The sequence below is a fragment of the Trematomus bernacchii genome, unplaced genomic scaffold (assembly GCF_902827165.1).
Source record: "Trematomus bernacchii unplaced genomic scaffold, fTreBer1.1, whole genome shotgun sequence".
NCBI lineage: Eukaryota > Metazoa > Chordata > Actinopteri > Perciformes > Nototheniidae > Trematomus > Trematomus bernacchii.
Genome location: NW_022987409.1, coordinates 2,901,252 through 3,023,147, shown reverse-complemented (window position 1 = coordinate 3,023,147; position 121,896 = coordinate 2,901,252). Strand labels below are relative to the sequence as shown.

General features: G+C 41.4%; 3 protein-coding genes across 9 annotated transcripts; 1 reads left to right on the top strand and 2 right to left on the bottom strand.

The window, feature by feature from the left end:
- The first annotated feature begins 2,931 nt into the window (after nucleotides 1–2,931).
- Nucleotides 2,932–6,901, top strand: f9a (coagulation factor IXa). Its single transcript, XM_034138410.1, has 8 exons — nucleotides 2,932–3,381; nucleotides 3,610–3,797; nucleotides 3,885–3,909; nucleotides 4,002–4,115; nucleotides 4,717–4,851; nucleotides 4,945–5,186; nucleotides 5,308–5,428; nucleotides 6,007–6,901. The coding sequence occupies exons 1-8, from the start codon at nucleotides 3,276–3,278 to the stop codon at nucleotides 6,609–6,611; spliced, it is 1,536 nt and encodes a 511-aa protein (XP_033994301.1). The 5' UTR covers nucleotides 2,932–3,275; the 3' UTR covers nucleotides 6,612–6,901.
- Nucleotides 6,902–7,042: 141 nt separating this feature from the next.
- On the bottom strand, nucleotides 7,043–29,539 carry mcf2a (MCF.2 cell line derived transforming sequence a). 5 transcript variants are annotated; one of them, XM_034138381.1, is made up of 30 exons: nucleotides 29,355–29,539; nucleotides 24,300–24,368; nucleotides 24,078–24,192; nucleotides 23,638–23,728; nucleotides 22,064–22,183; nucleotides 21,445–21,561; nucleotides 21,153–21,302; nucleotides 20,901–21,016; nucleotides 20,659–20,773; nucleotides 20,305–20,424; nucleotides 20,004–20,195; nucleotides 19,728–19,919; nucleotides 18,939–19,110; nucleotides 17,459–17,535; nucleotides 17,223–17,308; nucleotides 17,023–17,089; nucleotides 16,516–16,631; nucleotides 16,067–16,136; nucleotides 15,869–15,961; nucleotides 15,537–15,629; nucleotides 15,035–15,160; nucleotides 14,722–14,943; nucleotides 13,147–13,239; nucleotides 12,707–12,785; nucleotides 12,290–12,353; nucleotides 10,991–11,091; nucleotides 10,465–10,577; nucleotides 9,356–9,468; nucleotides 9,045–9,148; nucleotides 7,043–8,964 (listed from the first exon to the last, which is right to left on the bottom strand). In XM_034138381.1, exons 1-30 carry the CDS (start codon nucleotides 29,467–29,469, stop codon nucleotides 8,924–8,926), a joined length of 3,342 nt encoding a protein of 1,113 aa, XP_033994272.1. In that variant the 5' UTR covers nucleotides 29,470–29,539; the 3' UTR covers nucleotides 7,043–8,923. The 5 variants fall into 5 exon arrangements, 4 of the variants coding, with proteins under 4 accessions (XP_033994272.1, XP_033994283.1, XP_033994295.1 ...); XR_004556583.1 differs by lacking the exon at nucleotides 7,043–8,964 and adding an exon at nucleotides 10,705–10,813 and having other exon boundaries at nucleotides 9,115–9,148; XM_034138392.1 differs by lacking the exons at nucleotides 23,638–23,728; nucleotides 24,078–24,192; nucleotides 24,300–24,368; nucleotides 29,355–29,539 and adding an exon at nucleotides 23,059–23,146.
- A 2,538-nt stretch (nucleotides 29,540–32,077) lies between these two features.
- atp11c (ATPase phospholipid transporting 11C) lies at nucleotides 32,078–76,091 on the bottom strand. 3 transcript variants are annotated; one of them, XM_034136656.1, is made up of 31 exons: nucleotides 75,471–76,091; nucleotides 59,177–59,296; nucleotides 57,644–57,733; nucleotides 52,019–52,099; nucleotides 50,876–50,983; nucleotides 50,010–50,138; nucleotides 49,600–49,688; nucleotides 48,970–49,020; nucleotides 48,477–48,541; nucleotides 48,310–48,391; nucleotides 48,077–48,227; nucleotides 47,326–47,523; nucleotides 46,301–46,471; nucleotides 45,394–45,623; nucleotides 44,506–44,577; nucleotides 44,346–44,419; nucleotides 44,136–44,239; nucleotides 43,319–43,500; nucleotides 42,258–42,524; nucleotides 41,939–42,116; nucleotides 41,346–41,448; nucleotides 41,085–41,230; nucleotides 40,802–40,861; nucleotides 39,948–40,075; nucleotides 39,287–39,422; nucleotides 39,130–39,195; nucleotides 38,913–39,016; nucleotides 38,634–38,790; nucleotides 35,652–35,760; nucleotides 34,016–34,047; nucleotides 32,078–33,708 (listed from the first exon to the last, which is right to left on the bottom strand). In XM_034136656.1, exons 1-29 carry the CDS (start codon nucleotides 75,495–75,497, stop codon nucleotides 35,656–35,658), a joined length of 3,474 nt encoding a protein of 1,157 aa, XP_033992547.1. In that variant the 5' UTR covers nucleotides 75,498–76,091; the 3' UTR covers nucleotides 32,078–33,708; nucleotides 34,016–34,047; nucleotides 35,652–35,655. The 3 variants fall into 3 exon arrangements, with proteins under 3 accessions (XP_033992547.1, XP_033992552.1, XP_033992560.1); XM_034136661.1 differs by lacking the exon at nucleotides 35,652–35,760 and having other exon boundaries at nucleotides 75,471–76,073; XM_034136669.1 differs by lacking the exons at nucleotides 34,016–34,047; nucleotides 35,652–35,760.
- Nucleotides 76,092–121,896: the final 45,805 nt, after the last annotated feature.

Genomic DNA, 121,896 nt, shown 5'->3' with positions numbered 1-121,896 from the left:
CACAGTCTGCGACAAATACAAAGTCCTACCGCTCACTCAGTCTTCAGTTCCTGTAGTGTTCCTGACAGCTGCTCATCTTCCTCAACCTGCCAGTGAGATGTTATCCAAAACCGTCTCAGAGGAAACACAGGCGTTCATAAACTAACCTAGATTGACAGAGTGCTAACATGTCACCGAACACAAGTTCAGGTTTTCTTTGTATCTATATATAAATAAGCCCTCAAAGAATATGAACACTTACATGTTAGGGTCTAAAGATGCTGTGAGCTCATGTTATCCCACGATAACACATGAATATCTTCTCTGTTGTCTTTCTGTATCAGTCAAATGTGACTTTTTACAAACTCACCAACACTTGGTGAGATAGACAATTTTCTATAGTGAGTAAGTATGTCAATTTAATTTCTACAGCACATTTAAACACATTTTAAGGTGTCCAAAGTGCAGTACAAGAAAATAAATAACATTGAAATCTAAAGTGAAAAGTAGAAATAGAGACAAACCAATGACAACAATACACAGCCAATTTCAGATTTAGAATTATAGACGTTAAACATTTTAAAGAACTATTGGGCCTAAAAGGTCATTTGATCAAATACATATTTAGCTTGGATTTAAAAACAGAGTTAGAGGGAGCACATCTGATATCTAAAGACTACTGGTTCCACAGTTGTAGGCTTTTTCTCCTTTAGTTTTAGTTGTGATCATTGGACATATGAGAGATTTGTCAGTGAATTAAGGCATGAGTTCTAGTTGTTTCTGGGCCTTATGAGTAAGAAAGGGCTGAGAGTGATAAGCAAGGTCTTAAATTAAAACCTAAAGTAACCGTGGAACCAATGAAGAGAGACTAGGTCTAGAGTAATGTACTCGCACTTATTAGTAGAATATATAATCCAATCAGGGATTATTCGGACAACAGACATCTATATTAGTGTGATTAGATCAAGACAACACAGTGCCTGTCTTTGTAGTGAGTGTCCGAGAGCTGCTGCCAAAACAAATCGAGTCTCTGTAATGAGTATAGATGCAAGGTCATTTTGGGAGAAAGAGTTTAATTCAGGCACAGTAAACCCTGATTGACACAGCCTTTACCTTGATGAAAAATCTTCCCTGTTGTGAGTTGTCATCTAATTATAATTCAAAATGCAGGCCTGACTGATTAGCCCTTCACAGCATCGAAAACATTAGACACTTCTTTTTTTATATTTGGATATTTTTAGTGTTAGATTATAACATTCAAAGCTCCATCAACTTGAAAGTGATAAGAGATTGATGTATTTTTGGTAGTGCATTTATCCTTTTGTGGTTATATTCAGATCATAGATTGTGCCTCTTTAATATCACAAGATTGACTAAAAAGATATTAAAATATGACTGCGTATCTGTCGTTGTACAGATTTTCCCAAATCCTGCTGCTCTTGTTTGAGCTGTGCAAACATTTTTGCTCCACAGCAACAGAAGAAAGGTTTTTACCAGCGCCGAACATAAGCCTTCTGTAAATGACACTGAGTCCCCGGTGAAAGACAGAGGTCTGCCTGCAGCCCAGGAGATACTGCGCGGTAACAATCAATAGCACTGAGCAAGCATCAGAGTTTTTATTATCTGGCAGGCCCTGACTCGATCCCCCACTGTAGTGACTAATCTAATTGGAGCTGACACACACTCCCCAGCTGTGCGGAGCTGCCAAAGAAAGAGTGAAGACAGAGATGTCAGGGAGATCTTCATCAATCAATAGTCAGTCGCAGACTATTTTACTTCCATCTATCCATCCATGCATCCACACCGTCCAGTCTTGTTAGTGTGCTGAGATCACAATTCATTACCTCAGCACTACAGAAATAGCAACAAATGTGTTGCTATTTTCTCCTGTACAAACTATAGTGAGCCCAGTCAATTGTCTACACCTACTCTAAGTTGGTTAGAGTTACTTTTAGAAATATGACTCAGCAAGGGCAAAGTGTAACTATAGAAATGTTTTGGACTGTAGTTGGAACACATATCAAAACCTTACTACTTTACTCCTCCTGGCTGGAAATGATTGAGAAGCTCTTGTATTGAGCAGACAGTGTTAATTACTCAAGCGAATTAATTATTCAGCCTCTGAACGATTCAATGAAATATAAATGCCTCCGGTCAATAGTTGCCAACACTCGAGAAGACTTTGGACTCCCTCTGGGGGGATTTCATAGCCAGAGATGGGTTGCATCTTCTACGCCAGAACACAGAACGACACCGGAGTTAAATCTTGGGCTGGCTGGAGCAACACAGGTTTCATATGACCACTGCAGCATTGTCTTGGTTATCGATTGGAGAAATTATATTCTAGATGTAAACATATTAAAGTATTGATCTGTACTGTTTACCTTTTTACACTGCCTTTATGTTTAATGTTCCTGTTTGTCTACATACTTTGTGGTTATTTGCTCTTAACCTGTTCAATAAATGTCAAATCTAGGCAAAATATAAATAATACTAAAACTTTACCCAGCCTAACTCAATATTTAATTTATAATATACACACATTTTGTGGCTTCCCTTCCTCTAATAGTAGAAGTTGCTTTTCAAATATAGTCATTCCTATAATATGTTCATGTTATTGTATTTTTTTTACTTAGACTGAGAGCTGTCTCTCTGTGCAGTGATGAAGAATGGCGTACGTGATCCCATAACCCTCCACTATTTGTGTGTAATTTGGATGACTGAGGTGTATGTTCGCCATCTTGTGGTCAAAAGTCAAAAGTGCATTTTATTATGGCACAAAAAACATGAAGAAAAGCTTTATTTATCAATAAAAGCATCAATTAACTTATATAGTTAATTTAGTTTAATGTCATTTCACAATAATGATCAATCATTTGATCAATATATCTTAATCACACATCACAATAATTGACATTGAAGATGTATGGCACAACAATAACAATAAAAAAACAAATCAATTAAAAAAAACGTTTACAAACCGTCAAATAGATCATTATTATTGATGGGGTGGGTTTAAAGAAATAAAATTTAAATATTGTTCCTGGACATTTTTGTATTTGTCTCAATATGTTTACATATTTTCTTATTTAAATTTGGTAAAAAACTAGAACATTTAATTAACAGGTCTGGTTTAATCCTCTACTCTGATGTCCCCACTGTTGGTTTATTTACAAAACTCAGTGCATGTGGATGTTGACACTGGAACTTCCAGACAGTCAGGACGTTTTTCTTTGAACAAACATTCAACTAATTGTGAGCGTACATGAGCAAACACAGCGCTGTACTTTGGAGTGATGGTGGTGTGTGTTTGTGTGAGGACACCAGAGCAGTTTGGAATGGCTCTCGTTCCTTTGTCTGTCTTGTGTTGCCTGCTTTTGGACTTTCAGCTGGGATATGGAGGTATCTTATGTTTCATCTTTGTGGTGCTCAAAAATAATTTCTCTCTGGAGGTTTATCTTAGACGTTTGTCTTACTTTTGGAGTGTTGTCAATACCTGTGCTGGGTAGAAAAATGAACCAAAATCAATATACAGTATCTATACTTTACCTATTTGTTGTTTCGGCGAATGATTTGAAGACAGTTTTTTAGACTCTGCTCATATTTATATTTTTGTTTTACTCACTTTAGCCCCAGCTCCCGCCTCAGGCCCTGTGTTCCTGTCCGGTCAGGCAGCTGACAACGTTCTGCGGAGACACAAACGCTATAACACTGGTGTGTTTGAGGAGTTCCAGGAAGGCAACCTGGAGAGAGAGTGTATAGAGGAAGTGTGTGACCTGGAAGAGGCCAGGGAGGTCTTTGAGAACGATGACAAGACAGTGGGTATTTATTTACATTTGTTTTTTATTATACATACTCTTGGCATTCCTTGCTTTACTCACCATAGACTTTACTCTGTATTTCAGATGGAGTTCTGGGTTGGATATATAGGTAAGACATCCGACATCAGCCTCCAAAGATGCTTCTCTTTCTAACCTTTAAACCTTGCTGTACAAAAGCAAAATGTCTGGGTTTTTCTTCAGATGGCAATCAGTGTAAATCAAGCCCGTGTCTGAACCAGGGGTCGTGCACAGACCAACTGGGCTACTACACCTGCACGTGTCCGTCTGGCTTCACTGGCAGGAGGTGTGAGATCGGTAAGTGAAAGATCAGACGCTCAATATCAAATCTAGTCAAAAGAAATTAGATTTTTATGTTACATGATCCAAAGCTTCTCAGAACATGAAATCAGATCAGATCTCAGTCTCACAGGATAAACAACCAGACGCCTATTTTACCCTCCTCCTTTTGTTTCTAAATTCAATCAAAAGCTTGCATCCAGCATCATTCAGGTTCCAAAATTAGATTGTTTGTCTTTATGGATATTTAAAAAAAACAGCTTTCAAAGTGCCCTCTGTGAAGTGAGTGCCATTTCCTAAGTCACACTTGTATTTGACAGTGTTGAAGGTGTCCTTAAAGGATAGGTTCACAATATAAAGTCTGTCTTACAATAGGTATGAGATGTGGACATTAAAACAAGTTGTGCTTGTGTTAATGATTTCTTCTGTCGATGATGGACGTCAAAAGATATCTTCTCTATCTTTTTCAATGTAAAAGATGTGGGACAAAATACGTAGCCCTCGTTCTGTGCAAAAAAGTATTCACACAAAACAACACGTACACAGTATGGCATCAACATGTCATTGTATAATATGTACTAAGAGGATGGGTTTGAATGAATAACCCCTTTCTCCTCAGCTATAGCAAAAAGGTGTGATGTGAACAACGGAGACTGTATGCAATTCTGTGAATCAATGAGAACCGTTGGAGCAAAATGCTTGTGTGCGAGAGGATACAGGCTGCTGCAGGACGGAGTTAACTGTGAAGCAGAAGGTATCGATGTGTCTCTGATTATGTCTCTTCTAAATATCATAATAATGGCTTTTAAATTCAACGATGCGACTCTAACCTTTCTCACTTCACTAGTGGAGTTTCCATGTGGCAGAACTGCCCTGACAGAGGTGAGTGCAGTACTCTCTCGCTCTCTGTTCGGCCATGGGAATGCCAGCCTGCAGAACACCACAGCTCCGACCATCATCTCCACTACTGCATCCCCTCCTTCAACTCCAGCCAGTACCCCGGCGGTTTTCCGTGATGCTGAGGCCCCCGTGCCTATTAAACGCATTGTAGGAGGCTCGGCGGTGATCCCAGGCGAGATCCCATGGCAGGTATTGTTTAGAAGTTCAAGTATATCTGGCATGTAAGGCTTTGGTACATAAGGGAGACAGAACAGCAGCTCTATTCACTTTCTTGAACTTATTCTCAGCGATTGTCTTACTTTTTGTTCAGGTAGCCTTGGTAGAGCGTTCTGGTCATTTCTTCTGTGGGGGCTCCATCCTCAGCGATCAATGGGTTATCACTGCTGCTCATTGCCTGATGGAGGCAGGACGCTCCTTCTTCATCAGAGTAGGTAAGAATCACAGCCACAGACAAGTCTCACCTCCGCTAAGGCCGGAGGCAGGAGCTCTGTGAAGAGTTCAAATGACGTCTCAATTCATTGATTTGTTGATTAACAAGTTGTCTATTTTGATAGTTGATTAATTGTTAATTTAAGCAAAAAGGACAAGAGATCTCTGCTTCTGAGTTGTAAGGAGTTGATGCTTGTCTTATGCAATATTTGACAAAATATCTGAGGATTTTGGACTGTTGGTAGTTTTTTTTGTACCAGGCCTATTTTTCTACTATGCAATTTACATGCATGTACCAAATTATTGATAGATAAATCAAGCAAACGATTGTTGGATTTATTTGATAATTGATAACAAAGACACTTAATAGGCCTACTATAATCATACCCTATAATCATGATGAAAGCCCAAGAGTAAAGCTTTGCAGCATGTGCGTAGTCCTTGAAATAATTTCATCGTAATGTTATTTATCACACTTCCAAGGGAAATGTATGATCCCTTCTGTATTGAGACATCCACTGCATGTTTTATTTGATAGAGTTAATCTATCCACTGATATCTGTAATGTCTCTACCTGCAGGAGAGCATAACATCAACATCAAAGAGGGCACGGAGCAGGATTATGACGTGTCGGAGCAGCACATGCATCCCAGATATAATGGCACTCTAAGCTTGTATAACCACGACATCGCCCTGCTGTACCTCAAAAACCCCATCAGCTTCTCCACCACAGTCCGACCCATCTGCATCGGGCCCAAGGCCTTCACTGAGGCCCTGGTGAAGGAGTCTACCCTGGCCACGGTCAGCGGCTGGGGCCGGATGCGCTTCCTCGGGCTCACGGCGGACACTTTGCGGAAGGTCCAGGTTCCCTTCACAGGCCGGACGGAGTGTAAGCGCAGCAGCAGCGCCAGGATCACTCCCTTCATGTTCTGCGCAGGATACTACGACGAGGCCAAAGACTCTTGTCAGGGGGACAGTGGAGGGCCCCACACGAACAGTATGCACGACACATGGTTCCTCACGGGCATTGTGAGCTGGGGGGAGGAATGTGCAAAGCAGGGGAAATATGGTGTGTACACCCGGGTGTCCCTTTACTACCGCTGGATCAACTATGTGATGGGGATAACTAAACACAGGCTGGCTATTGATGTGGAAGACCCTGACCCTGAAATTGATGAATTATAGATTTCAAGAATATGAATGGTAAACAAATGTTAAAATCTCTTTTTGCTTTCTAATGTTTTGCACACGATAGTAGTTTGATAACTAAAGGCATTAATACATAATTTACATTGACCGAAGAGCCATTAAAATCCACCATGCCGATTTCATACAAAACCATTATAAGGAATACCCAGGTAAAGAAAATAATGCTATATGTGTACTTTTACAAACATTTGAAAGATACTTACGTGATTTTCTATGTCATTCGATATTGGATAACAAATATTGTGAAATAAATCACATCAAATGTATGTCATGCCTGTAATGCATTGTTTACAGTAACAACACACATCACTCCCCTCTGCTGGTGAATACATGTGATTGCAAGTAGTGGTACTCAAGCAGGGAAACAAAAGGTCTCCAACGTTAAATGATGTGACCAAAACCTCACACAAGGTAAAAGTCTGCAGTTTTATCATACAAGTTGGCTTACATTAAAACAAGAATACAGACATAATATGAAAAAGAGCAGCCTTAGGTTTAAGCCAAACATATCACTTTGTTAAAACAAGTGTTGAATTATTTCAATCACCAAAACAATTATTGCATTACATAATTGATTTTTGATTATCTTTTACAGTACTGAAGCTGTTCAAAAAACAAGCCGTTTAGAACAGTGAGTCCAACAAAAGAAACCTGCTCATTGTTTGGTTGCCATGCATTTTCATCTTAAAGGAACATTCAGCAACAAGCTCAGGCTCATCAGGATACATAATGTCTCAAGCAGGTTTTTCTTTTGTTTTCCAACCTGGAATCTGTGCAAAATCTGCAGCATATTGGATTCAATTTCCAAAAAGAACAATAACTGAATATGTAAAAGCTAAACAACTGAAAATGGGGTTTTGATGTGTAGTCAAGCGTAACTCCTGTAAATATATGGAGATGTTATTTCATTCGGCAGCGCATATATACCTCACAATATGAAGGAACAACATGACAGCTAAATAAATAAATTAACAACATAGGAAATGTGTAGTGCGCGGCAGCCCCTGCTGCTTTCAGACTCATTTCCATATCAAACAAAACAAATCAAAGGCAGCCCTCTGACTGGGGCCTCGATTTGATGTGGTAAATTCATATAAGTCTGCAATCAATATTTAATTAAGCGTTCGACACACAGGCTATATTTCATGTTGGCTGTATGATCCCTTTTAATGGGGAACCCGAGATTAACTGAGCTGTAATGGGCAGGAGGAAACAATCTGCCTCTGTGATGGAGGGGCTCTCGCAGCACAATCTCTCTCTCTCTTTTTGGCCTACTCTGTGCTCACAGCACACACTGAGGAATACATTGCCGTCAATCATCATCATGTCTGCTTGTGTCTTACATTACAGTCACTGACATGTCAACTGCTGCCTGCATGCAGGGGGTATTTCTCCCCCGACTCCCTAACACATCATACAGTCAGGAATAAATAAAGGAAATAACAGCATGAGTAAGAGACGATACACAGTGAAAGAGGCAAAGAAAAGCACACATTCGTTAGACAGTTGGTGGATTTTCTGTCTCTCCTTTCCGTCCACCTTATTAAAGTGCCAGTTGAATATTTGTGAGGTCGGGTTAAAGCGATTGCAGTATTTGATTTTGCAAACCAGTACATGTAAGAGACTCTAAAAGAGCAGGAATACAAAAGGCATTATGGCATGGCACATTTTGGCAATCTAACTCCTAGACTGTACAGAAGAGTGGTGCCTTGACAGATGAAATGTAAGAAAACTACAATGAAGTCATTCAATGGACAACTCGCTACACAAAGATGAGACACTGAGGTACAATACATGTTAAAAATGATACTGTCTATGTACAAAAATATTTGCTGTAAGAAATGTTCAGGCAAATACTGAGATACAAGAATCTCCAATACTAGCTGGAAAAGGGTTGTGAAATGAAGTGCTACGGCAGCAACCTTCCATCCTGACTTTTATGTGTGTTGCAGATGAAAAAGAGGAAGACAAATCAGGATCCACAAATCGTCTGTTGATTGTCCAAAAGAGGAAAGCCGTTTCTGAGCCTTTGCACTGGTGCCACAGCACATCTTCACCATCAGAAAACAATGGTCCCAGTAGATTGTCAATCGTAACCTGGAAGAAAATCAGGTCTGTACATTCCCACTTTTTCCTCTTTAATGATTGAACTGTGCTGGAGAAAGCAGACGTCACCGGGGAGCGAGGAGTGGGTGGCGGATCAGTGGTCAGACAGCTATGGCTCAACTTGTTCCTTCTGTTCATCGTCCTCAGGTAAATATTAAAATACATTTACTGTGTTTTCTTCGCTACGGGGAGCTGAGCTTTCTGGCCTTCAGGTTCATGGGGTCTGCAAGGAATAAAGTGAATTGTAAGAAGAACAGTAAGTAATACTATGGCTCGACATTATACTGTTTGTCTTTTGTCTACCTCCGAGTCTGGAGGAGTGTCCTCGGCTGCTGTCTATTAGGATCAGCTGCAGGCTGGTAGCTGCTATGAAGCCGTCTCTACGCTGACTCAGGTTCTTCACCAGCCTGAAGGAGGAAGAAAAGTCAGAAAAGGGTGAGAAAGAAAAGGGGGCGGAAATTAGATAAATACAACTTTTCACCACGTTAGCGTTCTTTTCGGTGTCTAACAAAAACATCACATCTCATATAGCTGCTTTAGCCAGATACTGTACTCATTCAAATACGGGATGGTTTGGCGGGTCACTAAGCCACATTGACAAGCTGAGAACTCACCAGCGCCCCTTGTTGTCTTCACACTGCAGTTGAATGATGTCTCCACATTTGATGGTGATGCTGTCTGGCCCATTTTGTAGACAGTCACCCAGAGCCATGTATCTGCCTGGAGACTAACACAGAAGGAAAGACTGTCAGTCTAGTATCTCTAGTGAGTATTTAACTATATCTAATGTGACTTTGTTCAGTCTCCAGGGTGGAAAGACTCAGTTTTATTTAACTTAAGTATTTCCACTTTCTGCTACTTTATACTTCTACTTTACAACATCACGAGGTAAGTGTTGTACTTTTCAGTCTAGGACATTAATTGTTTTTGGATCATTGTATTACTAACTGGAAATCCAGGAATACAATTTAAACTAATTCTGAAATAGATTTTTCTTTTATTATTATCTCATTTATTATTTTTTATATTATTATTCTTTTAATTACGTTCTTTCTGACGTGTTTAATTGCATAGTCCATACACATGTTTAATTTTTTTGCAAGCTTATTTGTTTGTAGCCTTTATTTAACCAGGTAAAATCCCATTGAGATCAACGATTTATTTTTCAAGGGAGACCTTGAAACTATGACTTTGTATTTTTATGGAATAACATACCAATGGTTCTCAACTGCTTTAGCTGCGACACCCGGAATAATCAGGTCGGTGTTAAACAGTGAAGATAAGATACAGATAGAAACTTTATGGTTTCATGTCTTATGTGGAGCACCTTTTATTGATTACAGGTAGGTCGTGAATTTATTTTAAATAAATATTTGAATAGTGAATCATTATTTTTCAATAGCTTTCATGACATGTGTCATGTGACTCCAAATGCATTATGATATAATAACTACACTGAAAAAATACTTCTATTACATTACACTTTCATGAAAATTCTGCTGTATTCTCTGTTATTTTGCCGTTTAAGTCCTGATTTTTTTCAATAGCTTCCATGTCACGTGACCCAATAACTCCCACGACATCCTTCAAAAAACAAACGTGTCCTACTTGTCTAATGCAGTAATTGTATTTATCTGAGTTATGTTGCATTGATACAGTGGACAAAGGATTTCTTCTTTGTAAACTATGGTATTGCTACTTCTTCCACCACTGATTGGCTCACCAGTTGCACCAAAACCTCCTCCTCTGTGTCAGATGGGTGGAAGGCTTCCTGACCTCCAGACCACTCCTGCAGACCCTCGCAGATGTCTACCGAGTTGTGAGCTCCGGGCCAACCTGGGACACACAAACTCAGGCTTTGACAGCTATTGATGAATGCATTTATCCAAACACTACACCTTAAAGGCACCACGTAGATACTTAGTAACTATATCCACATTATAAAGACCCCTTTGTCACTTACTGGGAAATTAACAAGAACGTAGAATCAAAAGCTAATGTCAGTAGTTGGACCTTTTTCCCCCACAATCCTCGATGTATCTGGTTCTTCAGGTCAAAGTGCACCTGAACTGCTGAAGGGGGGAAAAAGTCAAATACCTACATCAGTTAGAGATTATGAAGAGAATCAGCAGTCAAATACTGTCCAAAGCGTGTATGATTTGCATCAATTCCCATAACCTCTTTTATGTGATTTAGTTACCAAGTATCTACTTGATTGTGGCATAAATGTGTGTGGACCCATCACTCACTCTTGCGGTTGTGCTGGTGTTTAGGGGAGTGAGGCTGGGGGTCTGGACTGCTCCTCCCTGACTCTGTTTCTTCTGAGCTCACTGACGCCCTCTGCTGCTTGCTGTGGGAACAACACGCGTCACCAAATGTTTATATACAGTCAGCACACACGCTCAGGATAGATGTTATCCTAAGCCACGCAATCTAGGGTCAGCTCTAACTTCCTGAATCTGATCCACACCTCCAACAGTTTAGCTGGCCCCAGATCAGTGTGAAGGAGCAACTCTGTCCTGTTGTTTCTCACACATGGCCATGACCAGACAGCTGCACAGAGCACAGATCAGCCAAGTGCAAGCTTCTCTTTAAAAATAGGACTCAAGTGTTCACACATCAGAAGATCAGGTCTCGATTTATCAAGATCAAAAATGAGAGATTTTGTCTCTGAGTAAGAAGGTTTCTAGAAAGCAAATTCTACAGTAGCTGCACACGAGCCCCATTTTTAAAACCAGCTGTCATGAGGAAATTAGGGAAATGTATGGAATGAAAACCAAAAGTCTTCTTTTTGTTGCCCTTTGCTTTACATGCAAAATAGCAAATCTGAGAGGCAGAAATAAGAGGGTTTTTTTTTTTTATACTATGTTAGAAATGCCATGATGAGCTGCTGAGACACAGGCCTTTAAACGTGTGGAGGGAGTGTGGGGGTAAGTTATGAACCAGAATGGAGGTTATACAAAGAGGGTGCAGGCGACGATCAGTATGCAAACACAGCAACCCTGGGTAATGTCCCCAAGCCAGGCCGAGTGGGTCATGCCAGGGCGAGGCGAGGTGAGCCAGGCTGAGTTTACCACTGAGCGTTAGGGCAGGTCAGTGGCGCTGGGAGTGGTGGCGCGGGCGGGGCCGTTGCCGGGGGCTTCGGGGACGGGGGCTCCGGGAACGCAGGCACAGAAACAAGTCAGCTGACAGAGACACAAAGTCCAGCCCCGGCAGACAGCCCCTGAGGACCCCTCTGGACGGCCGCATGCCCCTGCAGGTGGGGGTGGGAGGAGTGGGGATAGGCAACCAGACAGCAGTGGACAGAGTGGGGCCTGTGCCCGTTCTCGCACACACTAACACACACACAGCTTCTACCACGGCAACTTGACTCACTCCAGCTGTGATCAGACATGAAAACTCAGCAAATGCAGATAGTGCTGTGAATGCATGTGTGTGTTTTACATATGCCTGTGTGTTTGCACATGTATGTTTGTGCAACAATAGCCTATGTCATGCCCCTAAAACCCTACTGTAAACACTGTGGGGAAAAAAACGTAAACACTGACCTCTCAGAGAGGGAGGGAGAAAGCTGCATGTGTCCAACCATTTGGCTGTGTTGATATGCTTCATCTGTGACAGGAGAGAGAAGGTAGTTTAGGTTTTATGTGATTTAAGTGGAAATCAAAGCACAAACATCCACTTACAGAGCTTTCAACAACATTTCAGGCACTCTGGGTCTGTGTGATGAAGTTCAAAGCTAGGAAACTTTAATTGGACATCTTAGCTTAGATTGTTTGTCCAATTGTTTGTATTGAAACGAAAGCACCAGCACTTACAATGGCTTATTGGTAGCAAATATACCTGCATTTTTCTTGTTTGTTTCTTTATGGTTTATTGCACTTATTGTAAGTCACTTTGGATTAAAGCATCAGCTGAATGAAATGTAATGCAGTGTCCCACATTTACTTTAGTTGTTTACAGACCTCTAAGCAGCTTTTGCTGGCTGGTCAGGATTCTGCGAAGCTCATTGAGCCAGGCCATCTTCACCTCCAATGTAGGAGCCTGAGAGACAACAGAAACATTATTACAGACTGTGTTGTTTACATACTTTGTTTCTATCAAGCTACAGTGTTGCTAGTCGTTGTCAAACCTTTGTTTACACTTTATACAATTTATTAGACAATAGAACTTTTTCTATTAAATGTCAGCAAAATCATTGAAAATGAACCCGGAGCCTGCACAACAGCCCTAAAACGGAATTATTTTAGCATATTCAAATAAAAACAATGTATATTTGTGCAATCTTTGGCTTGAAAAACATTAAAAGTATCATTGATAATCAAGACTTATTTCCGGCTGCTCTGTATTAGCTACAATATTTAACGTCTGGAAATGCTGTCATGAAACTTTTTGTGCTCCTTACCTGAACCACATACACTTCCTCCCTGCCACTGTACCAGATCTCAAACTTCTTCACATCTCCCTTGACGTTCTCTGTGATCCCCACAGCAGTCATCTGCCAAGAGACAACACTGTTTACACCGACACACACACAGCATTAAGAAGAGCAGCTCGTCATACATCAGACTTACATCATGTAACACATCTGTCCTGTCAGAACACAACACTCTCACACACCTCCGCTGTGTGACTGCTTCCTCCCCACATCCTCAATAATAAATCAAGAGCAGCAGCTGTTGGTGGGACACCTGCTGCGATCACCTCCAAAACAACACGCTCAACAAAAGAAGTCTTACAGGAATACACCAGCTTCTGTGGCCAGCTGGATAACTTAGACGTGTTGAAATGTAACAACACAGACACGGACAACAACAAGGTGTCTCTGGTAGATCATTCACCTCATCATTTAGTGCTAAAAGCTGCAAGGTTAGATAATGTTGTGGATAATGATAGCGGTATTGAGTGATTATATGTGACTTACTTTTATCAATGTAACAAACGGTTCTATTAGGGTCATAATAAGTTGTGATAACATTTACAATGACAGTTTTTTGGATGTGACAAATAGGAAACCCCCGTTTGTATCATGTATCCACTTATTCTTTATGATCTCTACAAGCTGTGAGCTGTTATTTAATAGTATAATTATTCAGAAGTTTCTTTATAATAGATACACAATAGTGTACTTTATAGTGAGAATTTTAAAAAAAAGTGTTTTATTTTGTATTAAATCATCAATGTGACAGGTTTCATGTTGTATAACTGTAATTTACACATCAAGTCAGAACATTAAGCCATAGTACTGTATGCACTGTATGCTATGGACACTAGCATTCAGTCAGATCCATAGCAGGTAGAAAAAAGTCCTGCATTCAAAATCTTACTCAAGTAAAAGTACAAGTATATCAAAATATACTCAAAGTACCAAAAGTAAAATAACTCATTACAATATGTAGCATGTCAGCTTTCAGAAACATATTCATTATATCTCTGGATCATAATTAGTGATGCAATGTTGCAGCTAGTAAAGGAAGGATTACATTCTTAATAATATAACATCATGTTTTAGGTGATTTACATTCTGTATTAACAATCTAACTATGTAAAGTTCCTAGTAAGTAGTATCAGACTTAAAATGTGGTTTATAGTCATGTAGAAAAACACAAGGAATTTGTGAAAAAAGAGCATATTTTGAAATGAAAATGTGTAATATGAAAACTTTTACATCAAATGTTTACAGGAAACTTAAATATGCAACACTGAAAATACAATAGGATTGTGACAAACGACTGTGCAAAGATATGTACAGCATTTCTCTGAGTGAAATAAAAAGAGCTGTTTTAAGAGTGAGTATTGGGCAGAATTGTGAAAAATTGTCAGGAGTGGGAGAAAGTTTAAATTACCGACAGCTTTAATAACGGTAGTTGAGGAAAAAGTACAATATTATAGAGTAGCATAGTATTCAAGTCCCAAGACCAGTGTATTCCTTCTAGACGTACACAAACAAAGATGCACATAAACACAGACGCACACTAACCTTCAGACAGTGCTTGAAGCTGTATGAGGGCGTCTTGTCACAGCCGTCTCCGTGCTCCTCCCTCCGCTTGCAGAAGAGCAGAGCTCTCTCGTACAGGAAGAGGTGTCTCTGCATCGGCTTGAAGCGAGTCAGCTCCTTCATGCGAGTGGGTCCTTTCTTATGGCTGATCCACACGCTGAAGGAACCCTGCATCAACACCCGGCCCAGCTCGCAAATATCACCCTGTATACAACGGAAAGAGGCGTTTATTTATGAGCTTTTATTATCAATAAATTCACTGTGAAAATGTGCATTAGAGATTCAGAATGCTGACCTCATATCCTGTGATGGCTATCTGGTGCATGGAGTCATTGACTGATTTGAGCAGGTCCAGCATTGCTGTCAACGCCCCCTGCAGCTCTGAAGTCCCCTCACAATTTGGGCTGTACTTTAGAAGCTCCTGAATAAAACAAACAATCAGAATCAGAATACCTTTATTAGAACAATAGAACTAGCATGTAGGTAGATACACATACACATACATTTAGTCAAAACAGAGCATAAACAAAGCAGCTACAACAGCACACTCTGGTGGTCAGGACTTAAAATACAGAGGGGAATCTTAATTGCTATATTTACTGTATGCAGAAAGGCAGCTGTCCTATAATGTGAAAATGTATTTATTTTAGCGACTTCATTGATACAGAGAGGCTTAAGAGGTGAACTTACTGTAGTATGTGAAGTACACTATGCTGAACCACACATCTAAATACTAAATCAATGAACTACATCATTCAGATGATTTACTGTTTGTGTGTTATACCCCTCTGTCTCACCTTAAGCAGCAGCTGGTATTTGGTGAGGCGTTGGATTGGTTTCAACAGGTATGAATCCAGACCCAGCTTGTGCTCCAGCTTTTTCTGACAATCCTGGAAGGAAGACAAATACAAGCAAGATAAATGTAATGGTGGTCGATGACAAATCACAGCTCCATACATTTTCTACATTTTTTAAAAGGTGACGTAAATGTACTAACTTGTTTCATTCAGTTCAGAACTGCAGTGGTTCATATTAGTTTATGAAACAATTAATCCTATCTTGCATGTCTCTAAAACAAACATGAATCAGCCAACATGTTATTTTTGAAAGTGAAATCAGTGAAACTGACCTGAAAGAAGACACAGTCTGAGAATTGTCTCCACAGTGCCTCAGAGCGTGGCTTATTCTGACAGTAGCATTCATACATTTCAAAACTTTCTTTCTGAGGAGACAGGAAAGATACATCTTTTTAAAATGTAAGGACAATTTGGAACACATGGTTATTACTTAAAAAATGTACACAACATATCAACATTTATCATCTCACCCGCGCCAGAAAACATGCTCCTACACTTTCAGGAGCATCCAGGCATCCTTCCAGGTCCTGAAGGAAAACCCTGGATTCCCAGAAAGGTCAAAGGTCATCAGATCACAGTCATATTAACCCATATCTAGTAAGCTTTATCCTTAATACAAGTGGCTGCTAGGAACCATACCAGCGCCCGTTTCATGTGACTAGTCCTACTAAGTGTTTTGCATATATGAATTTCCACAAACATATTTCATTAACATTAATATCATTAAACTAATGTGGTTATTATTGAATCTCTCAGTACCACAGACTTATGTCAAGCAAGCATGGTGTATTTATTTTTTAATATCAAACTAATTTGTCTTAAGACAATGTGTATTGAATCTTTTGCATGCTTAACATACTTGTACATACTTACCTTATATTTGAATATAATCTATGTGTGAAGTGAGTTGTTAACTTGCCTGCTGTGAAAATTGTAGATCTCAGGCATGTTTCCAAAGAGGATGTCTCTCTTGCTGCGCAGGATGGGGGGCAGAAGCCCTGACAGAGCTGGGTTGTCCATCTCAGCTCTGTAACCCTGAAATGTTTAATCATAGCATATCATTAAATAGGACTGCAACTAATTATTATTTTCTTTATCGATTAATCTGCCTATCATTTTCAAAATTAAATGTTTGGTACAATTCTAGGGTTTCAGTCTGAAAACCAAAGATACAGTACTAATTGTAATATGATATAAAACACAAAAGCCAGTAATCTAACATATTGTTTTTTGCATGTAAAACTACTAACCAATAATCGATTATCAAAAATAAATGGCTATAATATTGCTTGCAGCACTACAATTAAGGTTGTTGTTTTTTGCATTAAATATATTCTGGAGTCACAGCAACAAACATACGGTCGACACAAGAATCAATCAGACACTTTTTTTCTACTTGTGTGACATTAAATGTAGTCGTTCTCACCAGCAGAATTGACAGCAGCTCTTCCACATAGATTCTTTCCGTCTCTATGAGTTCCCGCATCACATGACTGTGACGCAAACAAACAGACAGGCGAAGAAGTAGACCGAGAGAGAGCCAGAGGGCATCATTAGCACTGAACAAAGAGAATCACTAAGGTAACAGCATGAAGAGCAGTACTGAGGACAGATCCTCCTCCTCACCGCTTCAAGAGATCTGGGCTGTCCTCTCCATCCAGGAAGTACGACACGCAGCTCCGGCTCTCCTGGTAGTCGTGGATCACCTCAATCTGAACACACCACAGATCCATTACTCTTACGCATCCAATTGAAGTCACAGAACATTATATTATACTAAACAACTTTTGGACCAAACTATAGAATGATGCCATTATTAATTTGTTGCCTCCAAATGCATCTGGGACAGGAAATAATCGTACTTTTCTTGAGTTGGGGCTCTTCCGGGATGCTCTCTTCCCTGGCAGAGAGAGGTCGAATGTGAACTTCAAACCATCACCTGTAAAAGCCAGATCGGCAGCTCATCAAAGTGCATTAGTATAAGTCACATACAATATTTAACCATGATGTATATTGAGAAGATCAAGCACCCGCGCTATGTCAGAAACCATTCTTTTTTTATAATGTGTGAACACGGTGGCCTCAAAGGGATTTGCTTTGCCCTTCCCCTGACCGGTTTTGTTCCTCAGAAACTTTAAAAAGAACATTAATCAGTCCTGATCGACATTTGTGGAAATCAATGCTAATTGGTGGCCTCTGCTAAAAGTGCGGCCAGGATCCGGTATGTAAAGATCTAAAGGAGGGTTTGGCACGACCGTCAGTGTCCTTTTGATCGTAGCTGCTGAATCCTTACATGATAGTCCAAGTTCAACTGAGTGGTGTGCCTTTGCATATGCCATGTTACATTCATCAGTGATATGCATGCATATATGTGAGTGTATACATGCACCGGATCCAATCGGTCAAAGCTAACCACTTTTCCCTTCATCTCCTCTCCTTCAAATGGCTGCTGTCTCTGATATATCGGGGGTTTCATAATCACTATCATTCTCTTTCTTGTTACTTCTCTCATTAGTATGGCTTCATATCATGAAGAAAAACCTTAAAGACATGAATGGCAATGGCCTATTTGGATGTATACTCAATGGATGAAGACACATTCATTGGACACAATTGATACGTTCAAATGAAAATGAAAACAAACCAGAAAACACACATGGTATTAATTGGGTACCACTGTACTGTATATGGTTAGCTTTGTGCAACCTCCCTTGAGACCCAAAGGGAGATGAAAGGGTCTTTAATGTATATGAACCACATATGGTTCTATGGCAGATATCCTGACTAATAGAGCAGTCAGCTATTTCCCAGCGGACTGATTATACCTTCTCCCCTCGTAGCAGCCTTTTTGTAAAGGTGGCCTGCTAACCCCAAAGCCCGTTGAGGAACACCTTAGGCCTGCTCAGTGGGGCCCTATGATGTGTTAATTTAACCATGGAGCCTAAAGCAAAGATCCAAGGGGGGGAGGGACTGATGCCAAGCCATAAGCGCTGGCACAAGCCCCCATACCGGGCCTGGGAAACATGGGGGGTGGATAGGGAATTCGTTTTTTTTCCGTAGAAAGCCTACTGTATATGTTGAAAACTAGGACAGTGCCAGTTTTTTTTCTTTTTGATAGTGATAGGGGAGAGAGACTGTACATATGACGAAAGAGCTGTTAGGTCACCCAATGCTGTTTAATCAGCAAGTGTGTATGAACTAGTTGACAGACACCCATTTGTGTGTGTGTGTGTGTGTGTGTGTGTGTGTGTGTGTGTGTGTGTGTGTGTGTGTGTGTGTGTGTGTGTGTGTGTGTGTGTGTGTGTGTGTGTGTGTGTGTGTGTGTGTGTGTGTGTGCTGTACCATGTTTGGGGGAGAAGAGGGGGGACTTGGAGCGTGGTGGGTTTTCGGGGCGGGGGGCCACCAGTTGGATCGGTCGCACGTGTTTATCAGCGAGCTTCCTTAGACAGGCCTGTCGACTCTGAATCATCTGCTGCACGGCTGCATGCTTCTCAAACGTTTTCCCTATCTGGGCCTAACAGCGAGAGAGAAGGACACAGAGGTAGGATATACAATTATGATGTATAACACAGAAATAGCTCTCGTTATTTAGGAACAAATAAACACAGAAATATGGCAGCAATGTAATCGTGTCCCCATCGTGCAATTTCTATTTTTGGTATATTCTTAGTTTCAGATGACTTATCACTGTGCTCACTTAGAACAGTCATTGCCTTTTCCTCTTTATTAGCAAGATGCTCAATTCCATTTATGTGGAGGGGTGTACAGTAACTCCTCCAAAACACAACCAATGGATCAAAGATGGGAACATGCAGAACCTCAAGCGGCTTTTTCAGATCTGTCTGATTCGGATGATGGTGTTTTGCTTTTTTTGGTTTATTTCCTATATTCCCTATATGTCTGTACATATTTGTTACGTGAGATGATAGCTTATGTGTTTGTCTTGTCTGATAAATAAAAAAAAAACACCTATAAATAAAACATTAAAAAAGAAAAAATATATAAGATGTTAGTGTGTACTTGAGGCCTGAAAAATTCAAACGAAAAGTTTCAAACCGTTTCCTGTTCCAGTCAGAAGTCAAAACATCCAAAATGATGTTAAAATGTAAAAGGATTGCTGTGGTCACTGACCTGCAGCTGAGGCATGATGACAGCCTCGTACTCGATGGTCAGGACGTCCGGTCCTGAGCTCAGCATAGACGGCGCCCCCTCCAGGAACCTCTCAATGTCCCTCAGAGCAGCCTGGGCCCCCATCTTAGACTGGTACTTTTCCACCAGCTGATTGGCCAGCAGATATGCTCCATCATCGCACCAAGTTTGGGCCTGAAGGTTGAAAACACACATCACTGTAAATAAATCTGTGTTCTCGGATGTCTGTTTGTCTGTTTGATGCAAATTATTTAGTACCTGTCCAAGACAAAGCAGCAGCTGGTGTGTTTGCAGCAGATGAGTGTGTTTGGTTTTGAGAGCAGCATTTAGTGTATCACAGTAGTGGCGGAGCTCGTTGCAGCGCTGCATAATAAGAGCCATGGCATAGTGGTGACTGGCGGAGAGCTGGTGTCCATGAAGGATGATGATCTGAGCTCGAGACATCACCTCCTGATAGAGCCAACAGATAAACACAAGAGTTAAGGAGTCTATTATTGTATATGCATACATACAGGTGCTGTTAATGCATGTATTGCCAGTTTGACAAAGAAACACTGACCTGTGCATTTGATTCCAAACTGTCCAACCTTTTGAGAGCCTGTTCTGTTTGAGCCAGAGTGTCCACAGATATGGACAGCTCCTTCTCCTGCCCTGTTAGATGCTCCAGACACAACTCCATCTTGAGTCAAAACACACATTGAATAAACAAAGACTAAAATGAATAAAAACACCAATACAAAGCCAACCTGGTGGCTCCCAGAGGTATTACAAACCTCATTTAATCTTGAGGCTGAGGATTGCCTAGACCCTAATCTCATCAAGTGATCATATCTTCTTGGGTGTATGGAAATATTGGCAAAAACACCAAAAAGCATAGACACATGCACACATGATAAATATATAGATGCCTTGCCTCCTGAAAGCTTTGTTCATATCTGAGCAACTGCATGTACTGATGGAGTTTCAGATGATGCTTCTCAAAGAAACCATCAAAGGCTGACTCCATGTCTCTGAGCTGGGCAAGAAGCCTGAAAAAAAACAAGTCACTGTGTCATAGATCTAATTCATTGTGAATAACTAATAGTTAACAATTCGAAGTTTACAATTATATGATGATACATGAGAATTTTCTTAAACCAAAGAGGGCAGCCTTACCTCTGTACTGTCTCCCAGTCCATCTTCACATCCCACTGGGAGTCATCCTCTTTTCCGGAGGTCTCCAGGCTTGCAAGAAGATGACGCCCTTCCTTTGAAACTGACCTGATTGCATCCTGTTATACGGAGGGCAATTTAAATATTAAATGAGCAATATTCAAAATAGTGCGTCTAGATATATTCGGAGGATACATATATATAATTGTGGTAGTATTAATAAATTAATCCATACGAAAACATTTGAAACCTCACCTTGAGTTTCCTGTACTTTTCAGTATGAGACTCAAGGAGATACTCGATGGCCTTCCCATTATCACACAGCTCCGTCTCCGCCAGCTCAGTGCCAAAGCTCTGCAGCATCTGTGCAATGTCTTTAACTGTGACGGCAAAACTTTCAATGCCCTTTATAGAGTCAAAAAACAAAAAAATGAAATACTAAGACTTGTGAAACAATCTGTGGCTCAGTGTTGTTTAGACACAGAGCCATTGGTTGATATCAGACACCAAGACATATAGTTATCCAGTATTAATGTTTGCTGCTTACTGTTCGTAAAACAATCCAGTCACTATGACAATAGTCCAAAGTGCCTCCGAACTCTGAAGTCAGCTGGTTCTCATCGATGTAGTGCAGCAGGTCTGTGACAGAGCTCAGCATCACCACCTAAAGGTGCAGATACAATCTAAGACCGCACACAGAACACTCTATACTTTTAGAAAAAGTTATGAGTGCCATGTTTAGAATTTTTGTTTTACGTATATCCTTACTTGGTGTTTTTGAAATATATTATTGATTTTATTTTAATAGAAATATAATTTGGGTAAGTCTGTTCGCCATAATGGGTGAGATGTGATTGGTCAATAAAGGAGTGTTCAAACCACTGGCATGTACACAAGGTTGTACAAAATTGTTTTGGGGGGATTGCATGACAAACATCAGATATTTTACTTTTGATACTTTAAAATTAACTTAATGAAATCACTAGAATCCTTTCTAGGATATCTGCTTTATGTATCTTTATTTGTTTCAAAACTGAAATCAACATGTGTTCTTGGCTGTGTCCACCAGAAAACTTTGACTCATGGAGATCAGGGTTGTAACAAGAACGAGATGTACCTTGTTGTGGTGTGGGACATGTTTGGTAACTGAGGAGGAGCTGCCTTACTGGCATCTTGAGCATGAAGTCCTCTTGGCTGAAGCGAAAGCCAATATCTGTAACAGTGCGGTGGAAGAAGCTGGTGGGTCGGAGCACCAAGACCAGGTGGAGGTTCCCAGGAAACGAGGCCTTGAGAAGGAAAGAGAGGTTCGCTGTCATAGTGATGATGCTGGTATGGAGGAGGAGTCAGTAAAGAAAAAACGTTGTGTTTCGGGTCTAGGGGCAATATAGACTTACTCCTGTATGCATGCTGGCACAGGTTTGAACTGAGCAAAAGCATCAACAAGCTCTCCTCCTGCAGATCTGACAGGAGAGACTTCAGGTCTCTGACATCCTGTCAGTCCCACTGTTACTCCAGCATAACGGATTCAAGGTTCACTCACTTAACTATACTACTCATACAGCATGTCATTGTTAAATGCTGCATTTCATCTTTAGGTCGTTTGAGGTCGCCTGACTGTGCAGGAATGTCTGCATTAGCACAGACCATATACAGTATGGAGCTCTAGCCGAGATTACAGCATGTATTAACAGTACATGCATGACATATTTTTACCAAACAAATAAAAAGGTAAAATAATGACATTTCATATAGTTGAAATAATCTTGGAAACTTTCACATTTACATCAAAGGGATGCAAAAGCAATCTCTGCAGAGGATTTGTATGCAACATTGCCTCCTATTTTGTCTTGATAGGCTATATCACCATGGCATGCATTTGCATGTAGGCCTACGCAACTTCTGACATTCATATGTCCTCACTCGACCACGAAGGGTCGTTCACCTAAGCTCCTGATTTCAACATAAACACGCATTCAAATCCCGCATTTAAGTCTGTTTGGGTTTCACAGACAGCCAGTCGCATGACTAAGCAGAGACGCACCGCAGTGCTGCACTCAGCAGACAGACAGCCGGGGCCAGTGCCGCATTCACCCTGCCCGCCCAAAAACTTCGCCCTAAACTCTTCACACGGTGAATAAAACTAAGCAGGATTTTATTTTACCGCTGTCCGGCGGATCTTCGGCGTTCCCCGCCGGTAAAAACAATCAGCCATGGTGTGTGAAGCCATCTCGGTTCAATGTAAGTTCCCGCCCGTCCGTTGGAGATGGTGCCGCTGAGCAGCTGGTCGGCGGCCGGCTGAGCCGCAGCGCCGCTCCTCTCAGGCGGAGGGTGGCAGCCTGACTGCAATGTTTCCCTCCCGCCTTCCTGCTCATCCCCTGCTCAGCACCCCGCGTCATCACAACACGTTTTGCTTACTCATTCATTTGCAGCAATATGTAACAGGACATTCAGTACAAACAAATAGTTTACCCTTCACCTCAGACTAAACACCACATAGAGCTACCCACCAACCCGAAAGATGCAGAAATGGTAGTTTGATTTTTGACTGTGCTGTCCAGGTACAGTATGTCTCAGGTTTTAAGCACCATGGACAACGACTCGTAAATACAACAGTAGCAATTGAACACAGCCACATTGCAGCTGAAAAGCAATGGTTAGTCATATACATGATGTCAAAACAGTCTAGGAATGGTAGATAAATGGCATTGATTAAAAGAATAAAATATAATATGACACTCACGGCTATCCTGGCAAGTGCAGTTTTGATAGAGGCCCATGTATCCAGTCTCCGGTCTAAAATGATGATAAATTTGACTCCGGGTTGCCTCGTTCTGCAAGACAAATTGGGCAAATGTGTACAGCTTTAATGTCATTCTGTGATTTAAAGCTATAAAACGAGAAAATGAGATGATAACCATTCAAGAGCATGTGGATTAGTCAAGTTATAGGTGCTTTAAAGCTACATAATTTCTTTATTATTGCAAATGCACTGCAATGACATTATCTAATTTCCTAATGTCTAAGGGGAGTGAGGTTTGGACATAGAGGGCATGAGTAGGACATTTGACACCATGGAGCAGTAAGGACCAGCTGTGCTCAGAATACATGAGCTGGGCTTTTGGTGCACTGCAGAAAGAGAGAGGGAGAGAATCAGACAGCTATTTATGAAGGAGGACGCACCGAGGGATGAGAGTGAGGTACGTAAAGACTTTGACTAAAGCTTCCTCTGGAATGTCACTAAAAGCCGAGCTCTCTGGGAGGGTGATGATGACGCTGGAGTCTTCCCCACGGCCCCCTGGGAAGAAAGATATGATCAATCAATGTATTTGTAATCATGAAATCAGAGGTTAGACACTTAGTCACTTTCAACTCTTATTAAGATATATCTCAAAAAGGCCTCACCTGACAAGTATGCCACCTGTTTCTCTATGTAGCCTCCCACCTCCTTCAAGCTTAGAGGGACAGTCACCTCTGGAAGATGAAACAAAATGATACAGGCTTTAGGAAAGTGGTGTGCACTGGAAAACTAAGGGTCTCTCAATTATGAACATAACTTAGTTTAAAAGAATCAGTTGTAAATGGCAGTCAAGTAACTTTCAAATGAAAGAACAATGTAATAGTCTTTTAAATACACAAAATCCCAGTCCAAGAGTTTTTTTAATGGGTCTTTTTCCCCAAGTCTTTTTAGTTTTTTACATTGAAAACATTAAAGTAATCACATTTAAAAGACGGATAATCTTACCTATATACCTATTCATCTAAAAATATAGATGTTATTGTTCATTTTAAGTGATTTTCCATGACATTACTCAGAATAAATGTTGACTTTATATGCTTTCTCACTGAGGCTGATGTGTATCCTGCATCTGGTGCAAGTTAGACATTGACATCTTTAAAAGACATTAGCTAATTTACTGTACAGCGTCTGAAGGGATGTTGCTGTAATATTAAGTTAACTGGCAGATGGCCCAGTGTCTCGTGCTTGGTGCCATTAGACTTCTTCTCTGAGTGGCTAATAAATGCAGTCTCTTATAGAGTAGTCAGTGCAGTTCAAATCAGGCTTTCATCTGCTCTATGGTGCACCAGGAATTATTCGGGTGGATGTGTAGACAGCAGACATGTTGAGACTGAATTTTCTCACAATGTATACACAGTAGACGTTTTAGTAGACGTGTAGAGGGTGAATAAGGGAAACTCAACAAGTCGTTTATAGCTTTCTTTCCAAACAAAACGTATTAACAACAACACAGGAATACTAATAATACTACTAATAAATAAACACATTCTGAGGGACTTAGTTATTAAAACCTTACTAAACATGTTTAGCAGTTAATGCAACGTTACATTACATTGCATTGCATTTAGCTGACGCTTTTATCCAAAGCGACTTACAATAAGTGCATTCGACCAAGAAGATACAAACTTCAACAGATTGACAGGGCAGTCAATTTGCTCACAATTCACAGTTTCCTTATCCATAATGGATAAAGACATTACAAATGAATTGCAGAAGAGAATATGACAGAGGTCAGAAGAGAGAGAAAAGGAAGAAGAGGTGTTATTTTCCATGCGTCGACTGCAGTTACAGAGTCCGTCAGGCTGTCAGGGAGAAGGTAATGGGCTCTACTGGTACCTGCTGAATATTTGATGTACGTCTGTAACAGAGAGGGGTTGAGCCAAGCGGGACCAATGGCTGGACTGTGCACACACAGATGCAGGGTAAAGTTACCGTCACACTGCAATAGTTGTATAACCATTTATACCCTGTGCCACAAGACCTTCTGGAAGTTGAGACAGGTCTTAAACAAATAGATGTCATTTTCCATTTGGATAACTGCAGTGTACAGATATATCATGCTTTGATTTGTCTATAGAGAACAATATGTACGCTGGTGAGATCTAACTACATGGGTTTATTTAATGGATACGTTTTCTAATCTTGCAGTCGATGCAAGAAAAAAGGAACACACTGATACACAAACACACACACTGCGGACCTCTACTGTGTTTGATCAAAGCAAGGGCAGCCTGTGCAGCAAACTGCAACGCTGTTAATACATTTGCCAGTTTGTGGAAATATTGTACTCTTCCCTCACCCTGCCAGACACCATCCTATCACATGACTAAGTTATTTTTAAGACACTGCCACATGAAATGCCTTGTATTCCATCAATTAAACAATGACAGTTATAAAGTGAAGCACTGTTTTAGCTTTAATAACTCACATCTACACACACATTTTAAACCGTAAAATCAAATCAAAGTAGGAAAGTTGTGATTCTGCTTGCATCATGACCTTTCCAGGTGACATGCTGGATGGTTTGCACAGGCGGAAGTCAAATAACCTCTGTTTGCTCCTCTGCTCTGACACACACATAAAGAATAATGTTTGCCAGTGTGGATGGAAACAGAGCTTAGCTGCCAGTCAAACAGATCCACACACCAAGACCAATCTTCCAGTCTGCATGCAAAGCTGAAAGCTTATCTCTGTTGTCCAAACAGTGATAAGCATCCACTTCATTACATACAGTTCATATGAAAAGCCTTAAACCCCTTGTACCTTTCCACATTTTATTCTTTTACAACATTGATTCAAAGGGGATTTCATTATTGTTATTTTAAAATGTCTCATGAAGAAAATTAAGCGTGTCAAAGGAGTCAAAGAGACATGTATACATTTGATATGCACCATACAAATTAATTTGAATAGGTTGACAGAACATTTAACCCACACATATTGAGGCTGTTTTAAGATTACTTTGTTCTGAATATCTACTGAAGAATTCTGTAAATAAATATAATTTTATTTACTGAATGACCAATTCATGAACAGGCGCCAAACATTTTTCACATAGTGGAGTACGTCTTAGTGAATCATACCAAATGTCAGCAAAAGGAGAGGCTGGTTTGAATGTAAAACACATACCCAGCATGAATGTTATTTGTAGTCAGATTTTGTACAAGTGGAAACATGTAATCCCTTGCAGAGGAAGAAATCCCTTCTTACAAACATGTTCACAGTACCCACAGGCCTCATACTGCTTTTGGGTCATGGGATATTTTGCTAAACAAAGCTTTCAATGCTAAGGGGATTAAACTGGTGGGCGGCTGCATGCTGATAGAAGAACATGTAGGGATACATGAAAACTAAATTGGTTAAAGGCCAGAAATAGATAGACAGTAAACCCTAGATAATAGCTTTACATATTTGACTGGACAGCCCCTTTGGAAGTAATGTCGTGGGTTTGGTAACATTTGATTCATTCAAATAGATCAACATATTTTATGGTGTCGAAAGAAGAATGTTTTAGTTTTCCTTGATCTATCGGTTACTAGTTTCTGTAGTATTCGAGTTGTATAGTGGTTTATCAATGTGACTGTCTGTCATCAGATTGTTTAGCATCTACTACACTGCTGTAGAGAAAACTAGAAGTACTATTTTTTTTATAAAGAAGATTCTGTTCTTATTGATGATGAAAATCAAGAAGCAAGCTAACATGTATTTTAAATGGTATTTGTATGCACGCAAATGTGGAAATTGCAGTCTAAGTTGAGGCATTTTACGCATTTGAATGAGTTGAAGTGTCATTTCCTCGAAGGAGAGGACATTTCAGTTTCACATGAACTCACATAAGCCCTTTAAGCAGCTAAACGATAGGTTATATACGTGAAGAATTAGTGCTGAAAGCAGTTAAACTGAGCTGAAAAGTAGGAAATTAAAGCAAGGGAAATGTCAGCCGACGTAATAGCATTAAACCAAATGAAAAGCCATTCAACGAATAAACACTAAAAGCAGCTAAACTGTCTGTTGAAGTCTGAGAGACAACATTATGTGGACTGCTATCTTAAAAGAAAGGCAATGAACTACAGTTTAAACAAAACTGTTGGACTTAGTTGGGTTCCGTGCCCTGTGAATAATTGAAGTCTTTATCCTGTTGTGTAGTTAGGTAGTAAAGTGTCAGTCAAACAATTATGAGTTGAAGTCTAGCTGACATGCAGAGACTAAAGGAAGTCAGACTGTAGTTGAACTGGCAGTGCAAGAAGGAGAATGTTTTAAGAGTATGTTTTATGTACCAAACTGCAGCGCCAGCGTTGAAACATGTGTTATTGTTTACTGAAACAGATTGAATACTTGTTTACAGTTACATAGACTTTAAATGATAATTAAGAAAACACAAAAATAAAGATTTAGCTCATACTCAAGGGGAAGTAAAGTCTTCCTTAGGGTTTTGCCTAACAACAGTCAAAAGGCCCCGTTAGTATTGTGATTATTACAAGTTCACTTGGAATTGTTCACATTCTTTAAATGATCCAAAGAAGGCTCAGACAGAAAGGAAAGTGTAGAAATGTGTAGAGGGAAAAGGATAAAGGTGAGCTTTGTAGAGGATATTCTATCATTACCCATTACTGAAATGATGATCTATGGTTTTTGTTTCATACAGCAGTGTTTTTTATGCTTACCACTGCATCCCTTATAAGCAGATTACGACAAACCCAGAGAGCGAGGCTCACATTTCACAAAGAGAGATACAAAAAACGTTGGCTGGTATAAATAGAATCTCAGCGTGGCCTTGTCTCTGTTACCTACACACACAAGCCCAGGTGCAATGAACCCACAGGAGTCATACAAAGGCAAAGGCCTATCAATTAAACAAGGATGCTGCCAAGATCCCAAAGTAATCACATTAGCTTCTGGAGGACGCTCCTAGATAGTGCTGTCAATCACATCAGACAGTATTTCTGTCCATCACCTTGCCTTCATTATTTTATTTATTCTGACATTTGTAAAAACACACGGTTAGAGTGATGACTGACAAATGTTGAGGAGGGTAATGCTGTTTGTGATACAGACAATGTAACTGTTGTATGGTAAATGTATTTTGTAACTCCTGACATTATTTAAGAGGTAATAAAATAGTATTTTAACGGCCATGCACTTTTCCTTTCCTGACTAAATTCAGTTGCTGCTTCAGGAAAAAGTGTAGACAGTTTATTACCCGCCCCCCCTATTTAATACATGACACAACATCATGAAGACACATTATGTACTTTTAGAACATCAGCAGTATGGATTTTTCTTTGAGCACTGTCCCAATTTAACATACAACCCACCGTCTGCAGATATTCTCTAAATCATCACTACAGATAAATATCTCTCCATCTGGGATAATGACATAATCCCTGCAATGGCCCGGTGTTTGAGCAAAGCTGCATGCATCAATAATACTGACTAAGCTAAGACACAGGCTGCAGTTCTCCAGTTACTTCCTGTAATGGCTCTCAGAAGTTACTAATGTTCACTGTCAATCAAACTAAATGGACCTCTGCTACGGTGCTTTTAAGTGTCAGTCTGCTAAAATGTAGTAATGGGAAATAGTTTTAAACAGGATTATATTCAAAAGCCTGCATGAGGCCAGCAGAAGTGAAATGAGGACAGTCAGCATCATGTGTACTCACGCTGCAGAGTGCTCTCTAGCTGAGAGCCGGCCTGCAGAAGGCAGCGGTAGCTCTCCATCTCCCTCTTGGACTCTTTCTCCGACTCTCTCTCCTCCTGCAGTGAAGCTGGGCCCATTCCCTCCGTGTCCGACCCTGGATCAGGCTGAGAGAACTGAGGCTGTGGTGGGAGGTATTATCCAGGCCTCACATCCTCCACAGAGTCCTGCAGCCCTGCATAGTGTCCCAATGATCCAATCAGGGAGCTGCCACAAGGAAACTTATGCCCACCTGCCTCTGCGGGTCCCAGGATCCAGACGGGACAGTTCCCTGAGGATCTTCCTGACCTTGAGCCGCATAGAGTGACTCCACACTTCACAGTGACAGCAGAGGGTTTTTAGTCCTGTTGTTGCCTGGACTAGATATTTCCCTACACATACAAACTAGTGCCGGCTGACTGTCCTGCTTTAGCAGCAGCTACTTCAAAACAAACTAGGTTCCATCTGGCCACTGCTGTCTGTCGCCCCTCCCCTCCTCTCCCCCTCCCTCCCCTCTCCCTCTCTCTCTGGGCTTCAGTGCGTCAGCTCTGCAACAAGCAGTGCTCAAGAGTCTGCTCCTGCCAACTCCTTCCCAACTTTTCCTCTCACTTCGCACTCCCTGGTGCTGTGTTCTATGTCCCCAGTATTAGGCAGACTGTACTACAGTAGGCTGGATCGTAGGCGGTCTAGCTGCCATGTTCATGTCCCCACTTTCTTCAGCTTTACAATAATATAGATGCACACACAGTGGAGAATAGATCTATTGTAAACTGAAAATGAACCACACCCTCAGCCAACAAGTTTGGCCCATGCAAAGCACAGCCTTTAATACACAATCACATTCAAACAGAAGAACAAATATGAAAGGGTGTCATTGTGTACATACTGATACACAGAGCCTTTCTCAACTCCATTCCCCACTGCTTAGCCCACAACTACTGTGAATGGATGATTGCTTGTGAACAGTAGATATTTAAGTGGAGAAAACTGATAAATACTTGTAAATGTATGTATGTATGTAAACCTCCTCAGGGTTTGACGTGTTCTTGATGTGAGGCCACACATGGAGCAGGGGGAGAGCAGCAGTACGCCGACCTGATACGCAGCCACTCAGCTGATCCAGCTTAGCCTCTCAGCCATCTCATTACCACACAGCATCTGCTTAGTGTGGCCAAATGCACACGCACACAAACACACACACACACATCAGACAAACCTGCTGACATAAACATTGGCATAATGAAGCACTACAAGGCAGTTTATCTTCAAAACATTCTGCTTTATTTCAGAAAATCTTCAGGTTTTTGAACATACTAGTTTCAAAGAGGTACATTCAGCTTGGAGGTTTGGAGTGTTGAGGCTGGAGACCCAAAGGGCTGGAGGTGGGGGGGGGGGGGGGGGGGTCCCTGCTGCATGACGCAGGGCTGCTGAGGTGCCTGAAGAAGTCCACCTCCAGCCCTTTACAGACAGGGACAGCGTCCACAACCAGAGCCTCTCGTGCTTTTTTTCTTACATTTTGACATTTTCTTACAAAAGTGGCTGGAAAAAGGTTGCATTAAAAATACAATCCATCATGTTATACTTTTCATTTAGACAGGCAAAACATTAGATTTCAAGATATTTTTAAGCTCTGAAAATAGCATTTCTGATGTCACTTAAAGGTTTTATATATTTTTAACAAAGCAGGCAGCCCCTCTCAGCGTGTCCTCTTACATCCGGGGTCTCCGGCTCAGTGCAGTGTGGAGGTGACATGTGACAGAGTAAAGAATAGCATTCGTATTCCTGTCAGAAAACAAGCGGCCTTTGTAGAAAATGTCGCTGTCCATTTGTTAAGAACAAATCAGCATTAACTTAAAGGGGACCTATCATGCAAAATGCACTTTTGTACGTCTTTTATACATGAATATGTGTCCCCGGTGTTCCAGGGAACTCACCAAGTGTCAGAAAACACAACCCTCTCTATTTTCCTCCATACCCAAATCTCTAAAAAAGGGGCTGCAACGGATCTGATAAAAACTGATCCAGATTTGAACACTGTCCTGACGTCAGGACGGTGGCGCTAAGGCTATTGGGCCAACTCCACCAATCAGGAGGAGACAGCCACGGCCATTGCCGTTCGAAAGCACTGGAGACGCTGTAGTACATATGCCAGGCCTGTAGATGGTGCTGTTCTCACAGAATCAGCACTTGCAAAAACAGGGCTAAAAAAGTGCAAATTGAGCGAAATGAGGCATGGCTAAAATGCATGATCTGTTTGGCATTTTGAAGAAAAAAAAAAGTATAAATATGCCTTATATAGGTATGGTCCTACACTATATTATTCAAATATAGCATGATAGGTCCACTTTAAATGTAATCTGGCATTTATGACTGTATCTGATATGTCAGGCTACAGTCAGTGGAGTGGAATACAAGGCCAGTACTTCAAAGTACTGTACTGGAGATATGTGTGAACAGGAATCAGCATATTACTAAAGTATAAAATCCTCACACTGACAGATTTTGTAAAGCAAAACAAAAGATGAATGAAAGGTATCATCAGTAAAAGGAGTGGCATTGGTTCAGAGTTTGACTCTGGGATACTGGGAGTGTTGGGGGCGCTGCCTGTCTTTGCATGTAGGACAAAGACTATTAAAAGGGATTGGCACAGACTCACATCAGGGCTGCAGTAAAACAGACAAACTCAACTGGCACAAAGCGGACCCCTTGGACAATAAAAAAAGATTTATGTAATAAAAGTATAACATTTGTGAGTAAAAGTACAGGTAACAATAAATATGCCAAATAGACAATACATGTTTGTGAAAAAAACAGAAAACTATATTCAGAAAACCGTATCTAAAGGTGATTTATAAATGATGGCATGTTTGAATGGAATGTATGAAGCAGTACACACAAGAAGTTAGAGGAAGGAACAAAACTCTGTCTTCCTGTCAGTCAGAAAACGTGACCAAAAACAGAAGGAAGGAAATGGAGCGTGTAGCCGCACGGTGACACAAACTGTGTTGACGCGGCAGGTCGGGAGTTGATGTTCTTTACACTCCAACTTTAGCCTGCTTAGGACAATTTATGCAAACTAGATAATGAGTGATGAACATAAATACCTCATTTAGGCTTTAGTGCATGTGCGCAATGTGTGGTTATTGTGTGTGTGTGTGTGTCCTCGGGCATATTGTAATGTGCCTAAGTGACCATCTAAGCTATGAAGAAACCAGCTTCTTTAATAGTGCAGCAAATGTCTAAGCAAACTATATCTAGAGGTTCAAGTAATCCTGGTTTTCATGACACACGGAGGTGTCTGGCTTTTCTCATCCAACACGCACTTATGTAACACACACAGACACACACACTGACTTCTCACTTTCGGGTCACAATGGTGTGGACAGAATCAGATCGCATTACGTTCATCTTTTTGGCTTGGAGCTGATGTTTTTACACATCCCTATAGCTATATATACAGTACAGCACATATATTAATTTTCTCATCTTAAATTGAGTCTTAAATTATCTCTGAGGTTTGAAGATTAAGGTCTATCTCTCAATCTTGCACACACACAAACTTTTTGGATTGAGTGGTAATATGGCCGCTATTAACTCCACATATAAACAACAAACTAATAACAATATAATCTTTATATAATCATCTTTAACCTGAAAAACCATCAGTAACTTCTCTTCATGAATTATTTTGACCCGAGTGTAATTTCTGAAAATAACCATTTCAATAATAACCGTCGAAAAGTGTCATGACAATAAAGTGGAATAAACGTTCAAAGTGTAACCGTTGCAGAATATAGGACATTATGTCTTCTTTAAAATCTTTGCAGCATACAGTGACAGAACATCAATGGAGTGAAGCTTTCTTTTGAGCCGTCTTTCATGCAGGTGAACCATTCTTGGAGTGGATATTATTACAACTGCTTGTTAAAACACAGCAGTGGGATCGAGCTACTGACAAGGCAGCTGTGTATGCATTCGTTTGTAAGCTAGTATTTTTAAAAAGTAAAAGAAAGAAACTAAATCATGCCTGTCATCTGAGTAGATATAGTACAAATAATGCAGGGCACTGCTCTGCAGGCATGCGCTGGGGGGGTTGGGAGCTATAGGGAATGTGTGGAGAAGGACGGATCAGAGTCAAAAGACTGCAAAACACCTTTTCATCCCTTCCCCCATATTCATCTCTTCTTTTTCTTCTGCTCTTCTTTTTAGATGGAGCCTGATGGCAGCCAGCTCTGACCTGAATGGTACAGGACCCTGGAGGTGTTGATGCCACCGGTCCTCGCTGCCTTTCACTGGCGCTCCTTCAGGTACTTATAGGTAAGTGGTGTGACAGGTGTAATCTGGAAAAGCACAAGCAGACAGATTTTACTTCAATGTTTTCCATATGAGCTTATGCCAACTAGAAGGAGAGGACGAGACACCTTGAAACCAGAAAAATCATCAATCAAGAGAATCGGCAGTGATTGGCAACGTACCACGATACGTGAAAACCACTCAAATAAAGCATTCCCGCCACCAGAGACAAGCAGAATTTAGGAAAGGAAATGATCCCAATTTTTCTTCCAAGCAAACTGATCTTGTTGAAGCTCAGCAGTGACATTGAGCAGACACCAAACATTGAATTAGGTTTGTCTTGTGGTAGTTTACCTGGCTGTTTGTAGGAGGCCTTCCTGTGACAGCTATTGGGAGAATAGAAATGCATGTTAAACAGTGAAACCTGTAGCAGAGGGCCTGGTGCTGTTGTTAGGCAACAGTTACCGGTGATCCTGGTCAACAGTGTAACATTCAGACCTACCGACAGAGGGTGGACAAAAAAATGAAAACACTTGGACATTTAATATCAAGCTCACAAAAAGGTGTCAAGAGATGCCCCTTCACCTCTGAACACCTCCAGTGCTCTTGATATTGCTGCCAATTATTTTTCGACATCTACAGATAGTTAAAGCCCAAAGTCCAATTTGACTATATTCACTCAAGGCTTCTGTTTATTTGAGACTCACAAGTGTTTAACATTAGATTAATAAATAGGAAATTATGAAGTAAACAATCATACAAATAAATAGAGACTGAAAATTATTACATTGTGAAATTATCCGACACATTAAAAAAATTCAGCTCAATTCATCTTGCTTCTTTGCAAAAGACATTTTTCAGTTTCAGAGTTCATTAAAATGTGTAACGTTTTTTTTTTTTAAGTGATGTTTTTTCATATTCAGACGGGGCAAAGCCTGGTTTGTGATACTAAAGGAACAGTCATTCACATTTTGCCCTCTATATCTGTCATCTCTCTACTGACCGCTATCGAATATAAGCAACATAAAAAAGAAAATAAATACAAAATATTTAATAAAACAGACTGAAGAAAGTAGATTTAGAACTTAGAGGATATATATAATAAAGAGCTGAATTTTTTTAAACGTGTTTTTTCAACATCATTTCCCAATGTAATATACAATTCATTTGTGGACCATATTTTCATTATTCCACCAATGTTTTCTCTATTTATTATTTTATTATTAGATTAATCTCTACAAATACATCTTCAATATTATATCATGTCGTGTTTCTATTCATTTGTTTGCCCCCTTTATGTGATGCAGCACCAATGTCTGAGGTTAAAGCAACATCACACCATGCAGTGAATCAAGCTCAGCACTCACAAATGCATACATTGTTTTGCCAGGAAAGTAAACAGGCGACCAAAAAACACAGGTTTGTACAGTACGTGCACACAGGACGACACGACCATGAGCAAACCACAACGGTACATGAATGTCAGACTGCAGATACAATAATGACAGACCAGCCCTGCTGTTTCAAATTGTCAGATAATGAAATCCAAGCAAACTAACACCGACACCTCACGCTCACACATTCCTAGAACAAAAAATTATGAGATGGAAGGAAATGAACATTTAAAATTGGGTTTTTAAAAGCACATGCAGAAGCTAATATAAGCAGGGCTTCCAAAGGGAGGCTGAAAGGAGCATGTTTACAAAGTGTGCAGCATTAGAGCCTAGAGATGCATGTATGTGTTAAATATGTGCATAATTTGAAGTAGTAAAGTCTGACATAGAAAAGGTGCATCTCTTCAGGCGGCCAATATCAGCTCACAAAACACAGAAGAACACACTGGGTCCTGTTGTTGAATGTTTGCCAGTAAGCCTTTGATTCTGAAAACTCAAGAGTTAGGGACCAGAGAAGCTGGACAGTTTGGCTGGGAGGGGGAAGGGGGGGAGGCTGGCGAGTCTTTGATTGGCTTAAAATGGCCTGAAGCTGGTACCTGTTTAAATGACAGTATTGGACTCGTCTGAAAAGGTTCTCATGAGCAGGGGCCTGGCTGAAGACCGGGGAGACTGGTGGCCCCCGGCGCTCGAATGAACTGGCTTCATCTAGAAGGGTGAGGCAAGAGACACCAAGACATCACTACGCTGACAAACACACACTTTGCCTCTCGCTCCATCCTGTGCTCCTACTTGCACACAGACAAACATATATTGACAGGGAACACACATAGGCATACACATGTGGACAATGGAAACCAGTCCTGGGGCCTTCGTACACGCAGTTTCCTTGCAATAATATTTGTTAAGAAACCTTGGCTCTATATGAATTGGTTCATATTATTCAAAAAGCTGCTATGCTTGCACATTTCTCAAAAGCATTAGCGGTATAACACGCAGGCACAGACAGAATGCAGTGGCCCTCAGGGTTTGTGGTGAGGATCCAGGATGAGGTTGCTGACTTGAGCCTCATGCAGGTAAGTTTGGGTGCTTTGACGTGCTGCATTCACCTGACTCGACATGCGGAGGCAGCAGGCATCGAAGCAGCACGGTAGCTGGGAGGAAACACTGACTGACGCGACTGGACACACAAGAATGGAAGACTGACTGCACGTTTGGACACCCGGTCCTACTCCACACTGCTTGGGCACGCACACCTGCCCACTGACCTCACAATTTATTAAGAATATCTAAAGACAATAAATCCAGTTGAGGTTTAAAGATAAAGCCATCCCAGGATAGCATTTCTGATGTGACATCTCATCTGATTATTGTCTAACCTAATGCGTCTATCTAAGTGGGTACTGTTTAAAGCCACAGAATGCCACCTGAGTTACTTTAGAGCAGGGGTGTCAAACTCAAGGCCCGGGGGCCAAATCCGGCCCGTGACTTAACTTCATGCGGCCCCACAAGAGCTTGCAAAGAATATAATATGTTTAATATACGGTTACATGCCGATTTACAGAAGCACGTTGCCCATGAACTACATGTCCCACAATGCATCTCAAATATGCATTTTTCTCAGAATTTGACTTTTCTTTCTTAAAATGTTTACTTTTTTTTCAAAATGTTACTTTTTTCTTAGAATTTGGCTTTTCTTTTTAAATCATTTTGTGACATGCACACTGAAGAGAGTTGCAATTATTTGCCCCAGACTTCTGCTTTCAGACGTAGTTAATTATGAAGTTATTCCCCTATCCGATAATAATCCAATGCAGAGGCAATAATGTAATATAATACATTATTTTATATATATTAAATATTTATATATGTATTTTTATATATCTTAAAGTTACAACCGGCCCTTTGAGTGCAACCTTAATGCTGATGTGGCCCTCGATGAAGTTGAGTTTGACACCCCTGCTTTAGAGGGTAAGGAAGGAGTCAAACAGTGGGAGAGGAAGGACACAACAGGTAGGAAACAAGCAAGAACAAGAGTGGCAGAAACAAAAACTCAGCAGGAAGAGTCTTGAGCATAACAGCGGACAGATAGAAATAGAGACCTCAGTCGGTCCACGAGAAGCTGTGAGTGCTAGCGGTCTGCGACAACATGAAGATAGTAGATGTCCCCGAGGAAGGAAGGCGATGCTTCATCTTTAGGGAGGCAGGTCAGGCGAGGAGGAAAGGAAATAAGAGGGTGAGAGAGTAAAGGAACACGAGAGCAAGAGCACTAGTTAGCAAGAACATGTTGGAATGGTAGAAAATTAGTACAAAATAAGGTTAAAGGGGGTGTTGTTAATTAAAAAGCTTTAAAGTACTAGAATGAACACACAACCTAGAGCAGTCATTTTGATCTACGGACTGCAACATCTGCAGTATGCCAGCTCCTGCAGCTACATAAACAATTATTTATTTTGTACATTTTTAAAGGATTCTGCAACTTTGACACTTAAGCAGAACTATTGTGAAACAAACACTGTAGTTTTACACAACTGCTGTAAGGTTCCCCCTCAAATATGTGCAATACATTTGGTTTGGTTTATTACTTTTCCAAAATAAAATAAGTCTAGACACAATTTAAAAAAACAAGAGTGGATCGAATGCCCAGAAGCACAGCGCATAGCAGCAAACATCTCCAGCTGCTTGGGAAACACATTAGCCTCAAGTCGAGTTAATTGAAACGACAGAATATGTCTAGGAATTATAAATGTGTACTGCTTTTTGTTCTATGGTGATCCATACATTTTACAAACTTGCATATTGCATTGTAAAGCGTCCTTGGGTCTCTTGAAAGGCGCTATACAAATTGAAATTATTATTATTATTATTATATTGAAGGACTCAAATGTCTCTTAATTAAGACTACTTTAAGTCTAATGAGGACTAGTTATGCTCGACACGTCACCTAGGTGCAATGCGTAAATAAACATTGTAGCCCTGCAGTGTGCAAACTGTTTATTCACCTCACTTACAGCGTAACATTTGCCCTATTTGGTTTGGATCTGTGTGAATGCTCCTTTTTAGATGACTCGTCCCAAACACATAAATAAATACAATGTTGTGGTTTTGGGCAACTAGCTAACCCCAAATATCAAAAAACACAAATTGACCGTTAGCGAGAAGTTAGCATTGGGTGTGTTTTAGCTTTTAAATGAAAGCTTTGTTTACATTTCAAAACAATGTGTTTAATGTCCATTTTCTTCATGTCACCCTCATGCTCCACCTCCTGGTATAACAACACAGATAAGAGAGTTGTTGGTTGAGGCCAATAGGATTCTGCACTGAAGCATTTCTCCGTATACACAAAGTCCTGCACACCTGAGCATTTTTACCATATGAGAAGGATTTGATTTATATCCCCCTTGTAACCATACCCCACCCCAAGTCAAGGATGGGCTTTATTAACAATGACCATACCTTTGGGAAAATAAAAGGTTAAATATCACAAAAACTATACGTCAAGATTGAGAAGAGATTTTAACAGACAGACAGAGAGAGAGAAAACGTGAAGTAGAGAGTAAATGTGTGTGTTTCAGCTTTACCTGTCCAGCGTGGGGCCCGCGGGGCTTGCGGAAAACCACCAGCAGGATCTCTGGCAGTAGGCTGAGCAGGATGAGCAAGATGATGACCAGCCAGGCTGACACCGAGCTCAGCATGTTGGCAAACACAAAGTACAAACGCTGCTGCTTCAGGAAAGGCCTGCAGGAAGGAACAGTTTGGTTTAGACTAACTGAAAATGCTACAAGGGGGTTGAATAAAATACAAAATAACAGGTCACCTACAATGAATATGAGTTATCCTATCGTGAGTTGTTTTCTTACCATATTATTCCTCCCCAGAAGAAGCTGAAAAACACGTAGAAAGCCAGGGAGCCCCAGATAACAAAGTGGTTGATCCATGTCCAGTGCCGTGTGTCCAGAGCGAGCTAGAAAGGCAAAGGAAATGCACTAAATATCATGCCAAATATCCAACAACATTTGCCAAAGACAGATGTTCGGCAAGGCACTACTGTATAAATATAAGACAATAAAACCTTACCTTAAGTGTGACGGTGAAGACGAGGACAGTGAAGACAATCGTTCCATACGACCAGTTGCCAAAGACCTGGATTTGAATATCACCAATTAGCAAATGTACTTAGCAGACGATGCCTGATGAAGTAATTGAATTATCACACTCATTAAGAAAATCCAACCTGGCCATTATCCTGCAGTGCTGGGTTACCAAACAAATATCGAACACCAAAGAAGAAGAGCAGGCCGTGGAAGACTCCGAGTAAAGTCCAGTAGAAGAAGGGACCCCACCGTAACATGCCGTTCTTAGCAATCCCTCTGAAGAAATTCGAGAAGTAGAAAGATGAACAAAGTTATAATCAGTATTAAACATAGCATATAATCTCTATTATCAAAAAGGGGAACAATGACATTTCAGTGAAGAATGGGAACAGCTCTCCTTTGTGCAAATTGCCCACTCAATGTCTAATGTAGAAGTCTAAGGGGGACTTGAAAAATATGATTGATATTGATAGATCTCTACACACAAGGGCATATATCAGGTCAAAATGTATTATACAAATAAATTGAACATATGAGGTGAATGCCTAAACAGCATAATCATCAAATAGCCAGAGTGGGACGGGGCGAGAATTGTATGTGAAATGTTAAAGAAGCAGAAAGAGCTTACAAAAATGTGGCTTTGACAAATAGACCGGGTAACTTGTTTATAAAATAAATAATAATGTATACATTTATTTGAACATTGTTGCTTTTCACTTAAAGGAGGTAAGTTAGTAAGGAAGTAACATTTACATAGTACCTCAGAATGTACTGCAGATAAGCACATGTTCCCAGGTTTACCTGTAGAGGGTAGCATTGTCCAGCAGAACCTCCATGCAGATGTGCTGCTCCAAAAGGCTGTAAGCCAGGATGGGCATAGAGGTGAAGCAGATGTTGTACATCGTCAGATAGGCCGCGTCATACAGGGGCTGGGGAGGATGGGAGGATGGGAGGAGGAGGGAGGGAAAATGGGGAGGGATAGGCAAGGAGGAGGTGGACGGGGGATGGGATGGGGCAACTGGGGGTTAATATCATGGAGAGGAAAAATCTCAAACACACCACCATACGTCTCATTGTCTCATATAAGCAAGCTTATATACATCTTTCATGCAATCATGGAAGATCTGTCAGGGGCCCTGTAGCAGGAGATAATGAAATATTCCTGCTTAAAAAGATTAAAAACTAAACTTTATCAAAAATCAATGCGAGGAAAACGTTTTTATATAAACACTGTACCATTAAAAATGTATCACTTATTTCTAATTTATAAACAAGCAACTTCATCAATGTGCTCCAAACTGTAATCAGGTCATCTTATTCCTAGCTGGATTTGAATAATGTATTATATAGTATGACACACACACGGGCAGATACGCACACATGACACTATAATTATATAATATCCACATAGGATGTACCTTGGTGGCAGAACATGACACATGTCTGTTTTTATTTAATAAAGTGCTATGTGCTCTTAGTCTATAAACATATCAATCAGAGCTCAAACATCCCAGGGGGCAGTGAGGGAGGGGCAAGCTGAGGGAAAAAGACTAGCATTCAGGAGGACGAGCGGAGGAGGTGTTGATTCAAGGGATACTGCGTCCTTTCATGTTCAGAACATCTTTGAACCTCAAAGGGCCTCAGGACATACTCACTTGCTGGGAATAGCCACAGAAGAACTGGTACAAAAACTGAGGTAAGATGAAGCAAAGGTTCTGCAGGCAAACAAAAAAGAGAAAAGGCTCACACTGATGAATAAAAACATCAAAAGGACATCAAATGCATCCAAGTCCCCGTGTGTTTATTATGTAGGTACAATAGTGCAATACATTTTTACAAAACGGTTTAGTTTGTTTGCTGTCAAATGTGTTTCAACAAGTAATCCTCTAATCACGTCAGTGTGTGCGCAGTGTGAAATGAAATCAATGCTGCTCCTACCTTGTAGAAGAAATATTGCACCAAGTGTGCAATGCGAACATAGTAGAGATGCCCATGAGCCAACAAAAGTTTCTTGAGGTGCTTGAGTTTGGGGATGGCATAATCACTGTTCCTCACTGCCTGTCGACCCTCTTTACCCTTAATACCTGGAACACCAAAAGCAGATATCACACACTACCTTCACCAAAGAAAACAACCATTTCCTCTATCTGATACAGTTATTAAAGAGCCCTTAGTCAGCTTCAGTGTGAGATTTCTTACCAATCCCGACATGAGCCTCCAAAATCATGCTGACATCATTTGCACCATCTCCAATGGAAAGGGTGATGGGACTTCCTTTAGAGTTTTTCACCATTTTAACTATCTGTAGATGCAGCAAGACAAAGGGGCAAACATTTAACTGTGAAAATCATATTTTTTAATCACTTAAAGGTGGGGTAGGTAAGTTTGAGAAACCGGCTCGAGATACACTTTTTGTTATATTCCATGGAATGCTCTTAACATCCCGATAGCAATGAATATCTCAAGTGCTTTGACAAAAAATCCATAAAAAAAATGTCATCTGTGGAAGCTGTAGTACTGTAAAAAGTACGACCAATCATTTTAGCTGGCCCGGCTAAAATAACTGGATGGCCTACCTGCCTGTCAGCCTTCCATCTGTGCACAAACTTATCTCGTGCCCTCATTGGTCATGTGCGCGTTCGTGTGTGTTGGAGGAGGGGCTCTATAAGGAAGTGGCAGATTTTTTCCGGCTGTGTATTTTCAAATTCTAGCGCACTCGAGCTGGTTTCTCAAACTTACCTACCCTACCTTTAATGAGGAAATATTTCCAATTTGTTCCAGATTCTTCTCACCTGTGCCTTCTGTAGAGGGGCCATGCGGCAGCAGAGCACAGATGTGCAGTTTTGACAGATCTGCAGGAACAGGTTCTTGTAGCGACTTGAGTTGGATTCAGAGGAGGAGTTGAGCACCATGGACAGAGTGGCTCCATCTATGATAAAGCCGTAGTCATGGTTTGCTGAAGACCAGGTCCTACAAAACAAAAACAAATAAGGAAATAGGTTCAAGTTTAGTCATTTATATTATTCAGTTTAGTTGAATTACCACCCTAACACAAAAGCAAAGTATCACACAATAACTTTAATACAGATCATTTAAGGTCAAATGACTAACCTGGTGACGCCTGCCTTAACTGCTGGTGCATCCTGTACGGCTTTCTTGTGATATTCAACCAAGAGCTCATGCAGTCGCTCCTCACGCCTCCTGCCTCCATCTCCTAAAGTACGCACAGTCAGCTCCAACAGTTCTGTGTTTCTCTGGAACAATCTACAAGCATAACAGGTGGACTTTGCTGTCTCCATCTTGTCCCCCGTTAGCACCCAAACCTTCATGCCTGCACCCTGGAGAGCCTCCATGGTCTCTGCTGCCTCCTCTTGTAGCCTTGGGGATAGAAACAAAGATGATTGCACTAACTCTTAGACATAAATGCTATCATGAGAAGGAAAGGAAAAATGTCACCAGTTAAACAAAACCACTGGCATCTGGGTTATATTTCACAAGAGACATTATGCATGCAAAGAAACGCTTAATGACAATCTGATGATAAAATCTGAAGCTGCTGTGTAACAATTACTCTATTATAATAGTCTATTATATTGATATATTAAAAATGTGTTTTAGATGTGATGCATTGATGCAAACTGATACAATTAGGTGTTCCCTACCTTTTAGGTTAGTCAATGCATTATCTATCTTAAATATTCATTATAAAACAATAATCTTGGATTGTGAAAGACCCCTTACCCAATGTCAACCACAAGAGGGCGCAGTGAGCTTACATTGAAACCCTCACCATTACTCAAGCAGATTAGATAAGCCACTGCATACAGGAAACAATACCAGAAGTGTAATGAGGAACAAACTTAGTGTGAAAAGTTGACATTAAAGAAAAGCAGAAATGAATCGCAAAACAACAAAAGGGGCAATCGGAAATCAAGACGAGTGAAGACAGGACATTAATGACACATTTTCTATAACTGGCATCAACCAAAAGTTGGCCTCTCCTATCAATTTTAGATTTAAAGCCTCCTAAAATGATTGGCACTGTTTTTTTAATGAGAAGGAGAGGAGAGCAAGGACAACAGCAGCATGCAAGTCATTATTCAACTTTATATGTGAGCAGGTTCATCAGTGTGAGCCGAGTTGTTTGTTTGTTATGTTGTGTTGGCACTCACCGGTCTTCTACAGCAGTTGCTCCTATCAGACTCATGCCGGTCTCCACTTGGTTGTAAACAGCCATGAGCTTCTCCTCTCTGTCCTGCAGAGCCAGCCTAGCTTCCCTCAGGCCTGCGTCTGCCTGGGCGTACTCCTCTGCATTGAGATGTTTGTAGGCCACACACAGTGTCCGGTAGCCCTCCTGAACAACACAACATACGGCACCCAATGTTAGAAATACAAAACAAAGACAATATCTGAAAACATTATTATTATCTTTAATTAAAACCTGTCTGACCATAGTACAGTGTAAAGTGGCGCAGGAATGAGTCTTAAAACCCGGAAATTAGTTAACATTTTACCAAATCTTTTTTGACTTTTTTTTTTGGCCACAACCATACATTTTCGGAGCTTGTATGTATTGTAAAATGTGCAGTTGCTAACAAATGTCTAAATGAGATTACTAAATGTCATCGCGCCAAACATGAGTCCGCCGTTAGCTAAGGCTGTGGTGATGGGCAGCCATATGACCGTGATGTAATTTGTTCATAGCGTTAGATTTTACTCATGGCGATTGCATTTACGCTTCAAAAATCATAAAAGTGGTGTTAATATGTAAAGACTATCATGCTGAACAAAACATGTAAGTACAATAAATATGGATCAGCCACAGATCTTGTTTTCTGCAGTACTCAGAAATCAAATTGAGAAACCCTATTGTTGTTTTTTTAAGGACCCCTTAGCCTACAAAAATACATCATCACTGCACCAATGTACATACTTTAAAAACAACAGATATTGACTTATTTAGAGTGGCAATCTGTGCATGTCACCCACTGTTGCATTACGCTCGACATTCATGCGTATCCTTTCGACCTCTTCCTGTCTGACGCGAGGAAAGATGGATGAGTCCGCTCCCTTACAGAAAAGCAGTGTATCACCTGGACACAAAACATACAGAAATACAAACACAGAGCATGGTGAGGGCTGAGGGCCAGCATTAAATCATAGTCAACGCAATAAAAATGACAGCAATCTCAAGCTCACCTGATTTGGATCTGACTATAACACTCATTCGCCTTCTCACTGGGTCAAAGTTCAACACGTGAAGCAGTTCATACCTTAAGGTGGTACAAAATGGACATTAAAAAAGCTGTAGTACAAATAGAAGCATATGAATAAAAACTATGTTTGATAACCGACGTACCTTTCAACATCATTGTCCCTGGTGAGAATTTTCATGGTTTTACTTTCAAAACCCAGAAATGTGAAGCCGTACCTGCAGATGGAGACAAATCATCACAAATGAGCCACTGATGTACTTGATTAATGAATGTTGTGATGGAATGCATACTATGTACTGTAGGCTTGCTCTTTGACCTTTTGTTACAATGTCAGCTGAACACATTGAGGCCCCGGCTCCACGAGGACAAATACGGCAAAACGCATCGGAGTAACGCAAATGCAACCGCAAAAAATAATCATCAAATACACAGAGCCTGTCTCTTTTTCCTCTCTTCTCACAGCGTCAGTGTCTGTCTCATGCAGCAGCTGATCCTGTAATGAGTGACCCGACAGTAAAAATGAACATATTTATAACTAGTTTAGGTAGTTTGAGAGGTAATTAAAATAGCTAAGGGTGATGATCTGACTTGAACTGTGTGTTTTGCTCCCGCTGCATCACAGCGGCAGGAGCTGCGTGTCTCCGTCCTGTCAGATTAGACTTCACTCGCGTTTATGTCCATATCGAGATAAAGATAAATAATCTGAATTCAAGGAGGAGCTCCTGTAGATGTTGCACAAAGAACTGTAGCATGGTCAGTAGCGACTGGAGCACGATAGCAACCCTGCGGGGGAGAGGCGGGGCTATGAAAACGAATGACCGTATAGGCGACTCCACGGCCCCGTTGGACCCCCCAGAGCGCTCCGTTCCCAGATCTATCCACCTTTGGACCCGTTGTCGTTTGCGGGGTCTGTTTCTACGTTTCCCTTACGGCGTCGTCGAGCTTAGAGGGCTATACGCATGAGAAATATGCGGATTCAACCCGTTTTCGTCCTCGTGGAGCCGGGGCCTAAGTCACAACAGCCCTCTTACCTCATGGCACCCTTGACCAGAGCCACCTCATCAGGTGAGGAGGCGATAAAACCTCTCTGCTCCTGTGTGGGCGGATGGAGAGGGGCTCCATCCGCCCCTAAGCCATCCACCCCTAAGCCGTCCACCTGGTCCATCAGTCCGTCCCTTTGGCCCTGACCCTGCTCTGGAGACTCCTTCACCTGGACTGTGTGGCACAGACACAGGGCACGCAGAAACAGCTCTTCCTTCTCCTAAAAACACAACGTGAACATGGTTTAGTGAAGTGAAATAAGATATTATATAAATTGTGATTAAACAAAATTAAAGGTGGGGTAGGTAAGTTTGAGAAACCGGCTCGAGATACACTTTTGTTATATTCCATGGAATGCTCTTAACATCCCGATAGCAATGAACATTGTAAGTGCTTTGACAAAAAATCCATAAATAAATTTCATCTGTGGAAGCCGTAATACTGTAAAAAGCACGACCAATCATTTTAGCCGGCCCGGCTGTGTATTTTCAAATTCTAGCGCACTCGATCTGGTTTCTCCAAAATTACCTACCCCACCTTTAATGTATACAAATAGTTTTATTTGCAACTTTAAACTAAATATGAATACAGCCACACATGGAGCCATATACAGTAGCTGGAGTTTAGATAACGAACTGATTTTACAACTATTTGTCTAAATTGACTCCTTATCAGCATGTGTTTTAGTGCAACAGTGTGTAAGGGTTATCAGGCGCTCATGTCAAGAGAACACAGCCACTTTGCTCCCCCTCCATGTTGAGCGCTTATGTTGACATGTCAAGGAGACTGCATGTGGGTGACCGGTGAAGGGTCTTTCTGAGCAGCGAGCTATGTAATGGCCATATGTTGCCGCATGTGTGACTTTTACAACAGATGGAGGGACACCACAACACCCACCCTGCCAGCTTTGTGCTGCACTTTGTTTACAGGTCCATCTGTGACACAGAATCCGTCCAAGTCCGTGCCTGCGTCCTGGTACTTGTACTGGAAGCCATCGATGCAGCACTCTATGAACTCCATGTTGTTCTGAGTGAGAGTGCCCGTCTTGTCAGTGAAGACATACTCCACCTGCAGGCAATGAGATAAAGAGATGTGAAAGGCTCTTCCAAATCCATAAAGATTCATTTTCCTATTTAACAGGGTCCAACAATAAGATTAGGCAATTACTTCCAGAAATAATTACACTGCATTAATCAGTTTAACGAAGCATCAACTTTAATTGAAGAAATCCTCTGGCAAACCAAGTGTGACTGATCTATCGCAGCACTGTTTGAGTAAGCGCCATAAAACAACAGAAGTCAGCACAGCAAGACCAATATGGAGTTATTATAAGCTCATATTTTGCAGTAGCACTGTACAGATGGGCTGGGGCAATAGCATGTAGATACTGCGGACAGTTGTTCCAATTAACTTTGCTACATTTCTGTTCTTTTTTTTACTAGGTTTAATTGTATTAAAGCAATTAATGCTGCCTTGAAGTGTATTAGAATACAATTATGTATCTGTAAATATATATTTTCCTTGAGAATACGTTAATCACATTTACACACTTATTGTGGGCTTGTGCATCACATCCTCATTTAGGCTTTGCCAAGAGATTGCATTCATATATATGTATTAATGGAGACTGCATATTTACTGTTGAGAAAAAGGTTTACTTTCTGACATTTTTGTAATGCTTTTTAATATCATCAGTGCCAGCTTTAGAGACACAAAAGACATGACCCAGTGCCCCTTAAACAACATTTAAAGTTACAAAAATCAATATTACAAAATGGAGACTCTCAATGGCTGAGAGATTTCATAAAGAACTACAGGTTTTGAATAACAAACAAGAATGGTGACTTTACAGAAAGCATTTTTCCAATGACATTTATGCCATTGAAATGTTGTTTTATTTGACTTTGGACCATCTGCCTCACCTGTCCAAGCTCCTCATTAAGGTCTGAAGTGTTGACCAAGGCACCCTCTTTTATTTCAGGGTCAAAGAAGTCCTTGTCCCATGTGATGAAAAAGGATCCCAAAAACTTTTGCATCTCAACCGTCACATACATGGACACCGGGATAATGAAGTTGAAGAGCACCATGAAGGACAGGAAGTCAGTGAACATCTTTAGGTACTGTTGGAAAAACATGAAAACACAGGGAGATGATTCAATGCTTTTCTTATCTTGATTACCATGAACTCCTACGCAAAACATAAACATGGTGGATAAGGTGAGACCAGTAGTCCTTGATAAAGAAATAGTGGAGTCCCAAGGTTGTATCACAATGTTCGCAGTTCATTGAGGGAGACGGTAGAGGGTTATCAGCCTATAAAATGGACCATGTCCTAATATAGGTTTGTGGTGACCCCATTGCTGAGAGTAGTTTTTATTAGTATGGATCAGAAGAGGCTAACACTTGTAAAACAGTGTAATACAAGGAAACTGTGCTCTGAAAAGTCACAACAACAAGCCTTTACAGGGTGTTTACCACAGTAACACATGCCTTCTAGCTATAACAACATGTGTAATAGATATAATACAGTGAACTGATGCAATTTGATCAAGCCCTATTAGCTCTTCTTTTCCCAGGAGTGGTAATTCCTGCACGACTGGGTTTGTGGTGACCCTGAACTCACATTTTATTGCTTTAAAAACATGGAGGCGGGTTGATAAAACATTCTCTCACCAGATTGGTGTCTTTCTCTCTCTGGGTTTTCTCGTTGTACCAAGGCTCGTCCTGTCCGGGCTTGTTCTGCCACACATACTTAAGTGTAGTGCACACTAGGGCTTTGCTCACTAATATGCAAAGGTAAACCAGAAGGAAGGCATTGATGGACCTGAAATATAAAAAATGAAATAAATCAGTGCCAAAAGCTAAGTCACATGTTTTTTACTTGTTTACTTAATTATTTAACGTACTTCTCCACAGCCGAGCGTTTCTGAGACTTGCCCTGGTAGTTGAGAGCCATCTTTGTCTCCATGCCAGTGTAAATTGCAACACCTTGAGGGAGATAAGTGATTAGCTTTTAAGTTATCTCATTCAAATACGTTATTAAAAAAAAGAAAGGCAATATGACTTGACTCACCACATATTGTTTGAGTGTTTTTTAAAGTTGACCCTTTCAGGAGGAGGTTTTCTGGGCCCAAAGACCTGCAGAATCACATGGGAAGACAGAACAGTTTAGTGATACAAGTGATGTGCAGTCCACACAATCCTCTACTCTCTAAATGGAAACCTGGCAGGCCAGCTGGCATCCACTCTAAAATACGCAGTGACAAAACACAGTATGACGGCAGTCTGGGCTTACACCGTTTCCAGTGTTCTTGAGAAGGACATTGGCATTTGTTTGTACGGCCATTACAAATCAGTCAATGATAAATGCCTGTGGGAGTGCTTAGGAAGCCGAGGCTGAAGCAATGCCAACCTGTTTTAATTTTAATGCTTTTCTGCAATGAAGGATCAATGCAATAATGATTTGTTGGTTGATACAGAGAGAAACAAATGAGTGCTTAAGCAATCTGTTTTGATTTTGCTTTCACTTAAAGTGGGCTGGGATTGTCGTGCATTAGCGCTCTCACCTCACTGCAGGCTCCTGATCGGTTTTGTAGATGTGCATACGGCCGACGAACCTGGAACAAAATGAAAAACGTGCTCAGAAGCGGAAGTAATTTGTACATGTGATATTTGTTTTTTGTATATTAATCAATCTGTTAATGCTAGAGTGGGTTTGAGGTATCCAAATTTATGCTCAGTTCATTTCATTTACAAAACTGTAAGTACTTATGTGCAGAGATTTGGGAGCCAGCTTATTACTGGGGGTTAGCCAGCAGCAGGCTGTCACTTTGATTTACTCTTTATAGCAAGCATTTGGCGCCATGGCTTACTTAGCTTTATCACGTCTCCAACACCATTCTGATGTCTGGTTAAATGACGACTAATCCTACTCCTTCTCCCAAGGGGGAGCTAAAGGCTATGTGTTGATAGAGAGGAGAGTCCTACAAGTGAATAGGAACCAACTGTGCTGGCTATTCCTAATAGGAAACACACACTAAGGCTTGCCAAAATGTGTCCACTTAACAATCGACATGTTAATATTAGAGTCATTTAAAACATTTTTAACTGGCATTGAGTGAATCCCTTGCCCGACAGACCACCGGCAAAACATGCTCGTGGTGTAAATCTGTTGGGGCCACAAGATGAGTGCCTACTTGTAAAGGTCAGGCTGTGGATGTTCACACTCGATGGTGGCGTTGAGAGATTCCAGATCTTTCTCCGTGTCTGGCACTGTGTAGTGTGTCTGAACAAGACGAAGAAGCAGAGAGAGAGAAGTGTGAGCATTGACTTATTATTTTTGCCTTTCCCTTTCTCTCACACACAGGAAGTGTGATATAAAGAGATACCATTTCCTATTAAGATATGATTTAAAAATGTATAAAATATATACATTTGCTTTCATACCAACTTCCTTTTTCCTAATTCTAATAAGCAACACATTTATAAAATCATAGGGTCAAAATATAATCAATATCATTTTACCGAAACAAGTTTTTTGGATGAATATACTTCGACAATGTAATCTTAGGGAAGAAAAAGGGGACAGCAGAGCGGCCTGTCTTACTTTATGGTTGGACTCTCCATCCAGACTTGCTGTGGTAACAAAACATGTGTCATCATCTCGACTAGACTGCAGCAGTATTAAATCACAAGGAAAGGTCTCGTCTTCATCCACCTCCAAAACATCTCCAACCTGATAAAGAAGCACAACCAAACGGCACTTAAAGAAGTTCCACAGTTTCCTTTCTCCCCCTTCTTCTAAGGCACCAGATCAGTAGGACTTAAACCGAAGTTTAAACAATCACAGGGAGCAGAAGGACTCCAAAATATAACGTACGCCGCTGCCAATTTCCTTTCAAGCCGCCGTGGCTAATTTGTTAGCAAGCAGACCTACTTGAAGTGATAGCATAAACAGAGCAACATGAGCATCCCTGCAGAGTCTAACCATTGGTCAATAATCACTCTCTGATGTAGTCTTTCAACTACTGACAAAAATCTGGTTCTTTGGCTTGTTTGATGTTTATTTTAGCCCTAGTCCATTTAACACTAGGAGGTAGCCAGCAGGGAGCTTGTGTGAGCTCCTGTGCGGGAAGCAGCTGTCCAAACTTTTATACAAAGCATCAATGTTTTGGTTTTGACAGCTGGATGATCAGTCTCAGCTGGGGTCATGAGCACTAGCAGCGCTTAACATAAACATTTGGAGTCGTTTGGTTCACTTTACATGTTGGAAAATATTGTTTAATGCATCATGTTTAACCTGAACACCCATTCATCTTTGAGAAAACGATTGCCTTGAGAACATAAGAATGCATAAAATAAGTAACGTGCACATGACACCCTGGATACATGAATTACCGTCACAACCATGTTTGAACGTCAAGAAACGCTAAGAAAATATTTATTCCAGTGGATGTGTCTGTTGAAAAGTACCTTGATCTTCTCACTCTCCTTCCGTATCCTCCGGCCTTGCTCTAGCACTGTCACTGGGTACTTATTCACCTCATTGTCAGCCTTGTGCCGTAACCAGTCCTCGTAGCCCTAGGGCAGCATATCAGAATCAGAATTGTGTTATTTGCTTAAACAACAAAAAGTACAATACTTGTTCACCAGGGAACAGGATATCGACATCAGTACATGCTGACACAGAGTAAAGGTTTGACAGAACCTCTCACCAATCACAATAGAAGACACAAAGAAATGTCTGTGCATACATATAAATCATTATGAGAGAGAGAGAGAGTGCCTGCCGCAGCAGAAGGGGATAATCATTGTCCAGCAGTGCATTGGAACAGTATGTCATGAAATAATCCCGGGGCTGCAGCAGCACGAGGCACAAATACTAGTGTAGACTTCGTAAGTACTTTAAGATAGTGAAGGAGACGGTGCAAAGATGCAGGGGGTAGAGAGGCGAACCACAGTGAGTGCCAAGGTGGAGCCCGAGCCAGAAAGCAGGATTACCAGGAAAGGTTATAGGAGGAGAGAGAAAGTCTGGTTGAGTGATGGAGAGAAATGATGCCAGGTGGATGAAAGAGGAAATGGTCAGTGGAACTATACAACCATCATCACTTTAGTAGGAGTCGGGCGTACCGCACTTCAAAGCATGGCGAAGGCGGTTCAGTGCTATCAGTGTGTTCCATATATATTTTCCCAAGGAAGTCCACCCACTATTGTGCATTTCAAAGGCCCAGCAGTAGACTAACTAAAAAGGCGATCGCAGAACAATACATCTAAAAGACGTGACATGCAAGCAACAGAGTCGAGGAAACAGACCCTCCCCTTTATCATTTGTATCTCTGTAATAGACTCTCTTTCTCTCTCCCCATTTTCTCACATTCCCAGAGAGCCAATTTCATCTTCTTCTCAATCAGAAATAGCCAGCGGAGCACATTATTACAAAACCCACGAGAGCCTTCGTCACATACGTTACACAAAGATCACAGCAAAGGTGTTATGAAGGCAGGGGATTTGTTGTGTTATATGTAGAGGGAGGAAGGGTATAAAGAAATGAGGGAGAAAAAGAGGCAATATAAATCCCAATTATTCTTTATTATCATACACTTATTAGGGTCTTACCTGCTTGATAGCCGTTACTGTAATCACAAAAAACAAGGGTAGGCCACTGGTGACTGGGCTGGTAGGGGTGTCCACTATCACCTATTGGAAGAAAACAAAATTCACTTGAGAGGAATGTCACGTTGACATTAAACTGTAAACATATGACCTTTAAACTGTAAAGCTATGCATTAAATACTAGACATCCCCACAAAGCGTTACTGCAGCACATGTGTGCTACTGTGGTTACAGAGGGAGGAGTCTGTGGTGATAGTATAGAAGATTGGGAAAGCCTTCTAAATGCAGGGTGTAGTCACTTTCTGTGAAGAAATTCTACTATTCCCCACATTTGTTCATCCGTGGGAAACACAGGGAAGACATTTACATTTTGGAAGGGAGCGAGGGAGGTTCTGGACCGCAGAACCTTTAATCAAGCGGTCCAGGGGCAGAGTGCTTAATCTGCAGGCATGCCAACACTTTTGTGTCACTGCCAAGGAATGGGAGAGGGCCAACACAAAGCTTTTTTGGATTCACTTTACCTGCCGAGCTCTGCGTGAGGGAATCTAGTAGTATGCAATGGGTTTCATTTCTGTGTGTAATGAGTGTGTGTGACCAGCTAGCAGGTAATCCCAAACAAGCAGTTTAGGAGCAGCACCTGACCTAGGCTCCCAGCTAGAGCCCCAGTACACAATTGGCCTTGTGTGTTTCTTAAAACCATCACAAGATGGATTTACCCTAGCTTTTCTGATCCAGCAGGCTGGCTTCCCCCAGAGCCAGATTGCATATTACAGCACGCACAGACACATCCAGCTCGTTGGTATTCTGACATTACAAGCTGTCAGATAGCCATCAGCTCAAGGAGAGCAGGAGATGCGTTTCGAAGCAGTCTCTGGTGTTTTACTTACCTGTGTGTGGAATGAGAATGAAATGAAAGCCTGCTTCCCGCTCAGTAATCACGGTCAGACATGGACACACAGTGACACTCTGCACCCACACTTACTCATGCACACACACTCATAGTAATGACAAGGGCAGATAGCTGCCAGCCCAACTTCATTGTGATTCAAATTAACTGTAGGATTAATCAATTACAGGAAAGAGAGGGACCAGTGCACATCGACTATTTGGAGCAGTGCAGATTTAGAGGAGAGCCTGCATTATATTTGTAGTGCTTGGCGATTCCAGTGAGAAAGAAGCAAACGTAAGGATTCTGCCGCAGCCTCAGGTGTAGAGAGCCAGGAGTGCTCAATGCTTCAAAAGGACGCTGCTGTACATGAGGATGTGATAGGGCTCTGTTTTAAAGACACATTACACCTTGGACATTGCTATAGGATAAGTAGCTATAGTGGATTATTGGATCTCAGTCTCCTATTGTTATTTTATTCCTCCACTGTTTGTCATATACAGATCCTCAAAGGAAAGCACTACCCATGGATGTGATGAGTATGGGAAAAAGGTCATGAAGAACTTTATTTTTGCCTATTCCCGTGACAAATTAAATGTTGGCTGATTACAGAAACCAAAAAAGAAGCTGCAGGAAGGACCGAGGACAGCATGGCCCTCTGATGCTGCGGCCAGATGGCAAAACTTGACAGAGGGTGGCCACAGTACAGAGAGAATGCTTAACAAAGCCAACTTTTAGCATAAATGTCGCTTGAGTTATATTTGGTGTTTCTATGACAATTACAATGACAACTGTTCAATAGAGAACTAAAAAAAGAGAAATGAAAATGTTCTTTTTGATCCCATAAAAAGTTATTCTATAAAAAGCAATTTCATCTAACACTCAAATAAAGTGTAAAAAGACACTTGACAAGTTTATAGACAGACAAGGACAGCAATTAATTTTGGAACTGTACGAGGGTGAAAACGGCCCTTTAATGCTTCAATGGAATCGTTCTTGAAAATACTGCAACTGCAACCTCCTGAGAAAAAAGGAAAGAATACTACAGAAACCCTCCAGCTACTGAACTTCTGCCAAACAACACACAGTTCTCCCAGAGCTCGTCCTTCAGAGTTTATCCGTGCTGATTCACAACAAAGCCCACCAAACTTCCAGATGGCCAAATACCTCTCCTCCTCTGCACCAAATGCAAAGCCAAAACATCTCAGCAATAGGAGTGAACTGTGTGCTGCTGGTGTGATGCCAGAGCTGCAGAGCGGAGCAGCACGGAGCCCTTCATCTGATCTGAGAAGTGTGTCAGAGTGAGCGACCGACAGCGGGTCCCCGGGGTCCCAGGGCAGCGCTGTGAGCCCCCTCGCGTCCCCCTACCCCTTTGCCCTTTCGTTCCCCCCCCCCCTCTCTCCTATTCTTCCCTCCTCTCTCATCACCATTTATCTTACTCTCTCACTGCGCTCTATTTCCATTCGATCAAATTCAAGCAAAGACATGCAGGGCTATTTATAGCGGAGTGGTGCTTTTTTATCAGCCTGTGTCTATTTGTGGCACTCAGATGTAGAGAGGGCTTCCTGGCTGCTGACGTCAGCAGTGCAGCGCTGCAGAGAGATGGGTGGAATGAGAGAGAGAGAAAAAGGGAGAAAGAACGACAGAAAGAAAGAGACTAAATGACAAAGGCAGAGACAAAAGAGGGTCGGATGGGAGGATGCATGACATTTTATTGTTTATATTATAAGCATTTGCATGAAGCCTCTTAGGGGAAGTGAGAGGGTTGCGAGAGGTTTATTTCTGTCTCCGAGATGCAAGCGTAACATTTGAGCACACGGGGTCTGCGTACCTGTTTCTCTCTCATCCTTTCTCTCTGATATAATAGCAGGCTGCATGGGGAAAACTGAGTGGTTGGGATAAGGAGCCCCTCAAGAGAGGCTGGATTAGTGGAGAAACGCCAGCCACGCTGCAGCTTGGGTAAACACCGTCAGCAAACCCAGGACACCCACCGAGTCATACATTAACACTCGCAATCACATACACGATGTTTTCACAAACACACACTCTACACGGCACACACTGATAATCCTTGTGTGTTTGTGGGAGTGATGCAAACATGCGCGGTAGCTCACTCCCACATAAGTGTTCTGCATTAGCTCATGATAATCTAATATGCTAGCTCACAACTGTCAGAAAACGTAGCCCCTTTAGCTGACGATAATGTAGAGTTAAACCAGAAAAACTGGATAATAGGGCAGTCAAGTGTAAATACAGGTGGAAACAAAGCCCGGAGGAGTAAATAAACACAGCAATTGATCTTGTATTGACTTAAGGATGATGGAATTACTTTGCGACAGCAGATATTTCTCAATTTAGTACACTGCTGGGCTTCTGGGAGCAGTCACTCTGAGCTCATTCAGTCAGTATGCGACTAGATAGAGCACATCCCTCCTGAGCAGACCCAACAGCAGCGCCTGTTTACACTAGAGGGCTGTTTGCAGCCATAGTTTAGGTTACTGCTAAAAGCAGAGAGGTTAGTTTCCATCTCCATGGATCAGAACAAAAATGGAGAAAGAAAGAGATGACAGAAGAGCTGGTGCAGATGCAAGCACCTTTTTTTTTCTCTCCTACTTCAATCAACAGCCAGACCCCAAAGAGGAGAGAGGAGAGGTCACTTAAGAGCACGCAGCAGGGGAGGACGGATGCCAGTCAAAGCATTTTAGTCAGCACTCTTGGCCAGCTCACAGTTTCCACTTATGAGGAAAGGGCAGCACGTACGAAACACAACACAATCTAACAATGACAGACATGAAACTGAATTCTTAAAGGTCCCATGTCATGGCCATTTCTACTGATCATAATTCTATTGTTGAGGTCTACTAGAATAGATTTATATTGTGTAATTTTCCAAACTCACATTGGTTTTCTCATACAGCATCTCTGTATAGCATGTGTATTCACTCTCTGTCCTAAACGGCTTGTTGGAGCTCCTGACCCCCCTCCCTGTGAGCCCACTGTGCTCTGATTGGTCAGCTCGCCCACTCTGTTCTGATTAGTCCACCATCGTTACAGCGGAACATCAGTGATTATGTGTTACAATGGCGTTAGCAACCAGAAAATGACACCAGCAATGACAATGCTGCGTGGGGTCTGGGTGCCGTGTTGGCGGGACGTTGCGGGGCTCGCTGCTGGAGCGGACAGTGTGAGCTGGCTTGCTGGTGTTGTTTCCTGGTTGCCGCGTGGGGTCTGCGGGACGGCGGGGGACGGCGAGGCCCGGCCCGAGCTCGGCCGGAGCACACACACACACCCGCAGCCTGGCTGTGGGTCTGTGTGTGTGCTCGGACCGGGCCCGGGCCGGGCCTCGCCGTGTCCCGCTGTCTCAGGCTGAGTCCAGGCTGAGAAATCCGCGGCGCTGCAGCTGAGAAAAATAAGGCAGGCTGAGTGTGTGTGTGTGAGGAGCTTTGCGGATTGGTCCATTTGGATCGTCGTTACGTCACTTGGTTCCCGGAAGAAAAAAATTGAAAAAGAAAATCTCCAACGAGGCGTCTGGGGCAGCATAGACACGTCTTTTCTGTGTTAGAGTTTTACTCGCTACAGGGTGTACTTTGAGGGTTTGTGACTCTGCAGACCGTTTACATGCAGAAAAAGCTACATAACACACAAGGGGACGGGTAATAACCGGAAAAGCATTAAACCTTTAAATCACCTTATTAGACTCTTGTAAAATATGTCTTTTTTGGATTGCATTAAACTATGTTTTCTTGGAGAGGATGAATGTAAAAATAGGACAACCTCAAATACAGATTTACTCTTTGTACCCTGTAACCTAATTCTAGGGAAACTGCATATTGACATGTTAGATAAAAATACAATTGACATGCTCCTGAATCCTGGTACTAATAGCCCAATAAAAACCCATTAATTGGTTTACACATGATCTCACTACTGTGGAACAATGAAGGCAAACATTGTAGGAGGTTAGATAAATACTTCCTTAGAACCATATGCTTATGTATTTCCAATGTATCTCGAATCAAACTAGATTGAGTGATTGATACATTTATACTAGTGGTGGGCAATACGGCAAAACTCTGCTATTACAGTAAATGTCATTTGATACAACAGTTACCTCGTGTGTCAAGATACAGTGATGTTCTGTAGTGGAAATCCAATTAAGAAATGGGTTCAAATATACATATCATACATTTTATAATTATCTTCTATTTTGCCTCCATGATTCCTTCTTTATCAAATATGTTTTCTTAAAAGGCAATACGGCAGAGAGCAGAATTGCAGTCAAAATGTTAAACAATATGTGGCACGCGAGTCAAAGACCTCATCTGTTCACTCAAGTTAACTTTAAAAAAAAACTCACACACTGCTCAAGCCTTAAGGGAAGCTATAGCAATTTGAACACCTGCTATGATTGCACACACATTTCAAACATTACAGTTGACACATACAAGATCTCTTTCACACCTGCCATATGCAAATAGAAAGACTTTCTCACTCTTTTTCACACACTGGGGAAATACACATTACGTAGGCCAGAACACAGGAACTAGGAAGACAAGTTGGATGAGACACAATAACCCGTTGAGATCAACAGGCTGAAACCCGGTTCACAGCGTGGTCTGAAAGGGTCACATAATAGCCCTCTCGCCACGCACTTTGTTAAACAACACCACAGACATTCAGTAAGTTGTTATTAAACAATGATAAACAGACTTTAGATTGACACACTGTCTGTCTGTCCTTACCTGCACCAGGAAGATGATAAGGAAGTAGAAATTGGCAATTCTTCTAAACTGTTCAAACAGGTTCTTTGGTAGGAAGTTCCAAACGGTATACTGTGGGAGGAAAAAGAGAAATAAACATTCAAGTAAGTCAAAGAGATAATAAATAGGCATTGCTGTTAGTGGATTGCTTTTTAATGCCCTTTTCTGTATACTTTTTTACATTCAGGCATGATGTTTTTCAACAGCACTTAGGGAGGTTAAAGAAAACATTTGCAGTGGGAGAGAGATTAGAGGAATCCAATATTCACAGACTCTTGGATATGTGTGCTGTGTCTGAGCTGGGGAAAGGGAAGAGGAAAGGCAACTTCAATATCTTTTAGTCTGTTCTTTGTACTGCCTGGGGAGACGGCCCCTGGGGGACCACAGGTGTTCCATTGATTCAGATTAGCGATTTATCTCCTTAATTTGGCTGCCCTTGAATGCAGAGCCAATGAACTTATCAGGTTTGTATCCGTTTCTGTGGGTTTTGTTCTTTTTTAAGTGGCCATGACTGCTGATACCATCGGGGCTGAAGCGACACTTTTATCTGCTTAAATCCCGAGAGACGGCTCAACAATACCCTGCTGGTCTCTGGAGCCACACAACAAAGTACCAGTGTGAAAAAGACAAATACATGCACGCTCACATGCAAGGAAACAGCACTAAGGCACTGTTTATGAAGGGGAATGTCTGCATGGGGTTAGTGTTGAAATGCAGCCGCAGCAGAATGTCCCATCTCATTTTGCCAGAGAGAAAAGAGAGTGAAAGTAATGAGAAAAGGGGGATGGCAGCAGCAAAGAGTGGTGGTGCAGTAGTAGCAAAGAGAGCAGGAGATGAGAGGCGGAGATTGGTCATTGCAGAGAGCAAAAGCAACAGGATGATGGAGAGTAGAGGCATGGAGGAGCATAAACACTACAGCCGGGGTAATTAAAGGCTGTTTACCCTGACATACTGGCAGCAGCCAATTGATTGGCCCATCCTCACTGGGACCCTCTGCACCACTATAAATCTCATCCAGTCTTACTCTGAAACCGCTTCCTTCTCCTCATCACTTTCACACTTCATATCCATAAACAAGCCGCCCAAGTACCTGCCTGATCCTGCCACTGACACGCGACTGAAGGGTCTGATTTGGGTGAGGAAGAAGGGTGTGGGGTCTGTCAGAGCCCGGGGGGGGGGAAAGCACCAAATTGCTCACCCTGCCAGTACATTAATAGCAGCCATGTATTTCACAGCCACAGACAGTGCTCCCTGACAGACAATAATCACCTTCCCTTAGGTGCGAAGAGAACGCATGTGGAGAGGCAGTGGGAGGAGGAATAAGCAAGGGAAGACGCAGGAACGCTCAGGAGTTCATTCCAAGTATTAGATAAGAGAGGAGGGGAGGGGGAGGGGGGATGCCAGAAGGCACGTGAAACATAATACAGAGAGGAGCTGGAAAACAAACAGATGTTTATGAATGTGTTATTGGTGTTTGGCCAGACAGGAGCCGTGGCATGTGATTGTGTTTCTTACCTTGGAGGACACAATCCTGTTATCGCAGAACTTGGGTGGAATGAAAGCCTCATTGTTGGAAGAGGACCGATGACCAACGCAGATAGTCCTACTGTCCACTCTTCTTTCATCGCGGCCAAGCTGCAGGACGAAGCACCGGAGGCATGGTGGAGATGGGACGAGATAAAAAGAGAAAAGAGAGGACATGTTAGTAATCCTGGGTACGACTTTTCACTTAAACAGAGGTTAGATATGAGTTAGAATGAGCCAAGGAAATCTAACCAAAAATATTAAATGCTTTTTATAAAATAAAATACATTTGCTGAAAGTGAGCCAAAATGACACCTGCTGTCTGTAGCATGGGGGAAGTAGAACTAATTAAATTATACAACAAACAAGTTTTATGGACGGTTAAATTCAGGTGTAGCAAATCCACAATGATCACAGACTGTAGCCAAAGAAAGTATAACAGGCTGATGAGGCCCAAATTCCCACTTATAGGTCAAAACTCAACAGTGGAGTATCTACTGTGGTGCAGAAAGTTGAAAGACTTTAAAGCCCTCTATTGTCCTCTGACAGGGGACATATCAAAAAGGTATGACACGGGTCAACAGGCCAAAATGGTGATTGTGCGAGGTCTATAACTTAATTTGTTCTCTCCGAGGTGTTTACTCATCGATGATAAACGAGTCATAAATGCAGGCAGCCAGGAGAAAAATGCTGTGCTCAGATTTATGGGTGGAGCTGCCTTGTCGTGAAGCACACGGCAGGGTGATATGTGTACGCATAAGTGCACACACACACAGACACAGGCCAAATGTCTGACAGAGGAAAGACTTCAGGGACCAGGTCAGGAGCCAAAGACAAGCAGGACTCTCCTCAACATGAGGTGGCCGGGGCATTCCTCTTCCATAAAAGGCAGGTAGGGTGAATCACGGAGCATGGCAGAAGAGTCAGGGCGCTATGTTAACTTCTACTTAGTCCTTATGTAAATATCACAAACTGTAATATAGATGATTGCCAAAAAAGGAGCTAAGGAAACTGTCAGGTAGCACTTTGTTCTACTTGAAAATACCAATACCTATCCAGTCTATCTTATTACTGCATCATTATCATTAAGATCCACCCTCATTAAATTGGATTTTAAAGGGGACCTATCATGCAAAATGCACTTTTGTACGTCTTTTATACATGAATATGTGTCCCCGGTGTTCCAGGGAACTCACCAAGTGTCAGAAAACACAACCCTCTCTATTTTCCTCCATACCCAAATCTCTAATAAAGGGGCTGCAACGGATCTGATAAAAACTGATCCAGATTTGAACACTGTCCTGACGTCACGGCTATTGGGCCAACTCCACCAATCAGGAGGAGCTAAATGAGGCATGGCTAAAATGCATGATCTGTTTGGTATTTTGAAAAAAAAAAATTTAAATATGCCTTATATAGGTATGGTCCTACACTATATTATTCAAATTTTGCATGATAGGTCCACTTTAAATTAATTCCAACTTGGCACAACAAGCACACACGAAAAGTTTCTATCCTGGGGAGTGCAGCCCAGAAAATGTGGCCTGCGCTGTTCCCTCAATGGCCCCGATTTCTATTCCTGACATCCCACACACAAGGAATCCTCAGGCTCTGCTCGGACAGCCACGCAGGGCTGGAGGATCGTGATAGCAACAACAGCAGCATACTGGAACAGCCAGAGCTACCTCTCCTTTCTTATCGTCAAGCATGTTCCTTATCTCATGCATGAACACTATTCCCACCTTTTCAAAGTGTAAACTAACAGCCAATAAACATCTGTAAGCAATTAATTGCTGCTCTTATCTATTAGTAGGTAATAAATCGGAGGTCATATTAAAAATCTTTACTTTCAACCAGAGATAAACATTTTTGTAATGAGCTTGTCTACCGGAATGTGCCATAGTTACGCTGGGAAAATGGAACATGACTACCACTGAATACTTTCAGTTTTTTCAGAGTTTTTTTCCCATCAGCAAGTATAAGCATGCCAAGTGAAGTCCAAAGTATTTTAAAGGACCCTGGGTTTTAGAGAACTTAATTTATAATACAAATACATTAATAAAAGGAACAAATTAAAATGGTTCATGCGTTGAGTGTGGAAGTGAAGTGTAAGACCAATAGGAATCAGAATCTTTAAAACAAGTTAGCACATGTTCCAAATTATCAATGTTTTTCTCCTCTGACAGTTAAAAGACGTCAGCACTGAGGACCCCACCCCCACCAGTTCTAAAATGTTGTTGTGTTCTCAGCTCAAGTACAAGTTGTGCAGCTATTACTAGGCCTGTAAATTATTAAGGTTATGCAATCAGGGGATCTGCTTCATATAACACAAAAGCCAGCAACATGTGGGTTGAGGGGGACAAATTACCATGAACATCTGATCCCAGACAAGCACCAGGGAACGTGTGAATTACAGCCACCTGGACAGCAAGCTGCGCAAGGTCTGTTGCTGACAAGAGGTGAGATCAAAGAATAGCCTCAAACACTTTGAAAGCTAATGTGTGCAAGTGGAGAAAAACAAACATATACAAATTCCAGTTTATGCAATAATTTGCACTTGGTTAACAGTCATAACACAAAAAAAGGGCAAAATTCCTTATGACGATTCCCAAATATTTGCTATCGCGTCTCGAGTCCAGACTAGAGAAGTGAGTGGCTTACATAAAATAATGCTCCCTTATGCATGAGCAGCCATGTTCACACCTCAGTATGACTGTCAAATCTACCAACCCCTCGCCGCTGAGCGCACACTGACACTCCTTCAGCGGGACCGGACGGACCTGGCAGCCAGAGGATGAAAAGAGAGAGTGGGAGGGAGAAAGAGTGCGAGAGAAAGGAAGTACAGCATCCAAGGACACAAGCACATCCAGGTTTTCTTTATCAAACAACAACCAGCACTCAGGAGAAGCAGTAAGCCAAGAACACCCCCATAGAACACTTTGTTCATTTATCTGAATCAGAAGCAGCGTTTCTATCAGTTACGCTTCATCTATGGACGCGGAAAAATGCTACAAATACACTTGCAACATTCCAGATATGCAATACAGCGAAAACCTCATTTATGACATTAGGATACAATGTAGATCCAGAAAAGAAAGCAATCATGTACAAAGGGCTGCGCATGCAAAATACAAAACACAGAATGCAAGTAAGGAACAATTTACAAAACAAATTGAGCCATAGGACCCGCAAAGGAATCTGGCTCGACGCTTCAGGTCAGACAGTAAACAGTAATAGTTGGCTGGCTTCTGCCAATCTTTCACCTGTGCCCATCTCTTTAGGATTGATTATGCACAAGAGCAATGCTAATGCACAGTTTCAAGGTCGTAGGCTTTTCAGTTCAACAAACACTACAGCATTGTTGCAGCAACCTACAAACGAACGCTCTGGGCCTCAGAGATTATTCTCTAGAAGAAATGTTGGCACCTACACACAGACATAACTCTTGCTGAAAATGAATTTCTATATAAAATGAGGAAGTAGTCCAGGCCCTGGGGTCCTAAAGATAAGAAAAATAATTATTGAATGGCCATTGATTTAGTGGTGAATTCACTGTCAAATATAATGAGGGTCAGGACACGAAGCCCACTCCATTTTGGAGCAGTTACGTGATCAAAATGCTCATCTCGAAAATATTGAGCTCAAGGCCAAACAAGAAATGCAAATGTCAGGAAAAATAGAATTGATTGCATTGTCTATACCTCATTGTCAAAGGTCAAACAAAACCATTCAATGCCAATGATGTTAGCAAGTAAAGCAAAAATGGCCGCGAGTCAAGTGCCAGTATGTCAACAGCAAGCAGCAGATTCATCCTCAACGAAAAAGCATCGGCAACAAAACGCGAGCAGCGATCAATATAGTAAACGTCCATTGCTCAGATGAGCTGAGACGTAAATCGCTTACTCAGAAATAAATGGTGCATTAGAGAATTGTGTGTCTAAATATTTACATGAAATGATGCTGCTAGCTACACTATGCTCCAATTGTGAAATAATCACAGGAGTGGACTGAGAAGATAGGTTCCTAACAGAGACTCGGGAGAAAACAAGACTGCATTCAGCTGCTGCCAAACTCCCAATCATGACTCGGGTCTGATGACAGTGCGTCCTGTCACACCATTTTACTATTCAGTGACCATGGCGCTTTGTCACAATCTGCATGCTGTTAGCGGATTAGACACACTGGGTAACCAGAGAAGTACGAGCCCATGTACACAGTATTACAATTCATAACAATGGTAACTGTGTGAAAGCAACATTGTGAATCTTTTTTAAATCATTACTTTATATAATGTTTGATTTGGATTTGTGGTCATACTGTAACTAGTGCTATAGTCTGTAGTGATGTACAATGTTGCATTATAAATCCATTAAACATGTTAAAGAGTTGAACAAACAATCAGTCATGCATTCAGTTGCATTACATCGTACAGGTGTTTGTAGTTTTCTAAACGCTCAGTCTAAACATATCATGATGTTAGTTTGCAAACCCATCAACACCTCTGTGTTGTATAATGTGAGTAACCCAAGTGTGTTATCCACCTTGTCAAATATAATCTTAGTTAACTGCTATATGAACTACGACTGCAACTAAGTAGAGACTTATTTTCTCGATTAATCCATTGCTCATTTAGTCTAAGAAATGTCAGACGATGTTTGAAACAAGGTCAATATAATTCTTCAGAGCCCAACAAGAAATCTTAACATTGTAAAAAAGGTGCAGTCTTATAAAACCAGAAGAAAAAGCCATTCCAAACATTTGAGCAAATAGTTGGACTTGCTATTTTTTATATTTGCTTGAACAATGACACCAACAATGTGTCCATTATCAAAATAGTTCTAAGAATTGTTTCTGCTCCCAACTAAAACCACAACCACCAAATCAAAGGAAGTCCGATGTGGTGGTGTTAGGATTACTCACATAATTCATGCCAAAAGACACCTGTAAAACTACTGTTACATCAAAATCAACCAATATCATCTTATGCAGCTCTCCTGACTGGTGGACAGTCCCTTGAATGTTTTCTTCCTTCTAATTGGTCACATATTATCATGCCCTCGGGTTACAACATCATGTGACTCCCACTTGCAAGTCCAACAAAAAAAACAGTTTCCTTTAAAGTAGCCCTTCTTTATTGACATTAACAAGGTTAAGGTTTAACTGAAGCATGGCAGCAAACACGTGTATCTCCAGACACAGAGTATTCGGTGTCAAGAAAGTTAAACTGACAAGCATCTCTAAGCCAGCAGCAAATAGAGATGCTACCAGGATGCACAGAGAGAGAAAAGGCCAGTGACAGAAGGTGTGACATCGGCACAGCCAGGGTTATTTACCCTGACACAAATTGATTTTGAGGTCAAACAGAATCGATGCTGTAACTTATTCTCACAAAAGTGCTGAAGCAAATTGAAAGAAAGTAAGCCCAAAAGAGTACAGTAGGTTAAAGCTTGTCTGCTTTTGTGGTTTCGCAACTTGGGTAGAGAGGATAAAAAACACTCATTCGGTATGGAATGCAGGAGCTGTGCCATTAAGCTCCTCTTAGAAAATCTACTTAAACACATTTAATGAGGTGTGAGGGAGCTGTGTGAAGAAGAGAGAGCACCGGGAACTGTGCTTGTACAGTACTTCTTTATGTCCTGGATCTTCTAATACTAGGGATGCTCCGATCGATCGGTCACCGATCGAGATCTGCCGATACTCACTCTCTACCGATCGATCGGTGCTCTCTAAACATGCCGATCGCGAGGGCCGATCGCATGACGTAAAATACATGACACTTTTCTCTGTACGCGGCAAAACAAGCTCGCCAAAATGGCTTCACCGGTCTGGCATTATTTTAAGGTGTCCGAAAAAGACAGTAAAATAGTGGTATGCAACGTGTGTGTGAAGCAGAAATCCTGCAGCTCCACCCGCTGTGACGGACCGGTGAGCGGAGCAGAACACACAAGAGTTAGACCTAACACACTTGGCTATTTTATCTACCTCTGGAACAAGCTAAACTAGTTATAAATATGTTTATTCTTCACTGTCGGCCTCACACATCACTGGATCAGCGAGCTGCATGAGACGATACTGGCTGGCTGTCAGGAGAGAGAGAGAGGGGGGAGAGAGAGAGAGAGAGGGAGAGAGAGGAAAAGAGAGCGCTTCCGCTCATTTCTCCCGTGGTATTATCCAAAGTTAATGTAAACTTGAATAATATACATAATTTGAATGTAATAATTAAGTTGATTGTTGTTTGTGGAAGCTCCAGTGAATGAGCCCCATTAACTGAGTTTTAAACATCACTTTAAATGGAAGATTTAAAGTGATGTTCAAATCTTCCATTTAGGCCCCGCCCACTCGATCGGATCGGCGATCGGTATCGGCCGATACTGATTCCAGCGATCGGCCCCAAAATTGGCGATCGGAGCATCCCTATCTAATACCACTGCAATATACTGAGAACGGCAGATTTGTTGTTAAGTACATGTACCCATTTGACCTCAGTATCTATTATATTGTAGTTCTCTTCAGAAAAATGAACCGAGCTGCAAGCAGTCTTGTGTCTTTTTCAGTTGTACCAGTGCATAGTAATGGTGGGTTAAAGTGTGTGGGTGACTCAGTCCTTTATCATTCTCAACGGCTGCATCTTATCTATACTATCAGGCTTTATGATGCTCTCAGCTTAAGTGGATTCATACCAGGTCAACCTTATCTGCCTCTTAATGCGGTTCATGTTTGCAGTTTCTCCACTCAGCACGGCACACATCTGAAAGACCGTAACAGGGAAGGCCCCAAGACAAGACCTATGACATTAGAGTAAGTCGAAGTAGGACTAAGAGTAAGGGAATGAATACATGCCAGAGCAAATACAGTAAGCTGGTGCAAGAAATGGGGATTACAACAGTAAAAAGAGCATAACTGCAACATAAAGTTGCCGTTATGGCAGGCTGAATGGAGTTGAGTGATGAATGTTTTCATGCAAGGGGAAAGATGCATGTGTTGAGTTGATGCTGTTAGTCACTGCAGTACTCTCTCTGGCACTCGCCTCTCTTTCATTCTCTTTCTCGTCAGCCCTCTCCCCTGTATGCTTTCAGCAAGCCCACTCTGTCTCACTAATTGTAACTATTTCAGATTTGATTACAGATCCAAGTGCTCATTGCCTACGCTACAGAGAAATTACACAGGCTAAATCATCTTTTGAAGAAAATATAGACACATTGCTGACTTTCGAAAGGACTGACCTCTTTGTGGCATTTCCTGTTCAACAAACGTTCCAAATAAAGCTATTTCACACTAGCTAATTGTCTAATTTCAGCACAAAGCTCTTCTGTTTTATGTAAGTGAACAGATAGTCAATAATGATATTCAATAAACCTGTAATCACAGAAATCTCATTCGGTTTAATTCAACCAGCTTATTCCATGACTGATTCTATAATTTAGGGTGCATTTCACATCAACAAAACAGTACAAAGAAAGTGTTCTTTCTCAATAGAACAATCAGTGGTTCAAGTTAGTATATTCCTCAGTGTAACATATCCACTAGTTGCAAAGCTTAAACATTTTTATTTATTTTTTTATTTTAAGGGAAAGGATGTTATCACTACTCAGTTTGTCAACTATGTTACGGACAAACTTGATGTCATTACAATCATTTGATTAAGTCCTGCACTTCAAGTAAAATCAAATTTGAAAGGCTCTTGAGTCTATTCTACCATATATCCAAAGATTTTTTAAAGTTTAAAAAATAATTGTATTAAAGTTTTGTTTTTTCATGTGATATGTTCAGCACTGTCATTAAGTTTAGGGATATTTTGTATTATAAAACTACCATACAGGTCATTTTGATAGTTTTAAGAGATGTCATGTAAAACTCCAACCTGTGTAGATATACATTATACTATAAAGGATATCAGAAGCACTATTTTAGATATTTTAAATTTGAAAAAATGAGGTGCAACATAGTTGACAATGAAAGTCAAACATTTGACGCAAATAACATAGTTGACTGGACACATTATTAACCATCAGCACTATGTTAATTTCAAGGCAGAAGTGCAAAATTCCATTGATAATGATGTGTAATGACGTCTACATGTCATACAAATTGTCAACTAGGTTACCTGTCAACTAAGTTACTACAGTTATTACAGTACTGGGTAACTCAGTTGACAGGTAACCTAGTTGACAATTTCCCTATTTTGACCCATCATTTCAATGGTAGGCCTTGCCTGGATGACCACATGTCATTTTCTTGAACAGGTTAACATCACATTTGCACATATAATTGAATTAAAATCATTAAACAATTGTAAACCATAACAATGTACGTAACATTGTTGATTGTCAATGAGTATATTAATTGACCATGTGCTATTATACATAAAATATTGTAAAAATGTAGAGGACAATCACCACAGTGTGTTCAAAATGTCTGCCAAAGAGGAACATGGCATCATGTGATGCTGGTGACATGGTATTGGGACAAACTATTTTTGAGTTAAAGGGGGAAGTTCTGTTAGTAACATAGTTGACAGAACTTTTGCGGACATTCATATATTAAGATATTTAAATTATTTAAAGGGGGAAATCAATTAAAAATATGTTATTATTCTTTAGTATTTAGACTTTTGAAATAAATGAATCATTTTTTAAATTTACTTTAATGGTTTTTATTCATTATTTTGAATCCAAGACACCCTCAACTGAAAAACGGACATAGCAAAAACTGACAATTTAAGAACATCATGACACATTTCAAGCTAAATAAAGCATAGGATGCACATAATGTTTGTGTGATATTATAACATGCTTTCCAATAATAGGCAAAATATGATATTTTTGAAGAAAATAGTTAGAATAATTATAATTATCATCAATGGACATCAATGGACATGGAATGTACCCTAAATTGTAGAATCACTCCCATACTCCAGGACCATAACATGATGTGTTCTTATCAAGCATTAGTTTTCCTTCAGTACACATTCTAAAACACAGTTAACAGGTTGGTTGGCAGTCAAATCAAGAAAAAGCAGAGCCTTATCCCACCATAGTGAATTCATAACCACCAACACCAACACTTGGCCTATGGCACAGTCTACAGAGCCCATATCAGAGGCTCCTCTCTCTCCTCTGTCCACTGTTTGCACAGTGATGAATGGCCCCACAGAGTAATAATAGTCCAACTTGAACTGAGGGCTGATCCTAAGGAGCTGTTGTGGATAGGCAATGGCTCATTGTTCTACTAGCCTCCCTGCAGCTGTACAAGACACGGAGAGTACTGTACTATGGGCTGGTACTGGCCAACATGCCACTGTGACCCTCAACAATGGGGAAGAGGGGAAACTCTCGCACTGGGAGCTACTTCCTCATCCTTTGAGCGCATAAAAAACAGACAGATAGACAGATATTGTTCTACTACTTATACCTACGGTCTTTTGATATGTGTACCACAAAATAACTTGACATTTTGTGACTAGGTGGCTGGGAGGTAAAAGTAGAGTACAATGTTACTATGAAAAACATAGATCACTGATGAGAAACCGGTGGCCACTGTTGACAATCTACCACAGCTATTTTTTAAAGAGAAGTTGATAAAGAAATGTTGTGGAGCACAAATGGGTGTAGACATTGCAACAGGAAATGTGTAAGCAAGTTTCACAGTGCTGACAGTGGTGTGAACATCAGTGTATCTGAGGCACACTGTTCCTTAAATAAAACCTTACACAGACAACATACAAGTCCAGAATGTACCCTGAACTTCACAAATCAAACCTGGGTACAAGTTCAGTATTTTTTTTTTTTAACTGGTTTAAAGTGTTTAAGTATTCATTTACTGAGGCTTTGATTGTGTTTAAGAGATTATATGTTACTCCAATTTCTCCGGATTGAACTTTGCCCGAAATGCTTCCATCCTTAAGACAAGTAAGCTTAGTAAGACCCAGAGAGAATGACAAAAGTGAAAAGGGTTTTCATGGAGAAAACCTCCACACTTTGTGCTTTAAGACGAGGGAAAGTGAGCACACTTGGAGCTGCAGCCTTGTCACACTTGAATCTATAATTAAAGAGAATTGTAAGTAGTGTAGCCATAAATGGAGTATGTTTTTTCCAGCTAAGTGCACATACGCTCTCTTCTCCGTTTTGTGTATGTGTGCGACAAATCGCCAGATTCAGCTACTTGGATGAAGGTTCATGATCCAGCTGCTTTTTCTCGATAGTGTATGGGCTGTAACTTAAAGGGGACCTATCATGCAATATTTGAAACATATATTGTAGGGCCATACCTATACAAAACATGTCTGTGAAGTTTTTTTTTCAAAATACCAAACAGTTCACCCATTGTAGCCATGCCTCATATTGCTCAAACCCCTCTTTTGAAGCCCTGTTAGAGAAACGCAGATCTTGGGTCCTTAGCTTGAAAAAAAAAAAGAAGAGGAGGCCTGATGCCTAATACCTGATCAGAATCCTACCGGAGATAAAGTTAAATTCTGCTGTGATAAAACGCCATCCTGTTTAAACCACGTCAAGGATTATTTCTGAAATAGTATGGAGCTCAAATGCTTTTTCTCTTGCAGGTTTATCACAAGGTGAGTTTTTTTTGTATTTCCTGCTTTTTAAAACACATGTGCTCTACAGTACAGGTTAGCTCTGAGTGTTAGCGAGGCTTGCTAATGTAAACAAAGACGAGATTACGTCCCAAAACACGTCAGGCATTGTTTCTGATAGCAACTTTCTGTGGGTCCGCTGCCGATTTGACGTCAGTTCGGATGGAATCTGTATCCGCTCGTTGTACCCCTGTTTTTAAAAGATTTGGGTACGGAGGAAAAGAGAGGGTTTTATTTTCTGATGCTGCGTGAGTTCCCTGACGCACCGGGGACACATATTTATGTATAAAAAGACATCACAAAGTGCATTTTGCATGATAGGTCCCCTTTAACTAAACTGCAAAACACAATGGATTTCATCCCCACCCACCACGTCTGGCACAGAGCCATGCAATACCAACAAGAAGGCATTTACTGTTCGTCCTACTGCTGACAAGGTTTAAAAAATCTCTATCTCAGCTACTGCCCTACTGATGACATTATCTTTAATAATGTACTGCGGTACACTGACTGTAATTGCTATTTCATTAATTATCCTTAGACACTGCATACGAGGGCAACGGGTCTAATGACAAAAATCAATGTGGTTCTTTCCTGCAGATGGTTGATCAGAGCTTGGGTTTTCTCAGCAAGCCTTTCGTCCCACTGAACTGTGACCACATTAAAAAGAATCATTTCCATCCATGTGACTGAGCTAAACTGCTTGCCTAGCTGGGAGTTTTTGGTGTAGGTAATCATTGCAGGCTGTTGCTTAACCCAGGTGTTCATAAGAGCGTGTGTGGGAGGGGGCCTGTTCGCATGTCTCCCAGCACTCGTTAAATCCTCACATGGACTCTGCCATTACTCTTCTCTCTGTCAGTATGAACCCCATCATCTCAGGTGACGATAAAAAATGGGATGACAAAACATCACAGATGCTGGCGTCCCCTCTCTTTCCTCTGTACTCAGACACAGAGAGTGAGACATAGACAGAAAAAATAAATTAATAAAAACAGCCCCCCCACACATCTCAGCATTCTCTTCACATCTCACTGCGAACGCTCTCTGGGTAATGCTAGAGCTGGAGCATGGCACAGAAAATCCCTGGATGAGCCTTTATACATATATGGATGACGAGGATGCTTTTGGAGTGCCGCTAGCATGGCGAGGATGCGTGGGTCAGGAAAAGGAGGAGCGATGTGAGGAGAATTCAAAATAAATGAAGCAACCTGAATTATTTAGAGGTACAAACTGAGAATTCAACCTAGCTTTTAAAGGGAAGTGGGAAATTGCCACAAAAAGCCATCCACAGTCCCCTTGTATCCAACCTGACCTGCCCACTTCAATGTGAACCACTGAAAGACTCCGTCCATTAGGCGGAGAAAGAGATGGAGAGCTGCAAAGAGGCTACAGGTCCACCCCCCTTTCACTCCACTTTCTCGGGTTTGAGTCACGCAGGGCTTTCCATACCACCCCACTATATTTCATCAGCCCTCATTCCAACCCTTTTTTCTTTTCACACTGCCTCCCTCACACTAAATATATTTATTATCCTGCTGTGTGTTGCAGATGAGCTCCTTTGGCTGGGTTTCCATTACTGGGTAGAGTGCAGGAGACCAGATGGATAGAGGAAGGAAGAGAAAGAAATCAGAGTAAGCAATTCTGTTCGCAAGCCAATTCACGGTGCAAGACTAATGGCGGCAAAACTGAGTACAGCTCTAATCAATACACATCTCTCCTAATCAACAGAGCTGATAAATCAAATGGTCCCTTGTATGGCCTGTGGCCTTCAGACGGCACTTATAACCTAACTGCTCACCCAAGAGGGACAACTCTGTTTGAGGACCTCAGTATCTCAGTGGTTAATAAAAACTCCCAATATGTTTCCAACAGATGCTACTACCTGACATGTGTGTACATCTAAGCCTGCCCTGAACGCAATATAAAAACACACTTTGAAGCATTCTGTAGCATGGTGGGTAATGCAGCTAAAACAAAATGCAGTAATAACAAAATCATCAGGTATATTTGACATTGCAAAGGGCTAATAATGATGGAAACACTTGCAGGTCAGATGAAACTACTGTATAGCACATCAGTACACAAACGTCCCCTTTTATTGCTAAACCAAACATTAGCTTCCCCTGGGACGAGTGATAAAGTCTCTGAAATGTATTCAACCTTGTGAATGTACATTATAGCACAAACCACCTCAATGTGCATGTTTGTGTGTGTAGAAAGTGTGGAAATATTCTGCACTCAGTTGTGTTTGCAGGTCTGTGTGTACAGGTGTGTGTGTGTGTCTCAGCATGTGATTGCTGCATGTTGACCGGAGAAACAGGTTTACACGGCCTTGGGGCTTTCAAACACATTTGACACGCAATCTTTCAAACATACACACAACAACATCTCCTGCCAGGTAAGGGCCTCTTTACCAGTGCATGGGTCAAGTAGAGAGAGATCTGAGACTGGCAGGCCTCGGTGCATTGGCCCGCAGCAGGATGGAGAGACTGAAGTGAGCTGGAGGAGGGCAGAAGGTTCAGAGGAAAGCCCCACAGAGAGAAGAGGAGGACCTGACTGACGCAGGATATGTTTGAGATCTCACTACATGATAAACCACTATCTCAAAATGTGTATGTTAAAGCCATAATGACACAAGAAAAAAGAAAATTCTGAGCATCAAAGATGGATGTTCTATGTTATGGAAATAAATTGACTAGCCTAAATGTCACATGCATCAAAATCTAAACCGCGGTTAAAAAAAATATAGGCTAGAATTTCTTTGCCACCCTTTAATTAGGGTAAGCTACATTTTCACAGGGTACTTCAGCATGCTACTGAGACAAAAGACAATATTTAAACCTTCTGCAGCTCTGACCTACATATCCCCAAGAGACTCCCTTTGAAATGCAGTCCTACTTCTTGGTGTATAGTGCTGAATGAAAAACAACCTTGGCATTTTATACTTTATACTATACAATGTGAATTACAACCATAAAACAGCGTACTTCTTTTTAAACTAATCCGTCATATTAGGGAATGGCTGCACAATAGACTATTGTTTCAGCATCACAATGTGCAGTAGTCACACAACAATGTTTTGTCAAGTAACGTAAATGAATCATGCTTCAACTTGTTTCTGCTTGATACAAAAGGAAAAAATGTTTAATAACTAAACTAAAAGAGAAAACTTTTATACAAGGTTATTTGCTAGTGAGTGAATTGAGCGAAACCACAATTCAGAGTCATTGTTTATCTTTTTACAGGATACAAATACCAAAAAAAGGAAGTGTTGGTGAGAACAACTAATCATTTGTACAGAAAAATGATGTTTACCAAATTAGGTATTTTGTCAAACAATTGCAATGCCTGTTATTTCCAAAAACCTGCAGCCCTATACAAAGGTTTCATAATTTTCATGATTAATGGTTCAGTAAATACAATTTTTTTTTTAAATGTCACAACTGTGAAGCAATAAAGTGTAGAATGTTTGCCATTTTTGCCTGAAAAACGACTTCACATTTACTTATTGTCAAAATACTTGTTTATTTCAATTGATGAAATGCCTAATTGTTTCAGCACTGATATCTTTGTATCATCATCATCATCATCAAGTAAAATAAATTCCTTTACTGTCAGCACCTGTCGAGCTCAAAAGTAATGTATCACTGACTGAATAGAAGAATATTTGCTACAACGGAGTCAAAACCTCACACGTGTGATTTCAACCGAGCAAGAGAGTAGGAGGAGGCCTTCTGGTTACCATGGTGCAGAAAAAAGTGTGTTGCTGCCTGGGTGATGCTGTTTTCATGTTTCAGTGCTGTTCTCCATGCAGTCAAGGCAGGAGGCTCCCACAATGAATACTATCACATTTCCGCCAGGCTCCACCTCTCACAGATCATACTGCTGCCTTCAAGGGCTTGAGCGAACATCAAAGGCAACTGTGATTTTGCATTCCTGTCAGAGCATTACAACCTCTGGAGCTTCCCCCTCCCCGATGAAAAGCCCAGCCCCACTTGCTCCCACAGCCACCTTTAATGATTTCCCAAAGACACACTCAGGGTTTAGTGGCACAGCGCATCGTAGTGGGAGAGTCAAGTGAGAAATAAGAAGCCCCCTCACTGCCTTTTGGTATGAGCAGTCACATTCTCTATCTGTTCTCCCTCTTCATGATGCACATGTACCCCCCGTGGGCAAGAAGAGGTGGTGTGAATCAGGAGGCAGAGAGCCAGAGCCTCAGATAACGGCACTGTGTGCATCAATGACAGTGTGGCTGGCTGCCCTGCACAAAATATTATTTACAGCTCACACTGAAGAGAAATTACAGCAGCAATCCTCTCCAGAAGGAGGAAAACCAGCTGACCTGGCAACACTTAGAGAGAGGCCAGAAGGAGGGTCAGGCACTATAATTATTATATTGCTTCCCCTTATTCACCGTCGGTATCTATACCGCTCACATAGCCTGTGGGGGATTCAACTCACTGATGACAACAGGTTACTGGTGCATAAGAAGAAGATACAGAGGCAGTAAAGCCTGTGTAGCATGTATAAACCTGGCCTGGCGGAAGCTTACTCCACTTGCAGCTATAGCACACTCGTGGCTTATTAACGTACGAGAAAGCCAGTGAAACCAATGGATGCACTTTAGAAGGGTAAGCATTAAATTGACCAATCGTGAAATATGATGTCAAAGCAGTTCATGCTGGCAAAATACCAACTTCTGAAATTGAACAAATGGAGCATAGAGGACTGATTATTGATTTTTTTTTTCTAAGCATGTCTGGGCAATGGTCTAAAACCCAAATATATTCTATAAAACAATATATAAAAACACTAAGAAGCAGCAAATCTTCACATTTTAAAGCTAAACCCAGTGATATACTAAGTATGTTTAATGGCTGAAATAATTTAATCGATTATCAAATAATGCCATAATCAATTAACCATCTCATTGTTTCAACACTAGTGTTAACCACACATGCTACAGAGAGGGGGAGACATGCCTTTTGATGCAGGTCTTTGTGACTTTAAATAGAGTGCATATTTTTAGCTGTTGGGACCCCAGAGAAAAGCAGTCAATCTCTGGAGACAGGTAGAGCCCTGTTTTAAAAGAGCTTTAGATCCAACATTTGATAATACGGTTGTTAAAAAGGTGAGTTTGACATGTTGGCAGGTCAGAGAGACAACAATACAAGTGTGTGACCTTAAGGCGTAGTTTAAGGACTCTGAGATTAGCTAACATGAACTTGCATCTGTCGTGACTTCCTGGCTTGCTCAGAACTTACCTAGCAGTGAGCTAACACTAACACATGATGTGGAACAACAGCTGTTTCTTGTTGCCAGGCAGTGTGGAGTAACAGTTTGTTGTAAGTTTCACAATCAATTCCAGTTAAACGGGAAAAGGAAATGCCTGCCCACATTGTTTGAGGGCAGTATCACTGCAGTTAAACGCTAGCAGGAGCAGCAGGATGTCACAGACTAACTCTGTGTGTGTGTGTGTGTGTGTGTGTGTGTGTGTGTGTGTGTGTGTGTGTGTGTGTGTGTGTGTGTGTGTGTGTGTGTGTGTGTGTGTGTGTGTGTGTGTGTGTGTGTGTGTGTGTGTGTGTGCGTGTGTGCGTGTGTGCGTGTGTGTGTGTGTAGGTGTGTGTGTGTGTAGGTGTGTGTGTGAGTGTGTGTGAGTGTGTGAGAGAGAGAGGTGTTGATGCCAGGCACACATACCCATCGGTTCAGTCTTCTCCGTAGCATCTTCCTGTGTGTGTCTTCTCTGATATCTGATGAACTCTTCTGATTCAACAGACGCCTCCGGGCTCAGCTTCTCCGGGGAATAACTTTACATGTATGTTAGTTCACCTGCTAGCTCCTTGGCTATCTATTCTCTACTCTAACGTTAGTTCTAGCTATATGAAATGCCGCAGCGTCGCTACATCGTTTCCATTTTGTTTGATTTCGGTATCTTCGCACCATTCGCATTCTCTCCCCCTGAATATTTTCCGCGTTGCGGTGTACTAATAGCGCTTCCCTTTGCTCAAGGCTGAAGCAGTCCCTGACATTTCTCTCTGTGCCCTGTTGCTTAGACTCCTACAAATCATTTGAAGCTCTCGGCTCTGCCTCCCCGTTGACTCGCAAACTGCCAGACACCCCGAAAACTAACTTCTGTCTTCTATCCCTGTGCACAGGTCGCCTCCCTGTCAAACAATTTTCTACTCCAGCAGCAACCCAGCGGCAAAACGTTCCCACGTTCACAAGCTCCACCCGGCGAAGGTGCGGCGAGTGTAGCTCGCAATGTACTATGGGAAATGTGGTCAGAATTAAAACTACAATCTTTCCTATGCCCTGCATGTTCTGGAGAAAAGAAGCGGCAGTTGTCCTTGTTTCTGTACCATTGTGTATTTAGTGATTGTCCTGAAACAATTATTCTCCTTTTTTTTTATTGTATGCATTCTGAGGCTTTATGGCTGGATAAACATGATTGGCTTTTCCAAAAAAATGGTGATATGTTTCGTAACTTAGACAACCACAACCTTTTAGTCAATAATATTGTTATTATATAGTCATTTTATATTAATACAATTTTTTTAAAAAAGCAACTCTACATTTAAGGTATTTCACAATGAGTTTCTTTATTTTTTAAAAGCCTTGTAATAAATGAAAAACAAAAATGCAATAAAATATTTAGCACAATTGAAAACATACGATTTATGTAAAAAGCCCTAGCCCTTTGTTGTATGTAATTAACTTTATTTTATTACTTTAATGCAATTTCTGTTATGTGTATTCTTGTCTTCTGTATGCACCTCATCCTTTTCAATATATTTCTTTGAAGACTCTGAAATCCATGTTGTTTCTACATGCCTTTTTCCAATAAAGATCTAAAAAAGTTTGTGATTGCACTTCAAGGATCATTGAGCGTTGCATAAAACCCCATATAATTGAATTCTTAGACGATGCAGAAGAGGATTTTCTATAGTGGCAGCCAATCCCTTGCAATAGAGTGATGAATAACAAGCTATGGTGGATATTATACAAATATTTCAGCACAACCCTAAGATGCAGCTGTCCTTGGAAACATATAGCCTATATACAACAGGTAATCTTTTATGAACAAAAACACAATGGAGCTGGTACGCTATATCTTACGCTGTAGCTTGGAGAATACAAGCTTTTCACTTCTGTATGAAGCACTTGGAAAGGCTTGGCTTATTTGAAGCTAATAGTAGCAATTACGATGGTTTGGCTTATGAAAAGCTAATGTACTTGCAGGAATCTTGCTATTTTGAGTTGCATATATATATATATTTAATGTATGTCTGAATGTTTAAAAAATGACAATAAAAAGAGTATTCAAACAAAACAAAAAAGTGTCAGCTAAATGAAATTGGATATTAATTGTATTATTCCTCAACAATATTTCCAAAAATTATTAAAGGGGACCTATCATGCAAAATGCACTTTTGTACGTCTTTTATACATGAATATGTGTCCCCGGTGTTCCAGGGAACTCACCAAGTGTCAGAAAACACAACCCTCTCTATTTTCCTCCATACCCAAATCTCGAAAAAAGGGGCTGCAACGGATCTGATAAAAACTGATCCAGATTTGAACACTGTCCTGACGTCAGGACAGTGGCGCTACGGCTATTGGGCCAACTCCACCAATCAGGAGGAGACAGCCACGGCCATTGCCGTTCGAAAGCGCTGGAGACGCTGTAGTACATATGCCAGGCCTGTAGGTGGTGCTGTTCTCACAGAATCAGCCCTTGCAAAAACAGGGCTACAAAAGTGCAAATTGAGCGAAATGAGGCATGGCTAAAATGCATGATCTGTTTGGTATTTTGAACAAAAAAAAGTATAAATATGCCTTATATAGGTATGGTCCTACACTATATTATTAAAATATAGCATGATAGGTCCACTTTAAATAAGCACGTCCATTTTAGATCATGTTTCAACATAGAACCTCATTTAGGCCCCGCTCACACGGGACCGTTTGCGTTTATGCACAGTATGCGTATTCAAAAAAGTCTTCCGTTCACATGCATTTGTTTCATTTAACGTGTCTGTTTAAACGAGGCCGCTGGAAACGCTGTAGTACATATACTGGGACTGTAAGTGGCGCTGTAACTTCCGCCAAAATACACCAAAAGCCGCGAAGAAGAGCAGCCTGGAGCAGCCCCGCAGCAATGTTGCCATGGCTACCCTTCTGTTTAAGCCCTGAAACTGAAACTGAAACTGAAAGAAACTGAAAGAAACCGAATCTGTTGTTGCTGATGGTTGTGGTAGAGGAGCTGTATATTTTTGCACTAATATCTGTAGCATGGTCAGTAGCAGTAGCACTAGCAGTAGCTACTGACAGGAGGAAGTCAGTGTGTGTGGCGATTGCTGGTATTCAGCGGGATATAGTCATTTCCTCAGCATATGGATAAATGCAACGGGGAAGTTAACTGAAAGAAACCAAGAAGCACGTCTCTGTGGATATTGCATCGAGAGGACGGCTCAGAAAGAGAGATATTCTCTACAAACACCGGGTGAGATGCACCTTTGTCAATATAATGGATCAATGCATGAAATCTGACTCTGTTTATTTTGTTTAAGGAGTATATTGGGCGTTAACAATTCTGGTTTGCCTTTTATAATATTATTTCATTCAAGAACCCCTTGTGCGTTTAATTAACACAGCTATGTTTGATGGTTGCTACAGCAGTGAGCAGGAGAGGTGCTATTTTTTTTTTTTTTGCTATTTTTTCAGGAAATATTCGTATAGAGGTGATTACACGGACTCGGTTGACCCCCCAGAGCGTTTCGTTTGCAAATCTATCCACCTTGGGACCCGTTATCGTTTGTGGGGTCAGTTTCTATCGGCCTCGTGTAAATAATAGGGCTATACGCACGCGAAACTATGCAGATACAAGCAGTTTTCTCCTCGTGTAAACGGCGCCTTAGTTGTTGCTTTCTTTCAAGCAACCTGCAAAAGTAATAACATGGAGTTGTTATGTCCACAAGCAGGGATGTGCACAGGTACGGGCTAATGTTGCCCAGGCAACAGCCCGTTTGCCCTTTTTGTCTGACCTTCCCCTCTGGAGAGGGCAAGAGTTTTTGTTTTTTTCTGTTTCACTGTCCCGCTTCATGTCTCTACTTTAGTTTGACCATCTCTGTCTTTAAGTTATGGAATACTAAATAAACAAGTAATTAGAAACCTTACAGTTACTGCGCTCATAAAAAATAATAAGAATAGAATAATGCGAATTGAACTGGTTTCATTAATTTGTGAGTTTATGTAAGGTAATTATTTAGAAGCCCTATTTTATCTATGTATGTCTGCACAGCAGTTACAAAGGGCACATTAAAACAGAATTGTCCCCATTTGTTCTTTAATAGTTACTAACATTAGATACTTTAATGAGATATGGACCACTAAACAAAAAATGAGCCTGAATAACACATTTAGCAGTTGGACATAAAAGTCACTTTGGGGGGGCTTTGTCCAGTTTAGAGCAATAGCCCCTCCAAATGTCTGTGCACGTCCCTGTCCACAAGTTATGTGCAGGTCTTGAACTGGGTGCTCTAAGGGTAAATACTGTAGCCTATTGGAAATAATAATTGTGATTAAAACGGTCTTGATTGGAAAATGATTAGTATATAGGAAAGGGTTTTTGTGCTTTCAGATTAGACAGCTTAAAGATGGCATCTTTCCAGTTTTTAAGGCCAGCTTAATAAAAAAGCAAATAACCTTTAAGGTAATCAGTACAAACCCCATTTTTAAAAGATCATTACCTAAAGGTAAGATTTTAAAAAACAATGATCTTGATTTATGAGCTCTAACATCAAATTGCCCATCCGCTCTTGTTTTGTTGGCATTTAATCAGCCAACCAGACTATTAGGGAATAAGCTTGGCCTCTGCATTTTAGAGTGTTAGTCGGAGTCAAGGCTGTTAAGCATCTGGAATTAAATTGACCCGCTTGGTCAAGAAAAAAGTCATACCCTTGAAGTGTTACATTTATCAAGGCAAGTTTGCAAACCTCTTTGCCTCAAAGGTTTCACTGCTTGATACTATCTTACATTGGTAGAGAGATTACCACGTAAGGATTTGAATAATTCACATTTTCAACCACCTGTGATAGAAAAACACATCTGGATCAGTTTCTTAACTACTGGTGTCATCAGGTATAATGTGACGACTAAGTGTACATTTGTGCTATTGTGGCAAACCTTCAGCAATGAGGAAACTACTGTTCTGTGAACGACTGGAAAACAAAAAACAAAGATTTATATTTATTATATTTTGAGTCTTAGATTATATAATCACGAAAACCATGCATTAAAGGATAAAGTCTAAACGTTTAACTTCAAACTCAATACAGGCAATGTAGTATTAAATAGTGCCAAAACATCATGTAGTTCACAAACAGAAGCACTCTTTTGGTTCTCAGTGGCTAATTTGTTTTGTGTCACAGCATGAGTGACCCTGGCAGCTATTTGCATGTGGCAACAGGTTTGCATATTTGCTTCACCGACCTCCTTCCTGTTAAAGGAATGTGGTCAAGTGTAGCTAGGTTGCAAAACATATATTGGTACATAACCTTAAGACATGTTTCATGCTATCAAGGACACCAGCTAAGTGAGTTGAGGTCACGTTTAACGTATCAGGTCTATCTTCATATGACCCAATAAAAACATCAGCTGATCTCAATGGTTTGTGTTTGATGTTCAGTTGAAGCTTTACTGAAATCGGTAGAGAAAAAAAAATGTAGTCAGAAAAGGGCTAAAACTAAAATTACAATTAGCAGGGAAAATGCAATGCTCACAATTGAAGAAATCTACTGAGTATGTATTTGCTTAAGGGTAATGATTGTATTTGTACGATTTTGCATAACCAGTGAGGTCAACAGCTCAAACATGGTAGCTGGGTTCAATGGCACACTTGTTCTTAAGACAAATTAGTTCTTTGAGCTTGTATCTATAAAATGATGTTAATTATGTGAGCATTCAAAGTCAAAACATTTGAGGTGCCCATCCTGTTTGTATATTGTGGTTTCTCTATCTGCGTCATGCCATGCGCCTGACAGTGACATCACATCAGGAAGTCACCAGATTGATTAACACTGTGTTTTCCAGCTATGCAGAGAAAACCTTGAACATAATCAAACCAGGGCCCACTGACACATTTTACAACACTGGCTCCAGGACCAGTGTAAATGTTTACGTTTCAACAAAACCTCTCAGCCAGCTGAAATACTCTAGATATTTTTAGAATTCACAGCACTGTCAACACATACTGTACATGTACTGTGGCACTGTAACTACTTCAGTCATCTTAATGAATCATTATAAAGTGTATATATAGGTTCAAAATCTGTAGTTATGTTAAATGTGTTGCATGATCTTTATCCTATAGTGCTGTCAAAACTCAAAATGCTTTCCTGGCCATTTTGTCTTTTTGCTCTGAAGGCTATTTTCACAGTAAGGCATGAACATATTACAAATATAAAAAAGGCATTTAGAGAAATGTGATGATTGTTAGGAGGAACTATTTGTTACATCAGCCATCTCCTTATGTGGCTGTACCATAGACAGACTGTATCGATACATTGGACTCTAACTCCACCTAGTGGCCAAATGTAGAAAGGTTTCATCATGTTCTTCTGTTTTTCGAATTTTGACAATGAATGTCTCTTTTCCTTCCTGCTTCCCAGAAAGGTCTAAGCCAGTGGTTCTCAAACGGGGTTACGCGGACCCCTAGGGGTACGTTGGAGTACTGCAGGGGGTACGTGAGATGTATTTTATGTTAATGAAAAAAACAACATAAGTAATGCATTTAAACAAACTAACTACTAATAGTAGATTAACTACTTCATTCAAAAGTTTACAGTAATTCTGGATAATAAAATGGAAAAAAGCTCTCTTTTCCTCTCTCTCTCCTGACAGCCCGTCAGTCTCGTGCAGCTCGCTGAACCTGTAATAAGCCGACAGTAAAGAATAAATATATGTAAACTAGTTTATCTAGTTCCAGAGTAGATAAACTAGCTAAGTGTGTTAGGTCTAACTCTTAGTGTATTTTGCTCCGCTAAACGGTCCGTCACAGCGGGGGAGCTGTGATCTGGAAGAGCTGCGTATTTTCCGTCAGCAGCAGCTGATCTGATCTCTGATCTCTCTCTCGCGTCCGGTTATACTTCAGTCGCGTTTATGTCCAAATCTATCAGATCTGGCTAGTTCTAGTTAATGATATATCACGCCTGCTTATCAAAGAACCTAAACTATAACGGCCCGTCCACACAGCGGCGTGCGTTGAAGCTTGCCGGCGGGGGGGGCTGAAACTCGACCAACAACCAATCACATGAATCTCCCGCCCCGGACACACAAGCATGCGGTTTGATTGGCTAGAGCTTGTACTGGCATATGATTCGATTGGCTGACGCTTCCGCCGAAGCTTCAAAAGTTGAACATTGCTCAACTTTTGCAGCGAGCAACGCGAGAAAAGCTAAGCTTCGCTCCCACAATGCAGTTCGGCGAAGCGTGACGTCACCCCATTCAAAGTGAATGGGCAGAAGCGTTGAAGCTTCAACGCACGCCGCTGTGTGGACGGGCCGTAAGCGTTGCTTGGCAACGACGTGTGGCCGCAAAGTATAGTGCAGCATAGAGTGCCACAATCATAAATCTATCGATCATAAATCTATCAATTACATTTATGATTCGAAAAATTATAAAAGTAGGGTAGACATGTGGAGAGTATCCGACTGAACAAAACGTGATCCGTCTCTTAAATGTGTGTCAACCACAGACCTTATTTTGAGCTATTTTCCAAATTCTATGGAGAAATCCCATTGCTTTTTTGTCGAAGGAACCCATGTGCAGCTTACTTCCGGGTGTTAGGAGGCGTCACTGTGGCACTCTATTATGCATATGTTTATATGAGGGGTCAAAATCCCATGCTCATAAAATGCTCATATATTTGTTTCTCTTCATTCCCCACGCCTCAAAATAAATAAATAAATATACTAATTTTAGGAAAAGTAATGAAGTTTGAGCAGAGTGGGTTTTATATTAACAGAGTTACACATATTTAGTGTAATAACTGCAGTTTGCCTCATGATCCTCAGTGAAGCACAAGCCCATGTTTCTCACTAAATTGTAAGTACAACTTATTAAAAAGATCAGTTCAATGTCGTCTTAGTGTTATTGCATGATGTTGAAATTGGTTTGCCATGAATTTAGTGATGGATTGTAAACATTTGAAATTTAGCATTTAAGTGTTTCTCAGTTACAAGGTTGTTGTTTTAATGATTCAGACACTGATGGTGCAGCGCTGTACTCTCCCTCTTTATATAGGCTTTTCTTCCCTAACACATTGTTTCTGCGCTGATCAGGGGGTACTAGGCTGAATTTATTTTTCAAAGGGGGTACATTATTGAGAAAAGTTTGAGAACCACTGGTCTAAGCAATGAGGGAGCTGCAGTGAAACTAAAATCACTGGATTTCACCCACAGTAAAGACATTTGCACAAAACTGCAATTTAAACCTACATATATCTTAAACTATGGGCTCAAAATGATAAAAAAAAATATATATATATATGATTGTCATTCCATGTGATCAAAAAAAGCACTCTTATTAGATTAGGTTTCATATATTCATTAGACTGTAAATTACTTCACAATACTTTTAATTCTAAATTCAGATATACTGCACATCTTCCTTTCGGTAATGTGTTGTATTTTCATTCTATATTCAACGTTGCATATTTATTTGGTTTTGTTTTTTTAATGTATTTTATTTGATCAAATCCATGTGATATCCTAAATAATTTTTTAAGATGTTTTTCTTAAAACGAAAGTTGAGTTTGTCGTTTTTGTTTGTATTTGTTACCATATACTATATATACTGTCTATACAATTGTAATGATTGTAATGATTGTTTGTATTACTTCATGAATGTTACTTAACATTGGTTTGTCCTTGTTTGTCATGCTTTGCTTTCTGTTATTTTGTTCATGTATGTCTGTAAGACGTTGCTTTTGTCGGGACCCCCTTGAAAACGAGATGGTGCATCTCAAGGGGTTTATCCTAATAAATACATTTCTATATATATATATTTGTATCACTATTACACCACATCAGATACCTTATATGTACTTGGCATTGAACCAATTAAATTAAATGGCATGGTTAAATGGATTATTCACACAATAAGGATATTTTACTTAATTTGTTAATTACTTTCATACTGCCTGCATATCAATGGTCCTCTATCAACTGGTTGCTGTAATTCATTGCCTGTCCACATGGTGGCAGCACAGTAACATCGATGAGCTGAAACAAACCTGTTGCACTGAGGAAAGAAAACTGACGCAGAGCTGCAGAGGTGACAACACTTTGTCTCAAGTTATATTTTTACATTCATAGCTGTCGAAAATCTTGGAATTGTATTTCGTTTTTTTTTAAAGACTATTATGATCTTATTATGTTATTAGTGTCGCCCAGACCTAAATGTAGGTCTGTTACATTTATACACATCAAAGCATCCATTTGGACTGGTTGGTCAAAGGTTGTGTATAGTAAGATTTTAGTATCCAAATCATTAAGTGAATGCAGTATACATAACAAAACAACACCACACGTAGTATTCAAAAGGGTTTTCATGCATGTTTTAAAAAAAAAAGGCAAATTAAACTGTAGGTTTTAATATACAGTATTTCAGTACGGTCAGCTGTGTGCAAATAATAAAAAATAGAATAAGTAACACAATGCAAATGCATGAAATATATAATCTTTCATCAAAGTGAAACTAAGACTCAAGGGTTGATAAGAAAAATAAAATGGGTGAGTTTTTTAGGATTTTCTGTACTGATAAGACAACCAAAAATATTTCAGATACACTGAACATTTATTAAAGGTAAAACATGTAAGGTAAGTTATTTGTTTCCTCATTTTAGTAGTTTTTTTACATGAAGAATACAAAAAATATACCAATTTATAAATGACATCACACAGCTGTATGTGGTACCCAGAGTGTGATGCTGGTTCTGGTCCTTAGTGATGTACACAGTATCTGCTGGATTTAGTGGGCATTCCTTTACTGGTTCTTCCCCTGTGAGTCTCATTCGTAGTTCTGAATTTAAACTGACAGCCCCTGTGGAGGAGTTGGGAGACTTCCCCAGCCATCTGTCTCAGAGCAGCCCCCCTCCAACACCCCCTTCCCTCCCTCCAAGCATCCCTCATTCCCACACTGGGCCTTTGTCAGCAGTTCCTGTCCCTGGACTAGGCGTGGCGTGCGCAGAGGCTGGGGCGACCGTGGGTGCTTTCAGAGGCACCTGCAGATGGGACAAAGGGCCAAGGGTGCTGGGGCTGAAGACAGATTGATGCTTTGTGCGCTGGGGCTGGAGAGAGCAAGAGAGGGAGAGAGAGCAAGAGAGAGAGAGGGTGGTGGGGGATAGTTAGCTGAAAAGTTTTCAGGGAGAGGATTTTTTGGGGGAACATGGGTGGGTTGGGGGGTGAAGGGGGGAGGTCTGTCACTCCAGTCTGTGTGAGTCCAAGCTTTGGAGGACCCGGAGAGATTGACAGCTTTTGTGGACTGCATCTCTGCACAATGGTCGTGCTTTAATGGGCGGTGAAGCTAGAGTAGAGCTTTGGGGAAGGTTTGGAGGGGAGGTGGTGCTTGGTCGTGGTTGCGATGGTGGCGGTGCGGGGAGGCTGAGGGATGGGGGGGGCCAAAGGCTTTACTGCTTTGCTTGGTGGGGACCAATTCATGGGTATTCAGTCCAAGGCTCGTTATTCACTGAATGCATCCAGTGGAGGAATGCAGCAGCATCAATTAGAATGTGTTAGCAGATAGCAACGCAGAGAAGAAAAACCTTTCTCTCCCTTTTGCTCACAGGACAACACAGTCCCACTATAGGAGGTGTCAGAGCCACAAAGCCTTTTTTGTGGGTCTCTCTCCATTACATTACCAGTGCAATATGTAAGGTGGGGACTCTTTTGATTTAAATTAAGTGGAAAAAACACTAAATCCTATTTTTATTCAGCAGGGATAATGGTGTTATACTCTATAAAGGTCTTTAACTACTTATGTGTGGCTTAAAATCTTCCCCTGCTCCCTTTTCACTCCACCTCAGTGTCTTACTCTCATTGGGGCATTATATTTATTCAATGGTGGAGGGTCAAAGACAGACGGTTAAACAGAGTTGCTTGTAGCCTTAACTGCCGCATCACTTCTAATTGTGTATCAGTGGGTCAGTGGTTTGTTGTGTTGTCCCCCTGTAAGAAAGGAAGAGCGGATATGAATTTAAACAGTATCTTGTAAGGTATTGTTTGGAGTGGGCTCAGGCCACCACTTCAGACTCAGAGAGAGGGCCTTTTAGAAAAAGAGTTTTTTTCTATAACTTTCAAGACAGAGATATAAAAGAAGAGGAAGGAGTCGAAAACACTTTGATGGTGATCACATGTCCGGCTTGACACTCCATTATGTGTTTTGAATGCAGAGAGGCCAGCCGTACATGCCCTACGAACTAATTAGGCTACACTTAATTGAATGTTTTTTACGTCGCGAACAGAAAACACATTCAGTATTTAATAACAATCAAAATAGCTTTAATTTCAATAAGCCACGTCCCTTCGTTTTTTTTCACAACATTCCTACCAAATTTACAATTAATGCTATTTGTGACGAATTTGGAAAACAGACTTCAGGGAGATAAAAAAAAAGATTATTCTGCTCTGAATTACTTGAACAAACTGATTTTCAAGTTTTCTATCCAAGCACTCAGTATCCATTTTGACACCAATTTCCTTGCTTTTAACACAAGATGATACAGATGGCATGTGTGCTGAAATGGAATTGGACATTTTTGTTCTCCTTAGGTTTAATGAGAACTAACTGGCAGGAACCTCTTGGAGAAAGGTGTAGATTTCAATATGAGCAATTATGCTTCATTTGAAGCCAAATGAGCCAAATTTGCATCCTCTGAAAAGGGAACCAGTGTTAAACTGTGTGAAAAGTGCAGTAAATTGGGGCAAACATCGGAACGTGGAGAAATGCATCTCCGCTGTAATTGTGTAATTGTAGAAGAGCTCTAAATGCACAGGCCAATTAAACTTGCTTCTTCTGCAAGGCAAAGAATTGGCAGGTTATTATGCAGGAAAGTATCAGCACATCTAAATAGCTGCCTCCCTCATGGGTGGATGGAGGGTGGGATCATTTGCAGCAAAATGGAATATCTGATCAAATATGGACAGATGTCTTCATACATGTGGAGCGGCTGTGAATTGGATTGGAAGAGGCAAGATGGATGGATGGCCTCCTCTAAGAGATAGAGCTTCCTGCCCTGAGTACTGAGGGGGCACAAGAGGAAGAGGGTGAGAGAGGGGGAAGGTTAAGCTCTCAGTGGGGGGAGACATTTCCCTGAAACACCAGTTGATGGGTTTCTCCCACAAAGAGTGGAGTGACGCAGTCTGCACTGCTGCAGAACAGCCTGGTCTCTGTCTGGATTAGGCCCTGCAGCACACAAAGGGGAGCTCAAGTAAACGGTTCATGAATGTTGATTAATTGATACCATTTTTTTGCAGTGTGCCATGGAGATTTAGAGGGTAGGGGTGCATGAGGGAGTTTGTGAGTAAGCAGGGAGAACTGTGAGCCGAGGATGGAAAATGTGTTTTTGTGAGTGTATTTGTAAGATATGCAAATCTTAAATGGTTGCTATAGATCACGAACTGACATCTACGTTTGATTCATAATTTGTGTGGAATTCCTTTAATCTCTCTGATTTGAATAAACATGACAGTTTTCCAGTTGAAAACGGCTCAATCGAGCTGGCACGCTGTGACTATCTTTGGTCTCTGTGTGCTTTGACTCCCGATGGTGTTGTCAGATCTGCCCAGCTGGCACAGAGAGCCTCTCAGGTGGCGGAGGCGGCGAGGAGGTTCCCACGATAGGGTTTAGGGGTACAGGTGTGCTGGGAGAATGAGGGTGGCCCAGGGCAAGGAGGGGCGAAGCACTGGCCCATAGCCCACCTCAATGGAGGGATCCCAGGGGCCAACTCAATAGCCTGGGTTCCACTTGATGGAGAGAGAAAGGAACGTTTCAGCCGCTGCCCAGCAGGAAAGATCTGGTTGTGGGAGACCTCTTTCAGGACTCACTGTTTGTCTGAAGGCTGTCACAGCAGATGAGTACTCAGCAAACAGCGTGAACAAGGATTTGAACCAGAAAACCAACAGAGCCTTGACAATATTGTGATTGGGCCTTGTCTCTTTAGAGGGGGCTGAAAGCCGAATTGAGAGCAGTAACAAGTGCACATTCAGAGCAGGACGGGGATGCCTTTGGGTTGTGTTTTATGGTTTTGAGGCTTATATGTGGCGGATAAAGCAAAATCATGTTAATCTCCCTTTCCTCTCTTCTAAAAGCAGAATGGGAGTGAACCTGTGGCACTTTAATGGCCTTAGCAAAGTCTTACAAAGACATTGTGTAGTCTTGTTAAGTTAAATGAGTCAAAAAAGAAGACAAGTTAAAGCATTCTTTAAAATGTAAATATAGGCACTGAGACAAACAGTTACACCGAGTTTATTTATGTCACTTTCACCTTCTCTCGGGTTCTTTGGTTGATTTCAAAGGAGCCTATTAATGAGCCTGTGGGTACGCCAAATAAAGGATCCTACAGATCTTATGGTCGGCAGCTTTCCAGCTTCTTATAGTGTTCAAGAGGCCTCTTATGGTGTATTGTTAGTTTTAGTGTGCCTCCGTGAAAGACTAAACTACCTTTAAACCTACAACATTTAGTTTGCAAGGATACTTCTGTATTAGCTATGGAACATATTCCATTATCATAGACTTCTGCATGCATGCATGCATGTATTTATACAAGACTTACACAGTAGAGCCTGCACGCTTACTCACTTGTGACTCACACACACGCATGCACCTTTGATTTGTCACCTGGTTTCTGCCCAGAAAAAGGGATTAGAAGAATAACCGCCAGCTCATTCCAGCACAACACGAGAGGAGGGGGGAGCTATTACTAATATCACACATGCTGCTGTAACTATAAGGTCACTTTTGCCGAACTAATATGTTGAGGATAAAAATTATCAAAATAATATGTAAATAAAATAATGCCAGTATCCATCTTGTTTATTATGTGGTTATAAAATCCACGTTCTTAATTTAGAAATAAGGAGTGGGAATCAGATTACACATAAAACAAACCGATGATATGCTTCAGTTTTGTTTTTCCTCTGACTTTGTATACATTTATCGACCTATTTATACCATTTGATGGTGAGTGAGAGGGCCATACAAAGAGAAATGTTGTCTTTTGGAGGAGTTGAGCTAACTTTGAAGGTTTCTGAAGAGAGAGGCTTGTGATGGAATGGGCCGGGAAGGACTGTGACTTCTCCATTGAGAGTGGAGGGGCACGCTGGATTAGCTTGATTTGCCTGTGAATGGGCGCTTTCCATTATTCTTGTTAGGGAGCTGTCACATCGAATTGAGAAAGTGAAAACCTCCTTTTATCCACCTTTTCCAAGTGAAACTGAACGGGCAATCAATAACTGAATTCAGGCCCAGGGGGAAAGTCAAGCAGAATGATATGGGGCTGTTATAAAGGGGGTGTTTGTCAAATTGCTAATGGGAAAAAGCAGATAGCTGATGTAATTTTGGCTCAAGATGCTGTTTAGTATAGCAGAAAATTGAAAATAAAGAAATTAAGTAATTTCGGTTCAAATAAAACTAGTTTTGTTTAGTATGAGCAATACAATTGTAAATATCAAATCTGCCACAGTTAAAAATTATATATGCAATAATGATAGTTTAACGGTTTATAATTATGGTAGTAACACAAGTGACACACAAAATGACCTTAATCGATCAAAACCAGCATTTTTATAATTAAAACTGATTTTTTTCTAAAAACCATAAGAAAAGAAAATGTTGAGTAACCATCAAGAAATAAAGTGAAGACTCTTAAGACATTCTATTTCATGGTATTGTGATATCATTATTGCTTAAATGTTACCACAAGGTAAAATGTATACAACAATAGGTTTATTACGTTACGATGATGATCATTTTGCGACAAATTGAATGTAACCCAAACATTGTTACAAGACCAAACAACCCGGGAGTGGCTCAGTTTTTATTATACGAATGACACCATATTGTTTTGGAGTTTCATTATATTGACCTTATTGTGCCATTGTGCTTGTTCTGACACCATGATAATGCCTGAATACAGAGGGAATTATGCTCTGTATAAATAGATCCCATAGTCAAGGATCGCTTCAATTATCCCTCTACACATTGACAACATGAACAGAATAAAAACTAAAGCCTTAGTCCAAGCTGGTCTCAAGGCGCTCTTCAAACATTGTTTTGGCTTTTGTTAGAGGGGCAGAGGAACATCATCAGCATCAATGGCAATAGAGAAAAGAAATACATTCATCTGATACATTAACTGCTTTTATACAACCAAAGCATTAACCGAGAAAATAACTATTGAAAAGTAATTAACAATATTATAAGCTATTTAAAAATTACATTGGCCATGTACGTAATAATAATTTTTTCATATTTTCTCCTTAATATATCATTCTTATATTGTAATACTGTTGAATATTCTTAATATTGTACATATATACAGTATACAGTATATGAGCATTTGCAGCTATTTTCTACCATTTTAAGATTTCACATATTATCATGGCTAAGGGCTTCAAAACCCAAACCATTAATCAACAAATGTTCCCATATTGCTGCTTTCAATTTTTACGCTGGATGGAGAAAATGAATCGGATCATTTGGCCTCATCAATCAGTTTGGTAATTGATGTCTTAATCGTTACACAGTTAATTGAGCACCTTGATTGTTGCCTGTCATTGTTTAAAGTACCAGCCTGCAGCAGTTTTGGGGGAATTAGAACAAACGATATGAATTTTGTTGCCTTATAATTTTGTTATATTAGAACCACTTTCTCCACATATTTAGTAGAAAAGCTCAGGGTGTTCTTGAAATGTGTTTTTCTTTACATATCATTTGAAAATGCTGCTATTTTGATAAAATAACTGGAAAATAATGGTATAATGATATTTATTGAGTGCTCCTATCCTGCCAATGAGAGTATGTGAGCGTAATTGTCATCAATCCATCTTCTGTGCACAGTGAGTTGATAACAGCCTATGAAAAATGACTCATGGCTGTAATGAGTGTCTCACCTCTGAGTGGTAACCACGTTAGCAGCCCTCTGTGGAACAGCAATTCCCCATTTATTCCACTTCACTGTCTCTTGATCCACCTCATATACCCTCTTACCTTCAAATGTCCACGAACAAATCCTTCTTTTCTCAATGCAAGCTGTCCTGACATTCGTTAAACACTAAAGGCCTTTGGCTAGGTAACTGAGGATACAGCGGCTAAAGGCTCTCATAGCAGATAGGTGTAGGATAGCGGCTATGGCTCGAGGGGGGGGGGGGGGGGGGGGGGGGGAGTCCTTAATTGAGTTACAGAATACTTTAATTACAACTGTTTCCCACATTCCTGCTCTTAACGCTTCACACACAATATGAGCCGCTAAGGGGGAAAAGAAACACCCAGTCCCAGCCCCGGAGTGCAGCTGCGAGGCAATTATCATCAAGCATCCTTGCATCTGTGTACAAACAATCCCACAGCTGCTGGCATTGATACTGTATATGCAGAGAGGAGCAGAGAAAGCCCAGGTTGACCCCGGAGCTCCAGTATCGCCTCTAAGACCATGACCCATTCATCTGAGAGGTATTTGTAACACCTATAAACACTCAACATGTTTACAATTTCAAATGAGCCATCACATTATGTTCAGCACAATGTGGGCTCTTTGTTTATATCGAATGTTGTATAAATGTTTGTATCATTGTGCCGAAAAAAGACGAAAACATTAGGCGCCTACTGAATTACGTGTCCTTAATGTAAATCCGCAATTTTATTGAGACTAGCGTACTTTTGCACGTCTTTGAAAGGTTACCAGAGAAGGACATGAAGCCTATAGCCACAAAAGCGTCTTGCTCTTTCTTCCCCCTTTTCCTCCTCTTGATGAAATATAATCAGCTGGTTTGAACTCTAACATATATTGCACATAATCCCTTAGCTCCATGTTTTTTCCCAGAAATTCAGTAAAACTATTTGGTATATTCAGACACTTTGAAATCTCAACTGAATTTTAAATTAAATGATTTAAGTCAACACTGCCGAGAATGAGTTGTAAAGACTGGACCACTCTGATGGCAGTACAGTTTAAGAGGTTTTTATAGGAATGTTATTCTGTACATCCCCTTCACATGCAGGACACACTTCAGATTCATTTGTTTTTCAAATGTACATATGAAAACACATTTAGTCATTGCTTAAAGAATGCAAATGTTGGAAAATGTGTGTGGTGAGTGGGTTAATGTTTGTGACCAAAAAATGTGAGTGGGCTAGTGAAAGTGAGTGAGTGGGCTTATTTGTGAGGGCAGCGTGACTGTGGGATCGCAGGGAGACGGACGATGACTTTATGACACAGAGGGGACAGGATCAGGGGCAGTCACAGAGGGCCTGGGTGGAGGTGGTGGTGCGGGGAGAGGGGCAGCCCTAGCTGTCAGCTCTGAGGGGCTGCTGGAAGACTCAGCAGGAGCCCAGCTTGGCCCCCGGGATGCCTTGTCACCACGGCGAGGCCCTGGAATGCACCGGCACACAAAGGGCTCCTGGGGCTCAGAGGGCACTCCGATTTGATAACCACATTAAAGTCCTAGCAACATCTGTTGGGGTGCAGGAGAAAGGCCTACTGCCAGGCTTTAACCCCCCGAAACTGGGATCATTAACCCTCAGCACTGTGAGAGAAGGGGGACAACAGCCCTCTATTTGTCAGCCGCCCTGCACAGTGCTGTGGGGGCTAATATTTTACCAAAAACAGCGTGAGAAGAGAAGCGGCCCTGGGCACCATGGAGGGTGCTCCTTCACACTTTACAAACACATTAGCAGGAACGTACAGTCTGTGTACTTCATGAAACTCACAAAAAAACATTTGCTTAACCTCCAAAATATAGAGGCCTTCTGAAAGTGTGTTCATCATGGGTTACCATTCAAAAGGAAAACTCTTAAACGTATGTTCTTTAGTGCAGGGATTGCAAAGCCTCCTAGGAAATATGAAATACAAAAAAGGACAGATGGGCATAATTTTTATGTCATTTGTAGTATATTAACATACACAAAGATATGCGGGTGTTATTTTCCCCTGTGATTTGTTAATGTGTAGTTAGAGGCGAGGGGGGCCGAGTTGATGGAGGACGGAGAAATAACAGGTGTCCTGTCACAAAGACGCGTCTCAGGCTCCAGGATGCTCTGATGCTTCGTGGGTCAGCGCCAAGCCTCATCCACCTCCACAGGTTTCAAAGGGAAGGCCACCTCTCTGTAATGAATAATTAAGCAAACAAAAGGCCCCGAGGGGGTGAGAGGGTGGGGGAGGATGCGGGGAGCTGTGGAGGGCCTAATGCAACTAGGCCAGATGCAGCGAGAAGAGCTGAGGTTTTTGCCCCTGCGCTTCATAGAAAACATCATCCTAAATGTATTCCCTGGTGATGAGGGTCTGCAGGAGGTGCCCCCGATGCACAGGGTCCTCAAGTGCCTCCACACAAGTAATCCCATTCACTGCAGCTCATTACATGGGCAATTAAGTGCTGGGGTGGAGGAGCGGGGAAGGGTGGGGAGGGCGATGGCGAAGGCGAAGAAGTGTGTGTAGAGGGGGTAACCACCGTTGGGTTTTAAGGATTGAAAACCCCCCCACCAATCCAATCCCCCCCCCAAACCCCCCCACCCAGCTTCGCCTTCGCTCGCCGGGCAGCCCCCTCCCAGCTCCTTCACCTGGGCTGGGTCTCTGCGGACACCTGCCTCTCCTAATGAAGATCCATGGCTTCATTTCCATTTCTGGAGTCATATCAGAGACTGCCAAGCACAAAACGGGCCTGTTTCCTCTGAGGCCTGGAGAGCCGGATAGAATGACACGGCTAAGTGCTCTGGCAGAGCGGGGCAGCTGGGGAGCCTGAAAATGGGATTTGGTTGGGGGTTCTGAAGTGGGGAGCTCGGATGGAGAGGACCTGATGTTTGGATTGGCCACAATGGCAGCCGTGTGCTACCTCAGCATCTCCCCGGCACTAATGAGGCTTTCTGCAGGGATGGAGGAGGAGAGGAGAGGGCATGAGGAGGTGGAGAAGAGGAGAACAGAGGAGTGTCCCACTACACACCTACCTCACACACCACTCTCACATCCGCCGCTGATAACAGCTTTGCTCACTCTTGAAGATACACACCAAAGATCTTGTATAACACAATGAGAACACATTCACGACTCACAAGCGCAGGTGTTGAGAAATAACCATCTTTGGGTTACTTGATATTTATCGCAAGGCATTATTTACCCCATAATGCGCCACTGTGCTTTACAGTAAGCTGTGTCCTGTACAGCTGTCATGCAGTCCACTACAACTTTTAATCACAACAATATAATACAATAATTTATAATAAGACATAAAGACTAACACAAAATGAGAATAACTTTGGTCAGGTATACTTTGAAATCCTATGATTAACAGATTAAGTACTGCAGAAACTTGTTGATGGTCATAGTAAAGTCTCAGAACACTTTACATGAATTCTAAAATATATATTCTTATATTTCATCAACAGCAGCCCTGAGCTCACACCATCCCGCCCTGTTACCCCCTGTGCTGGGAGCGCGTGTGTGTCTTTCAATACAGTGGTCGAGGCTGTGCTTGTTAACATGTTCTAGCTCAGTGACTCCTCTCAGCACCCCCGGGGTAGGGCCTCAGAGCTGAGCCAGGTGAGGAAGAGGAAGAGGAAGAGAGAAGGAAAACAAACAAGGTAACACCTCAGCCATATCACAGCTGCCTGCTCCAGTGACAGACCTGAAAGAAGTCCCACCCAGTTACCTCAGCTCATTTTACTCAGTCAACAAACAAACTTGGAAAAAATATTGAGTCCATATTAAGTCATGGGAGAGTACTAGCCATGTCTTAGTGGGGGGTATAATATGTTGATCATTTGCAGGAAAATCAAAGTAGACGAAACGTCCGTGAAGGGTTCTGCACAACGTTTCTGACAAGAAAATAAAAAGTAAATGCAGGTGTTGATTTGAGGGAAAACCTAATTTCACTGGACACAATAATTCAGAAAAAAATACAGGTCAGAGCATAAAGGTGGCCTGTTTGTGTGTGTGTGTGAGTAGAGGTGGAGCCTGAAGGGGAGGGGGCTTAGGTGAGGATTGTGTATGGTGTCACTTTGCGGGCCCCTCTGCACTCACCTGGAACAGAGCACTTCCCCTCCCCGAGTCTTATCAGTTCCCAGAGGAAATACCTGCCGCAGGTAAACACGACCCTTCGACCCCTCGGCCATCCTCTCAGCAGACCCTGTCCCCGTTCCTGGAGCCTGTCTCTGTCTAAATCCAAGGATTAGCTCCACCACAGGCCTCAACACCCAGCTCCGAGCATCACCTCTGCACACGGCCCCAAGTCTGCATCCAGGACAGGTCTTCTGACAACCCTTCGGCCTCCTGCACCGACCGCCTTCAGATGTTGTTCTTCATGCACCGGTGAGGAAACCTTTATCACCCTACACCCCCCTTCCTCAATCCCCTCATCCTTCTGCCTCAAATGTAATCTTATCTACATATCACCAGGTGTAACCAAATATCCCTCTTGTCAACCGAGGTGTCTTCAGCTCTGTTTTGCATTGTCACAGGAGTGATTTATTCAGGTGGAAGCTGAATATAAATAATGTGTCATATGTCACAAGTATCGCGGGGTATTTGCGATGGAAGTTAGCTTCATTAGAGAACGAGCAATATGATGAATTTTTCAAAGTGATCACATTAAAGAATGATTGTAATTAAAATGGAGACGTTTTAATGACTTTTGGAGTGTAATTAATTCATCTGCAGTATCTATAACAGAGTTTCTAATAAATGTGGGGGTGGTGATTTATTTTTAATTACTTTCTTGATAATTTTGAAGAGTTTTTCGATGAAATATGACAGCGATCAAAGCACAGCCAATGCCACACCCATACTCATTTTACAGATGACATATGTACATGCTCATGCACTCGGGCACCCATGTGAATGCACACACTAAGCACACATGCAAACTAGATTTTGACGGCTAGCTTTGGTCACTGGTCACCTCCTTTTGTGATACACGAAAAATAGAAATGCAGAAAGTAAAATGTGCAGAATATATCACAAAATAAAGTTTTTCGCGGTGCGTTTGAACTTGTTCTGCCAGTCTTGCTGTGATATCGCTGGGAAGAAGAGGAGGAGGGCGGGGGAAGCATCGCTGATACTCCCGGAAAGGGGACAGTCTCCCAAGGGAAAGCTGACCCTGTTAGAAGGAGGCAAAATTCCCACAATCCCCTGTCTGGCTCAGGACAGGGGCCACAGGGCGCTGGGCCATCCTTCCCCTACCTACCCCCCCCCCCCCCACCCCACCTCCTCACCCATACCTCCACAGGGTCAGGGTTACTCTCTCACCCCTGGGCCACCTACATCTCCCTTCTCCCCAATCCCACTGCCCCCTCCTCCGCTGTCACCTGAGCCACACAGGTAAATGCTTGACTTTATTTGATGGATGCGGTTTCCCACGGCGACAGTGATGTACGCAGGGCCAGAAGCCCCTCCTCCCCCCCCCCCCCCTCCCTCTGGTGGAGTCTGGAGCTGGAGTGGTGATGTTTCGCTGATAACCTCCTCGGCGCACCCCTCTCGGCTGGGGCAGAGGAAACTGGAGAGGACAAGACATCCTGTGTGACGCACCTGAGTGTACGCCTCATCAGGCTAAAACAAAGAGGGCTCCATCCTAAGAGCTGCCCATTAGGACATCTGCACACATCAGAATAACATACTTAGTGCTCGAAAGTGAATGTGATATGACTGTGTAATGAATATACATATTTTGTGTACGTATAGTGTCTGTATTTGTGCTGGCAACTGTTGGGAGACATTTTCCCATTTGTAGTATTTATAAATGGATGATACACAAAGAATAAGATATTTCTTCACATCTGAAACACATGAACAAGCAAGTTATCTGAAGAAAAAATCAAACAAAGCTCTTTACAGAGATACCCTGTAGATATGTAATATATATTTGTTTTAATGTGAACAGCTTATTGGATTAACCAATTAGGTTTTTTTGTTATTTAATTTCCTAATGCTCAGTTTATGAAAGATTAGAAGCTGAATGTAAACAGTGTTGTCATGTAATCCCATGAGGGATGGGTAAAAGACATTTTGCATGACGCAGAAATGAATGTAGGGAAATGTGCTGACTTCATCATATTGAGTCATAACATCTATTTATAAAATGATTCAGCATAAGTAAAGTATGTTTGCGGCTTCCTCTATCAGACTCCCTGTGGGGCTAAAGGTCTGCTCTAATTAAACATTAAGTGTAAACGAAGTGTCGCCAAAACAACACCTTAATTAACAAAAAATGACAGTTTGGTTATTTGTCAGTGACAATCCTTCCCTCTGTCTCCTCCTCTCTCCTCCCCATTATTAGCAGATAGCGCTACATTAGAGATAAGCAGGACAATGGCCGGAGTGACGGCCTGGATCACAGTTGTTTCTTATCTCTCACCTCATCTGCAGCCTGTGGTGTCTCTGTCAGAGGATGTTGTTAAACCAAGTCAAACACTCAAACATCCTGTGGCATCACCCTGCCTATATAGTCCACAGCCCCACACACACAAACACACACACACACACACACACAAATATACACACCTCTCCTTTATGGCAGTTCACACTTGGCTGGGGCCTGGCTACTGTGGACGGTTCACGGGCCCGGGCCGATGTTTGCTGATCTGAGAAGAGATCCTCCACTCCTTTTGGAAGAAATATGGGAAATAAATAGTGACATCTAGTTAAACTTAAATAAAGGTTATGTAAAACCCAGAGGATAGTTTTCATGAGGAAATGAGTAAGCAAAAGTATAAATGATTGGGATTGTGATGATTGAAGCCTCAGAGCGGGTCAATTTTAATAACCCAATTAATCAACTGGCAAAATAAAATGATGGATCTTATTATAGTGTAAAAATGATTAAGTAAAATCAAAGCAAACTCCTCAGGGTGGCTCTTTTTGACCAACTTTCATCAGCAGTGGCCTTCAGAATGCTTACGCAGACATGCGCACACACACACACACACACACACACACACACACACACACACACACACACACACACACACACACACACACACACACACACACACACACACACACCACACACACACACACACACACACACACACACACACACACACACACACACACACACACACACACACACACACACACACACACACCTCCTCTGTGAGGGGAGGAAGCCCCGGTGCAGGCAGGTTAATATTAGGAGCACTTGACAACAATGGTGTGTTATGAGGTGCTGCAGCGGTAATAAGGTCTTTGTTGGGACTTTAGAGCACAGCCACATCACATCATTACTCATCCTGGGAGACCAGTTGCCAGTCGGCATGGCAACCGGGACTTGGTTGAAGCCAGAAGCAAGACCAGAATCTCAATGCCCGGTGAGAGCACAGACACACACAAAGAATGTTCTGGTGGACGGAGAAAGTTTACAAGTGGCCACGCTGACCCCAGACCAGTGCCTCTGATATGGGACAGGGTTGATCTGAAACCTGGGAAATGATAGAAAATCATGTCTTTACTGGAAAGTCTACTTTAGTGTGATATAACTTGTTAAATTACTTGCAAATTTAATTTTACTGCACAATTGAATTGTAACCTACGTTTACATACATTTTGTGCATTTTTAGAAATAAATGTGACAATGTTACTGGCTCCTTCAATTCCTTTATATGTTAAATAACTTTTTTTCAAATACTGCTACTTATTTTTTACCATGGTGTACTTATTTGTTTTTAGTTTTATTAACCTGTAGTTGCCTCATTATTTAATTTGTAAGTCTACTCTTTTTACTTTTGCCTTTCATCTGCACTATACCTGTTTGTCAGGATTCACATGATTTTATCCTGCAAAATAAACTTTCGTTAACTTCAGATAAACAACAAGACTGACGGATTATCCAATCAAACAGGAAGTGGATTCAATTCAGCCCTCTTCCCTTTCCATCTGCCCCCACGGCGAGTGTGTGAATGGACAGATTAGGAGTGGACAGTGCAGTCAGTGGAGGTATGCAGCGGTGTGAGAATTTTATCCTGCAGGTTGTTGGGTGTGTTGGGTCAGTGAGGAGCGGTCAGCAGCTGCTGCCTGGCCTAGGTCCCACAGTTCCCAGGCTGGGGGGATTGACAGGCCAGTAATAAAATCAGGCGCCCTGGTTGGGCTGTGTGCGGCCCATTGTTCCCCCAGCAAGGCCCGCGGCTGCTGTTTACTTTCTCCCATATGCATTATTCAACGGCACAGGAGCTCCCGGAGAAAGGGGCCCCATTCAGGGATCCTCTTGCCCTTGTTTTGTTTTGCTAATTTTCAATTAAAATAAACCATCTCTTGCCAGTGCCATGGCTGAGTGGGGAAGGAGAGAGGGACACTGTCCCTGCCATTTGGGCCGTCTGAGGAGATTAGACCAAATGTATAAATGAGAATAAAGTGGGATGTATCAGTCCTACTGTCAGTGATATGTTTTTTTATAGTAGGATTTAAATGGAGATAATGAGAGGAGTTGCTGTTTCAGTTGAGAGCATACGCTGGCCTCTTATTTATGTTATTGTTTTTGAACATGTACCCCAGCATGACCTAATTTTTCAAAAAGCGGATTAGATTATGTAAACACGAATCAAACATCTTCATTTATTTTTCAGCCAGCCAACAAGTGCCCTTTGTACCACCGAAGCACATTACGAATCTCACCCTTGAGGTTGCAGAAGGAGGATTCCCATATTGAAAGGGAAAGTGAGAACTAATCACAAAGACAATGGCTTTTCAATAATGACTCCCAGAGGTCATTAAATGAAGCCAGCCAGGACAGCCTGAGCCTGGGCTAATCAATAAGTCCAGTGATAGCTCTCTTTTTTTGGTTGCCTCTTTCTCACAGGAGGGGGCCTAGCCAACCTCGTGGAGAGCAGGGACAGATGCGGGGACAGTGGGGAACCAGCAGAGTTAAAGATTCACCACACATCTGTCGCTTCAGCCAGGGCGGCAGCTCCTAGTCTGCCCCCGCTGACAGCCTGCCTGCCTGACGCCATGCCTACCTGTGGCTGTGGTGTGTTGCTGAGCTTTGCCATCTGTCTCTCCTCTGGGGTCTGTTTGCTTGATTTCCTTCATGTCCCTCTAATTCATCCCTTTACCATTATATTCCCATTTTCTTATTATGTAAACCCCCACTAACACCCTTATTACTACACACACAAACACCTGATATCTCACATCCTCATCTAAAAAATCACTGCCTAAAAGAATCTGGAAAGCAGTCTTACTTGGCAGGCACCCAAAGCCTTCACTCTCGCTACCTGTCAAATGCTGATAATTAGAGAGTTTAACAGCAACCTGTTGTAGCACGTTTTGGGTCTTCACAGCCAACATTCATTCAACTAAAACATTTACCACAGCGCATATCAAGAACAAGCATGTCACCCTCCACACTATCGTCTGAGGATCTGCTTCTGTCTGTAAAAGGGGAATGGTTTCTCTGTGGCGGGCATTGGACCCACACTAGCCAGTTAGTGTGCGGTGAGTGGGGATGTGAATGTGGAGGGCCTCTTGGCTCCGCTGGACACAGTCTGTTCCCCCGCTGGGTGCAGGTGAGCTCTCAATGCAGCCCTCAGCACCTGCCCTCTTTGTTCCGTTGTTGATGGCTTTATGGCGTGAAGGGGATCCGTCTGTCTGGCTCTCGTAAAGCCAGCGGCGCGAGGCCTAGTAAAAGCCACACTGCTGCCAAGGCATTGTGTGGGGCCCCCATAGCTCCCAGAGTGACCCCACCAGTCAGTGAGGGAGCGTGGTTTAGCGCCCAACACAACTGTCGCACATGCTTCTAGCGCGCATCCATATGGGCATTTACATTAACACAAATAAATACATGAAAGACATGCAAGCACATATGTGAGTGTACATACGTGGAGACATATGGAGGGGGTCCCCAGAGCTGTAGGATGATCACTCCTCACAGTGTGCCAAAACAAAACAACAGTTTACTGTCGCCTCTCTGTCATTATTCATTTATCCCTCAACACTTAACTGTAAGAAATATACAATGACAACTGAAGCAGGTTCAATAGTTACTCCCAGGTGATAGAGATTGGATTCAAGTCAACAAAATATAGTATGATAATAATACTAGGTGGTGGAAAGTAACTAATAGCTCTTACTCAAATACTAAGCTTTTATGTCTACTTGACTCCACCTCTTGATATAATGACATGTTACTTTGCAGATTAAGAAAAGACAAATAGTATGATTATTTAATAAAATATATAGGAGGCAATGTTGTGTGTTAAAATAATGGCATATAGCCCAGACTAGATAGAATTAGCAATGATGTGTCAACATAAAAACTGCTTAAGGCAAAACTTATAATTGTTCAATAATATAGGCCTATCACTTTCCATAGTGTTCTTTTGTCATTGATACATTAGTAATTTTGGTAATTAGAAAATAATGGTTTAATTTTACTTGAAGGTGGGGTAGGTAATTTTGGAGAAACCAGCTCGAGTGCGCTAGAATTTGAAAATACAGAGCCGGAAAAAATCTGCCACTTCCTTACAGAGCCCCTCCTCCAACACACACGAACGCGCACATGACCAATGAGGGCACGAGATAAGTTTGTGTACAGATAGAAGGCTGACAGGCAGGTAGGCCATCCAGTTATTTTAGCCGGGCCGGCTAAAATGATTGGTCGTGCTTTTTACAGTACTACGGCTTCCACAGATGACATTTTTTTATGGATTTTTTGTCAAAGCACTTAAGATATTCATTGCTATCGGGATGTTAAGAGCATTCCATGGAATATAACAAAAAGTGTATCTCGAGCCGGTTTCTCAAACTTACCTATACCCCACCTTTAAGTATTTCCTTAGTTGTGATACTCTCTTAGTAATAATTAAGCAGATACATTTGTACTTTTGCTACCTTATCTTTTTTAAGTATCCTTTTTAACATTTGTGTATAATACGACAAGTTTTATACGAGTTTATGATCACAGCACATTTGTCGAGTAACTCTGTGGGATCGCTTATTATTGCAGAGCTACGTCATTTATTTTGCAGTATAATTTTATTTTTATTTTTTATTGATACTATCAAGGGAAAAACACAGGGAATAACTTTTAGCAACATATTTCCAAAAATACTTGTACTATTCAAGTGCACGGCAGTGTGTGTGTGTCTAAGAGGGTTTGTTGAAGCCTTCACATCAGTTTGAGTGACAAACACTGAGTCCCAGACCCGATAAAGCAGCTCAATGGTCGTGGGAGGTCAATGATTGCACAGAAATAAGCCCTACATAAATGTTTAATTTATATGATTTTCCTGGATATGAAATCTTACTGATAAGCTCAAGCAAATTAAGTGGCTGAAAGGAAGGCCATAAGCAGTTTGGTATTTGAGATCAGGTCTTTGAGTAGGAGCATCTTAGAAACCAATTACCAGACAAGAAATAGATCATTATTTTTTCTTAGAGGATTGGGTTGCGGGGATGTGGGGGGGGGGGGGGGGGGGCAAAGGTGGTTGCTAAAAGGAAGGGAGGGTTTTCTAGATTGAGGAGGGAGGGCACAATAAAGACATAATCATCTACCCTCAACTTTTCCTATCCAACTTTCAGATTTTAATTTGCCGTCTGTGAAGTGGTACCTAATTTACTTTCGCCTCATCCCTTCAATGCACCATTGTTGCCGCTGCTGAGATTCAGAGCTTCCTCTCTTAGCTCACCTCGGCGTGAAATTGGTTTAATGAAGCTGAAAGGTATGGGGCTCTCACAACACTGTGGATTCCAGTGACACTGCTTGATCCACCCACCCCCCCCCTTGGTCCCCCCCCCCCCCCCCCCCCCAACCCGGCTCCCTGTGCACTCACATTACGGTGACAATTTATAACACACCCCACAAAAGATCCCTATCTCACACATTACATCAGTGCATATTACTGTCGCTTTGAGAGCGCCAACTCTCAGGCAAACGCTGGAGGGGGGGGGAAAAGAGACTGGCCGATCAGTTTGGGTATATGGCATGCATGAGGCACTTCAAATTAACAGCTAATACCAGTATTAAAATGGATCAGATACTTGGCTGGTAAGAGACCAAGAGATAGTTTTAAAGTGGAAGAAATAAAAAGAGGTGAGGTAAATGTGAAAAAACTGAGATATGAAGAGGTGAAACTAATCAGGGAGAAACTTTGCCTGTTTCTCCCACCTCTTCCAATCTGACCCTGTGAAAGGTGTTCTCCTGTTACCTGTTCTGCTGGGTGTGGTTTCTAATGGGAATGGGGAAGGAAGTCCTGTGGGATTATTGTGTGTGTACGTGTGTGTGTACGTGTGTGTGTGTGTGCGCACATTACATTAATATGATCCCCTTAAGTCATATCGCTTACTTCTTCTCGTCCCATTTTAGGACAATCGAATGGAAATGCACCCGTAACCAAATAGTCCAGCCTGTACCACTCGTTTCTGGTTTGAGGCCCAGTTTGGAGCTGGTAGTTTGTGGAAGAAAAAAAAGAGAAGAAATAAAGAAGGCTACGTTAGTGTAAGAGAACAGTAGGATATGAAGGTGTCTCACTGAGTTGGCTTCCCATGCCAAAGGTGAAGAAATATGATGAGCAGATGTTTTGTTAAAGGATAGGCTCGCAATTTTTTCAAGTATGTCCTGTAAAGTAAGTCAGGTGCCTATATGAACATTAAAACAGGTTTTGTTTGCTGTAATTATTACTCCTGTTTATATTGGCCCTGAAAAGATGGTAATGTGTTTCCAATGTGATTTCCAAACTGATTTGGGAAAATATAAGAAGCTCTTATTCCATTAAAGCATGTGAAAAGTTGATCTGAAGCTCATATGAGGCCTCAGCGGGCTTAGTTAGACAATTCATATTTAGCATTTTGTGTACATTTCTCTTTGTGCTACTGCACTTGAGAAACGAAAAAAGAGGGTATTTAATTATAAAACTTTTTAAGAAATATTTTCCCCACTATCCCTTGTAAAGAAATCAGGAAGGAATCTTTAAACAGGAGGAATTATTTCAGCATATTACAGCATGGAAGTTATCAGACTGATTTGAAAAATGTGAATATATCGTCTAATGCCGAGGGGCAGAACACTTTTGACAGGAGAGAAAGTGAGCAGAAAAGGGAAGAAATACAGAATGAAAGATAAAGAAAAAGAAGGAAAGGAGCAAGTAAAAAATCTTCAAGAGAAAGAGAATAGCCTAAGGAGATCAGGAGAGGGACAGGGCCGACTCACAAAGGTTTCTTTACCCTGTAATGACACGGACATTATGCTGAACTTTGGCTGCCGTAACTCAAAAAGAACGACCACTTTCACTGCTGTGGAGCTCCGGCCAGCAGCACGCACTACTGTTTGTCTTTCAAATGCCATTGTGGGTGAGGCCACTAGTGTACGCACAAAGTGCCTGTTACAACTTTCTATTCACTGTGGGATTGTGAAACTCACAAAGGAATGTCAAATTACCGTCCTATGATTTTGTGCAAATTCGAATGTCCAACCATCATCTTGTCAGCAAATTAGTTTTAAGCACTTTCCTGTTTCCTGTGATTTTCACGTAGAGGCTAGTTTAGAGGCATACAATTGGTTATATGTATAGCACTCACACACATTTACACAGAGAGGAGTACTAAACTGTTGCATTGAGCTTCTTCCCAAGCTCAAACCTGATCTGCATCAGATAGACTGGGAAGATTACAGCTGAACAAAACCACAGGAGTGCTATCTTTTACAGGTAATTACTCAATCATCAGTAAACACTGTCGCTGGAGACACAATGCCATACAGGGGATCACACAAACCGCTGAATGATTCACTTCAACAGCACGACAACATGCGTTCACAAAGAGGATAGCCATGTGAAGAAAGGGAAGAAGTCATTACAACAGCTTGTCAGAACATTTTTTTTCTCATTATACAAGAGAAGAATTGTCATTGACACAAAGGTATATGTGTTTTTTGGCGTGACTTCTGTTTCCAAAAACGGGTGCAGCAGGTTCATGTAAATACTAAACTAGTCCAGCTTGAATTTATGAAAGCAAAACACCTTTCTATTATTAGATATTAAATGCCTCACAAGGACAATGAGTTCACCTCCCAGGTTGGCCTTGACATTACTGCTGATCACCACTAGTGGGAGCTAGTCAACAGTTGACATGAGGCTCCCCTGCAGGCTATAGCTCAGAAGAGTTCTTGTTTAAACAGTGTTGGGAACCAACATTGATTTCATATGTTTGTTTTAAGACACAGGTAAGGACTCAGACAGCCAGGTAGATAAACAGATAGACGGGTTTGCAGAGGCTTGGTGTTAGGTTACACTGATGTAGGCTGAAAGGATGAGCAAACCCAGAGTCCTTTCATTGGTCTGTAAACATTTAGGCAGAACCAACAGAGGAAATAAGATGTGACACTTGCCCTGATATGCTGAGCTGATACAGAACTGACTGAGAAGATATCAAATTAAACGTTATAAGATTTTATTTATTCTTTTTTTAGGCTGTGGTTGTTTGAAAGGTTAGTCAGAAAGCAGCATCTTTACACCTGAAGCATGAAACCACACACACTTAAACACACAACCAAGGATGGAGACTCCATATGGTGTTACCTGCCTGTGGTCTGTGGTCTGGCTTTAAAGCTACTGCCCACGGTCCTTCCCTGCGGTCCTACACACTCACCACAGAGGTTAACACACACTCAGTGAAACACTCTCCTCCGCTGAAGCAGCCCTGCAGGCCATCTCTCCTGAGACTACCTGCCGTGAGGTAATGAGGAATTAGAGGGGAGGAAGGAGGTCTGCTGAAGATTTACAGGTTTAAACTCCTGTAACTGTCACCCAGGAAGAGCCACAGGCCTGTGGCTATGTCAATAACAACAACAACCACCTCCTAACCAACACACCACCTCACAACGACTGGGGGATTGGTAAAAGGGGGAGGGATAGTGGATAACACTCATGTAAAGAAAAAAGGCAGCTTTAAATTCATCTTAATTTGTAAATCTGTCATATACACTAATCTCTCAGGCTCATGAGTTATTTCTGTGCTATTATTTCCTCTATACAGTCAGCCTCTGACCTCTCGACTCCATACATAGATTTGACTTTCTTTCTGAGTTAATTTGCAAATACCACAATAGGTCCTACATCACATACATGTATTCATCTCTTTAAAAGTGTTTCTAAAGGCCGACTAATTAAGAGTATTTTTCTTTTTCTTCCCATAAAATTAATATAAATAGAAAATTGAGGCATTTTATGTTTGTTTTTTGGGCAGATAAATATAAAAGATATGAGATGACACATACATTTCCATTTGATGTCTCTTAGGCCTTTTATGGGACAGGTCATCTGGGAGCACTGAAATAAAAAAATCAAAGATTAGACAGAAAAGGGCAAATTTCAAAGCAATAATTATAATCAAACATAAAACATCCTCAAGAACAAGCTATTTAAAAGAACCTGTGTGTTTAGCACTTTAGCATAGGTTGCTGTTGTTGACCTCTAAGTGTAGCCTACGGTATGTACACTAATATGGTTGAATTAGTCAGTTATGCAATGTTTTCTCAGACAGAGCTTGTGCGACAAACTTCTGCAGCCACTCCTCATTCCAGCTTCACCCAGCAACGAGCTGGTAAATACTCTGAAATAATATAGTTTGATTTTTCTGTGAGCCTTTATTTACTTCTATGCTTCATATCCCTTTTTCCTAGAAATGATTCTCCCTTCCCTACACCTCATTAAGCTACTTTCAGCATCTCATTTGGACATCAAACAGTATGTCAATTAGTTCATAATTGTTACATAAAATTATAAAACTAAAGCTATGATACACAGACAAGAGATTCAGTATCTACACACTCACATATAAAGTCAGAGTGGGTGTTTTAAAGCAGTTTCTCAACTGTGTGATGATCAAAAGGAGCAAAACTTACTGATATAATCTTATTTCACACAAAGATAAGCACTGTCCCTGATTTATAGTTAAGAAGGAAACGGATATTGGTAACACAAACCACCCAAAAGTATGTGCAAAGAATCCTACTATGTGATGTTATCAATGCATTTGAGGTAACAGACTACATCCTTTACATTTGTCATCGTCACATAAATACATACACACAGACTGACTCATTCAGCCGTCATGAAAATAACCTCAGGATTAAGATCATACCAAATGACTGTGAAAACCATCATGACTTCATATTTGAAGGGGTGATTCTCTGTGCTATTTTGAGCTTGTGAGATAAGATACTGGTTATTTGAGATCAAATTTCTTAAGTTGATGAAAATATGAAGATACACACCTTTCTAAGAATTGTCGTACACATGCATCACAGACAATGAGTGACACTGAATGACAGATAGGAGGCTCCCTCTCTCGGTACCGACAATACGGTGAGCTATTTACCACAGGGGCCCCATGTTCAGCATATGGGCTTACACCCAGGACAGGTATGTACCGCGCAATTACCAGACTCGTTCAGAGCATGCAATAATCAGTAGGTGCTGTACCATTAAGTATGGGGGCGGTGGCGCAGACAACTTTAAAGAGGCCACTAGTGTCAGGTGTCCATATTTACTTCACCTGACTAATTTTCCCTGCCTTACAAACCTACGAGGTTGTCCTACGACAGTCTTCCAGCATGACATGGGTTGCAGTGGGTGTGTCCGAGCATGGGAGAATGAGTGTAGGTGTGCGTCTTACAGTTTTAAAAATAGGAAATGCCTGAGAGACAACTGACGAACGCGTGTGTTTATGTTTGTGTTGAGGGAGAGCGTGTGAATGTAGCTCAAACGTGTCTACATCTGAAACACGGCATGCCAAGAGTGTGTGGGGAATCTGTCAGCGCAGACAGAGATAGACACAATGTATAGATGGCAAGAATGTGTGTGTATGTACAGGAAAAGGTCATAGATACATAGATAGTGGTAAATAGGGTAGTGAAGAATGCAAAGAGATTTGCGTGATTTCTTACACTCTGTTTGTGTGAGTATGCATGCGTGAATGTTGAGCCATGTCTGCAGGGTGAGGTGGAGGCCGATGCTTTGGCAGCAGGTCTGGCACGTCTTTCAGGCCTAAACCTGCAGACGGGGAGAAAGGCAGAGAGGGAGGGAGGGCAAATAAGTGTGAGAGTCTCCCTGCCTTCATGGGATATGCTTCACTTGTAGCCCAGCATCACTAAAAACACACATATGGACCCAGTCAACTTAGAAGTGTGCATTTTTAAACACAGTTAAAGTTATAAATGCACAGCAATGCATTAATAATCCATTACCTTTTAGTTTTACCATTTGCACACCTAATAGTGTGTTGTATACCTCTGTACACTTCTAATTGTTGCTTGCATCAAGTTGTGTGGTTAGTATCCACTTTGTATGTAGTTTTATTTTCCACTTTGTTTAATTTGATTCATATTTTCACACTTCTATGACCAAAAAGCTTCGAGCTAACATGTTGGGTATCTTTGTTTTGCTTAAACGTTTCAGCCAGGCGCATCGCTGTTGATGAACCCATTGTATTTCAGCAGTGACGTGTTACGTGAATGTGTGCAAAATATATTTCTGTGGTGATGTTTTTAAAAATCTAAGGTCGTTTTTTCTTCCAACTCTCCATGCTTTTATTTAAAGGGGACCTATCATGCAAAATGCACTTTTTGATGTCTTTTATACATAAATGTGTCCCCGGTGTGTCGGGGAACTCGCGCAGAGTCAGAAAATAAAACCCTCTCTCTTTTCCTCCGTACCCAAATCTCCAAAAAACGGGGGGAACAACGGAGCTGATCACGATTTGCGTCCGATATGACGTAATATCGGAAATGTTGACACACGGCACTATCAGAAAGTTGCTATCAGAAACAATGCCCGACTGTTTTGGACGTAATATGGTCGGTGTTTACATTAGCTAACACTCAGAAATAACCTGTGCTGCACAGAGCATGTGTGTGAAGGAAATAAAAAGGAACTCACCTTGTGGTATAACCGGCAAGAGAGAAAGCCTTTGAGCTCCATACTGTTTCAGAAATAATCCTTGATAATCCATGATATGGAGTTTAATCACCGCAGTATCTGCCGGTAGATCTAGCAGGCATAAGCTCTATACATAAAATCAGCACTTTTGAAACAGGAAGTGAAATAGAGGGATATGAGGCATGGCTAGAATGGGTGATCTGTTTGGTATTTTGAGCAAAACACTTCATAGACATGTTTTTTATATATTTTTATATATCTGAGACCTATGCTATTGCCTAAAAATAGCATGATAGGTGACCTTTAAGTTTCCAGAGATTCAGTTGATTATATAAAACGTGTTGCCATCCACATCACCAGCTGGCCTCCTCAGTCATCAGGTAGGTTTAGTATAGTGTGATCAAGATTAAAGGTTACATTTCTAAAATGAAGTCAAACCTCTCCTGCGGATATTGTGAGATAAAAGGATTTCCTGAATAATATCCAGATAATACCTACACCTACACGGGAACTTCTAAAGAGAGTATATGTCCCCTAAGGCAGTAAATCAATCTACATTGTGACCACGGCACAAAAGTGATGTTAGAGAGTGTATCAACTGCATAACCTCAAAGGAAATCTCTATTCAGCAGCCATAAAAGAAAGCCTTAGCCTGCTATTGCTGTGTTACAGAAAGAGAGAATGGATTAAGAAGGAAAACAGAGAGAGAAAGGTGTACAGGTGAAGTCCTGTGGGTATGAAGGTTTGCTCAGCTGTGCGGTATTATTTTCTGTGCCCCACCCAGTAACCAAAGGCTTGGATATCTTTTTCCATTTCACTCTTTTCCACCCACCTTCTCTCCATCTCTCTCTTTCATATTTGCACAGGTGAGAGGACAGCAGTCCAATAGGTGTGGGTGGAAGACTTGAAAGTCAGGTTTTCCCTGCTGGTGGGAGGACTGTGGATGGATGGAGACCTGATGGCAGGGGCCCAGCCAGCCTTTTGTCTGGAGAGACAGACAGCAAACACGCAAAAACAGAGGAATTCTGCCGATGAGCATTTCACTCATTAGGTCATTACTCACAAGGCCCTGCAACACCGTGAAAGAGCAGGAGTAGGGGGGACAACTGTAAAAGGAACTGAAATAAGGAGTTGCAGAATAAAAACCTGTCTGACACACATGATTCGAGATGCACGAAAACAGAAAGGGAGGTACCCAGCGAAGGAGGACAGAGAGCAGGGAGGCAGGTGAAGCAGTGCAGGAGTCATAAGGGTGGGGAGGTTTTGCTCCCGAGGCCAATAGTTCAGCGCGGGGCAGGGCGAGCAGGTAACCCTAGCCTCCATGTGCCAGAGCCTCACGTGTTCTCCTCATTGTCTTAACAAGCTGAAGCTCAGGTTTCCGAAAAGGCAGAGAACGTCCTGGGAGATGAGGTCCAAGCACCGTCCCCCTCCTCCCCTGGACCCCTTGCTCCACCCTGCGAAGGCAAACACACACTCAATAAGCAAACACATAATACATCAACACATACACATGTGAGCATTAGGCAAACATTGAGGTTACACGATTGAACCTGAGAACCCGCCTTTATCATGCAAGCTCAAGCACAAGCAAGACCAACAGACACAAAACTGCTCCAAGTGGGCAAATAACGTACATTTGGTCCAAATCAAAGCAAGGCCCTTTTTTATTAGGGAGAATTGTGATGATCCACTCAGCGCCTTCCCTTGTAGAAAAAACATACTGCCCATGTGATATAATGGCAGCAACTGGAGGAACAAGTCGTAAATCACCATAATTACCATTACGCCCATGTCAAGAGAGTCTCGCTCAGACACATGAGGCGGGATTATCAGACGTGAGGATATGTACACCAGAGGCAATTTCCCTCCCTCCCTCCCCCTCCCTCTCCCTCTCCTTCCCTCGCTCTTCTTGTAGAATTCCACCAGAGGATCTTTAGTCTGATTCATTACTTAGTCACTGAGATATTAGTCTTTAGCATCCTCTGACATTGTTGGTTTGGGCAGCAACTGAGTGCAAATTCCTTTTTGGTTTCCTGCTAACAATGTGCGATTAATTGCAATTACAGATTTGATAAATAGCATAGTTTATGCTGCTTGAATTAGTTCCTTCGGTAACTTTTCACTTGCTTGACGTAATTCAACTCTGAGACATACATGCGATTGAAGTCTAATTATATTCGGACCAGCATGATTCTTTTCTGTTTAAAATACTACCAGTTATGGAAAATCTTTTAACAAATTTAGATTTCTCCTGGAAGCAGGTAAAAATGTTATAATTGCATGGGTAATCTTCCACCTTTTTAAGGAAGTATGGTTAAAACTGCTTAATGAAGCAACTGGACTTGCCTATTGTCTCAAAGATAAAGCCAAGTTGAAGAAAGCCTTGTTTTTCTAATAAGCTTTTGCCAGATATAAGGCCTTGCCATTGAGAGTCGTGGTCCCAAGAGGAAGAATACTACTAGAGTGACAACTCTCACGCCATCGACAGCAGGCAGACATTTCTTTTCTTTTAGTGAAATATCTTGATAACTATTGCATGACTTGTGAATAAGTTCTGTACATGAATCCACGTTTAACAGAGGATGAATCCTTCTGACATTGCTGATCTCCTGACCCTTCATCTTGTCTCATCATCAGGTCAAAACTTCAGCTTGTCAAAAGCTTCTGCACTTACAAAACTAATTTCTCGTGAGCCTTAGCTGAACTTAATGTGTAGTGCCAAATGGCAAATGTTATCATACTAACACCCTAAGCAAGCATTGGGTAACATATCAAGTGCTCAAGTACAGCCCTCAGCTGCATAGCTTCAGACTTTGTTCGCAGTTTTATTTGCAATGAAGATTGAAGGAGTTATCAAGATAGTTCATGGTAATGTATTACTTGTAAGGGCTGTGTTTTGCACAGTCAGTAAAAAAAAAAGGGCCCTTTGTGCAATTATTTAAGCACAGTGTTGAAGTCAGTTATAGAAGATGTTCAGTAGGTGCCCTGGTGGACCACGGATTAGGGTGCTACAAAGAACTTTGTTGATATTTGACTTTCTCTATACCCTCATTTCATGCCATATCGCTACGCTAATCCCTCAAATGAAGGAACATTTGTGTTCTTTATGCACTGTAAAGCAATGGTTCAAACGGGTCTTTATACAAAACAAAAATGGCTAAAGCTTTGACTCTTGTGTTGCTAATCTTTCTTTCTTTCTGTAATAATTTGGTACCGCTAACGCTCGTTGCAAGCTAGCTTACCGCAGTTATTGTAAGTGCTGGTGAGGACACACCAGCCACCTGCAAATTAAGACCACACTACAGAGTCAAAATTCACACACTGCACTAAGTGTTCACAGTGCACGACATGCAGTGAACTAAAGGGAAGTATCCGAATTGAGACACAGCACTGGTCTTCCTGTCTCTGTCTCTCATGGCTGAAGCTCCAGCCTGAAGGCCTGATCGCTGAACACACAGAGCCGGAATCACTGTGATGTCATCCGGATTCCACGAGGCCTGCACAATGACCGTCTCCACGACAACATTACTCAACCAATCATCGAGATGTGAAGAGGTAGGAGGTTTTTTTTGAAGCCCCTGGTTTCCAGAAGAAAAAATCCCACTTAGTTTTTCAATGAACCTATAACATTTGACAATGATACCACCTCAAATTTAGAGATTCTGGTTAAAAATGCGGTCCAAAATATGAATTACTGTTAGGAAATATCTGGTTCCTTGATAAAAAAGTAAAATATAAAAGCTTGTGTAAATAAATATTTAGGATGATTTAATATGACCAAGGTTTATATCTGCAAGGAATATTGTGTCACAAATTTGAAAGTAGAGCTAGCATCAGTTGGATGCTAAAGAAATACAAACATATTTTGTAATCAGCAGATTAAATCTGTTAATAAAATAAATGTTGTGCCACTTTTTGTTAATAAATGCAAAAACAAAGCAGCGGCTCGGATCTGTTCCTATACCGACTTCTTTTCCATGGCAACAGCGGTGGATGATTTGTATTAATTATGGCTGTTCACCATGCCAGAATGATGTTAAAAAGGGATTTATCAGAAACAATGTTCAGACAATTGAAATTGGCAGTGTAAATGTATGCGTGAGAGCCCCTAAAAGTATAAACTCCCATTAAAGCACCTCCCAAGATGGAGTGTACTTAATAACGACATAAAGCATCATGTATCTAACGTCTACATATTTAAAAATAAATATGAGATACATCTCTGGCTTCCAAAACGGCACATGGTATCAGATTGCTGTCATTCCCATAATGGCTCTATAGATACTGGTAGATAAGCAAGTCTCTCTCCATAGGGGGCCAAGGGCCACTGGTCTCGCCTTGATTGCTGTTGGCAAGGTGCTCAGGCAAATGGCCCCCCACTGGGAGAACAAATGACCCCAGGAGTTAGAGCTACATGGACTGCTGTAGGTGGGAATTCTAGCAGGTACAAGTAGTCTCACCTGATCAGGTCATGAATAAACCTGAATATGTATCCAAGACACCCCAGTATAGATACTGACACCCTTTTAAAGCAATCGTGTCCTAAAGAGCTGCATCTCTCTTCTACTGAATTGATATACCACAATGTAAGAAGCAGTGGTGTGTAAACATACCAGGTCTGCACACATTAAAATAAATACCGTAGAGGAAAACTTCAGCCCAAAAGGACAAATGATATACCATGTACTCAACCCTTGTTACCTTGTATTTGTGTGTTGGTTTAAAAGGTTTTAGCCAAAAAATGCAAGAAGCAAACAAGCCAAGTACATAAATGAGACTTGGAATGTAATGCATGTTGTTTTACACTTTGTAAACTAGTGTTGTAGTTTTGCTGTTGTAAAAAAGCAGGCCCCATTTACTTCCCAGTGTTGGATTGTTTGTTTACTTTGGAGGCATGAAAACAAAGTGTTCTTCATTCATAAGTTTAACATTGCTGAAGTATTTACTTTATTCAAAACAACAACAGCACATGGCTTTAAAACTGAACTTGTTGAATCAACCTCTCTCTGATACAGCATGAAAACAATTAAAGCACAACAAAGTACTATGTCATAAAGAATCATTGTAACGTTAGAGGCTCCTGTTTTTATCTCCATAACTTCTTACTTCTAAGTTATCAAAGCTATGAGTCTGGTTTTCCTTTGCATTTTGGAGCCTCTACCGAGCCATTGGCCGCTGCGTGGAGGTGTGAATGCTAACATGGCTCAATCTGTATGCTACAGAGAAAAAACAATCCATGCTAATCTGCCTCCATAGACAGGAGTCCAGTTAGGCCAATCAGGAGGGGAATCATCTGGAGTGGAGAGGGCTCAGAAGCCTGGATCAGGGCCCTGATTGCAGCCGGGTGATTTACAGCCCGAGAACAATGATGGCTGCCTGGGTCAGCACTGATGAAGAGGCTCTGACTGCACCAGCACAGACAGCAAAAACTCACCTGACGTTTATGCACTGATGTGCATACATGCATGAGCACACGTGCAAGCACACACACAGCCACCAAATTGTGTTAGTAACAAAGGTACTGGGATCAACCTTGCCAGGTTTACTCTGTGACCTAAACATGCCCCCAAGGCTTGCATTTGACCCTCCGTGTTTCACTAACAACACATAAACCAAAACAACTCAGCAAGCTACTTCCTATGAACTCAGCACAGATAAAACGGGAAACTGCCTTTGCCCTGCAGCCGCGTGTGTAAATACGAAAGGAAAGGCTGAGGTTTGCATGAATGAAAGAAGGAGGGAGTTCAGATGTTAAGTGGGCATATGAGGGCAGTGGGAGAAAGAAGCAGGGAGGAGGGGAGGGGGGGTCACTATTAAGAGTTCTCTTTAGAGCATCCCCTTTGATCTACCCGGTCATCATTTTGGGAAAGAGTGAGGACCACAAGGGACAAAAAGGTCTCTTCAAAATGACCCCGTGGTTCCTCTGGTAACACCAGCACCTGGGTGGTGCATCAGACCAATTTGGCTAAAACTAATAGATTACATATTGTCAATGATGTAGGGTAATATATAGAAACATAGGTAAATAATAACATAAATACAAATAGTTTCAATTCAATAAATAAATGATGTGAAGTATTCCACAAGTAAGTCTTTTTATAAAATAAGGTCTGGGGGCTTTTAGCAATGCACTTAATAACATAATTAAAGTTTATCAGAGTTTTGGATCCTAGGAATATGATTTAGATCAAACTTGGTGGCTGAGTCTCTCACCACAAACTTTATTCTTTAGATTTTAAAATAATAGCTGAAAACATACTAATAATGCAAATGAATACATGTCCTGCAGCTTATGTTCAATATTTGATTATTGACAACAGGCACCAGATTAACACCTTTAGCTTTGAATAAAGATTTCAAAAAGTGCAGATTTTACCGATTTTGCTGACAGTAAAAGTGCCGTGGTCCTGCAGCTGTAAGGTTCAAAGTGGATCTGGTCCCTACTTGCATCTGCAGGAGTTATACCGGTATTAAGAAAGAGTTAATTCAGGGTTTGGCTTGTGTGTTTCAAAGTGGCCGCACTATTGCCCCAGGTCCTGTGTGGGAGTTGAGAGGCTGGCTTTGACATGCGATGCTACACAGGCGAGATTGCTCTCAGCTTCTAGAATAGGCAGGTGAGTACATGCAAATGTGCCCCCCCTCCCCACACACACACGCACACACAAACACAAATACTAAGTCATAGGACATATATTGATAGAAGAAAGGAGCTAAATATATTGTCATATTTTGTTGTACATTTGTTTTACTAAGTTCTTTAGCTTTCTTGTTTTCTAGTTTCTCCTGTATATTTCAACTTGTTGTAAACACTTGTCTTTATTCTTTTTTAATGTTAGATCGTTTTTGTTATTACATTTTCAGTTGTTTATGTTTGCACCACCAGACACCAAAGCAATGTATGTGTAAAGGTACCTGGAAATAAACTTGATTCTGATTCTTCACGGTGAAAAGTGAGTATATCCTATATTTGGTAAACTTTTAAATATATATTTTTCCCCCAAATGTCCTACAGATACTTTAAGTTGAACTCGTAGTAAAGTGTTCCCAGGGTGTTTTGTAAACATCTGACAGTGATACATGGTGCTTATAGGACATGTCTGACGGATGACAGAGAGTGGAAACCATGGTTACTGTTGGCAAATAGATCCAGCTTTAGACCTCAGGGCCGTGACTCACAACACCAAAACCAACACCTAATACTTTGAGGGTTCAGTTGTTGTACGATCTCCTGGAAACTAACAGGCACCTTCCAGCAGCCCGCACTGTACACCCTGGTGAGGGTGAGGAGGCAGTGGGGGAGGTGAGAGAAGACTTTTAGGGTGCCTATATGAGTTTTGGGGTCTGAGTGGGTCTATTTAGCCCCCAGCAGACTGCCCCCCTCTCCTTCCCTCCCCGTCCTCCTCCTCCACCCCTCTCCTCCCCCTGGCTTTGTGTGCCCTGAGCCCACTCCTCCCCCTTTTGTCACCCGGGCATTCCGCTTTGGTTAGCACACACAATGGGCGCTCAGTGCTCACCCTCCTGACACTGCATTCTGCCTGTGCACCAGGGAGTGGGCACGGGAGGGGGAGGGAAAAGGGGTCCAGGGGGAGGGTTAAAGGATGACAGCAACTCGCCCCATGTGACCAAGTATCACCCCCCCCCCCCCCCCACAGACCACCACCTCCTCCCCTTTTTCAAAGACCATCGTCTAACTTCACCCATCCATACAGATGGGCAGTAAAAAGTGCCAGCGGGCCTGGTTGGCACGTAGAAAAACAAAACCTCGATTTCGCCTGAGCAAACAAACGAACAGGTGTCTCTCATGGCTGACTGCCGATGTGGAGCCCTGCCTCCCTGCAGTTCGCCTCTCAGGGTCTGTGTGCCCCTCTACATGTGTGTTCCCTTAGTCTTCATGCTGCTGGGCACACATCCTACACGGAATTTTAAGACCTGGCTTCAGAACATTTTTGTCTGAAAATTAATCCCCAACATCGAAAGAAAATGGTAAGTGTAAAATTGGCATCATTACAAGTCCAGGCTTTGACATGTTTATCAAATATTTGGAACTCTCTCTGGCCCTCCAGCATCTTTGCCCCGCTGATAATATGGCACAGTTTGACATGTCATGGCTTATGTTGTGTTTTGTAAATAGCTGCACATTAAAAAACTTACACATGATTCCCCCCTATCTATAAAGGGATAAAGTCACATGAACCCAAATACAACAACACAGAGACAAACTCAATGGTATCAAGAGCAGCTTTCCTTCTAATCTGTACAGACATGACTCTTCCTTAATGGAACCATCAACAAACACCACATCCTGATCATGTGTCACCTGAAAGAATCTCAGGTGCAGAAAAGTTGAGAATGAAGTTGCAGAACATGTAACTACACACTGACATTTAATTCCTATTTAGGGATAGCACAAGTGGAGGGCAAGAGGATGACTGGGTCTGTGTATGTGTGTGTGGCAAGCAGCTCAGAGGCTGGTGGGGGGTTAGTTTGAGTTCAAGACCCTGCTTGTTCGCCCATATTTCACACACCACGGTGACAATCTTAAAGCCTAGACAGGCCTGGTTGCTTCGCCCTCTCTTTTCACTTTCTGAGAAAAAAGGGGAATTGGGATGTGAGGGAGGGGGTTACTGAAATATATGCAAATGGTCCCCCAGAGGGGATACGAATTTTATGGGTTTAGAATTTAGTTCAGCCAACCTGAATAATCAAATGTGGGAACAAAAAAACGAGCCCCCCACCATCCCACCACCACTACTACTCCGTACCTCGAGCTTCTACCCCCACATCAGGCCTCGTCTCAGTTCCCTCCTGCCAGGTCCTCACATAAGAGGAACTCAGTACGTCCAAACTCTTATTAGGATCTCCTTACGGAGCAGGGGAATGGAAGAGAAATGAGAGGGGGTCGGGGGGCTGAAGAGGAGGAGGAGGGGTCTGAGGAAAGGAGAAGAGGGGCTAGTGTACCTGATCAGGCAGAACTGCCGGCTCCTGATTACGACACCATTTTCTCAGCAGGCTTCCCAGGCCTCATCCTGCTTCTGTGAATATGGAGCACAGGGCCAGCCAATCCCTCAGCGCTGCCTCTCATCTAATGGCAGAATTAAGACCGTTTTAGAGTGATTTCCTCTGCCTTCATGGTCGCACTCTGAAAGGGCTGAATCTTTTTCCCTTTGCACCGATTTACAATGTGGGGGGTCTAGCATGCAACGGGTGAGAGAAAAGTTCTACATGACTGAACATAACATTACAACAGGTGGGGAATTGAACAGAGGCTCTTGCAGAACATGGCTGAGAACCATTCCACTTCACCTCTATGCATTCATCGTACATTGAACCACTATTTCAGTTGTGTAGAAAAGTTAGACTTTAGAAGCACACTTACCTTCATGTGGGTTTATAAAGTGTACAAGAAGCTCTCCCGGGGAAGCCCAATCACACCCAGGGCTCTGCCAACATGTCACCCACATATCTCCAACACTGGACATCTAAATCAGGTGATTAAACACATGCAACGTGATGTCACAGATCCCCTATGTAAACTGTCTTCAGTGTTTTCTGTATTGTATTACTACTATGTCTGTGCATGCAAAACAACGATGAGGTTAAGTATACAAATGCACCCTGATTCATATGTTTTTAATTTACCCAATAACTTCATAAAATATGTTAGTAAAACTCACTGTTCCCCATCACATGACCCCTGAGTGACATTTTCTGAATGTTTTTTGTTTGCCTGCTGAAGCATTTTAAACACATCATTCATGGGGTTATGGAGATATTGACCCCGACATGTCTTCTCAGTTCTAATTAAAACAAGAAAGGATCCTCTAAACATGACAGAGCGGTAGGCAACGGTTCAAATGGAAGCTTTAGGCTGAACTTACTATGAAAATAAAAGTGTTATTGCTATTCAAGGGGAAAAAATTAAGTAAAAGTAGCAATGAATTAGCAATAGTGGTGCATCTGTTTATTTAAAAAAGTACAAAGGAAAAGTATACAACCAGCATACGAATATAAAAAGGCCAAAAGTAAAACAACCCATTATGCAAACAGACCATGTCTGAATAATGTACTGTATTATAGAATTGAATTATTAGTATAGATTTATTCGATTTAAGAAATAAAAGCCCTATTGAGTTCATTCTCATTTAATCCACAAACCATGTATCCCCTTAAAATAAAATCAGTGTTGTTTTTTGCCATTAAAAGTTTACATTTTGAAGATTTTCGTGGGACTTTAAAGATGTTTTCATTTACCATACATGTTATCCTTTAATAGAAGTAAAGCATGCCAAAAGTTTAAAGCTGATCTTGCGTCAGATCAAACTGATTCAGAATGACACTTAGCCAAACAGAGTGTAAATCTGGACACAAATCTGCTTAACGCACTCCCTTCATGTCAAACTGCATTACGTCAGGCCCATCACTGGGATATGGCATAGCACCATATCAAACAACCACACTTTGAACCTGTTGCTTTTGTGTTCCCCATGCTTAATGATTCCCCCCCTTTTCCTCCAACCTCCAGTAGACAAATCCTTCAGCTTTATTGCACAGACTCAAGGGCTGCAGGTGCACAGGCCACAAAAGGGAGCCAAGAAGGGGGGAAGTGCAGGGGTGGAGGAGGGGATGGGAAGGAGAATGGTCAGTGGGGAGATAAGAGAGGAAGGAACAGAGCCCCCCTACCCTGGTTTAACCTCTACACCCATCCATCCCACCACTCATGTCCCTAACCCTGCAACACCTCTGTTTGGCTCCACTGCGCTGCCACACATGAAGGTGGAGCAAACTGTGATGGTGCCGCCTGGCGCTACCAGGCCTTCCTGATGTGTGTGGCAGCGGGCAGGGGGCAGGCGTGGCAGAGGGGCCATGTGGCGGTAGCGGCCCTTTTCTTCTGAGGCAGCAGAGGAGCAGTAATGGCTCTGAGCTACAGCTGTGCCCACTGAGGCTTGCCCTACCTTGCCCTGCAGTGGCCCCTCACCCTAATCTCACCATGTTGGCCTCTGCTACCTTTAGAGTAAACCTTAAGGGTATGAAGGTCTAGTATTTTTCTCATCAATGAGGCATTTCTTTAAAAGAGAAAAACATCAGATATTGAACAAAACAAAACTATCGTAGGAGTTATAAAATGAGAGATGGTGTTCCTTCAATAAAGCATGAAATACTCCAGTTGGACTCAGATGTTGCACTTTTCCATGTTGCAGGTGTTGTTTTTGTTTCTTCCGTTAACTGACAAGTGGGAACTACGTTTTTCCTACGATACTGTTATGATTGGCTGTGAATAAGAACATATGAAGGACAGAACGATCTATTTCTATTTATATTATTTAATTTGAGAAAGGGGCAGGTAATATAAGATTATTTCTTCTCCCTGCTCCTTTTCGGGTATGTGTGTTTATAGAGACATGTTTTGTAAATAATGTTATACATTAAGTTGTGCATACCATGAACGGAACAAATAAAAATGAATGAAAATAACTATTTAATAAGAAAGAAAAATGTTGTAATATATAATTGAGGTTTCCTACATTTAAAAAAAACCCAGTAAACAAAAACACAGATATCAGATAATGATAAACAAATAAAACGTTATAAATACTAGTCTGTTTTCTGTTGTCCAATCAACACTCGTAAAATAAAACAAACATTTTACAATCACATAAAAGAATTAGTCAAAAGAAAGTGTTCAAAATCCTTTCACATTCCATGTCAGTTTAAAAAACAGTTCAGTCTCAGTTGACGGACAAATGTTAAACATTTAATTGACACAATTTGACACCAATTGAAATAGTTTTTAGACTTGTAGAACTTCAATATCAGTATACTGTGACATAGGTGTAAACAAAGGAGGCTGTGGCTCAATGGATTAGTGCACTGATCTTTGGATTAGGGGGAGCACTGGTTCAATCCCAACAGCAATCAGCATGTCGCTGTGTCCCTGGGAAAGACACTCAACCCCAAATTGCTCCTGTGGGGATTGCTTGGGGAGTATGTAAATCGCTTTGGGTAAAAATGACATACATTTGATTTGTTTTCATTGGTAAACAGTCCTTGTTAACACAACTAGAGCGGGATATCAAACAAACTAAAAGGAAAGTGAAATCGTTATTTGAAAATGTCAGTGCTACATCAGGCCTAATCTTCAAATGCGTTGACCTTTTTAGGATTTGTTTTCCTTTTGATTGTGTGTTTGTTTGAGTTGTTTTAGTGCAGCTACGAACATATCAAATTGGTGCACTAATGAGGCATACTGCATTGTTTTGTAAGATTTATTTCTGCTAAGAGTGTCTTACAGGCCTGCTAGGGTGTGTCATCCTTTTGCTATGACACGCAAATAAGTGTCATTTAGTGATTTACAATTGGTTGCCTCTATAATTATAGCTGTCACTTCAGTTGGAGTCAAACTGGGTATCCCACATTATGAATATCTTTTTCTGTATTTAGATTCTCAGTAATCTTTAAGAAAGCCTACCTTATTTGGCCATTATTGAGCTCTAAATTGTATCAGCAGGGATAGGGGCAAATGCAGAACAACCGATAATGTGAGAGAAAAATAAATAAATAAAAAAGATAAAACCTCCTTCAAAAATCAAGAGGCTATTAGATGGCAGGTTTTGTTTGTGGTTTATATGAGTCAGTTTTAGTGACGGCCTAAACAGGACACACCGTGTGAGTCACAGATAGAGCAGATTACGGTGTCGTGCCACTGAAAGTACACCCAACTTTACCTTAGTGAAAAAACTTGGAATGTACTCTCTGTTCCTCCATGTTTCCACATATAGACAAGAAGTCACCTTCTATGCAAAATGCTAGCATAATGATCTAGCTTGCTCTCTGTCACACATGTAAACACACACACACACACACACACACACACACACACACACACACACACACACACACACACACCCGTGTTACTGGAGCTGTTGTGCTGGGAACACACCCTCGGAGACAGGAATAACAGGCCACTCCAGAGCATGAGGACATCTGAGACACAGTGGCACCA

Bases quoted from the DNA above. Each gene is read 5' to 3' on its own strand.
- f9a (XM_034138410.1), top strand. From the start codon at position 3,276: ATGGTGGTGTGTGTTTGTGTGAGGACACCAGAGCAGTTTGGAATGGCT. The intron at 3,910-4,001 runs GTAAGACATCCG...GTTTTTCTTCAG, and splicing joins GTTCTGGGTTGGATATATAG to ATGGCAATCAGTGTAAATCA. The intron at 4,852-4,944 runs GTATCGATGTGT...TCACTTCACTAG, and splicing joins AGTTAACTGTGAAGCAGAAG to TGGAGTTTCCATGTGGCAGA.
- atp11c (XM_034136656.1), bottom strand. From the start codon at position 75,497: ATGCTACGGAGAAGACTGAACCGATGG. The intron at 52,100-57,643 runs GTAAGGACAGAC...TTCTTCCAATAG, and splicing joins TTATCATCTTCCTGGTGCAG to GTGATAGTGGACACCCCTAC. The intron at 50,139-50,875 runs GTACTTTTCAAC...CTTCTTTATCAG, and splicing joins AGGAGAGTGAGAAGATCAAG to GTTGGAGATGTTTTGGAGGT.
- mcf2a (XM_034138381.1), bottom strand. From the start codon at position 29,469: ATGGGCCCAGCTTCACTGCAGGAGGAGAGAGAGTCGGAGAAAGAGTCC. The intron at 21,562-22,063 runs GTAAGGCAGCTC...CTGCACCTTTAG, and splicing joins ACTTCATGCTCAAGATGCCA to GTGGTGATGCTGAGCTCTGT. The intron at 20,774-20,900 runs GTAAGGCTGCCC...GTTTTTTTTCAG, and splicing joins GACTGGGAGACAGTACAGAG to GCTTCTTGCCCAGCTCAGAG.